The sequence below is a fragment of the Myotis nattereri genome (genome assembly GCF_964212035.1).
Source record: "Myotis nattereri genome assembly, chromosome: 11".
In the NCBI taxonomy this organism is placed as follows: Eukaryota; Metazoa; Chordata; class Mammalia; order Chiroptera; family Vespertilionidae; genus Myotis; species Myotis nattereri.
The window spans coordinates 26,311,292-26,434,534 of record NC_138086.1 but is presented as its reverse complement, the minus strand read 5'-3'; the positions used below and the strand labels follow the sequence as shown (position 1 = coordinate 26,434,534).

Sequence of the window (123,243 nt, the reverse complement as noted above, 5' to 3'; positions counted from 1 at the left end):
ACACTCCAGAAGTCCTTTTCCAGGGGCTTCCTGTAGATGAAACCCCCCTTTGCTATTGTATTATGCAGGCCAACCATCCCTCACGTTCCAGGAAGGAGCAGGTGGGCTGTTGATGTGCAGAGAGGTTGGCTGTCTTGGGGAGACCTGGCGGGAGCAGCCAGGGTGCCAGACAAGTAGCAGCAGCTACGTGAGTGCCGTGATGGCAGAGAGATCAGAAAACACTGATGTAGCAATCCTCTGCTAAATCTATGACCAGCCTGCTGGGGAACACCTAACGCCGATGGAGAGACGGTCACACCACTGACCGAAAGAGGGTAGAGAACAGAAATGGAATGTTCCCTACCAGGTTCCTAGGATTTTGTATGGCTTGTATGTTCTGACTTGGATTCCGTTCAGAAGTCCAAAGCTGGAGTTCCGTATTTTCAGCCACATCCATTAAGGTTATCTTTGTAGGGTGAATTAAATAGATCTTCTCAATCTTGCATTCTGTATTTCTGGGTTGATTTTCTCCTTCTTACCTTTACTTTGTATTTCGATTTGCTACCAGCCCCCATACTCTCCCCACCCAAAATAAGCAATTTCAACACTGTTTTGGAAAAATGTAAACAGGATAGTCTCAAATGTCACCACAAATAGATATTGGCTGGGTAAATAGTGAATTGTTTTTTTCTTTTCTAATTTACCAAAATGTTACTGTGATACACAGAAGAGGACTAAAAACTTCAGAGTCTCTTGTCCTATGAACTTTGCCTTGGTCTCCTGAATATTCACATTGCACTGCAAAGTGATGGGTCAACACATCCTATTTAATAAAAGCCTAATATGCTAAGTGTCTGACCGTTCATTCGACTGTCCGACCAGTCTCTATGACATGCACTGACCACCAGAGGGCAGACACTCCAGTAGGTTAGCTTGCTGCTGGGTTCCAGCAGATTGGGACTGGGCTAGATGGGTGGACACATCCTGGAACCCTGCAGTCCCTCCCCGGCTGGCCAACTCCTTCGGTCCCTCCCTGGCCCCAATCATGAACCGGTGGGCCCCCCTGCCCCCAGCCTGGCCCACGCCCTCTTGTAATCCAGAGCCCCTTAGGGGATGTCAGAGAGCTGGTTTCAGCCCAATCCCCACAGGCCAGGCCGAGGGACCCCACCGGTGCACGAATCTGTACACCAGGCCTCTAGTATATAATAATCAGGTAGCAGTGAGTTGTAATCAAGGCTTTGGGGGTGGCGGTTGGATATTCTTTAGATACAGGTATATCAATAAAGAAACGTTGCTTTGTCTGAAAAGGAAGGAAATTCTTGCAAGGCTATGCTGCGAATGTATGTTTAATAAATCATACATAAGACTTTATAAAATGTATAAACATCATTTAAATAATAAAACAATACAAGTCTGTGTGCTTAGCACCCAAGTTAAAAATAGGAACTGCCAGCTCTAGCTGGTTTGGCTCAGTGGATAGTTGGGTTTGATTCCAGTCAAGGGGCACGTACTTCAGTTGCAGGCTCCATTCCCAGCCCCGGTCGGGGCATGTGTAGGAGGCAACCAATCAATATCTCTCTCACATGAATGTTTTTCTCTCTCTCCACTCTCCCTAAAAATCAATGGAAAAATATCCTCAGGTGAGGATTAACAACAAAACACCAAAAAAAAAAAGGAACCTGCCATATCTTGAAAAGCCCCTATCTGCTCTTCTCCAATGTACTTTCTTTTCTTTCCTCATCATCTACAAATAACCAGTATCTTGGTTTCTATGTTAATCTTTCTTTTTCTTCCCCGCCCCCCTCTTAATCTGTCATTTCTTTAGCTTTGCCATATATATCTCTGAATAAAACATTGTTTAGTTTTAGAAAGGTGAGTAGTAAACCGAAGCCTCACTGTATAAGAAAAGGGCCACGTCATCACATCTAGATCAAGGCTTTCAGAAGATAAACAGTCTCCTGGTCATAGTTTGGTTTTAGCTTCTCGGATAATTTATAGATGGCAGTTTGGGGGGAGTGACTCCTGGAAAACGGTCTAGCACAGTTGGGACATCTGAGAGGGCACCTGATGTCTGCCAGAGAGAGGGTCTGTGTTTGGTGTGTAAGCTCACGGTGGCTTCCCTCCAGGTCTCTGAAATAGATCACAGCACAGCTCGTGGGAGTGGGCTGGTTTAAAATAAGTGTGAGCTGATCAGTTCACCAGGGCATGGAGAGGAGAACAGATATACCAGGTGTACCGGTTAGTAATGTGAATTTTTTTCAATTAATGGAGTTACACATATGTTGATATATATGCGATTTGATATGTATGCTATTTTGTTGTATTGAAAACAAGCTTCAAAACTTCATGTCAAATTTGCTGAAGGTGTTAACATCATAAATATTTTTACACTTAAAAATGTCGAGCCCTTGCCCTAGCTGGTTTGGCTCACTGGATAGAGCGTCAGTCTGGGGACTCAAGGGTCCCAGGTTCAATTCCGGTCAAGGGCATGTGCCTTGGTTGTGGTCACATCCCCAGTATGGGGTGTGCAGGAGGCAGCTGATCAATGTTTCTCTCTCATCAGTGTTTCTAACTCTGTATCCTTCTCCCTTTCTCTCTGTAAAAAATCAATAAAATATATATTTTAAAAAAAAAATGTTGAGCCCTGGCTGGTTTGGCACAGTGGATAGAGCATCAGCCTGTGGACCAAAGGGTCCCAGGTTCGATTTCAGTCAAGGGCACATGCAAAGGTTGTGGTCTTGACCCCCAGTAGGGGCATGCAGGAGGCAGCCAATCAATGATTCTCTCTCACCAGTGATGTTTCTATCTCTCCCTTCCTCTCTGAAATCAATAAAAATATATTTTTTAAAAATGTTGAATTTCGTGCCAAAAACATTTGTGGGAAGTTATAATTTATTACTTTATTTTGAAGAAAAGTGCTGCTGGATACTTTGGGAAACTTATGGTAAACATGCTCCATCTCAAGATACTTGTGAAAGCTAGTTTAAACACTTTAAAAGTGATGATTTCTGTGAAAAACAGAAAACGTCCAGGTCAACTGAAAAAGTTTGAAGACCAACAATTACAAGCATTATTGGATGAAGATGTGTGTCAGACTCAAAAACAACTCGCAGAAAGATTAAACATTGCTCAGCAAATAATTTCTGATTGTTTAACAAGCAATGGGAAAGATGTTAAAGGAAGGAAAATGGGTGCCACATCAACTGAACGAAAGAAAATGAAAAACCAAAAAGTCATCAGTAAAATGATGCTTCAACGGCACGAAAGACAGTCTTTTGCATCTAATTGTGACTAGCGATGAAAGTGGATTTATTTTGAGAATCCTAAATGCACAAAATCATGGGTTGATCCAGGTCAACCATCAACATCGACTGCAAGGCCAAATCGCTCCGGAAAGAAGACAATGCTCTGCGTTTGGTGGGTCAGGAAGGTACGGTGTATTATGCGCTTCTAAAACCTGGTGAAACCGTTAATACTGATCGCTACCGACAACAAATACAGTGGGGCCTTGACTTACGAGTGTCCCGACTAACGAGTTATTTGAGATACCAGCTGTCTCTCGGCCAGTTTTTTGCATTGAGTAATTTGAGTTAACGAGCTCCTTAACGAGCTCGATCTCGGAACGAATTAAACTCGTAAGTCAAGGCCACACTGTAATCAATTTGAACGATGCTTTGATCGTGAAACGACCAGAATGTGCCAGAAGACATGGCAAAGTAGTTTTGCTTCATGATGACGCACCATCACACACTTCAAAACCAGTTAAAGACACGTTAAAAGATCTTGCCTGGGAAGTATTAACCCACCCACCATATTCACCAGACCTCGCTCCTTTAGATTACCACCTGTTCCGATTGATGGCACACACTCACTTTCTGAGCAGCACTTCAAAACGCACGAAGAAGTGGAAAATTGGGTCTCCGAATGGTTTGCCTCAAACAAGAAAAGTTCTATTGGGACAGTAGCCACAAATTACCTGAAAGATGGGGGAAATGTGTAGCCAGCGATGGACATTACTTTGAATAAAGCACTTTTGATGTTTCTCTTGAAATTATTGTGTTTTCTTTGATTACAAAATCCGACATTATTAACCAGTACACCTGATGCTTCATTAGGTTTAGTCAGATCAGATAAGTGCAGAAAAGACCCTGGGCTGAGGCAGTCTGTTGATGTAATTGCAGTGAGACTTGGCACTGATAGGCCTCTATGTCTGCCTCCTGGGTCACAATGCTCACAGCTGACATTCCTAGTATTTCTTTTACCGCTCTCCTTTCTTGTGTCTTTTCTCCCTATATTCCTATAAGTCTATTTTAAAAAAAAATATATTTTATTGATTTTTTACAGAGAGGAAGAGAGAGGGATAGAAAGTTAGAAACATGGATGAGAGAGAAACATCGATCAGCTGCCTCCTGCACACCCCCTACTGGGGATGTGCCCGCAACCAAGGTATGTGCCCTTGACCGGAATCGAACCTGGGACCTTTGAGTCCGCAGGCTGATGCTCTATCCACTGAGCCAAACCGGTTAGGGCCCTATAAGTCTATTTTTAAAATATATGTTTTTATTGACTTTAGAGAGAGAGGAAAGGAGAGGGATAGAGAGAGAGAAACATCAATTGGCTCCCTTCTGCACGCCCCCTACTGGGGAGGAAGCCCACAATCCGGGCATGTGCCCTGACTGGGAATTCAACCAGTGACCTGGTTCATGGGTTGACACTTAACCACTGAGCCACACCGGTCGAGCCCTATGAGTCTTTCTAAAAAAAATTTATTTTTTAATTTTGTTGGAGTGACATCCTCCAGAAAGTTGAGAAAAGTGTGTGGGAGATAAATATTTAGTAATTGGCACATCTGAAAATTATCTCCGTTGACAGTTTGGTGGATACAGGATTCTAAATTGCAGATATTTTTTCCTTAAAATTTTGAAGACATTACCTGTACTCTGTTGTCTTCTTCCAGTGTTGCTGTTAAAAAAAAATTCAAAGCCAGCCTTAGCCAGTTTGGCTCAGAGGATAGAGCATTGGCCCATTGACTGAAAGATCCTGGGTTCGATTCTGGTCAAGGTCACGTACCTCAGTTGCAGGGCTCAATCCCCGGCCTGGTCAGGGCATGTGTGAGAGGCAACCAATCAATGTGTCTCTCACCTCGATGTTTCTCTCTCTGTCTCTCCCCCTCCCTTCCACTCTCTCTAAAATTCAGTGGGAAAATGTCCTCAGGTGAGGATTAATACACACACACACACACACACACACACACAAATCCAGAGCCTGATGCTTTATATGTAATCTTTTTTTTTCTTCTCCCTCTCTAAAGCTTATAGAAATTGTGTCTTATGCTCTGAAATTTCAGTGATGTTCCTTGGTGTGGGTCTGTTTTAATTTATTGTGCCAGACACACAGTAGGCTCTTAAAATCTGGCGACTTATGTCCTTCAGTTCTGGGAAATTCTTGACTTATTTCATTAGTGAATTTTTTGCAATTATTTTCTTTCTTCTCCCTCTCTAAAAATCCCATTATCCAAATATCAGACCTTCTGAACATTCCTGTTTAGCACCCTTCACCCCCCATTTTCCATCTGTCTTTTAATCTCCTTTCTAAGAAGTTTTATCTCAACTTTATTGCTTATATTTATAGTTATTTTTCTCCTTGTGTTGTTTTTGTTTCTCCAAGTTTTAGCTATTTGTTTGCTTTTATCACTATCTTTATTATTAGAAACTTCTCAGACTCTGGCTAATGAATAAAACTAAAAAGCTGATAGGAAGTTTTGGAAACATGAAGGCTTGCTGTGCTTGAACTCCTCTGCTGGAAGAACTGGGTGGGCTCCGTGTTGGGGAACCCCTACTGTCAATGTCTTTAGTCCTTTTCTTTGGGGCTGGTCAGATGGGTTAGGGTCTGACTGCTAGTGCTGTATTGGTGGTTTCTGGATTCATTATGCATATATTTATTTATTTCCTGTTTTGACTTCTTTCCTCTCTGGAGATTAAGTCTCCAAATATCTGCCCACTTAGGATACAGCATGGTTGCACTATGGTGTGGAATTGGGGGATGCATCTAGGGAACTAGCGTCTTAACACGTCTTTCTCACTAACCTTTATTTTAGCCCTACCCTGCACATCTTATCCTTGGTTCTCGGGGCACCTGGCACTGTCAGCTAGTGTGCCAGTGAGGAGTGTGTGGTGTGAAACGGTTGGGTCTCAGCTTTCCCCATTGCTATCTTGAGGCCAAGGGAGTTCCCTCGGCGGTCTGCTTCCGAGGTCACCATGTTTTCTTCTGTCGTCTCCTTTCATGGTCTCCCTATTGTTTCCTTCTTTATTCTAAAGGAGTTAGTAGACCTATAGGGAGAAATGAAATGAAGTATGTAGGTTTAACCTGCCACCCTAGTCCTGATATGAGCTCTGACTTTATAAGCCAGCAGGCATAGTTTGTCAGGCCATAGGTAGATGGAGCTTCTTGCTATTGGCCAATAAACACTAGCCACATGTTGTATATTTCTTGGTTTGAATGGCACCTGCCCATTTGTTTACATTGAAGTGGTTTCTCTCTTTTTAACGTTCTTTTTTTCCAATGAAGCTCTTTTGATTTACAGTCGGTAGTTTGTTTTCCGAAGGCTCATCATACAGGAGAGTATTTTAGGGGTTAAAATTTTAGCCTGGATGTGATAGGCGCATTTTACTTGCCTTTTATTGCAATTTGGTGGGAGGGTTACAAGTCAGAGGGTTGCATTTTCTATGCTACATTGCATTAGAACTATTTTAGAAATTGCAGAGTAGGAAAAAGCAGTCTGTCTTTATATAGGAATTGTATTTTGCGAGTAGGTAATATGTGTCAACAATGTATTTCCCCAAGGTTTCCAGGGGTGGGGAACCTTTTTTTTTTTTTTTTTTTTGCCAAGGGCCATTTGGATATTTATAACCTCATTCTCAGGCCATAAAAAATGGTCAACTTAAAAATTAGCCTGCTATATTTGGTCAAACATTTAATTAATTTACCCCTAATGCCTTGGCAGGGCCAGACCAAATGATTTCTCAGGCTGGACACCCCCCACCCCTGGTTTTTATGATGATGACCAATATAGAGCTGTATACAGTCAGTTCTGTCCAACACCATTTCCCTGAACTCGAAGACGTGGCACACACTGCTCATTATTTGAGTTTTCTATCAAATTCTTTACCAACATCATTTATTCCGGGTCCTTATTGTCTTTAAGGTATGTAAGCTTTTAAAAGTCAGACAGCTTATATACCTTAAACATAATCATGAGATATATCCATCATCAGAGGTAGCTATTTCTGCCCAAGTGGTCTATCCAGGTGAAAGATGACTGAGGTCATGAGCATGAACTCTTCTTAAAAAACAAATTAATAATAATAAAATCAGTCCTCATTCTTTGTGCTTAACACACTGTTCATTTAGCCCAGACGTAGCCTTCAGACACTCAGGCAGTTTCCTCCCAGGAAGAGCTGCCTTTGAAAATACATTTCTGAACAAATTGATTTTAAGAAATGAGTACATTGTTAGAAAAAAAATCCCTTTAAAGGGTAAAGTATTTCTGTTGGTGGTAACCCAAATACATTGGGAAAGAGCATAAACATTGGCCCAAATGTTCAGGGGCCATCTAATAAGAATTGGCCATCCTGGAGAATATATTTTGCATGTGATTAATCTCCGAGGGAAACTGAGTGTAATAGGCAGGTGTTTGTGTCATCTCACCTCCTTCCATAGTTGAAGGAAGTAGGTATATAAGACCAATAGAAATTAATAAGCTAAATAAAATTTGTGTGTGTGTGTAGGGGGAGGGGCTGAGTGATTTAAAAACTCTGAGGCTCATAAATAACTGAATTAAAAGCATTTAAAGATAAATAAATGATCCGTGGCTTCCTTATTTTCAGCTTTAGTGTTTGCAAAACTAAAATAATGTTTATAAACTGCGTGGTATTTTGCATACAGTCCAGATGGCTTCCTTTTTATTGTTGTTTAAGGAGCATGGATTCCTTGGCTTTTATCCGTCTCCATAATATGAAAAGTAGACAAATAGGCCCAAAGAAGTTGGGTTTTTGTCCTGGTCACCGATTTTACAGCAGAGATAGAGCTGAGTGTTAGCCGTCCTCAGCCACATGTATTCATGACGGTGGTCGTACCCCCTTTCTGTTCTGAGTTCCCCGTGCTTTGTCAACCTTCTTGCTTATATTTATAAAATGCCTAAGATAACAGCAATATTTTCTCTTCCCCCCTGATGTTAGCTAAGTGGGTGTGGAAGAAGAGGTATGAAGAGATATGTATTTATCAAGAATCAAAGTGAGTCAAAGGATGGCTGGGAAATAGAATCCTTAAGGATTTCTTGACTGTTTCTGCTTATATTGAGTGTTGTTGGCATTGAATTAGACTTATCAAGTGAGCCGGTACCTTCTGGATTTTGTTCAGATAAGGGATAAAGACAAAGTAATTGTCTTAAAATATTTAAGGGCAGTTATGTAGGAGAGGAAACAGGATGAAGAATGTAACTGGTGCTGAGATGTGAGAGATTGGGGCTCAACTTAGTCTCACGTTTCAAACATCCACTAGGGGCTGGGCATTATGGCAGGTGCTAAGATGATCCCTGTTCTCATGCTCTGAAAAAGTTTGGATAGTTGACTCTCAAACAAGACTGACTGTGAGTCTCGTCAGTACAAAATTTCAAAGTAGTGGAAGCTTTGGGTTAGCTGAGACTTGGTGGGGGACAACCTGAGCAATGGAAAACGTGGCGACGGCACAGAGCGTGGGGAGGACTTACCTCTCAGTTTGGAGAGAACCTGGGCTTGTGTAGTCGGCTTGTGAGAAAGAAGGCCTGTGGGTGAACTGGGTATCGCTTTTGTTGGAAATGAGCCACTGATCATTTGTAAGCGGAGTAGAGGCATGGTAGGATTGTGCTTTATAAATATGCAGCCGAGGCGGAAGTGGTGAGGATCGGAACAACACTGAGGCAGAGTTCTGTGGGTTAATGAGAGACCCCAAGGGATCTAAGGTTTGGCCTCAGAAGTGCCGTCAGTGACCCCCTAACATCGTCTGTAAAATGTGGTATGTGCACGTACGCTTTATCAACGCAGAAAAAATATCCATGATTTAATAAAAGTCTAGCTCCCAAACTAGAGAACTAGTCCATGTGAAGGTTGTTGGCTGATAAGAGGATGGAGAAAGGGAGGAGGGGGAACAAATTCAAGAACGATTCCAATCTTGAATTTTTGAAAGGTTTTGGAAATAGTTAAAGGTTAAGGAAAACAATTTCAGAGCTTTCTTAGGTTTCTCCTAGTTCCTCCACTAGACTGGAAGCTCTTTGAGAGCAGGGAACACTTCTGTTTATTAACCAATGTGCTCGCAGCACTTAGCGAAGGGCCTGGCACATAGTAGCCTCTCAAGAAATATTTTACCCGAACGGGAGTGAAATACATATTATGTGGTTTTGAGCCAGATAACTGCAATAAATAATTGTATGATAAATAATTGTATGGTGCTTAAAAGAGATGTGGGCTCATGAAGAGGAACTGGTTTAAAAGGAAGATGATTCACCCAGCCCGTGTGGCTCAGTGGTTGACCGTTGACCTATGAACTAGGAGGTCATGGCTTGATTCCAGGTCGGGGCACGTGCCTAGGTTGCAGGCTCAATCCCCAGTCAGGGGTGTGCAGGAGGCAGCCAATCAATATTCTCTCTCATCATTGATATTTCTCTCTCTCCCTCCCCCTTCCTTTCTGAAATCAATAAAAATATATTTTAAACATATTTTTCAAGATACATTTCTATTTATTTCAGAGAGGAAGGGAGAGGGAGAGATAGAAACATCAGTGATGAGAGAGAATTATCTATTGGCTGCCTCCGGCACCCTCCCCACTGGGGAATGAGCCCGCAACCCTGGCATGTGCCCTTGACCAAAATCGAACCTGGGACCCTTTAGTCCACAAGCCAACACTCTATCCACTGAGCCAAACTGATTAGGGCTAAAAATATATTTTAAAAAATAAAAGGAAGATGATTCTTATTTTTGGATTTGTTGAGTTCAGTAGATCATCCAGGTGGCAGTGTCCAGGAAATTTGGGTGTGGAACTTAGGAGAAAGGCCAGAGGTAGAAATATAGTTTTGGAGTCATCTTTAGAGGGGAGAGGGGAGAGATGATAATCTTGGGACACATAGCGATGCGTGATCTGAAATGAAGGTGTCAACGTCGGACCGTTTCGGGACAAGAAGTATTCAAGATGGTCTCCTGGGCAGGCTGGCATTTCATCAGGAAACCGAGGCTTCCGCAGCCACTGGAAGGGCGAGGAGATGTGGAGTGCAGGAGTCACAGAGTCCGCTCCCTGCAGCACCAACGTGGTGATTCTGAGGACTCGGGGAGCAGCTATCAAAACCCCACACTCGCCAATGGCCAGCCACCTGCCCAGAGCTGCCATCTTCAACTTATGGCTTCTCATCCATCTTTCAAATGTCGCCTCTGTGCCTCTTATCAGCAGGATCTAACCCGGGATCCAGTTGGAAGGAACCTGTGCTGTGATGCGGAGGAGCGGGGAGCAGGGAGTGGGGCTCATGGCGAATTGTCAGCAGACAAGCTCGCACCTGGGGTTTAGAGCCTCTGGAGTGGATCATGTCGCTTCCCTGTCAAAACTCTCCCGTTCCCAATATTTTCACCATGAAATTTAACGTTTGCTGGTGTGGCTGCAGCGCCCTCTCGCCTAACAGGATCTTCTCTATTGCAGTGACTGGGCCTCTCTGTCCTCTCACCCTGGAATGTGCACCCCCCCCCCCCACCCACCACCCTCTCGCTGGCACTCTGCTCCCTGGAGCTTCCTCTCAGCCCAGGCAGGTCGGGGTGTCCTGCCTCCCCTTGTACCTTATATGTGCTTCAGTGACGAAGGGATGTTTCTTTTTGTCTACACATACCCAGGGCCTCGCACGCTGCTTGGCGTTCGGATTGAATGAATGGAACAAGGAAGGAAGGAAGCTGTGGGTGGCGGGATGCTATCACATTTTATTGGCAGGTCAGTAATGATCCTCAAGGGACTGCTTTTAATCCAGCGCTGGTACTGGAAGCCAATTGCAGACGGCTGCAGAATGAAGACTACTAGGAATGAGAAGAATCAGAGATAATGTCCTGCAAACAAGTTAGATACAAGGACAGTGACAGCACAGTTTGAAAGGCGAAGCAAAGTCAAGAATGCCTTTTCCCCACAAAGGAAGTCATAAGCCTGTTAGAAGGTGGAGGAGACAAAACTGGTGAAAAAGTAAATTTGAATGAGAAGCCAAATTCAACAGAATCAAGAGCACACGTGGAGGTTTACTTGTAGGAACAGGGATACTTTTCCCTCCAAGACAGGAGCAAATAAAAGAGAGAGTTTTGAGGTGAAGACAAGAAATGTTGAGGGAACCCATAAGCTCAGTATACTGAGGGGGCCAGAGATAGAATCGAGATTTAGAGCTTGAGAACACACAAAAGGTGTCCCTACCACTTTGGGGAATGCAGCAGGAAGATAGGAGAATGGGTAAAAGGAGCAGGCTCCAGCCAGTGTGGCTCAGTGATTGAGCATCGAGCTATGAACCAGGAGGTCGTGATTCGATTCCCGATCAGGGCGCATGCTGGGGTTGCGGGCTCGAGCCCCAATATGGGGCACGCAGGAGGCATCCAATCAATGATTCTCTCTCATCATTTATATTTCTCTCTCTCCCTCTCTGAAACCAATTTTAAAAGATTTTTTTAAAAAAAAAAAGGAGCAGGAAGCAAGAAGCAAGGGCCTCATTGAGGTTAGCAGATATTTGAAATGGGCCCAATAAGAACAATCTGATGTTGCTCAGAGATGCTCATCAGTCTTAGAGCAAAAGAAAGGAACGGAGGTGGAGATGACCTGGAGCTTTTCTAGACCTGGTAGAAAATCAGGGCTTGAGGCTTTGGGTGGGTGAAGATTTCAAATTGCTCACCTTGAGGTTTGGGCCACAGAGGCCAACGGTAGGGGGCGCGCTTAAACCATGCTTCCGTCTCCCGGGAGAGGTCTTGGCGCCCATGAACTTGTGCACAGGAACTACACAGCCTACTGTCAGGGACAGAGCCCTTCAGAGCAGTGCCACACCAGCTAAAAGGTTGGACCCCCTCAGTGGTCCCTGACGTTTCTTCTGAAAGTCAAGGTTTTACGGTTATCTTAGGATTGCTGCAGTTGTCAATAGGCAGGACTTTTAGGTGTAAAATTTAATAGAATGTACACAGAATTCTTTTCTGAAATTCACAATAGTCAAATTCTATATATTGATTTTCTCCAAGGGATATCTGTTGTTCTTGTTAATAATACCCACATCATCGTGGGGTTTTTTTGTTTGTTTGTTTTGTTGTGGTGGTTTGTTTGTTTATTTGTTTGTTTGTTTATTTACTTATTTTAAACATTTATTGAGCACAGTGGTATTAGTGATTTGCTTTAGGGATACAGTTGAGAATAAAACAGACATGACCTCTTCTTCGCTAGACGTCATCTTCGGGTATGAGATGCCCATTAAGTAGCCCAGCAGTGAATACACAGTCATATCAGAAAGGCAGAAGAACACATGAACAACCTTGGGATAAGGAAGGCATTTGTAAGCAAAACACAAAATACAGACCCAACAGGAAAAATATTGGTCAGTGTACTAAAGTTAAATTTAAAGCTTTTTAAAAACAAAACACCATGGACAAAATTAGGTCAAGGAAATTGATGGGCAGAAAATACTTGCAACTTACGTATTAATAACCTTAAATAACCGCAAGCTCCCCAGGCTCTCGCTGCGCAACAGGGAAGAGTGCCCGGCTTACGCTCTGGCCCTGGGAAGACCGCAACACCACTGTCGGCCCTGAGTTCCTCTTCGCCACATTTAGACCATTGTACTCACGTGGCCGTGGCCGTAAGGCTCAAGTGAGGTATGATAAATGAGAGTGCTTTGAAAACTAGAGCACAGTACAAATGCAAAGAATGATTGCATAATAATTTACTGCAAAATAGTTCCTCCCCCTTAACCCTTTGAGTGCCAACCAATATCCTAGGAACTATGCTAAAATTGCCAAGGCATTTTTGCTGATTTTACAGCAGTTTAGGAAAAAAATTATGAATCGCAAGTAAATGAAGTTACATATTCAAAAACTTAAGGAAACCTTTACTACATTGACATATTTAGCAATATCATCATCACTAATAAAAGCAGACTTAGAACTGGACGCCATTTCGAAGCTTTGGTAGCGCTCCCGGCACTTTTGGCAAAAGACAGGAGGAGTGCGATCGCACTTCCTGGCACTCAAGGGGTAAATACAGCTTCAGGCTGGTGACTGGGAAGATGGGAAGAAGCTGCTTTGGCCACATGGATTTCTTCAGTGTGAAAGAGCCCTCAGGAATTCCCACAGGCCGCACTGCACTCTGCACGCTCCTCCCGGGAGTGGCATCACGATTTCCCTTCAAGAAGACCTTCCGTTCTAGTGCTTCCAGGTCTGAATTCTGCTCCCCGCCCTCCTGGGGGAAAGGACCTGCTTTGGGTTTCATTGCCTCAGACTATCAAGATGACAACTTGAGTAATTACCCTGATTACATTTGACACTTAAAGAGCTACTAATCATAGCCAGATGTTGGGATGACAGCTTTTCATCCCGAGACGTCCCATACGGTATGTGGAGGGCACCTAAAGTATATTTCAGAGTCCTGTATTTAAGAAGCCTTCTAGGGAACACCTAATGTGTCCTTTCATATCCGAGAAGGCTAAATTTTAGCCCCGTGGTAGATGGGTGACTATTTTATTTATTCCTTGAACATACATTTATTGGGTACCCACCAGCTACAGTGCCAAGGGTGAAAGATGTGTTCCTGACCACCTAAGAAGTCACGGTAAAGGGGAGACTGACATCAATAGTCAAATTCTCAGAGAAACAAAGCAGAATAGGTGTTCCCAGGGGCTGGGGTGGAGGGGAGAACAGGGAGCTTCTGTGTAATGGGTACAGAGTTTCAGTGTGAGATGATAGGCTAGTGCCAGAGACGGATAGCACAACAACGTGAGCCTACTTAATGCCACAGAACGGTACACTCAAAAAGGGATAAAATAGTAGATGTGATGTGGTGTCTATTTTACCACAATAAAAAACAAAGCTAAGAATGTGTGTGTGAGTCTGAATGAAGATAATGAGAATAAAGAGGCAAATAGGAATTAATCCTCCCCCATAAGAGGAATGTACCTTTAAGAGATTTCTGAGAGATGATTGGCAGGATTTATCTCTGGATGAAAAGCTCAGTGGAAGAGGACAGAGATGATAGGCCTTTGATTTGGGTGGCTGTGTACATGTTGGTTCAGGAGGAAGAGAAGTATGAGTTTGTGGAATCTGATCTATAGTGAAAAAATATACAAACAATAAAAAATAATACTAGAGCTCATGGTGCCAACATTCAAGTCACACACAGAGATGCCCATTTAGGAGTTGTCAGTATGTGGGTAGTATGGAACTGAAGTCATTTAGGGAGGAGTCGGGGCGGGGCGGGGGGAGGGGGGAGAGAACACCAAAACAGTGAGACTGAGAGGAAATAGAAAAGAACCAGAAAAAAAAAATGGTTTCGTGGAAGCTAAGAGAGAAGAGAGTGTCATGGTCAGTTATGCCAAATGCTGCGGAGGCCAGTTAGGATGAAGACTGAGCACAATGGGTAGATTTGGGAATTTGGAGGTCATTGGTGGCCTTTTCCAGACGGAAGGTAGAAGTGGATTATAGTGGGTTAAGAAATGAATGGGAAGTGAAGAAATGGAAGTAGCCCATGGAGACTAATTTCTTTAAAATACAAGGTTCTTGGCCCTGGCTGGGTAGCTCAGCTGCTTAGAGCGTTGTCCCCATATGCCAAGGTTGTGGGTTTGATCCCCGGTCTGGGCACGTACAAGAATCAACCAATGAATGCATAAATAAGTGGAACAACAAATCAATGTCTCTCTCTCACTCGCTCTCTCAAATCCATAAATAAAAATTACAAATAAATAAAACATGAGATTCTTCATCTCCTTTGAAAATTGCACTCACTTTAACTTCTATGTGCCCACTCTTCTATTTTTAATCAAAGCCCAATCTTATGTAGCAGTGGTGGTCATTGTCTCCATTGAAACCTCCCGTCTCTGTTGCACCCTCAGCCCCTCTTCTTTGGTCTAAATGTGAGGTTCTTGAACGAAAAGAAGATGGAAAACACCAAATTGAATCTTCCCTTGTTTATAAATGAGTCTGTGAAGACGGCTCCTGTGTCAGTAGGAGGCACTCTTTTCGGCCCCCGGGAACCTCTTCAATAACGTAATGATTTCCTCCTCGTCGCAAATGAGGATGATTTTCTTGACTCTCAATTGGGACTTAAACTTCATGTACCCAGTGGTCATAGTACATATTGTTGACATGATAAACTGAGTGTTAGGAAATCTCGATCCCAGCTCCTTTAGCCTCTGACCTCCTGTGTGATGCTGAGTAAGTTATAAGTCATTTTATTTTTTCTGGATCGCAAGGTCCTCGTCTATCAAATGAGGGGGTTGGATTAAGTGATCTTGAAAATTCTTTTCTGCTCTAATACATTCCCACTCAGTTACCTTTGTGATGGTGGCACCCGTTTGCCAGATGATTGGCCAGGACCAGGATACTGCGTATGAATGACTACGGAATAGGACTGGACTATTGGCCCACACTGGGATTTGTTTTTGTAATTCACTATCACCGAGGGTCACATAGTCCTCTTGCCTGCGGGGCTCCAAGGCCTCATGGCTTATCTGGCTTCTAGTGTCTTTAGGCCAATCTCCCACATCTTCGCTGAGGTTGGCTTCTTAGGGTCATGATATTGGTTGCCGGATTTGTGAAGGCTAGGAGCTGATCCGGAAACTCTGGGGCAGAGGAGGTGGCAGGAGGATGTGGAACCAAAGCGCCCTAAAGAAGTGAGGTGGGGGTCTCTTGGTGAAGCCTTCCTTTCCTGGGTGATCCATGGTGCCAACATTCAAGTCACACACGGAGACAGAGGAGACAGACCGGCTGAGGGACAGGTGGGCTCCTGGTGCCAGCTCCTAAAAATAGTGCAGGCAGCACTGCACTCAAAGCAGGGCCAGCAGCAGCACGTTAATTAGGAAGCCTGCCAGGAGAGACAGGAAGCCTGGCATATCCCCATTCAGATCAACGCTGCTCAAGGTGAGCCTGGCGCCGTCTGCTGATGGGGCCGAGCGAAGCCACAGACAGGGAGGGCAGCTCCCTATCAGAGACTCAGGAAAACCCACTTCTCGCCTTCTGAACAGATGACGTTTCAGGAGCAACCGTGGAGGGTTTCCACCTTAGTATCCAACATCGCAGCCATTTTGCATCATGCCTTTAATTTTCTTCTAATTTTTGTATTAGAATGGTCCACCCGATGTTTCATTTTGAATCTGGTCCTTGTAGGCATATACTGCTCGTCGTTAGGTTTTAGATGAACTAAGGCCAGGGCCGTAGCCTTGAAATGGGCTGATGGGAGGAGGAAGGCATAAGGTCTGTGAGGCTGTGGTCAGGGAGTTGAGCTAGTGGGTGGAAAAGGAAGAAAGTCGATAAGGAAATGGGAGGCAATGGTGACGTGCTGACTGGCCTTCGTGTAGACATCTGGTTGCTAAGCCGGCTTCTGTGGAGAGGAGGCGCAGACCGCTCCCACCCTGGCTCCGGCACTCAAGCACAGGCAGCAGGTCAGCAGTTCTTTTCTCTGGGCTGGAGTCCAGCATGTCCAGCTGCTGGCTGGCTACTTCCATGCAGATGTCCACTGTTCCTTCACACCCAACATGCAGGAAGCCTGGCTCCATTTCCCCAGCCTATTCTCTCTCCCTCTTCTGTTTGTAGACTTCATTTGTAAGCGCTGGGCCGGGATGTGGGAGAAGCCATGGCTGGGCGGTGGACCTAGGTCCTAATCTCAGTCTGTCACTTAGCTGACAGACTCTGGACCCCTTGGAGCTGGGACATGGGGCTGCATTGTCTGGGTGAGCTGCGTGCCAGTCATTTCCAATCACCACATAGCACAGGACTGAGCATGCACATTCTTATCAAGACTTCAGTTTTAATTGATCACTGGAGCAAACTGTTCACAAATGCCCACCTTTCATCTTCTGTTACTGATCACTTCTATCTGAGTCACTATTTAGTGTCTGCCCCAGATATTGTCTGTCTTTCCAGATCCACCTTTCAGCTTTCTTCATCCCGTGTTTAGTCCTGGGAGACCTAATTGAGCCACATCAACAGCCTATGCCCCCTGGCTTTGGTTGAGTTTGGCTCATGGAGAGCACCAGTAGGAAATTAGAGGGAGGATGGAGAGTGGGCCATGATCTAACTCACCTGGCTCCCCACCTGTAAGGCTCCTTGATTGGTTGTATCCTTCAAACAAAGGTCCCTGTATTTCTCAAATCATCCTTCTCAACAGGACTCTCTCCTGGGTTCCAGAACCTCTTCCCTCTCCTCGTCCGCTGTACCCCTGGGTGAGTACATACCCATGGTGGTTGCTTATAGTCCATCTCCACCTGTGTACATGGTCTAATACAATTGTACCCTCTGTCTCCTGGTGGGGTCTGACGGAGCAATGGAGACCAGGATGAGGGGGAAGACCTAGGAGAACAGAGGGCACCATTTCCACGTCTCACCTGCTGATCACTTGTTGGTAGAGAAGAGAGTGAGTGGCTGAGCTGCCCTGCCCATGAGCACCCTTAGGCCTGGCTAGAGGGCCCACTCTGCCCCTCCTCTGAGTATGGCCTCTCCCCATGGGGCAAAGAGTCTGTGGGGCCAGGAAGGCATGCCAGTGTGGAGCCACGGCCCCCTTACGGACCACACAGTCATTCCAGGATCCTGGCCTTCCTGCCCAATGGCCACTGGCACAGCAGGGTGCAGGCCTCTTCCCCAGGCGTGCGGCCCAGGCCCAGCGTGGAGTGGCCCAGGGGGGCTGCTCATGGGGGAGGGAGGGCAGAGCTTGGATGTGTGAGTAGGTGTCCACTTGCAGGGCTCTCCCGATGTGGGACGGAGCCAAGAGTGAGGAAAGCAGGGGTCAGGCTGAGCCAAGGGAGTCAGAGAATTCTAAATGCAAACCTGCGGCTACCGGGTGCTTAGGTAGGTGCACTCACCAGGGCAGGAGGAAGGACGTGTGCATTCAGTTTATTAGCTTGATTTGTCGCTTTTCAGTAAGAAGACACAGGACGTAGGCCTCTGTTGGTACTTGTGCCCTGGACCCTGCAAATAGGGTGAGTGGTCTTCAGGGTCACGCTGCCCCCAATTGCCATCCAATGGCAGGCAGCCCGTCTTCTTTCTAACGATTTATAGGGACAGAGTCATCCAGTTCCTCAGGAGTCCTTGCCGTGAACTCGGCCTTCTTATGACATTCTCTTCCTGCTTACTTCCCTTAAGAAACAAGATACGGAGAGTTAGCAAATCCCGAGTGATTGGCAGCTGTGTGAGCCGTGGCCGGCGGCTCCTGAAGCAGCAGCTCTCAGCTCTCCGGCCCTCCCATCCCCCTCCGTCCAGCTGGTCTTTCCTCCAGGCCTCGGGCGTCAGTACCATGGACAGGACTCAAAGCCCGGTCCTGGGAAGACGGGCCTAGCTGGACTCTCCCGGGCACAGAGGGCAGGATAATTTCTGTCTCTAGAGAGAAGAGAGCTGCGGTATGTGTCTCCACTGGGTGTCACTACCACACCAGCTGGCAGGCTGCAAGGCGATAAAGCAAAGGAGGTCTCCCCTTCTCCCTCCCCCGAGGGGGTAACAGGGAAGGGATTACCTGGTCAGTCCAGGGAACACTGGCTGGGAGCCCAAGCCTGTGCATTAGTCTTACTGTGCTACTCACCGCAGCCATCTGGCTTGACCTGAGTGGTAAGATTAGGGGGGCGGGAAGCTCTCGGATGGAGCTCCCTGCTGGCAGCTGTTTCCTGCAGCCAGGCCTCCCCGGCACCTCTGCAAACATCCGAGCAGGGCGGTGAGCTAGAGCTCCTCCCAGGGCGCCGGGGGCTCGGTTCCCTGCCTCCCCTGGGCCCATCCACCTCAGGGCCAGTGTGTGCTCGGTGCACCCAGTCTTCCAGGCTTCCAGCCTCACAGGCCCGGGGCACTCACACAGAACGGCTCCTGGCACCCTCTCCTGCGGAAGCTCACATTGCAGAAGGCAGAGGCACTGGTGATGATGGGGGCTCACCCTGCAGGTGGAAGCCGTCCTTGGAGGACTCAGGACTTCCTGGGCCCAGAATGTGAGAGAGCTGAGAAGCAAAGCCCCTGTGGGGCTCTCTTACCTTGAGGGTCACATGTGTGGCCGCTCACCCTAGGGGACTCCAGGCTGCATGAAGTACTGACCCCCAGGGACAGGCCAGTGCTGGGCTGCCTGTGAGCTGACATCCCACTCAAAACGTAACCAAATCGTATCGCCTGTGGCCTGAGCCTGTTAGAGTGGTAGGAGCCGAGCCGGCAGGGCCACGGTCTGGCCACTGGGCTCTTTAGAGTGGCTCAGAGGGCTGTGGGAGCTAAGAGAGCGAGTGCCCAAAAGAACAACCCTCCAGGACTGCAGAAACTCTATTTCTGGGCAGAAAACCCCAGGAGGGGTCTATTCTGTTCCAGACCATCCCCAGTGATCTCCGTGAAGTCCTTCTGTGCAGGCCCCACTGTCCCCCAACTTGGAAGACAGATGTTTGATCTTCCCCTGGCCAGGCCTGAGTCGGGGGGAGCACCTCGCCTAACTCTGTGCCAGGAAACAGTGGTGGACACACCAGCACCAGTTCGTACACCCTCCTGCTGATCTCTTATCTGGGTTTTGGTTTTGTTTCCCAGGATCGTGAAAGCTACAGGGTCTGGACCTTTATCTGCCCTGTGTCTGACGTCCTGAGACATCTGCAGGGGGTGTCCTCTGAGCAACTTCCTCTCCCTGGACCAACCTGTTAAGAATGGCTCAGAACTCCTCCTAAGGTGGGGTCTGAGAGCCTTGGGCTGCCAGCGGAACATACTTCTTCTAAGACAGTCTGATAAAGTGAGTGCACCGGCCAGAGGGCCTTGGGTGGGTGCTGTGGGTGTGTGTTTGGAGGGTGGGAGTGGGGGGAGAAGGATGAACTTGAAATGGTGGCCCACTTAGAAATCAAAAGGCCAGATAGAAATCTAAAGGCATCGTAATCCTAGGCTCAGCTGCAGGTGTTTGGGGCAGGCGTGTTCAATTTCAGGCTCAAGCCACACACTCTGTGAGTGGACGTGGAGCCTCAGAAGCCTTGGGAATCGGAAGTAATTGTCTTGCATTCAATGACCAAGTCACACACAGAAGCGTGGGATTAAGCCCGGACCCAGGCCAGGCTCTTTGCAGTAAGAGCCTTCTAACAGAGCTGCAGCTCAGGTCTCTCTTCCCTTCTGTCTCAGAAGTGGCAGCCACATGCTTCACTAGCCATCCCTCCCTCAGGGAAGCCCAGACCCCATCCTCTCCTGAATCCTATGCCCGTTGTTCGAATGCAGCAAAGCATTAAACGGTGGCTATCCACACACTCAGAACTGTCACGAAGCCTCCAGGAGTTAGCTTGAAATGTGGTCCCAGACCAACGACCACTCTGGGAACCCTTGACAGGAATCGAACCCAGGACCCTTCAGTCGATGTTCTTATTTTCTTTTTCTTTTTTTCCTTCGGTTGATCTCTTAACCTCCCCTCTTACCCCCAACCCTCCCCGGCCTTCCCGCTGTAGTTTGACAGTCTGTTTGAGGCTGCTCTGCCTCTGTATCATTTTTGTTCATAAGTTTATAATGGTCTTTATTATCCATGAGTGAGTGAGATCATGTGGTATTTTTCCTTCATTGACTGGCTTATTTCACTTAGCATAATGCTCTCCAGTTCCATCCATGCCGTTGCAAATGGTAAGAGTTCCTTCCTTTTTAGAGCAGCATAGTATTCCATCGTGTAGATATACCACAGTTTTCTAATCCATTCATCTACTGATGGGCACTTAGGCTGTTTCCAGATCTTAGCTATGGTGAATTGTGCTGCTATGAACATAGGGGTGCATATATCCTTTCTGATTGGTGTTTCTGGTTTCTTGGGATATATTCCTAGAAGTGGGGTCAAATGGGAGTTCCATTTTTAGTTTTTTGAGGAAACTCCATACTGTCTTCCATAGTGGCTACACCAGTCTGCATTCCCACCAGCAGTGCACAAGTGTTCCTTTTTCTCCACATCCTCTCCAGCACTTGTCATTTGTTGATTTGTTGATGATAGCCATTCTGGCAGGTGTGAGATGTTGTTTTGATTTGCATTTCTGGGATGATTAGTGACTTTGAGCATGTTTTCATATGTCTCTTGGCTTTCTCAATGTCCTCTTTTGAAAAGTGTTTATTTAGGTCCTTTGCCCATTTTTGATTGGATTGTTTGTCTTCCTTTTGTTAAGTTGTATGAGTTCCCTATAAATATTGGAGATTAAACCCTTATCAGTTTGGCAAATATGTTCTCCCATGCAGTGGACTTTCTTGTTGTTTTCTTGATGGTTTCTTTTGCTGTGCAGAAGCTTTTTATTTTGATGTAGTCCCATTTGTTTATTTTCTCTTTAGTTTCCAATGCCCTAGGAGCTGTATCGGTGAAGAAAGTGCTTCGGCATATATCTGAGATTTTGTTGCCTTTGGATTCTTCTAGAATTTTTATGGTTTCCTGTCGTACATTTAAGTCCTTTATCCATTTTGAGTTTATTTTTGTGTATGGTGTAAGTTGGTGGTCTAGTTTCATTTTCTTGCATGTATCTGTCCAATTTTCCCAACACCATTTACTGAAGAAACTATCTTGGCCCCATTGTATGTTCTTGCCTCCTTTGTCAAATATTAATTGAGCATATTGGTTCGGGTCGATTTCTGGGGTCTCTATTCTATTCCATTGATCTATATGTTTGTTCTTGTGCCAGTACCAGGCAGTTTTGAGAACAGCGGCTTTGTAATACAGCTTGATATCTGGTATTGAGATGCCACCTACTTTGTTCTTTCTCAGGATCGCTTCAGCTATTCGGGGTCTTTTTTTATTCCAGATGAATTTTTGGAGAGTTCGTTCTAGGCCTGTGAAGTATGCCGTTGGTATTTTGATGCTCTTATTTTCTTGATGCTTTGGCATTTGGGGCTCCAGGACCAGGGACAACCTGCCGCTCCCAGGGCAGCAGAGGTAGCAAAGGACTCCCCTGTGAGCGTGGCTTTCATATGCAAACCAACCAATCCAGGGCCTCCCCTCACCCCCCTCGAACACCCCCAATCTGGCCAAACCAGTAGTTCCCTGCCCCAGTCATCCCAGGGCCAGGCACCAGACAAATCAGGACAGCCCTGTGCCCCAGAGCCTGCTAGAACTCTTCAAGCCAGCCAGTGCTAACCCTGTCCAGCCACTTACCCTGCCTCGCCATCCTCCCTGCAGACGTCACAATGAAAGCGTTTGTGCGGGCTTTCCCCTCACCCCTTCCTCCCGGCTGATCTGGCTGATCCCTGCTTCCCTGTGTGGCCCTGCCCTGCGTGGCCAGCTGTGCTGCCTCCTCCTGGAAACTCTTACAAACTATCTTTTTCTTGTTTTTCCTTTGAAATGAACCTTGATTGATCCCATATTAAGTGGGACACAGTTAAGAAATGGGCCTCCTCCTGTGGACAATGGTCTCCATTGTGATGCTCCTCAGCCGGTACATCCTGCGGCTCACTGGCCCTTTACAATTATTCACACGCCCAGCATGTCACTGAGGCTTGGGCAGAAGCTCAGAGTCTTCTGAGAAAGTTGTGTAAGCAGAGTAACGGTCACAGCCAGTGGAGACTGCCTCCTTTTACACAAGCGTTGAGATGCATTCATCACTCCCCGGGAGGTGCTGGGGCGCCCGTCACAGGCTCTTCCGAATAGCCACCAGTGACACTTGCTGTGGCTGCCCCCCCAAAGCTGGGGGGGGGGGGGCGGGCGGTTGACTCCACATCAGCAGACAGTTCCAAAGCCTGTACATCCTCCTATTAAACGTCAGTGGCCGACCCTCCACCGCCGGTGAGGCGGAGCTCAGTGGCTGGCTCTGAGTCAGTGGTTGGCTTCAGTTCAGCCTGGAATGTGAGTTATTGACAATGTCTGTGTCTGGGTCAACGTTGATGTCTGGGAGTCATGAGGGGAGAGTCCCAGCCAGGAGGAGCCAGGTAGAGAGGATGAGGGCCTTCCCGACGCTGGTGTGGGCTGGGAGCGCGGGAGGCTGCAGAAGGCGAGGAGGAAGTGGCTGTCCTCAGTGCGGTCCACACACGAGCTTCTCGGAGGCATCCAGGTCCTGCGCTGTTGGCCTCGCCAGACCTGAATGAAAGCAAAACCCCGGGCACTTGGAAGCCAAAGACCTCAGCTAAGTTATGCCCCTTTCTAAGGGATTGTGCCACCCTCTGGAATGGAGATGGCATTTCTAACGTTTTAGAGAAAAGCCAGCCCTGTGCCTCCCCCTGCGGCATCCCGGCCTTGGGGTCTGCCCAGTGAGGGATTGCCATCCTGGGCTCCCGGAGGAAATGGGACCCGCCCCTGCTTCCAGACACCTGCCGTTTTATAGCCAGAGTCTCAGACAGAGGAAGGGGGGTTTGAAGTCCACCTCTTTTTGCATAAAGACCTGGCCCAAGAGTTCAGAGTCACAAGGTAATGACTGAGATGAGCTGAATAAACGTGGATAATCTGAGTCCAGCTGCTATTCAGGGAAGGCCTCTTGCGTGCCAGGCCCTGAGCAATGGGGAGTGGTGAGCAAGGGGCTCCGAAGAGCCAGTGCTGAAGGTCGTCGTAGGCCTTGCTAAGGACCGGTTTTACTGTCTCCTCAAGGTGCAGGTGAGTGAGGCAAGTTCTTAAAGGGGAATGACACAACTAGATGTATGTTTCAAGAGTTTATCCAGCCCTGGCTGGTGTGGCTCTGTGGTTGGAGTGTTAGCCCTCACCCCAAAGGGTCACGGCTTTGATTCCTGTTAAGAGCATGTACCTGGGTTACAGGTTCAATCCCCCATCCCTGTCAGGGCACTTATGGGAAGCAACCAATCGGTGTCTCTCTCATATAGATGTTTCTCTCTCTCCTCTCTCTCTCTCTTTTCCTCTCCCTCCCTTCTACTCTCTCTAAAAAAATAATCAATGGAAAAAATATCCTTGGGTGAGGATTAGCAACAACAAAAAAGAATGTCAATACAAAACAGAATAGTGTATTATAGCCTTTAAGGATATTTCATTGAATTGAGTACTGAAAAATTTACATCCTATATAATAAATAGGTAATATGCAAGTTGACCACCATGCCCTCACACAAAGATAGCCGCCCCTATGTGGTCACAAGATGGCCACCACAAGATGGCCAGCAGGGGAGGGCAGTTGGGGGCAACCGAGCCGACAAGGGAGGGCAGTTCAGGGAGATTGGGCTGGCAGAGGAGCAGTTAGGCATCAATCAGGCTGGCAGGGGTGTGGTTAGGGAGTGATCAGGCTGGAAGGCAGAAGTGGTTAGGGGCAATCAGGCAGGCAGGCAGGTGAGCGGTTGGGAGCCAGCAGTCCCAGATTGTGAGAGGGATGTTCGGATGTTCGAACCGGCAGTCGGACATCCCCTGAGGGGTCCCAGATTGGAGAGGTTGCAGGCTGGGCTGAGAACAACCCTCCCCACCCCCCAGTGCAGAATTTCATGCACCAGGCCTCTAGTTTCTGAAATAAAGGTAAAAAAAAAAAAAAAGAAAAGTTTATTGCCCAGCCAGCGTGGCTCAGTGGTTGAGTGTCAACCTATGAACCAGGAAGTCATGGTTTGATTCCGGGTCAGGGCAAATGCCCGAGTTGCAGGCTCGATCCCTAGTGTGGGGCACACAGGAGGCAGCTGATCAATGATTCTCTCTCATCATTGATGTTTCTCTCTCTCTCTCTCTCTCTCTCTCTCTCTCTCTCTCTCTCTCTGAAATCAATAAAAGTATATTAAAAAGAAAAGAGCCATTTCCCTTTAACCTTTGAACTTTTGGTAGCACTGTAAATGAACAGGTTGTAATCTAAACTATTAGGTTGTAAAGTAACAAGTTGTAACTGAAAAATCATCTCATATTTGTTTTTTTTTAAAAAAGAGTTTATCCAGACTGCTGTGCATAAATTCATAAGGAAGCTGATGTCAGATTAAAAGAGAAGCAAAGAAGGTGGCTTAGATGAAGTTATTGTATTTGTCACCACGAGAGAGAATTGAGCATGCGTGTGATATACTTAGGAGGTGACGTTAGCGGGACTTGGGAAGAACTGCGTATGGCGGACCAAGCTCTGGCTTGAGTGTCCGGGGATGTTGGTGCCGTTCACTGAGATGAGGCACATGAACCAACAGGTTCCCTTCTTCTCTGGACGTTAGTTTCTTCCGTAGCTCCTTCCAGCTCTCCAATCTAAAATTCTACTTCCTCGTCAGAAAACTTCTCTGCAAGAACGTAGAGGCAAGAAAAGGGGGGAGGCTTGGTGGTCGAACATCCACCCATGAACCCCGAGGCCACGATGCGATCCCCCAAGTCACCTGCCTGGGTTGCAGGCTGCATTCCCAGTAGGGGCTGTGCAGGAGGCAGCTGGTCAATGATTCGCTCTCATCACTGATGTTTCTCTCCCTTCCCTTCCTCTCTCTGAAATCAATAAAGACATATTTAAGAAAAAAGAAAATGGGTGGGGGGGGGGGGGTCGGGGGAGGAAGGGATGGTGACATGAATGGGCCCTGAAGTTGGCTTGAACACCTTGCCAGCCTGGCACTCAGCACATGACTGAGGACACGTGGGCGGTGGGCAGAGCTGGGCAGCACCACCCGTGAGGGTCCCCTGTGTGCTCCTCAGGGGAAGCATCTTCAATGTGTCGCACAAGCCCCAATGCTGCTCACCCTCCCGGAGCGCCTGGAGAGCGGACGGACACTGCTTGCCAAAAGTATTTAGGTCAAACTCCTACTGAGAGGCATTGAGCGGAGGAAAGGCCGGAGGCCAAAACCACCACGCTCTCCTTATAACGCCAACCACAAGGGGATTCCGCACATGCCAGACTGCCTTAGTCTGTTTGGGCTGTTAAATTAAAAATGCCATCGGCCGGGTGGCAGGGACTGGCGAGGACCTGCTTCCTGGTTCGTAGACAGCCGCGTTTTTGCCGGGTCCTCACATGGCAGAAAGGGCGAGGGAGCTCTGTGGGGCCTATTTGATAAGGGCATTCATTCCATTAAGAGGGCTCCACCTTTATTACTCCCCAAGGCCCCGCCTCCAAATGCCACCACACTGGCTTTAGGATTTACCGGATGAATGAATCCTGGGGGACACGAACATTCAGTCAATGGCCCAGATCTAAAAGGTCTCGGGCCCAGGCTCCCCCCCCTCTCGGCCGATTCACAAAGAGGAGTCAGTGCCCACACTGCAGTGAGGAGGACACGCAGGAGCAGGGAGGGTCCGGCCTGCGGAAGGGCCACCCTCCACGGAGTGCCACGAGGAAGAGCCAGAATCTCGAAGACACCCAGCGGCCTGCAGGGCACCACGCTCGGAGCAGCTGTGAAATTAGGGCAACTTGTTTTCCAAATTTGGAGCCTGCCTGATTGTGTTAGAGAAGTGGTTTTCAACCCTACTCTCCACACGCTGGTTTCAGGCCTTGGTTCCGCCCTCCTCCCCAGCCCTCAGGTCAGTTTCATCCCACCCAGGTGCCCAGCCCTGGCTCCTGGCACCACCCTGGGTACTCTTCCTTGGTCCCTGCTTGTCCCACAGGAGGGCTTGAGCACCAAGACTCGGAGACAAGCTGAAGGGTTAGCAGAAGCAGTTGGTTACACAAGAGCAGAGAAACAAGATGATTAATGGTGAATTCCCGTTAAACAGCCCCGGAGGCATGCCTGTGCACGCCAGCCCGAACCCAGAGGCTTGTACTATGTGGAGCTCTGTAAGAGAAAAGCACAGACTGGTAGCAATTGGAGAGGAGAAACTTGGGTAAAAAAAAAAAAAAAAAAAAAAAAAAAAAAAAGTTTAGTTATACTTTGTTTTTATTTAAAATCATTCCTACGTTGTGCAATGAAAAAATGAAAAGTGATATGTTTTTCTTAAGCATGAGTTTCCGGACTGGCATTCTAGAACAGGAGTGAGCAAACTCCTTCTGTAAAACAGCCAGTAATAAATTATTTTAGGCTCTGTGGGCCTGTCACAGCTATTCAACCGGGTGACACAAATGCAGCTCTGGAGACCATGTGGACCAGTGGGCGTGGATCTATTCCCGTAAAACTCTATTCACACAAATAGGCAGTGGGCCAGGTTGAGTCTATGAGCTGGCCAACCTCTCTTTTATCAACTGAAATTCAATTAAGCGTGAATATGGAGGCTGTTTAGACCGTGAAGTCATAAATCAGGAGCCACAGTCCACTTGAGGCAGCTTTCCGAAGCTGCACTTATCAAAATTGGAAGTAAACAATTTTGCAGAACCAAACCTACAATCCTACAACTCCAGCTTGTGATGAAATAGGTCAGGGCTCAATAAAGATGTAGAAAAGCCCGCCCTCCGTGGCTAATGTTGGTTTCTCGCCCCTCCAGATATGAAATCAGGTATTTATTTGAGTGAAGCCTCTTAGGAACAAGTGGCCTTTAAATCGATTCCCAGGGCCTCTCTTGGGTTGTTTTTGCCACATTTTAGACAAATCCATATATCATGGAAAATTAGATTGAGGTCGTTAGCATTAGAATTGATGTTTAAGTTATTTGAATGCTTTTGGAATTTAACAGTCATTGTTAGTGAAGGGTAAAAAATCAGCAAATATAATGTACATCATTCTATACTGGTCTGGGATTGTAGATAAGAGTGTAAGTTTGTGGATTGGTATATTTTGGTTGCAAATGATAGAAAACCCAAATCAAATTGGGTTAAGCCCAAAAGAGCACTTACTAGCAAAGGTGGATGGCACGATACATGGATTCGAACACCACTGGGACGCAGCTTCTCTCCCTCTCGGCTCTGTGTTCCAGGCTGGCTTCCTTCTCAGGCTCTAGGCAGTCATGAGTGGCTGCCAGCAGCTGCAGAGCAGCAACCTCTAGGCTCAAGGTCAGTGAAAAAGAGGGAATACCTCACTCCCAAGTCCCAGGAGAAGTCTCCTTGCATCTCATGGCTCTAGCTGGGCTCCATGCCCACCGCTAACCCAAGGCCATGGCCAGGGGTTTGCAGTACTCCAGCTGTGCCCCCACCCCCATGCAGGGCCGCCACAGGACAGAGGAAACCTTGCCTGAAGCACATGCCTGGTTGCTGTAGATCAGGATGGTTTTCAAGAGGAAAATGAGAGGCCCAGTTGGTATGGCTCAGTGGTAGAGCATCGACCTCTGAACCAGGAGATCACGGTTCAATTCCTGGCCAGGGCACATGCCAGGGTTGCAGGCTCAGTCCCCAGTGGGGGGCGTGCAGGAGGCAGCCGCTCAATGATTCTCTCTCATCACTGATGTTTCTGTCTCTCTCTTCCTTCTCCCTTCCTCTCTGAAATCAATAAAAATATATTTAAAAAATAAAAAAGAGGAAAATGAGAGAAGGCTAAATGGATTTGAAAGGCAATACCAAGAGCAGCACCTACAGTTTCATTGGACCTGCTCTTTGGAAACCCTGTTGGCCTCCTTTGCTCTTGTCAAGTGTGATTTGCCCCATGACTGTCTCTTGGCATGTTCCCTCCTACAATAGCCAACTGCCAATTTATCCGACCTCAATGCCCAAAGGCCCAGGCCGAGCCTTGCTGCTTAGCCTACTTCGCATGCAAAGATGGTGCCTCCAGTGGGGCCATCAGCATTGTAAACTAAGAGTCTGGGTGCCTTTTTTCTTCCAAAGCGCCGTGATGGGAAGGGGGGGGGGCGGGGGGCGGGCTGAGCAACTGCCTCAAATTTGGGGTTGGGAGCTTTTGTGGGGAAATGTAATGGAAGAGTTTTAGCTCCTTTGTGTATTTGAGGAAAGATCATGAGTTCCCAGAGAGAACCCATATTCTTAAAACAAATTCCTCCCGTTGCTAATTAGTAGAACTAGATTTCCGTAACTCATTCCGTAGCACAAGGGTCATAAATAATCACCTGTGAATGTGCTGGGGGTGTGCGGTGAACCTCAAGCTGCTGTGTGTATGGGGATTATTCAGACCGTGAAGTTGTAAATCAAGGATGACTCCAGCTGGGGAGGGAAGTTGAGGCCGCCAGCTGGGCGGCTGAAGCTGTGGGAGAGTTGTGGGGTACCACAGTGGCTTTCGGATGAGAGATGTTGGCAGGAGGCAAGCCAGGCCAATGAGTGGAGGAAGCAAAGACTGCAGCAGTGACTTCTGAGGGAAGGAAAGCTTAGCTCCTCGTCTGAGCAGCTGAGGAAGGTGGGGACTCCATGGACAGTAGCAGTGACCACAAGCCAAAGGGTGGATGCAGACAGGACTTGTACAAGGAACCACGTGCCAGGCCCTGAAGAGAGCGAGGACTTGAAGATGAAGAATGAAGAAAGTTCTGAAACAGTGTACAGGCAATCAAATGAAGTGGTAACAGGAGACCATCTTTCTGCTTTGCCTCCGCTGGGCTGCTAACCCACACCATTTTACCTCCCGCTCAGAGGAGTTGAACTGTGCGCCTAGACAAGCAGCAGGGAGGGCAAAGCCAGGCAAGGCAGGACTTGTAGTGCGGGCAGGGCAGAGTCTCTGTAAAGTCCCTTCTTCCATGTTGCCCCACAGGTATAACATGGAGAAGAGATGTCCAGTGTGAACCCAACTCTGCCCGTGCCCGCAGGTCTGCGAGGGTGGGGCTGTGGTGGGCAGTGGAGGCGGCTCCCCTCCGGCCCACACCAGCCAGGCTTCCTGTGGTGACAAAGCCTGGGCCGCTCCATTGAACATGGGTACCTGCTCTCTGTCCTCACCGCATAACTGTCCAGCTCAGGGAACTGCCCATTTAGTGTGTTTGGGGGAGCCCAACAGACGCAGAGCCGTGCCCACCCACCCCCCAACGAAGCTCAGTCTGACCTTCACTTCTGAGGTGAACTTGGGGCCCCTGGGTGCCATTTGTAGAGGATCAGTGTTTTCATCCAGGGACAGGGTGGGGGACCTCCTCCGTGGCCAACATCTTCCCTGAGCCTCAGCCTGCCCATTTTCAGACCCGCACGGCCTGCACATCGCCATCTGGCATCTCCTTGACCCCCGAGGGCTGTGGAACCTGATAGTCTGGATTTGAATTTCAGTTCCAGTGTTTGCTATAACCTTGGGCAAACCACTCAACCCATCCAGCCCTGAATTTCTCAATCCGTGAAAGAAGGATGTGAATGCTGGTCTGTGGTGAACATAAAACACGATCATATAAAACAGAGTGTAGTGTCGGTGGCAATGTGTTCCGTGGAGGTCAGCTACTTTGTGACCTTTGACTCTCTTCTGACCTTTGCTTTCTGTCACAGCCCAGATCAGGCCTGTCTCCTCCCGCATGATACATCTAGTCTCATTGTTGTGTTTTTCAGGGCTTGGACCAGCTTCCACTGACGGCCGTGTGCATACTGCTATGTGCTTCCAGAAGCCTGAGACTCAGTGCCGCCGATTCCAGAACATTCTATCATCCTGAGTAACTATGAACTTCACAGAGTGGGCTTTATCAAGAGTTTTTTATAGAGCCTTCCAAGTACCCTGTCCGGAATAAGAGCAATGACACCCTCCTGAATTTCTCTTCCCAGAAGGTGGGTCATTAGACATTTCCTGGCTGTTACAGAGACAGTCACCCAAGGGCTGAAGTCATTTCTTCTCAGGCTCTCGCTTGAAGCTTTGCCCCAACAAGGAGCATTGGCAGCTGCTCCCAGGTCAACGGTAATTCTCTTTTCCTCATTAATGACTTCATGAATGCATCTCAGGAGCCAGGCCCACGGGCGATGTTTGCAATGTTTGCATTCCAGCTCAACTAGTCACTAGAACCAGCTTTAGAAAACTGAAGTCTCTGCTTCAGCCCAGAGCCTCACGCTCACTCACCCGCTCACCTCCCATCCCGGCTTCTGGAAAGTGCGCTCCTGCCACACCCCGAGGGGCTGTGCCCTGACTTGTTTCCTTGTGTTAAGGGGGTCAGTAACCTCTCTGTAATTGCCCTAGCCTGTCAAAGGGTGAACGCTGGCTACAGCAGAATGCACCTTGGTCCCCTGCAGTGACCAGAGAGGGAGAGGACTGGAGGCGGGATGAGGTGGGGTTGGGGAGTCTGCTGTCCATCAGCGGGCGGGGCTTGGAGGCCCCACCCTCCCCAGAGCCAGCCGGATGCCTGTCTTTCTCCTCGTTATTTCAGCAGGCTTTGAGAAGTTAACCTTTCTCTACTCGAGAGGCTTCAGGTCTTCTCTATCCTGAGAGGACACCCCCAGGAGAAGACCCCGAGTTGCCATGAACCCTGCCATCACCAGCCGTGAGCACCCAGACCCCTCGGTGAGTTCTGGGGAGAGAGGGAGAGGGGGGCGGAGAGTGGGCTGCAAGGACAGAAGAGCCCTGGTGGGGCCCAGCATGGAGCCCCAATGCCTGATTCATCATCAGTGCGAAGGACTGAGCGATGGCTTAGGAGCCTAAGATCTGCGACTGTTAGACAAGGGTGGCAGCTGTGCTGGGACCTCACCGTCCCCAGGAGCAAAGATAGCGCTGACCTCTGTGAATGAGTCACAAAGGGACAAAGACAGTGCTGGCCTCTGTGAATAAATTACAAAGGGAGGAAGAAGTGGGAAATTCTCAGCTTTACCTTTACTCACAGGTCAACTCTGTTGGATCTAAATGTTTGTTCTCCAGGTTTCTCAGGTTATGATTCCTTTTATCAGAAATCCTTTCTGAAGCAAAGCTAAAGGAAAGGAAAGGAGAGAGAGAGAGAGAGAGAGAGAGAGAGAGAGAGAGAGAGAGAGAACTGATATTTCCTGAACCGCCAAAATGCCCCAGGCACTTTATATACTTTATTTCGTTCCTTTGGAGCCCATGGAGCAAGCTCTCTGTCCCCATTTTACAAACGGGGAACCCGAGGCCCAGAGAAGTGAAGTCAGGGTAACCTCTGAGCCCTGTCCCTACCACCTCTGCAACCTATTTTGGCCGCCGGAACCTATCAGGGGGGACTCCGCTCTGGCCACTGCCCACCGCGCAGGAGCCCCTCCCTGCATGCCGGGCCAGGGCTGCAGCCCTAGTGAGGCCCAGCCAAGTGTCTGCAGGACTCGGATCTGGGCTGGGCTCTCGGCGCTGTCTCCTGGAGCCGGTCTGCCAGGGCCTGCTCATGCTGGGCAGCCTCTGGTCAAGAGGCCCTGGCCCCCCTTCTAGAAAATCGTGGGGGCACCTGAGAGAACGCTCCTTTCTTCTCCCCAGAATAATTTCTACCACTACGTCACGGAAGCCCCCCCATCCCTCTGCAAAGAAACCGGAAACAAAACAAACCTTAAGTCAGAGAAGACTCCCTTTTCTGAAGGCTGTGATGTTGGCCACATCTTGGGCTTACCTGGGCCAGTGGGCGTGTGGAGGGGCCTGGGCACGTATCCGTCTCCTTTGAGTGGCCTGTCTTCTCTTCATTTTCCTCAAAGCCTCAACTTCAGCACCCACATGAGAGAAGGCGCTGTTCTGGGATGCGTGTGGTTTTCACTTGTACTAGTATGTTGCTCTGCTAGAAACTTCTAGGGCTATACACACGGGAAGATAGCTTCCCGACCTTGCAAGCTTATGGCCTAACTAGGGGAAAGCAGGGTACACAGAACTATTTCTACTTTAGGGGAGAAAACGGTTAATTACAGGACAGGGAGACACAAGGCGCCAGGAGTCCGAGGCAGGAAGCTCACACAGGGTGGGGCCTGGGGAGAGGTGATGGAGGAGGAGACATTGAGCCCTTGGGTGCAGGATAAGGGAGGCCTCATTTGGAGAGACCTGGGCAGTCCCATGGGCTACAGCCAGGTGAATGGGAGTGGTAGGAAATGAGCCTGGAGGGTGGAGTGCGGGACGGGAGGCTGTGTGTATGGATGGAGTCAGAGAAAGTTACCCGTCTTCCCCCGAGACCACCCCCTTTCCACGGCAGCTGCCCCTGCACCCGGCTCCTCTGGCTTTGCCCCAGGGAGCTGGAGGGCTGTCCCTCCCTCTCTGCACAAGGGAGACGCCAAGAGGAGGGTGCCCTTCTCCCATTCACAGTGGGGTCTCGGACCAGCCTCCCTGAGCCTCCGTTTCCTCACCTGCGAACCGGGGAGTGGTAAGATGAGGGTGAGAATCAAACGAGAGGCTGCTCGGGAGCTCCCTGTGCACTGGGAAGCACCGCACAATGGCAAGCCGCACCAGAATGCTTCTTTCGGTGAAATGACAGCCCATGTGCCAAGTTGGAAAACTCAGCTCCACCCCAAAGAGGTGTGGCCCCTCTTCTCATACCAGTGCTCACCAGCAGGGGTCGCTCCATTAAGAATCCATTCTCCATCCGAAAAGGGGTTCCCAAGCTTTTTCCTGCGGTTGTGTGAGTCACATGTACAGCCTTCTCCCCCGCAGGGGGTTCTCCAGGGATAAAGGTACTCCCCATATTGGGATCTTCCACCTCCATTGGAGAAGCCCTGCTCTCCAATGTCTCTGGAATATCACTGGTTTCTGTGTGGGTCTTCAGTGTGCTAATGATCCCTCTCGGATGCACAGGAATCTTCAGGCACACCGTGTACTTGTCTTGTTGCTTGTTGGCCCCATCTCTTCCATAAGTGACGTGAGGTAGTTAACAACAAAAGTCATATTTTGACTGGGTTCTGTGCTTTTCAGCCACGACTCATGGGCTTCAGAGAGTCACATACTCTTCTTAGACAGAAAGAACCAGCTGCTCTCAAGGGAGACACATTCCTCCCCTTCCCTCCCCCGCCCCCACCCAGCTCCATGTTCTAAAAGTTTTTCTTATTTGGAACCTCATGCAAGGTCAGTTTCGCAGGCATTGTTTTAAAGCACATGTAGAAGTGGTTGCCATACCTTTAGATCAGTGGTTCTCAACCTTCCTAATGCCGCGACCCTTTAATACAGCTCCTCATGTTGTGGTGACCCCCAACCATAAAATTATTTTCGTTGCTACTTCATAACTGTAATTTTGCTACTGTTATGAAACGTAATGTAATTATATATGTGTTTTCCGATGGTCTTAGGCGACCCCTGTGAAAGGGTCATTCGACCCCCAAAGGGGTCGCGACCCACAGGTTGAGAACCGCTGCTTTACATGGTCCTAGTTGATATGGAGACAGCCTATTCAGAAGGCATCATGCTGAGAACAGTCTTTGAGGCATTGCCTCTCAATAGGAAAAAAGACAAGAAGGTCCAGAACCAACAGTTCCCCCCATGTTTCCTTCTCCGTCACCTTGAGAATTCTGAGAGGTCCTGGGAGAGGGTGTGAGGTGAGCTCGCTGGTGGAACACACACAACTGCACCCGCCGCAGCCCTGTCAGCTCAATCACAGGCGCACATGGGAGGCCAAGGGCACAATCGATGCATTCTAGGACCTCACAGCCCAGCAGAAGAGATGCACGAGGAAACCGCTCATTATAATAAACGTGCTGTGATGAGGGCTTTGGCAGACGTCAACACATGGCCTGGGGCAGCTACACCATTCCAGGACCAGGATCCCCACTTTCCTGACTGGTTGGGAGAAAAACATGCCCACGTTCTGACCTTGGCATTGACCCCACCCCTTCCTGCACAAAGCTGCTTCTCTGCCAGGGCTTTGGCTCGGCATCCACTCCTTTTGCATGGCCCCAGACTTCGCATGGAGGCCCTGCTGCGAGGTGCAATACAGAAAACCATTGGCCTTTTGAGTTTGCACCTAGAAATCCCCAGCTGGCCAACAGTTACCCCTGTCTCGTGCCTCTGGCCTCTGGAAGCCATCCATCTGTATGGTTGAAATCAGGAAGTCCACTTGATTCCTCTGGAAAGACCCAAGTGTGTCCTTATCTTGTTCCCAGCAGAAGGGTGATGGCGTGCTCACCTTCTATGATGATGGCCAAGGCAGGAGGAAGGATGGCCAGCACCGGAGTCCCAGCAGCAGCGACCTGGCCTATGGCATCCTGGACACCCCACCGTGGTATCTCTGCATCATCTTGGGGATCCAGGTAATGCCACCCCGCGAGCACTGGGTCCGAAGAGGCTCTGCCTCCAAAGCCACAGCAGTAGGCACCCAGGTCCAATTAGTCAAGACCCGCACTTGAGTTGTGGATATGCTTGTCTTCCTTGTAGTTGACCTCCCAGGGAACTCGGGCTTCTTGGGCCCCTCTTTCTCTCCAGGAGTTTCGGGGTTGGGGAGGGAACTAAGGAGGAGTCTCTTTCTCTAAAGACAATGGCTGGGACATTGTGGTGTGTTTTTGTTGTTGTTGTTTGTAAAGATACTACTTTTAATTTATTTGATTGGCAACAACTAAAAAGCGTGATAACCAATACCTGGGAAATTTTGAAAAGCAAGCGTTTTTGTTGGAATGTTCTTTGGTACAACCTTTCTAGATGACAATTTGGTGATTTCTATTAACACGTAATACACATATACCCTGTAACCCAGCCCCCAAGACGTCAGAATTTCTCTGAGGATATGCTTATTAGACTCGTTAAGATAAACACAAAGATGTACTTATAGCATTATTGGTAATAGTAAGACCAAAATCACACAATAATCACACAAAATGTCCATCATAGGAAACCGATTAAATAATTTGTGACATAATCTAACAAATGACGTTTTTATGCAGCTGTTAACAAGAGAAATATGTATTTACCGTGAGGTTAGGGAATGTCCTCCTAGATATAGTAAGTGAAAAGAGCAAAGTAAATAACTGCGCATAGTGTGATAAAGAGGATGATAGAAATAAGTATATGTAGTAATTTTGTATGCTTTGAAGGATTCATAAGAAACTAACAGAGATATTTAACTGTAGCTTTCAACTTTCACTTTTCATTTTGTAACTTTTGATTGCATGGATTTTCTAATCTCATACATGTGTTTCTTTTAATTTTTACAAACTCCATGTGGCCTATTGGGGATGGGATATACATTTTTGTTTGCTTCTTTGTGCTTTTCTATGAAATAAGAAGAGTAAATGTCATACTGTTTTGCTTTTTAATCCTCACCTGAGGACATTGTTTCCATTGATTTTTAGAGAGAGTGGAAGGAAGAGGGAGAGACAGAAAGAAATACCATGTGAGAGACACATCGATAGGTTGCCTCCCGCACACCCCGACCATGGTGGGGAGCCTGCAACCGAGGTGGGTGCCCTTGGCCAGAATTAAACCTGGGACCATGCAGTCCACAGGCCAATGCTCTATCCAATGAGCCAAACAGGCTAGGGCTGTCATACTGTTTTTAAAATATCATAAGCCAACAAAATGGTTAATTTAGGTATATTATCATGAAAGGATGTTGAATTTTGTAAAATGCTTTTATTGCATCTATTGAAATGATCATATGACTTTAGCCTTTATTTTATTAATATAGTGTATCATATTTATGGATTTGTGTATGTTGAACCATCCTTGCATCCCAGGAATAAATCCTACTTGGTCATGGTGTACAATCTTTATAATCTACTGTTAAATTCCATTTGCTAGTATTTTGTTGAAAATTTTTGCATCTATATTCATAAGGACATTGGCCTATGGTTTTCTTTCCTTATAGTATCTTTATCTGGCTTTGGTATCAGGTTATATATATGCTGGCCTCATAAAATGAGTTTGGGAGTGTTCCCTCTTCAATTTTTTGGGAGAGAAGGATTGGTGTTAATTCTTCTTTAAATGTTTGGTAGAATTCACTAGTAAAACCATCTGGTTCTGGGCTTTTCTTTGTTGGAAGTTTACTGATTCAAACTTCTCATTTGTTAGCAGTCTGTTCAGGTTTTCTATTTCTTCATGACTCAGTCTTGGTAAGTTGTATGTTTCTATGAATTTATCCAATTTGTGTCTTACAGTACTTTATGTCTCTATTTTATCAGTTATAATGGCTCCTCTTTCATTTCTGATTTTATTTCTTTGTATTGTCTCTTTTTTTCTTAGTCTAGCTAATGGTTTGTTTTCTTTTAAAAAATACACCTCTTGCCAAAACCGGTTTGGCTTGGTGGATAGAGCGTTGGCCTGTGGACTCAAGGGTCGCAGGTTCGATTCCGGTCAAAGGCATATACCTTGATTGCGGGCACATCCCCAGTGGGAGGTGTGCAGGAGGCAGCTGGTCGATGTTTCTCTCTCGTCGATGTTTCTAACTCTCTATCCCTCTCCCTTCTTCTCTGTAAAAAATCAATAAAAATATATTTTAAAAAAATACACCTCTTAGTTTTGTTGATCTTTACTATTGCTCTTTTGGCCTCTTTATTTTTGCTCTGTTTTTTGTTATTCCCTTCCTTCTGCTAATTTTGAGATGAGGTTTTTCTTTTTCTAGTTCCTTTGAGGTATGATTTCAATCTTCTTCTTTTAAAAATATTTTTTAATTTATTTCAGATAGAGGAAAGAAGAGGGAGAGAGGGATAGAAACATCAATGATAAGAGAGAATCATTGATCACCTGCCTTTTACACACCCGCTCTGAGGATCGAACCTGAAATCCGGGCATGTGCCCTAAACAGGAATCAAACCCTGACCATGGGTTGAGTCATGGGTTGACACTCAACCACTGAGCCACACTGGCAGGGCATGATTTCAATCTTCTTAAATTTGATATGGCTGTTTTTTGACTCAACATAGGATCTATTCTGGAGAATGTGTTCAGGTCTTCCCGGTCAATGGTCTTGCCCCTACCTTGTGCCTTGTTTTCATAATGAGCCTCTCACCTTGTTCTTGCTCTTTTTTTTAGAGGAAATATATTTTATTTTTATTTCTTTTAAATCTTTATTGTTGAGAGTATTACATATGTCCCTCTTTTTTCTGCCATTGCCCACCTCCACCCAGTTCCCGCCCTGCCACAAGCCTTCACCCCCTATTGTCTGTGTCCATAAGTAATGCATATATGCATATAAATTCTTTGGTTAATCTCTCCCTGCCTCCCTCCCCCTTCCCTCTGAGAATCGCCAGTCGGTTCCATGTTTCCATGCCTCTGATTCTATTTTATCCACCAGTTTATTTTGTTCATTCGAATTCTTGTTTGTTTATTTTGATTTTTAGATTCTAATTGTTGATAGATATGTATTTATTTACATTTTATTGTCTCCTCCTCCTCCTCCTCCTCCTCCTCCTCCTCCTCCTCTTCTTCCTCTTCCTTCTGCAAAATTAGCTGACAGTCGTATGGGTGCTCCCTTATAGGTAACTAACAGCTTTTCTCTTGTTGTTTTTAAGATTCTCTCTTTGTCTTTAACCCTTGGCATTTTAATTATGATGTGTCTTGGTGTGGGCCTCTTTGGGTTCCTCTTGTTTGGGACTCTCTGTGCTTCCTGGACTTATAAGCCTATTTCTTTCACCAGGTAGGGGACATTTTCCGTCACTATTTATTCAAATAGGTTTTTAATTTCTTGCTCTCTCTCTTCTCCTTCTGGCACCCCCATAATGCAAATGTTGTCTCAGAGGCTCCTTACACTATCTTCATATTTTTGGATTATTTTTTCTTTTTGCTCTTCTAATTGGGTGATTTTTCTTCCTCATATTCCAAATTGTTGATTTGATTCTCAGAATCCTCTATTCTACTAAAGACTCCCTATAAATTATTCTTTATTTCAGTTAGTGTATGCTTAATTTCTGACTGGTCCTTTTTCATGTCTTTGACATTCTCACTAAGATCCTTGAAAGTCTCACTAACTCCCTTGAAGCTCTCATTAAGATCCTTGAGCAACCTTGTAACCATTGTTTTGAACTCTGTATATCTAGTAGTTAGCTTGCTTCCATTTCTTTCATTTCGACATGTTTCTTTGTCTCTGCATTTTGGCTGCTTCCCTGTATTTGTTTATATGTATTAGGTAGAACTGCTATGTCTCCTGGAATTGGTAGAGTGTAGTAGGTGTCCTGTAGAGCCCAGTGGCTCAGCCTCTTCAATCACCTGAGCTGGGTACTCTAGATGTGCCCCTATGTGGGCTATATGTACTGTCGTGTTGTAGTTGAGCCTTGATTGCTGTTAGCATCACTGGGAGGAATTGACCTCCAGGACAATTGGCAGTGAGGACCAGTTGTGATTACAGTGGAAGAACTGCTGTGCAGGAGACACCCCTATGGAGCAGGACTTGCTTCAATAGGGCTTTAGTGCTCACTGAGTTTGCCCCTTGAGTGTGTCACTTGTTGATGTGTAGAGTTGTAATCTGGTGTGGTCTGATGCTGACCACTGGGTGCACTGGCTCTAGGGCCTCTGAGGAGGTGCAAAGTTAGCCACTGCCTGGGGCTACCTGGTGGGAGCTACAGAGAGGTCTGCAGGTGGCTGCTACTTGTATTGGGCTTGAAAGTGCCCAGGCATGAAGCAAGGCAGGCTGGTGCTAGTGCCAGATCTTGTGCCTTTTATTGATAGGTTGGGGGCACACTGCTGCCAGCTGCTGCTTGTTTGAGAGATTTTAGGAAAGCCTGAAGCCTGAGCTAGGACAGGCCATTCAAATGGAAAAGCCTCTGCACACAGTGTGGGTGGGGCTGCAAATTGGATGGGGCAAGTCTCAGGGAATCACCAGGTGGAGTGAACAGTACCAGGCTAATGGGGACTCAGATATGGCTGTAAGGCAGCTTGGGATGGGAGAGGTTCCAGCACCAGAACAATGACCCCCACAAGCACCTCTGTCTGGGAGAAAGCTTCCCCCAAGTTCCTGCCCTGATGCCAGTCAATCCAGTTCCTCCCCATATGTCCTTGGGTTCCCCAAAGCCGCCTGGCACTAGAGCTCAGAGGGATGGAGTCTGAGTAAGTTCATGTGCTAGCCCTTTAAGAGAAACACCTGGTCACCAGCCTCTGTGTCACTCAGCCACAATCCCCACTGGTTTTTAGTCCGAAGTTACGGGAACTTCTCTTCTCAGCTCTGAAACCCTGGGCTGAGGGTCTGCTGTGGGGCTGGGACCCCTTGCTCCTCACAGGAGGCCTCTACAGCCGATATGCCTCCCAGTTGATAAAAACAGCACATGTGGGTGTCAGACCAGCCCATCTGCACCTCCGCCCCTCCGACCAGTCTCAGTGTGCTTTCTTCTTTACTCCTCTAAGTGTAGGACTCCCATTCAGCCAGCTTTCAGGTGGCTCTGACTGATGGTTGTTCAGTATTTTAATTGTAATTTTGATGTGGTTGTGGGAGGCAGTGGGTACCGGCGTTTACCTGTCTTGGTTCTCCTGCTTTGTTCTTAAAGCTCTCTCCTTGGTTCCTGGTATGTCCTCCTGTGCTGTGTTCCTGCCTTGATTTCTTACACAGGGTATCAGTGTCTGGCACCAGGGTCCTGCCCTTCAACTCTAGATCTTTGGACTTGTTTCCTGCTTCTTGCTGCCAGGCCTTCTCTGGGTCCCACTGCTCGCCCGGATCTCTGCCTGTCTGTCACTCAGGACCAGATTCCTCTGAGACTAGAGGTGAAGCTCTCGCCTCTGGCCTAGAAGTCAGAACGAAGGTGGAGCAGGCATCCACCGCATGCAGTGCCTGTCTATTCTCTCTGCTCTGCCCACAGCACTTCATCACTGCCCTGGGGGGACTCGTGGCAGTGCCGCTCATCCTGGCCAAGGGCCTGTGTCTGCAGCATGACCCCCTCACCCAGAGCTACCTCATCAGCACCATGTTCTTCATCTCCGGCATCTGCACTCTCCTGCAAGTGTTTTTTGGAGTCAGGTAGGTACATCTTCTCCCTGTGGATTCTGACTTTCACCTGCCACGGTATTGGCAACATGTGCCTGGATTGCAGCCAGAAAGGTGGTTAGGAAGCTGGTGGGGCGTGACAGAGGGAGCACAGGGCTAGCAGTCAGAGCCTGGGTTCATTCAGGTCCTAGCTCCAACACATGAGTTCAGATTAGCTCAGGCAAAAAATTATTTGTTATTAACTTATAAGATCAAGCAAAGAGAAAGTCAGAGTACATCATGCATCAGGAATGTATTGAACCAGGGACTCAAATGCCACCAGGACTTTTTAGCTATCACTTGTTTCTGCCCCTAATACTGGCAAGACCCACACACTCCCTGTTTAAACACCACAGGGTTATAAACCAAGCTTACAGACTCTTAAATAACGTAGGTGCCAATCCTCTTATCTGGATGTTTCTCTTAAAGAACCAGCACACGAACTGGAAGGCCAGGCTTGGACGTAGAATTCTCTGACTCCTTAAAGTTCTACTTTGGATTCGGGCAGCAAGCAGGGAAGGCAGCCCCCCCACCGTGGCCTTCCTCCTTCTCTTTATTTTATTAGAGAGGACACCGAGGCTTGCAGCAGCTGGGCAACAGGCTAGGTCATGCCACTGATCAGGTGGAACCAGGTTCACACTCGCCTTTGGTCTACTCCAGTGATGGCGAACCTATGACACGCGTGTCAGAGGTGACACGCGAACTCATTTTTTTGGTTGATTTTTCTTTGTTAAATGGCATTTAAATACATAAAATAAATATCAAAAATATAAGTCTTTGTTTTACTATGGTTGCAGATATCAAAAAATGTCTATATGTGACACGGCACCAGAGTTAAGTTAGGGTTTTTCAAAATGCTGACACGCCAAGCTCAGAAGGCTCGCCATCCCTGGTCTACTCCGTGCCCTGATTACAGTGTCATAGGGCAGTGATGATGGGTGAGGAGGCTCGAGAGCTCCTGGTTAAGTCCGTGGCCTCGGGCCCTTTCCCCATCTGTAACATGACAAGGCCACGTGGATATGTTCCAAGGGGCTCTCCTTGCTCTGAAATGTTGTTAAAGCAGCAGTGTATAGTTTCCAAGACAGGCATTAAAATCAGAAAATGCGTGTAGAAGAGTAATGAATCATACTCACAGGCAAATTTTAAAAACAGGGGTTGCCATTATGGTAGAAATGAAATTAATTATGAAAATTTACTTAGATTCATGGTTGTTAAATTTTAAAAAGTGCCGGGGTCCAACCCCAGCGGGTCCAGGGGTCCCCAAAGGTGTGGACGGAGTCGGCGAAGAAGGAATGACACGGAGACAGCGTTCAGTTGATCAGCAGCCTAGCCAGGATCTCCAGCCAAGTTCTGGTCTCGATCTCCAGAGAGGTTCTTCTTAGGATCTCCAGCCAGGTTCTGTGTCCATGTTGTCTTGCTAGGTTCTCCAGCCAGGTTCTCCAGGTTCTCCAGCCAGGTTCTGTCCAGGTTCTCCAGCCAGGTTCAGTCACCAGGTTCTAGTCAGGTTCTCTTGCCAATTTCTGTAGTCAGGTTCAATCCAGGATCTTTTGCCATGTTCTCTCGCTAGGTTCTGTCTCTAGGTTCTGAGGCCAGATTCTGTCCAGGATCTTTTGCCATGTTGTCTCCAGCGAAGTTCTTCTGTCTCTAGAGAACGTTCTGTGAAGGTTCTGTGCCTAGGTTCTGTCTCTCTCCGTTCTGTCTTCTTACATCTGTATTTATACCAGTTGATTCCAATCCTATCAATCTCTATTTCAAAGGTTAGGGCGTTTCTTATCTCCATTCCAGGGAGTAAAGATTATTTAGCTTAAGCATGATTGTTCGTAGTTAAAGTGATTAATTTCCCACCTGGCACTTAGTTAAGAGGTTTTATTCCCTCCCTAACTTCAGGGGAAAATCCCTGCCTGGGGAAACAACCTTTCTCAGAGACCTTGGTTAAAACACATAGTGCCAAGAAGGTGAGCAAACATATTAAGAACAGTATGCCATATATGCCAGGTCCCTTGAAACAGCAAGGATGGACCGGCTCCTGGCAAAAAAGTTATTCACAGATACCCCTACCACCACCTGCATGTTCCTGCCCTGTGTTCAATGTATTCCATTCTCCTCTGGAGCCTCATGGGTCTAGTTTATAAATCTAGATCAGTTGCACATTAAGATGACCCAGGGCTTCTGCCCTCCCCATGCCTGGGCCCACTCCTAGACAGCCCACTGCCTCGTCTGAACCGGGCCTTGCTGATTCGAGCGTGCAACCAGGACACAAAGGCCACTTAAACAGCGAAGATCTTTCATAAACTACGTTTTCATTTCATAAAATGTGTCCAGTCATTCTCCAGAATAATTCTTCAAGATATCCTAGTAAAATCCTGAATTCAAAACTATCCCTCTAGCCCAGCTGGTGTAGCTCGGTGGTTGAACGTCGACCTATGAACCAGGAGGTCATGGGTTCGATTCCCGGACAGGGCACATGCCTGGGTTGCAGGCTCGATCACCAGTAAGGAGCATGCAGGAGGCAGCTGATCAATGATCGATGACTCTCATTGATGTTTCTATCTCTCCCTCTCCTTTCCTCTCTGAAATCAGTGAAAAATATATTTTAAAAAAAACCCAAAAAGACCCCCACCCCTCTCATGTTAAACAAAAGCATCTGGACTGAGTGTGCCACAGTGTTAAATGTGATCAAGTACTGGGGTTCCTTGCTCCAGTCCCCACCCCCGAATTCGATTGTCCAGGGTGGGCAGACTAGGTTAGCCTTGATAGGCTGTGACCTGGTGAGAGGATTGTTGGAGGTTGACCCTCAGACTGTGTGCTCCTCGAAGCGCAGTCCGAGAGGCACTGCTGGAAGTCCTCACAGCAGCCAGAGTGACAGGCCGACCAGGAGGGAGAAGGGTCTGGGCAGGGAGCACACCCTGAGTATTGACCTCAAACCCATTCTGTCCACGCAATGAAAGGAGCCTGAAGGTAGAGGTCTGGGATTGAGGTTCATTTTTGAAGACACGAGGGAATCTCGTGACAGAGATGTTAGGCTGTGCCTCTCTTGTTGGTGGGAGAGGTCGTGGTGTGAGCTGTGCTTTGGTCCTGGGGTCTGGGGAAGATCTGCTGGGACCGGGTAGACAATGGCACCCACTAAGCGTGTGTGCTGAGCTCTCTGCTGTCTCCACATTATTTCCCAGAGCCTGACTCTCTGCTCCCGGCATAAGATGGGGGTTAGGTCTGCTTGTCCTTCCCCTCCCCACCTCTCCTACCTGCCGAAGTTTGGCAGGGTTCATTGGTCTGAGTGAGGCTTGGCAGGAACTCCCTGTATAGGGAGGACAGCAGGCATATGTTGCCTCTAACCCTGCTTAGGACTTGGGATTAAAAGGCCCCCGTTGGGCAGTGACAGACCAGTGCTAAAGAACTGTGGGGTGACTGTGTTCTCCCCTCCTCCAGGCTGCCCATTCTCCAAGGAGGGACGTTTGCTTTTGTGGCTCCCTCCCTGGCCATGTTCTCCCTTCCCACCTGGAAGTGTCCCGAGTGGACACTCAATGCGAGCCAGGTGAACACCAGCTCTCCTGAATTCACCGAGGAGTGGCAGAAGAGGATCCGAGAGGTAACGGGACATGAGGGAGGGGGTGGGGTCGGTGTGTGGAGTGGAGGGGTACTCAGTGGGGGTTACTGTGTTGATTCATTTGTTCAACATTCATTGTCAATTCACCTCTAGGCAAAGTCCTGGGCGTTAAGATGCTGCTGTAGATAAGATAGACAAGGAGGGCCTAATGTCCTAGTCCCATGGTCCGCAAACAGCAGCTCCCGAGCCACATGAGGCTCTTTGGCCCCTTGAGCGTGGCTCTTCCTAAGCCTTAGGAGTACCCTAATTAAGTTAATAACAATGTACCTACCTATATAGTTTAAGTTTAAAAACTTTGGCTCTCAAAAGAAATTTCAGTCGTTGTACTGTTGATATTTGGCTCTGTTGACTAATGAGTTTGCCGACCACTGTCCTAGTCACAGTGAGTGGATGCGCAGGCCAGGGAGGGAGGGAGAGACAAAAATATCCCAATAAGTAAATAAAAAGGGGGAATTTCAGGGAGTCATATGTGTAATAAAGAAAATCAAGCAGGGTGATGAGCAAGAGAGGGATTGGGCTGCCAGGTGGAAAAGAGGAAGAGGGACTGAAGATGTATCTAGAAATATTGCTAAGGAATAGGTTTACTTGGAAACACATATTTCAAGGAGGAAGAGGGCAAGCCTTTGCCTCGCCAGTCCCAGGAGGCAGAGAGGGCAGCGGGTAGTACTCTCGTCTTCTATTAAAAGTCATCAAATGTCATTGTTGATGCCAAGGGTTGTGCTAAGTGCGAGGACAGCAAAGAGGAGAGAGACACATCACAGTGATGATGATGAGGAGGAGAATGGTGATGATGATGATGATGGTAGTGATGATGATGATAATGGTGATGATGGTGATGATAGTAGCAGCAGGTCACAGTTACTAAGCACTTAGAGTTTTCCCAACTTTCTGCTGCAAGTTTTTTTTTTAATATATTTTATTGATTTTTTACAGAGAAGAAGGGAGAGGGATAGAGAGCTAGAAACATCGATGAGAGAGAAACATCAATCAGCTGCCTCCTGCACGCCCCCTACTGGGGATGTGCCCGCAACCAAGGTTCATGCCCTTGACTGGAATCGAACCTGGGACCCCTCAGTCCGCAGGCTGACGCTCTATCTACTGAGCCAAACCGGTTCGGCTGCTGCAAGTTTTTCATAGATGCACAAGCACCATATTGCCCATATCCACAGTAGATTGCACAGATTAAGGGGAAAACCAATGTGCAGGACCAGGCATCTGCTAGTGGGGGCTGTCCGCTCAGTCTGCCCACCGTGGACAGGTGTACCCGTGTGCTTCTCCACTGTAAAACCTGACACCTGCTTGATTCAGGTGTATCGTCAGGGGAAAGGAGCTGCTGGCCTAACGTGCACTCTGAAGCTCGGCCAGGCTCCAGGTGGGTTTATCTAAGCGATCGATACTCAGGATTCTTGGCAGAGAGTTCAGCCACACCCCCAGGGACAGTAAACCAGGTAGTTTCCAGATCTCAACATCCTCATCTGATGGCTGGTGGGTGGGGTACTATCTGAGAGAATGAAGGTCACTTCAGATTTCCAGAAAGCTGCCCGCTGACCTGAAACACCTCGTTCTGGAGCTGGGCCCGGGGTCACCCGCGGCAGAGCAGGAGCAGGCTTACCCAAGCACCCCACGGTGATGGGGCTCCAGTACAAAGTCTGTTCAGGCCTGAACGTGACCCCACGGATTGCCCCACTTATTGCAGGCTGACTAGAACTGAACCAGGGACGTTCCTGAACTGAGCAGTCTGTTCCCTAGATATCCCTGGGAGCCAGGCCAGGAAGCCTGACACCAGCGGGTGCATCTTGCAGCCCACCCCCATCCATGTTCAGTACCACCCCCCACCCCCCGAGCCTCATGGCTGCATCCAGGGTCACATCCCCGGAACCCGAAGCATAAAGGAAGAGGGACGTCAGAGGAGGGACATGGTACAAGATCCCTATTCCTACCCATATTTGACCTACGAGAAGGAATCCAGTGGTTCTCAACCTTCCTAATGCCGCGACCCTTTAACACAGTTCCTCATGTTGTGGTGACCCCCAATTTCATTGTTACAAATTGCACATAATTAAAGCACAGTGATCAATCACAAAAACAATATGTAATTATATATGTGTTTTCCGATGGTCTTAGGCGACCCCTGTGAAAGGGTCGTTCGACCCCCAAAGGGGCCGCGACCCACAGGTTGAGAACCGCTGGAATAGACGCTATCGCTTATTCCCACATCGCCTCCCAGTGTTCAGTACAATGAGCCCCAACCCGGAGTCCCAGCTCCGGTACTTGAGCTCCATCTGCTGGTCCCGCGCTTTCACCAGTGCTATAAACCGGAGAACGTCACAGGTTTCGACCTCCTTTTATTAACTGTTTGATCGATTGGTTTTCCTCGCTAGGCCAGCCTGTTGGAATTTAAGGCGGCTTCTCCGTGTTTCACTGAGTTATTCTTGTCCACACGCGTCTCAAGTCTTGAAACCGCTGAGGGCCGGCCGACCACCTGTGCATCACAATCCCAGCCACCAGAGCGAGGCGCGTATAGGGCCAATAGGGATGCCATTACCTGCCGGGACCGAGAAGTACGGAAAGGTGAAACTGAGCGGTGATTCTGTTTTAAGGACATGGTGGTAGCAGGAAAAGTAGAAAACGGGGAAGAGATGGCAAGGTCAGCTTTTAAAATCAGGCCCGTTTTAGCCTCACCTTCCGGGGTCATGGTGGTTTCTATGTATAGTCTTAGGCTGCTAAGTGAAATGAATGACAGCAATGGACAGGTGGGGTGCATTAGGATTACTGTGCTATTGTAAGGTGCTCACACTCCCCATAAAGTATTTTAAAGCTATTTAAAACTGAACTTGGATTAGCCGTAAATGTATATTACATACTCTAGGGCTGTAGTCGGCAAACTGCGGCTCGCGGGCCACATGCGGCTCTCTGGCCCCTTGAGTGTGGCTCTTCCTAAGCCTTAGGAGTACCCTAATTAAGTTAATAACAATGTACCTACCTATATAGTTTAAGTTTAAAAAATTTGGCTCTCAAAAGAAATTTCAATCATTGTACTGTTGATATTTGGCTCTGTTGACTAATGAGTTTGCCAACCACTGCTCTAGGGCAACCACCAAAAAGGAAAGTTTAAAAAGAAGAGAAAATGCTAAGAAAGGAGATAAAATGGAATCAAATAGATGCTCAGTTAAAACCACAAAAGGCAGGCCAAGCTGGTGTGGCTCAGTGGTTGAGTGTCGACCTATGACCCAGGAAGTCAGTTCGATTCCCTGTCAGGGCACATGCCCAGATTGCAGACTGGATTCCCAATGTGGGGTGTGCAGGAGGCAGCCAATCAGTGAGTCTCTCTCATCATTTATGTTTCTAGCTCTCTTTCCCTCTCCCTTCCTCTCTGAAATCAATAAAAATATGTATTTTAAAAAGAGTCATTATGATCAATAAATACTTTTGTTTTTTTAATCCTCACCTGAGGATATTTTTCTATTGATTTTTAGAGAGAGTGGAAGGGATAGAGGAGAGAGAGAGAGAAACATTGATGTGAGACACATCACTTGGTTGCCTCCCACATGCTCCCTGACCTGGGCTGGGTGATAGAGCCTGCAACGGAGGTACATGCCCTTGACCGGGAATCGAACCCGTGACCCTTCAGGTCCCCAGGCCGACACTCTAACCACTGAGAAAACTGGCTAGGTCAATAAATGCTTTCGAAGGCTACTTCCTGAGAAGGTTCTTATTAAGTGAAAATGTCCAACAGCTAGTCCAGAACTAGAGAGAGGAGTGAACTCAGAGTTCTCCTTCCCTCAGCGCCTCTAGGGTCCCGCTTTGCCCCTGCACTGCCTCTGACTACAGCACCCAGGGGTGACCAGCCGGAGCAGTGGCCTGGCTGGCCTGGCTGGGGCCCGCCCTCTGCTGCAGGCTCCCAGATGCCTGAGCTGCCTGCTCTTCAGTTGCAGGGCGTCATCATGGCCGCTTCCTGCTTCCAGATGCTCCTGGGCTTCTCGGGACTGGTTGGCTATCTCATGCGCTTCATTGGCCCCTTGACCATTGCTCCGACCATCTCCCTGGTGGCCCTGCCTCTCTTCGACTCTGCGGGCAATGATGCCGGGGCCCACTGGGGGATCGCCGCCATGTAAGTCCTCTCTGGGGAAGGAGAGCCGCCTGAGTTCTCTTTGGTGGAAGATGACTCAGCAAGAATACTAAGAGTCCTGGATATTGGCCAACTCTGTGCTTTTCAAGTACTTCCAAGAACATTATGATGCCTTGAAAAGCAGTGAGATTGCTGCTTCTAATTTGCTAGTGGCCGGGTGCATGGATTCGTGCACATTGAAAGGAAATTAATTAGAAGGTGGCCGGCAGGGTGGGACTGGATGAGATGGGCTGGCCACGCCCGGGAGCCGACCTCCCGTGGTCCCACCTGGGCCGGTGCTGCAGCTCGAAGAGCGTCTGCGGAGCGAGCAGAGTCCCTCCTACAGGTAGGGTCCCTCAGCCTGGCCTGTGGGGATAGGGCCAAAACCTGCTCTCCAACATCCCTGAGGGGTCCTGGAGTGTGCGAGGGCACTCTGCAAAGTTGCTGTTGTACAGGGTTTGGGACGCAAACACGTGTGCAGTAAACCAGATTTGGAGCCGACAGTGCCCCAGCAACAACATAACCCACAGCCGAAGGTGGAATCACACAGCCCCTTCAGGAATCAGGCTCCCTCCTCCCTGGTTTCAGGGTGCGTCACCCGAGAACCACCACTGCCAAGTCACTGCAGCTCAGCAGCTCCTGCGTTGAGCATCTGCCCCCTGGTGGTCAGTGTGCATCATACCTACCGGATAGTCAGACTGTTGGACAGTTGCTTAGCCTTTTATATATATAGATCATTACTGCTATTTACTATGTCGTTAGTACACACAGACTATGGGGTAACCACGGGCAGTGAAGAATAAAGTACTTTGTGTGGGGTTCACAGTAAGTGGATACCACCAGTTCCCTGCCTACTAGGTTCTCATTGAGCAACTGTTTGTAAACCTCTGGCACTTGGGAAGGGAGCAAAGCATGGCCTCATATTACAGTGTGGGTGAGAGAAGGCTGACGCCAGGAGACAGTGATGAGAGGGAGAATGCCGGGCATGTTCAGGGACGGGTGGTGACACCAGCTCAGGGCATCAGGACAGCTTCCTGGACAGAGGCCCCCACATGCAAACAGAGCTCTGAAGGGCTTGAGGATGATGCTGGGCATTACCGTTCACTCTGCCCACTGTGGTCTGACCACAGCACCTGCTGAATGACCTGGGAGAGAAGGTGATCTCAGACCCTGGCCTCGTGAGCTCCAACTGCTGGGTCCATTCAGCTGCCACCCACAGGGAATGCCACCCCTGCCCCCCACTTCCCACTATTTCTCTGGGAACAGCCCTCCTTCCCAGAGCCGGCAGGATGCTGCCTGGGCTGCAGAGGAGGGCCTGGCTGGGACCCTCCCCCGGGGACTCAGCATCCTGGACTCTTGCTCAGGGCGGCCCCAGCTTCCAGGTGGGGTGTGGTGTTTCTGTTTCAGGACCATCTTCCTCATCATGCTGTTTTCTCAATACCTGAAGCACATCCCAGTGCCTGTGCCCCTTTATGGACGACAGGAGAAGTGTCACACGTCTAGCGTCCACCTGTTTCAGCTCTTCCCTGTAAGAAGGACTCCCCACCCTCTTCCATTCTGAGTTGACTCACCTGGAGAGTGAGGGGCAGTGTCTTGTACTCCTGGATGGCCCCCAATCAAATGGTCCCCCATCTGCAGTGGCCTCCCCTCCGTGACCTTCCTTAGTCCACCTGTGGTCTGTGGGAACGCTTCCTGGCCGTTGGGGTAATGCCATTCCAGGGCTCCCTTCAGTGCTTCTCTTCCAGGAGCAGAGAATCCTGCCCTGGGTGCTGCTCTGGGCACCGGGGTGGGACAGCCTCCTCCTGTTCCGAGGCCATTCACAGCGAGAACCTGGGGAGACAGCCAGGCTCACGGCTAATTATATAAAACTAAGGGACAAGATGCTTAGATCCGGTCCTTTCTCAGTGGCTCCTGGGTAATTCAAGTGCCCCGTGATGACGATGGCATCTCCCTTTGCAGAGCCTTCTCTGTGGAATGTGCACCACACCGTCAAGTATATGCAGCTGTCCATCACGCAGGTGTCTTCAGGTTCACCTGACTGTGAACTGCACTTCACATTGTGAGACAATAGCTCCATGTAGTGATCTCATTGATCCTTCAACGCCCCTGTAGGCCAGTGGTTCCAAAATGTCGTGTGCATATGAGTCACTTGAAATGAAAAATTCAGCCCCCAGGAATGAAAAGTCGTATATCTGAGGGCCTGCTGTAAAAACGCCCGCTTCAGGCTCCACAGTACAGTGACTGTAGCTCCATTGCACAGATGAGCACACTGAGGCTCATAGGATTTGATCCCAGGTCATGTGACCAGCAAACAGCAGAAAGGGAGACGGACTACGTAATAAGCGCCCACATTGGTAGACATCCTGCCTGTTTGACACAAGGGCTCCCCGTTGTTTATTTTCTCCCCTCCGCGCTGTTAATGTGCTGATTGTCCGCAGCACGGCTGATTCCCGTCGTCCCTGGAAGGGCCTTCGGGGAGGGGTGGCAAGGGCGGGGCCGGGGGCAGCTGGTGGTGAAGGCGCTTCCTTCCTCTGGCAGGTGCTGCTGGCGCTCTGCATCTCCTGGCTCCTGTGCTTCGCGCTCACGGAGACCAACACCCTCCCCTCGGCCCCCACCGCCTACGGGTACCTGGCCCGCACAGACACCAAAGGCGACGTCCTGAACCAAGCCCCTTGGTTCCGCTTCCCTTACCCAGGTAATGAGAAGAGGGGACCCTTCTGGCCTGGGGCACGTTTCCTGGGGCTGCCCGTGGGACCCAGGGCACGGGATGGAGAGTTGAATAGGGCTGGGGCTGGGTTTTCCTCCAAGGAATCTGACGGTGAGGGACAGGCCTTGGGGAGTCCATGTCAGACCCCAAAGAGGAGAAGGAGACCCCTGGGCTATCCTAAGAATCCTATGGGGAAGAGAATAGTACCCCTTCCAATGGCGAGAATGTCGGGCACTGGGTGTCACCAGGCTAAGGCTGCTGACGGTGGCAGGTGGGGGACCTAAATCTGTCACGCAATTAATTAGCCTCCTATTTCTACTGTGACAAATTAGCACTAACTTAGTGGCTTCAAACAACCCATATTTACTACTGTACTGCTGGACAAGACGCTCCCCCTCTCGGCCTCCCCCTGAGCTGGCCTACATCTCATCCCCCTCCACGCTGCTCAGAGCTGTGAGCCTGGGAGAGGGGAGAGGACAGAGAGGTCCCCACCTCCCAGCCAGATCTGGGGTCTCCCCTCGGATTCGCTAGATCCCACACAAGGGAGGCCTGGGACTGAATGAGAACCTGTTGGGGGAGACAAGTTCAAGGCCATCCCTTAGCCTCTTCTGGTCTGCTTTCCCGCAGTTCTTGGCTCAGGGCCTATGAATAATCAGGTTCCACGGGGCTGCCCTGGCCCGAGTGAGACTCTCATCTTCCAAATGCGTCAAGGCCTTTCTGGGGAGACACCCCACTGCTGGCTCTTTTTGTGCACAGTGACCTCAAGGTCAGCATGTCTGCCCCGCCCCGAGGAGAAAGGATAGGGCAGGAGTCAGCCAAAGCTGCTGGACTCTTGTGGGGTTGAAGACATGCTGCCCGGTCTTCAAAGCCTTCCAGGGACGCCTCCAGCAAAGACATTATTGGGGTTCAGCACCCTGTTATCTTCTGGATTAACATTCCCTCTGCATTGCCTTTTCAGGACAGTGGGGTCTCCCCACCATCAGCCTGGCTGGGGTCTTTGGGTTCATCGCCGGGGTGATCGCCTCCATGGTGGAATCAGTGGGCGATTATTATGCCTGTGCCCGGCTGGTGGGGGCCCCGCCCCCTCCAAAGCATGCCATCAACCGTGGCATTGGCATTGAGGGCCTCGGCTGTCTGCTGGCAGGGGCCTGGGGCACAGGGAATGGCACCACCTCCTACAGCGAGAACATCGGGGCACTGGGTATCACCAAGGTAAGGCTGCTGACGGTGGCTCCTGGGGGCAGGTCGGGGACCTAAATCTGTCACTCAATGTATTAGTCACCTATTTCTGCTATAACAAATGAACACAAACTTGGTGATTACAAACAACCCAAATTTACTTTACTGATCCGGAGGCCGAAAGGCTGGTATGGTCTCATGGGGGTGAGATAGAGGTGCTGGCAGCGCGGTGTTCCTTCCTGGAGGCTCCAGAGGAGAAGCCGCCGCCTGGCTTTTCCCATCAGCTAGAGGCCCCTCACGTGCCTGGGCTACGGCTCCCCATCCCCCACTGTCCAGGCCAGCAATGCTGCCTCTCTCCGGCCTCTCTTCCGAGTCACATCTCCCTGCAACCACAGCCAGGAAAGGTGCTCTGCTTATCAGGACCCATGTGATTATCAGGCCTCCCTGCATCGCTCAGCATACTCTCCATCTCAAAACCTTCGACGTCATCACATCTGCAAAGTCCCTTTTGCCCGGCAAGGTGACATATGCACAGGTTTGGGGATGAGGACGTGATTCTTCGAAGGACCATCCTTCCGCTTACCACACTTGCCCTTCTTGGCTGTGGCCATTCCACAGGCAGAAAGCCTCTCCTGGCACCCGGAGGAGTCAGTGGCTTTGTGAACCCTGGAGAAGTGCCTTACTTTCTGAAATTTGGGTGGGAGGCCACTTACCTCTGGCCCAGCCTGGGTTAGGCCTCCAGACCTGAGTCTTCAGCTGCCACCTGGCTACACCCCCATCTTTCCATGTGAGAGCAGAGGGGGGCCACTTTGGGGTTAGGTGCTGCTGCTGCTGCTGTGAGTCCCCGGGAGCAGGGTGGAGGCCCCGGTGGCATGGGGCCCGGCTGGTGTTGAGCCCCTCCTCCATCTCCCCGATGCCTCAGGTGGGGAGCAGGATGGTGATTGTCGCCTCGGGCTGCGTGCTGCTCCTGATGGGTGTCTTTGGGAAGATCGGAGCTGCGTTTGCCACCATCCCGACCCCCGTGATCGGAGGCATGTTCATCGTGATGTTCGGGATCATCGCAGCCGTGGGGATTTCCAATCTGCAGGTGAGCCGGGCGCCCGTGGGAATGCAGCAGCACTTCCCACCCTGGAAGGAGCCCACAGGATTGAGATGAGTGGAACAGGGCCAGGGAAGGGGAAGAGGGAGGATCCTTGGTCCCAGTAACCACACTGGCCCCCAATGGAAGAAATAGAAGCACCCCAGCTGAAACCTGTTTGGCTCAGTGGATAGAGCGTCGGCCTGCGGACTGAAAGGTCCCAGGTTCGATTCCGGTCAAGGGCATGTACCTGGGTTGCAGGCACATCCCCAGTGGGGGATGTGCAGGAGGCAGCTGATTGATGTTTCTCTCTCATCGATGTTTCTGACTCTCTATCTCTCTCCCTCTGTAAAAAATCAATAAAATATATTTTTTTTAAAAAAAGAAGCACCCCAAACCAGAAATTGTATCAGTTTGAATTGGATTACCCAAACCACTCAGCTCCCAAGGTCAAGTGGGAATTGGAGCTTGGCTTGTCCACTGAGAGCATGTGTTGCTGAGTTCAGCCTCCTGCCCCCACACCTATGGTGGCGGTGGGAGGAAGGGGCATTTGGAGGGGTGTCAGCTGGGGGTGCAGCCACAGCACTGGCATCTCCGGGCGGCCGGGGCCTCTCTCCCTGCAGCACGTGGACATGAACTCGTCCAGGAACCTCTTTGTCTTTGGCTTCTCCATCTACTGTGGGCTCACCATTCCCAACTGGGTGAGCAAGAACTCGGACCTGCTCCAGACAGGTGACTTGCCAGCCTCAGGACCATGACCACTCCAGGGGCTGGGCCAATGGGGCCCTCGCGCCCTGGGAATCTTCATCACTTTATCTCCACTCCAGGGATTCTCCAGCTGGACCAGGTCATCCAGGTGCTACTGACCACGGGCATGTTTGTTGGTGGATTTCTGGCCTTCCTACTGGACAACACCATCCCTGGTAGGGCTCCCTTCGCGCTGTAAGCTAGCTGTCCTGGTAGGTGGCCAGCATGTGGGCCACTCGCCTTGTTTCTCCAGCACTGATTACCAGGTCAGGCTGGCCACAGTCTGCATGGGCCATGGCTCTGGGTGGGGCATACGGGTCTGTATTAGCTTTCTTGGGGGCATATGGGTCTGTATTAGCTTTCTTGGGGGCTTAAACAACCACAATGTATTTCCTCACAGTCTGGAGCCTGGAAATCTGAGATCCAGGTGTTGGCAGGGTTGGTTTCTCCTGAGGCCTCTCTCCTAGGCTTGCAAACGGCTGCCTTCTCACTGTGTCCTCACTTGCCCTTTCCTCTGTGGGTGTGCATCCCTGGGCTCTCTCTATGTGTCCTAGTCTCCTCTTCTTATAAAGACACCCATCAGATTAGACTAGGGCCCACCCCAAAGCCCCCCTCCTTAACTTAGTCATCTCTTAAAAGCTCTTATCTCCAAATACAATCACTAGGGCTTCAACATAGTTTTTTGGGGGACACAATTCAGCCCATCACAGGGCTCTAAGGTGATAAATACATCAGAAGCAAAAAGAAAAAGACATAGGCCTGGCTCTCTTAGAGCCTGCAGTCTAATTGATGAGGGAGAGAATGCAGGTATCCATTCATTCACTCACTCATTCACTAATATCTAATCTAATAAAAGACAAACATGCAAATTGACCATACCTTCACTACGCCTTAAGCCATGCCCACCAGCCAATCAGAGTGACTATATGCAAATTAACCCAACCAAGATGGTGGCCGGCAGCCATGGAGCTGAAGCAAGCAGGAGGCTTGGTTGCTCCAGTGATGGAGGAAGCCAAGCTTCCTGGCCGGCTCTGAGCTCCACTGAAGGCAACAAAGTTTCAATTATAGAAGGTAAATAAATCCCAGAATTAAAAAAGAAAAGAAAAAAAGGAGAAGCTGGGAGCTTCTGTCACTGGGGGGCTTGGCCAGCCTGAAAATGGCCCTCAGCCCCTCACCCAGACTGGCCAGGCACCCCAGTGGGGACCCCCCCCACCCTAAAGGGGGTGTTGCCAGCCTGGAAACAGCCAACAGTCCCTCACCCAGGCTGGCCAGGCACCCCAGTGGGGACCCCCACCCTGAAGGGGGTGTGACCAGCCTGCAAACACCCATCAGCCTCTCACCCAGGCTGGCCAGGCACCCCAGCAGGAACCCCACCCTGATCTGGGACACCCTTCAGGGCAAAACAGCTGGCCCCCACCCGTGCACCAGGCCTCTATCCTATATAATAAAAGGGTAATATGCAAACTGACCCTAACAGCTGAAAGACTGGGAATGACTCGTCACTATGACACACACTGACCACCAGGGGGCAGATGCTCAATGCAGGAGCTGCCCCCTGGTGGTCAGTGCACTCCCACAGAGGGAGCTCTGCTCAGCCACAAGCCAGGCTGATGGCTGCCAGTACAGCAGTAGTGGTAGAAGCCTCTCCCGCCTCCTCAGCAATGCTAAGGATGTCCGACTGTAGCTTAGGCTTGCTTGCTCCCCGCTGGCAAGTGGACATCCCCCAAGGGCTGCCAGGCTGCCAGAGGGATGTCTGACTGCCAGCTTAGGCCCAATTCCCCAGGGAGCGGGCCCAAACCAGCAGGTGGTCATCCCCCAAGGGGTCCCAGACTGCGAGAGGGCACAGGCCAGGCTGAGGGACCACCCCAAGTGCACAAATTTTTGTGCACCGGGCCTCTAGTCTATATATATAAAAGCCTAAGTGACCAGGTGGGCTAACCGCCTGGTAGCTATGATGCACATGACCACCAGGCTGCAGACGCTCAATGCAGGAGCTGCTGAGCGACAGCAACTTTGCAGAGTGCCCTCTCCCACTCCAGGACCCCTCAGGGAATATTGGACTGCCGATTTCAGCCTGATCCCTGCAGGCCAGGCCAAGGGACACCACCAGTGCACAAATCCATGCACCAGACCTCTAGTTTTTAATAGAAACCCCTTGAGCACTTGTATTCCTGGTGCTATGTACAGGCATACCCTGTTTTATTGCACTTCACTTTATTGTGCTTCACAGATATTATGTTGTGTGTGTTTTTATTTTTTTTATTTTTTAAAAAATATATTTTATTGATTTTGATTTTTTTTTTAGAGAGAGGAAGGGAGAGGGATAGAGAGTTAGAAACATTGATGAGAGAGAAACATTGATCAGCTGCCTCCTGCACACTCCCTACTGGGGATGTGCCCGCAACCAAGGTACATGCCCTTGACTGGAATCAAACCTGCGACCCTTCAGTCTGCAGGCTGACACTCTGTCCACTGAGCCAAACCGGTTAGGGCTGTTGTGTGTTTTTTTAAACAAACTTCACCAGCACAAAGATTATGACTCACTTTATCATAATACTTCAGTGATGGCGAACCTATGACATTTTTTTGGTTGCTTTTTCTTTGTTAAATGGTATTTAAATGTATAAAATAAATATCAAAAATATAAATCTTTGTTTTACTATGGTTGCAAATATCAAAAAATTTCTATATGTGACACAGCACCAGAGTTAAGTTAGGGTTTTTCAAAATGCTGACACACCGAGCTCAAAAGGTTCGCCATCACTGCAATACTTGCTTCTTTCCGGTGGTCCGGAACTGAGAATATGAAGAGCAGAAAGACATGCCCCCTGCCTCCCAGAAACCCACAGGCTACTGTGGGAGAGAGTCAAGAAAGCAAGCAATTGCCATTCGAGGTGATAAGTATGATGATGAGCCAACTGGGTCTCTAAGTGCTGAGGGTGTGGAAGGTGGAGAGCGCAGAGCTACCATCATCGATGGCTTCCCATGCTCCCGTCTTTTCTTTTTAAAAAAAAATATTTTCATTGATTTCAGAGAGAGAGAGAGAAAGAGGGAGGGAAAGAAACATCAATGATGAGAGAGAATCATTGATCGGCTGCCTCCTGCACACCCGACCCTAGGGATCAAGCTGCAACCCAGGCATGTGCCCTGACTGGGAATCGAACCGTGATCTCCTGGTTCATAGGTTGACGACACTCAACCACTTAGCCACTCCGGCTGAGCCCCCATGCTCCCTTCTTGACCCTCCCATAGCCTCTTGCAAGGACCTCTATGATAGCATCTGCTTCTATTCTCTTTTCCACATTCCTGTCTCCTCCACGTGTAAAATGTGTCTGCATTCCAGAAACATTAACGTGTGGAAAAGCCAGCCCCAATGACAGGACAGTGGTTCATAGAAGGTCCTGCCCGAGTTCTGCACGGTCAGCCCCACCTGGGGCTCAGGGATGCCTGAGGAGCCGGGTGGAGCTGAGCTGTGATTCCTGCCATGGGCTTGGCGGCTCTGTTGGCAGGTGGAGGGCGCTGAGAGGAGACCTCATGAGTGCCTGCAGGGGGCACCAGAGGCGCCCTCCAGCTCACCTTCGCCCACTCTCCCTGCGCCCAGTCTTGACTGCTCCCTGTCTCCTCTCAGGAAGTCTGGAGGAGCGAGGCTTCCTGGCATGGAATCAAGCCCAGGGGTCGGAGGACGCTATGCGGGTCTTGGAGATCTACGGCCTCCCCTGTGGGATTGGCACCAAGTGCTGCACTTCCTCCTGCACCCGGTTCCTCCCCTTCTGGCCCAGGCTGGAACCTGGTGGGAAAGGGGAGATGGGAGTGAGTCAGCTCACACTCTGCTCCCAGGATTTCTCAGGAGAGCGCCCAGAGGGTGCCATAGAGACCCGGATGTGAGGCTGTCTCTCTGATGCACATCCCCAAGCCCTCTCCACCCCACCCCAACCCAGAATGTGCTGGTCTCCCCGTGCAGCCATGGGATCACATCCTCCTGAGCACTCCCAGCGTCCCATACACTGTGGCAGCCGAGTACGCAGTCGGTGAAGACCATGACAAGCATGCTGTGACCTGGCACTCCGTCCGCGGCCTGGCCTCAGGCTGCATCCTTCCCTGGCTCCAGCCCTGCTGTCTGTCATGGAAACCAGTGTAGCCTGATGTCCATCCCCATCGGAACTCCCGCAGTCTGCATGTTCTTAGGACATTTTGATGCCTTGGGAGAAGAGGCCTCGGGTGGAGCAGGGGACGGAGATGGCGCTGTTGGCTGAAAGAACAGGTCTCTTCCCAACGAGGCAGGTGCCCCGGTGCCCCTCCTGGCCCTCCCCTCTGTGCCCCTGCAGTTTGCAGACAGTCAGGTGCCAACAAAGCTGCAGCCCTGCACCCCCAGTGGGCGTCCTTGGGGCTGCCTCCTGCATCACAGGACGGTGAGCGGTGAGAGCTGGGCTGTGGGGCAGGCAGATGAAACAGCCTTCGGTGGAGGGGAGCTACTGTTGCTAAGATGTGTAAACTGTAAAGAGCCACGCAAACCCATCCCCATTCTCTCTGTACATTCAGTGGATTCGTCAGGGTTCTCTAGAGATAACAAGTCAATAGCATGTGTGTGTATGTTCACATACATATATTCACATGCCTACATACATATATGTCCACACATATATACATGTGTTATCTATGTACTATATGTGCACATGTGTGCTGCACACACACACACACACGCGCGCGCGCGATAGAGAGAGAGAGAGAGAGAGAGAGAGAGAGAGAGAGAGCCTTTAAGCCATGGGCTCCTGGATTGTGGAGGCTGGCAAGTCCAAAATCTGCAGGGTAGACCCCAGTAGGCTGGGAGAGTTGCAGCCTGAGTCTCTGAGGGCTGTCATTGGCAGAATTCCTTCTTCCTTAAGTCTTTTCTTTTGGGCTAGTTGGTCCTTCAACTGATTAGACAAGGCCCACCACATTAGGGCGAGTAACCTGCTTTACTCAAAGTCTACTGATTTACATGTTCATTTCATCCAAAATACCATCATAGAAACATCTAGAATAATGTTTGACCGAACATCACTCCCAGGGTACATGCCCAGGGACATGATACACTCTCTGTCCAGGAGCCTCGCTGGAAAGCGCTGGGACCTGGCATGGGATCCGTTCAGGGGTCTTTATCACCAAAAGAAGCAGGTGTCGCTGGTCCCACCCTGACTGGTGTCCTGTAGCACTCGTTTGGGGTCAGCACCATTCCGGGCTCCCAGAGCATGCAGGATGGACAGGTGGTCCCCAGGACTCTCCAGAACCCCGCAGAACAACAACCTGACCCCAGAGTGCACGGAAAGTACCCAGGATCCTGGCACCTCCACAGACAGGTGCTGCCTGTCCTTCTCTGGGAAGGCCAGAGCCTGCGCCTCAGCGGCGCCCGGCACCACCCCGCCCAAAGGAGCAGAGGGGGAGCAGGTGTGTGCCCTGCAGGACAGCCCCTTCACCAAACAACCCTGAGAGACCAACACAGAGCCACGCTGCTCTTAATGCTTTATAATAATCAAAACGAAAACCATCAACATGCTTCTGGGAGAGTCCATCCAAAATATCCCAGAAGGCCGAGGCAGGTGCAGCGGGCATTCAGACTTGGAAACTGTCCACGTCATTCATTGCCTCCCCTCCCAGCCCTTCTGCACTACAGATCTTCATCATCAAAGGTCTCCAAGCACTGCAACATCAACAGCTCGTCGTCTATGGGAAGGTCTGCTTCCTGCAACACACAGGGTGGAAGAGGATTGATATTTTTTAAGGATTCCTGGCCCTGGGCGACAGCCAGATTGGGGGGTGAGGAGGCTCCTCCAACGCAGGCGTGCCCTGCTCCCTCAGTCTCTACCCACATCTTTTCAGCTGCATCTTCACCCCCAGCTTACGGCCAGGAAGTAAGGGCAGGGGAAGGTCCCATGTCCATTTTACTCATTGACTACAAACAAGGCTTTTCCTGGATACTGCAGACTGGCTTCTTTCCTATCCTGGGGAATTCCAGGAGCCCAGAAGAGAGGCAGGCGAAGTCTTAAAGCTTTATCCAAATGCTTATCAATAGAGGACTTTGAATTACACCGTGACGCATCTACCAATGGAACACCATGTTTCAAAAAAAAGAATGTAATCGCTCTCTCTCTGTGGGACATACTAATTTAAAAGGGCAAGAGTGCCCTGGCTGGTGTAGCTCAATTGGTTGAGCATCGTCCCATGAACCAAAAAGTTGCTGGTTCCATTCCTGGGTCTCGGACTCCATTTCCGGTGCGGGGCATGCAGGAGGCAGCCAATTAGTGTTTGATGTTTCTCTCTCACATCAGTGTTTCTCTCTCTTCCTCCCTCTCCCTTCCTCTCTCTCTAAAAAATAAAAGAAGTCAAAAATGTTTTTTTAAAAAGGACAAGATGCAAAGCAAGGTGCACAGTAGACCGCCATTTGTGTTTGAAAGAATACATAAACATTGGGTGGCTGTTCAAGAAACTGGTCGCGGTGGTGGCCTTTGAGGCAGGGCTGGGTCGTAACCAAGGGGCGCTGGTAGGAAAGACACTGTTTTCCTTGTGTGCCTTTTGGTAACTTGAAGTTGAACACGGGTGCGCTGTTAGGAGATTGTTTTTTTCAAGAAGCAACACCATGTCTGTTTAGCAAGAGTTCCTCATTCCCTTTACAAGGACGCCAGCCAACCTCTGCGAATCCCCCGTCACCTCTCCCTCTGAAAGTACGTCCCCGGGTTTTTGCACGTGCTGCCTCTCCCCACCCCAGCAGGAAATGACCCCTGTCCTCTGTTAGCCCTGCTGGTCTGGGGTTGATCCCCTGGGGCCCTAGGAGGCATTCCCGGGTAACCATCTCATGAATGGGGAACCTGGTCCCAGGGTGACAGCCAGATTGGGGGATGAGCCTGCAGATGAAGTCTTTCCAGCTCAGGAGAAAGGTCCTCATTCTCGTGCTCTCCTGAGGGGCAGGTGCACGGGGAGCCAGCGTATCCAAGGGGGATCCGGTGGTCAGAGGAAGATCACCCAGGCCCCTTATTCAGGGTGAAGGCAACGGCAAAGGTTGAGAAAAGAGGGAATCGGAGTACAGGGGATGCAAGGGGTCCAGACACTCAAGTCTGTCACACAAAGTGCTCGAGTAATGTTCAAAATGTTCTAGTTCCTTAAGCCCCTGAAAATGGCGTCTGAGGCATGTGAAGCTGCAGGTTTGCAAGAGCAACAGCTGTGAGAGGTGTTTTCAGGAATTGGGGTGCTGCAGTGTGTGGACTAGTGTTCCCCCAAGTTCTTGTCCACCTTATTTGGAAAGAGGGTCTTTGCAATTATGATGAGTTAAGGGTCTTGAGATGAACTCATCCTGGACTCGGGGTGGCCCTCAATCCCAATGACTGGCATCCTTATAAGAAGATGAGAGGGACCGAGAGGCACAGAAGAAGGGCTTGTGAAGGCAGGGGCAGCGGCTGAAGGGATGCTGCTGCCCGCCAGGAGCGCGAGGGCTGCGGGCCGCCAGAAGCGAGGACCAGGCGTGGCGGGATTCCTCCCTCCAGCTTCCAGAGACGATGGCATGCCCTGCCCACACTTTCATTTGCCTTCTGGCCTCCAGAATGAGGAGTTGTGCACCTCCGAGCTGGTGCTAGTGTGTGGCACCAACAATGAAGTGTCACTCGGCCACCTCCCACGGAGCCAACAGGGGGATGGATGGGGAGAGAACGGAAGTTCCCTCTTCACACCAGCAGCTCAGAAGGCCCCAGGCCTCCTGCACCAGAACCTCCAGGGCAAGCAGGTCAAACTCACAGCCCGTGGGCCGCATGCCTTGTTTATTTGGCCCGTGTTAGCCTTTGAGTTTGACATGCTTGCTCTGGAGTAACCTGTTCAAAATACAGATTCCTGAGGTCCCACCTCGAAACACTGAGTGAGCACCTTGGGGGCTGGGGCCCCAGGAACCCGCATTTCCAAGACGCTCTCAAGGTGATCCCAGTTTGAGCGCCTCTGCTTTGTGTGGCTACTCCCACCCCTGCTTGTTCTTCCTTTTCTGCCCCGAGTGCAGCGAGGAGGCAGGGAGAGCAACTAATGCGTTCTCACCAGGGCTCCGTGGGAAAAGGGCCATGCGACTCCCCAGCCTGTTGAAAAGCTGTCCTGGTTATTTTTACACAGACACTCTCATTATTACTGCTTACCTTTTAAGACCAACAACTGTAGTTTTTCTAAATTAGTACAGCAAAGCTATGGCTATGGAGCTTCGTGGCTCAGGCATAAACTCCTCCCCCCAAGAAAGCTTCCAGAATATACCTCCTAACCAAGACCTGCGCTACTTATGTCATTACAAGTTCCACCGCCAGAAATTAACATCTTCCCAAAGCTGAGAGCAAATATTGCCCGGGGTCTGGATGGGGAAACAGCCCTGCCTCTTGGCAAGGAGGCAAGGAGTCACAGGACATTTAGGAATTCCTGGGACGAGCCAGGCCCTGGGACCTGGTCGCTACATCAAGGTCTGCCCTAAAGGGCATCCCTCTCTCTCCCCTCAGTTTCCCCGACGTCTTCCATCCCACAGGCTGCCTTAGGTTGAAGTCAAGCATCCATGGGCAGGCCACAGAGAATGAGAGAGCGCCCCCACCTGGCCTGTGGTGCGATCCGGGTGAGATCTAGCTCCCCCCAAGGGACCTGGGCCCTGCCGATGGAGGGGAGGGGGCGGAGGTCTTCCACTCCGCACGTCCTACCTGCTTCTCCTGAGTGTGGGCACAGCAGAGGTCTTTGAAGAAGTCGATGATCTGCGTGTAGAGCTGAAACTTTTCTTCTGGGTTCTCTGGGTTGCAGCTGGCGAACAGAGAACTGACGGCAGAGAAGGAGAGAAACAGCCAATGTTTTGAATCCTACTCTTTGACCTCTGCTCGTACCCCCTAAAAACTCGGATGATGGTGTGAACCAAGCACTTTCAAACACCCAGCTGAGTCCCCGGAGAGCCAGGAGTCCTTCTTGGAAGGTTTGCATCGCCTCAGCTCAATGTCACGTCTGGCACCCGCTGGGAAAGTGAGACAATGGGGGGACTGGCTCCTGGATCCTAATGTAGGGCCCTGAGCTATGGCCTCGGGAACAAAGGGACAAGATGTCCTCTGTCCCTAGGAGTCCACCTCTACAGCGACGCCCCACGGCTCTGGCCCACCTGCGGGCACATCGCACACTTGAGTTCAGTCCCTTCAGATGCCTCCACCCAGGAGGTCTCAGGGGGAACACGGATGCAGAGAAAAGGCCTGTTTTGCAGAGTCCTTTCCCCCTGCCTTCCTGGGACAAGGAGAGAGGCCAACACCCAGGGACCCAGGGACCCAGAGCAAAGAAGCCGGGAGTCACGCCAGGACAGCTGGCATTTTGACCTCACATTCCAGCCAGCTGGGAACCTTCTGGCAGCAGTCCCCACCTTTCCCGGGCAAAGCAGAAAAAAGATTTTTTATTGATTTCAGAGAGGAAGGGAGAGGGACATGGGGCCTGTTTCCATGTTGGCTCAGTTTCTCGGGGCCAGACCCCCCGCCGCCTCTCAGTCAGACCGAGGCTGTAACCTGCCCGTGGCCACCTCACCCCGGGGAAACAGGGCAACATGGACAATCTGGGGTTGATGACCTGTGTGTCAGCCCTGGGCCAGGATGGAAGAATTTTCTGCACAGAAGAACCCCAGACAATACTGTCCCCAGGGCAATGGCACAGTCCTAGGACCAGCCCGCTTCGAATCACAGGAAAAAGTGGATCCCCAAGAATTCCCACTGAATAATGCACTCCTCTGAAGGGCTGCAGGGGAGGCTCCGAAACATCCCAGCAGGGGTACCCCCCCCACACACACATATGCACACACTCACACATGTACGTACACACATGCACACACAATACACACATGTGTACACACACACCATCTCATACCCTGTCCTCACCTGGAGCTAGATGCCTCACTTTTATCCAGGAAACATGCCACATCGTAGGCATCTTCAAAAAGGAGCTGAAAGAAAGCACAGAACAGTTTGACCTTTGCCCTGGGCTGACGCAGGATGAGGAGCAAGACTGTCTCTCTTTCCCCCTCAGCTCCGAAGGGCGTGCCCATGAATGCTGGGCCCAATCAGACTCTGAGGGTCTCTGCTTGGTGACCTTCCCAGGAGGGGAATATGAAGCTCTTGCCCGCCCAGAACAAACTGCTGACCCCAGAGGGAGGTGCTGGGGACGGTGGTTTCCTCTTTCTAAAGAAGACGGCGTGAGATGCAGCAGCCAGAGGTGAGCCTCCGTTTACCTGGAGGAAGGCTCGTCTACACCTCTGCAGGTGCAGAGCCCATTTGAGCCATAACTCGGCTCTGGAGTTAGGCTGCAGGAGAGCCAACACCCAGCCCTGCCACTCAGTAAGCTGGGTGACCTCAGACAAGAGACCTCATCTCTCGAATCCTCCTCTATAAGCAGCAATCACAACAGTGCCTACTCATAGGGTTTTGCAAGGATTAAATAAGAGCTGTGTGAGGCACCAGGCACATCATGGCTCAAACATATTAGCTATTTTTTAAAAAATATATTTTTATTGATTTCAGAGAAGAAGGGAGAGGGAGAGAGAGATAGAAACATCAGTGGTGAGAGAGAATCATTGATTGGCTGCCTCCTGCATGGCCCCCTACTGGTGATTGAGCCCACAACCCAGGCATGTGCCCTTGACCAGAATTGAACCTGGGACCCTTCAGTCCGCAGGCTCTATCCACTGAGCCAAACTGGCTAGGGCCATATTAGCTATTATTGAATATTGTCTGCTTTATAAAAGAAATACATGTTTATCGTGAAAATAGAAACCGATAGAAAAAATAAAAATCACCAAGAAACAATCCCACCTGGAGAGGCCCATTGTTAGCATATAATGATTTCTTTCCCTCCATCCTTTCCCTAGGCATATTATGGCATATATCCCCAACTTGGGAATCTTGCTATTTAGACAGTTTTTGGTCCCGCTTCTCCTTAACTTGCTGAAGAATATTAAATATTCCACAGGAATGTGATATACACTTAAGATTGCCAGATTTAGCAAATAAACATACAGGATACTTTGTTAAATTTGAATTTTAGATGAACTATTGCACGGAACCTTCTCACACGAACAATTTCACTGCCGGGCTGTTTTATCCGGCACCGGTCACACAGGCAGCCCCCAGAGAGGAGCGGGGGTTCTCCGCCCAGAGTTGTGTCTGCCCTTCGAGTCCTCAGACAATGTGGTTCCCCTGAACCGAACCCCTTGGGACTCTGGCCTTGTGCATGGCCCCCTCCTGGTTTTCTAGACATTTCCTGTGCCCTCTTTTAGTTATCCCTTTGGTCATCTCCAACAGGATCTGGGGAGGGTCAGTGAGCTCCCAGAGGCCCTTCACCTCTGTGTGCCTCCCCCCGGGCCGGGGGCAGGGGCCCAGGACCTAAATCCCTGCCCTCGGCCAGTTTGTCCCCTGAAGTTGCAGGCCACACGCTGCTCCCACCAGGCAACCCCCTCACAAGCCAGCCCGGGAGGGGCACAGGCAGGCCCCACCGCCCTTCTGGAGCACCCAGCACCCGCCGACCCAGAGTCCAGGCCTGGCTCCGAACACAGCTGTTCCACAGCAGAACCACGCCAGACGGACCAGGAGCTGCAACTACTTCAGAAGCCACAGGAACAGTGGCTCTGTCTCTACGTGGGACATAACTGCTCCTTGTTCTGCTGGCCTTGTCACCCAGCCCTGGGTTGGCCAGAGCCAACTTCACTGAACGGTAGCAATGCTCTTCGGGATGAGAACTGACACTCCTCTCAGAGATTGGGCCTGACTGGTCTAAATGCAATCTGACCTTGATTATGCAAGTCATTGGCTCAGTAATCTGTCAATCTGGCCAAATCTGGCCAATGAGAGAAAAGACGTTTGATGGGAATTTCTGGAAAAGTTCTTCCTTGTCCTTGAGAATCAGCCACAGGACATCTTTCTCTCTCTAACCTGATAGAGAGGAATGACAGCTCGATTGCTGTGGGAGTCAGAGAGGCAGGGAAACTGGGGAGGACAGGGAAGGTGAGAAACCAGCCTTAAGCTGAAGCAGAGCAGAGAGACAAACCGAGTCCATGGTCACATCACTGAGACACTGGCCAGACCCCGCCCTGCCCTGGGACCTCCCTGGGTGTGAGCAGTCCATTTCTTCAGGGTTTAATGAGCCAGGAACTTGCAGATAAAAAGCCCAGCTGATACAACCATCTAAGACAGTGGTTCTCAACCTTCCTAATGCCGCGACCCTTTAATACAGTTCCTCATGTTGTGGTGACCCCCAATTTCATTGTTACAAATTGAACATAATTAAAGCGTAGTGATTAATCACAAAAACAATATGTAATTATATATGTGTTTTCCGATGGTCTTAGGCGACCCCTGTGAAAGGGTCGTCCGACCCCCAAAGGGGTCGCGACCTACAGGTTGAGAACTGCTGATCTAAGGCATCTCTTCTTTTTAAAAACATTCTTTTTAATTATTATTGTGTTTGAATATATATTTTTATTGATATCAAAGAGGGAAAGAGAGACAGAAACATCAATGATGAGAGAGAATCATTGGTCAGCCGTCTCCATCACGCCCCATACTGGGCTAGGAATCGAGCCCACAACCCCGGCATGTGTCCTGACTGGGAATTGAACTATGACCTCCTAGTTCAGTGATGGCGAACCTATGACATGCGTGTCAGAGGTGACACGCGAACTCATTTTTTTGGTTGATTTTTTCTTTGTTAAATGGCATTTAAATATATAAAATAAATATCAAAAATATAAGTCTTTGTTTTACTATGGTTGCAGATATCAAAAAATTTCTATATGTGACACGGCACCAGAGTTAAGTTAGGGTTTTTCAAAATGCTGACATGCCAAGCTCAAAAGGTTCGCCATCACGGCCCTAGTTCCTAGGTTGGTGCTCAACCACTGAGCCACTCGGGCCAGGCTGAGGCTTCTCTTCTATAACCTCCAGGGAAAGCCCGGGAAACAAGCCGAAGACTAAGAAATGCTCTTCTGTGGGTGTGGAGATGGTGTCAGGAAAATCAGACACTGAGCACGTGGGCCAGGACCCGAACAGCTCCTCAGACTTGCTGGAGTGACCCCCTCCACTCCACGCCCAGGGACCGCTCACCTCCTCCGGGGTGGACTCGAGCGAGCAGCTGGCCCCTTGGCTGTCGACTCCACTGTCCCTCATGCTGTCCTCGGCATAGGCTGGCTCCTGGGGGGCCCCCTCGAGGCCCGCCAGGCCGCTGTGCTTCTGCTCCAAGGCCTGCAGGAGGCTGGCCTTCTTCTCCTCGGAGAGGGTCTGCCACAGGTGGGAGATGGCCGCGGAGACCACGGGCAGGGCCACGTCCTGGGAGGAGACAATCCCGTTCCTGGTCAGGAGGTCCATTGTCTGCTTGTAAAAGCTGAGGTACCTGGAGCAGAAAAGACAGCAGCTCCCAGACCTGAAGGGCCCCCACCCCAGGCCGTCTCCTCGGGACCCCGTGTGGCCCCCTCTCTGTGCTGTGCCAGGGGCTTGGCACTGCTAGTCTCTGGGGGCCCTGAGCCTTGGGGAGCAGATGTCATCTCCGGGGCCATGGAGACAGATTTCTGCTTCCCAGCCCTTCCTCACATCCTCCCAGATCCTGTGCCTTATAAACCAGACGGTGAGAGGCGTGGCTGGCGCAGCTCTCACCCACAGGAAAACTGCTTAAAATTCTGAGCCCATGGATGTGCGGACGTGATGTGACACCCGCTTAGACTTGAGGCCTGAGAATCAGGCTCAGTTGTGGACAGAGCCTCCCATCTATTGAGCCAACGCCCCGGAAGCTGATGTGGCTGTCAAGGGGCTCAGTCTATGGAGGGCGGGGAGTGGCAGTGGGAGTCTGAGCCAGCCATTCTCATCTTTCTTACTATAATGCTGCCCAAAACAGACTTTTGCGGGGGTGTGTGTGAGAGGGGGCTCTAGCCCTTATAATCACCATCAACGCCCCCCTTCCAAAGGCACCCCCAACACAGTCTAAGTAAACACAGTTATGTGCTATGCAAATGTAACTTCAAGACTATTTCTTTAGCTTTTCTGCCAACCCATCCCCCAGCCCCTCCTGTATGGAAATTCTGAGCATCCACAGCTCAGGGCCTGGCCTGAGCGCTCGCTGAGGCCGCAGCGTTGCCCAGCTGAGCCTCGCCCCTTCCCCAACAGGAGCTCCAGCTGTGCACAGAGCCACCTCGCTCAGCTGTTCACACCGTTCAAATTCCATGAGGTCGTGTGGCAAAGTGACTGGGGAGTGTAAGAGCTCCACTTTTTCCTCCTCCTCTTCCTCCTCTTCCTCCTCTTCTTGGTCTTCCTCCTCCTCCTCCTCTTCCTCTTCCTCCTCTTCGTCTTCCTCCTCAGCATCCTTTCCGACTTCCTCAAATGGGTACAAGTTGTCAAAGTCTTCTGGATGAACCTTATTTGGGAGCAGGCTGGTGAGAAAACAGAAACAAGATAACTACAGATTAATGTCCCTCATGAACATTGACACCAAAATTCTTAACAGTCTTAGCAGATATATATGATATATTATATATGATATACATCATACAGGTCATATAACACACGCGCGTGTGTGCTAATATATTATGGCCAAGTGGGGTTTATTCTATGAATGTGAGACAGTTGTTTTAAACTTTGAAAATCTATCCATGTAACTCACCATATCAACAGACTAAAAATCTTATCAATATTTGATTTTAAAATAGTATGATTTTTACAATCTCACTAGAAGCAGAAAAAGCACTTGGCAAAAGTCAACATCCATCCATGATCCAAACTCTCAGAAGTCCACACTGGCTTTTCTTGGCTCCTGTGGAGCGTGGGAATCAGGCTGAGCTTTGGATTTTCCTTGTTTTCATCTGCACCCGCCAATAAGGCCACTACTGAGTTTGTAAAAGCTATAATACAAAATAAATACTTGATCTCACCTTTCCATAATATAATGTGCAAAAAAACTTTTTTAATGGAAGGCTATGCTTTGAAATTAACATTGATTTTTCTTGAGGTGGAACAATATGTATTTTAATTTCCCTTTTAGGGCTTTTCTGTACTCTTGATATTTTCTGTAATAAGCAGAGATTTTTATCATCAGAAAACAAAATCCAAGGTATGTTATAAGGTAAAATAGGAAAGAATTCTCCCCAGCACCAGAGGGTTCTAACCGGTGAGCAGCCCTCCTCCGCTCTTCCCATGCTGCAGCGGAAAGCAGTTTCCGTGACAGCGGACGGCGACACCAGCAGCCCCGGTGCTCCCAGGGCTGGGTCTTACCTGTGATTTCTGGAGAACATGCTGGCATAGTTTTCCTTCACCTCCTCCAAGCTGTTTGCATTTCCATCCTGCAGTTTGAAGGATTCTGTTGGGGAGTTGAAGGCAAGGGGGAAAGCTGGGCTTTGGTGAGTCTCTCCTGTCTTTCCAAGGGGAGCATGGGGGTCCCTGAAGCCAACCGGGGTTGGTGGTAGGGGGTCAAGAGCCCAGCTGCACCCCTCCTTCCAGATGTGAAGAGAAAGGGCTTTTTGGACTGGCCCGTTTCACTCAAGGCATCGAAAGTATCCCTTTCAGAGTTCAGCTTCCACTAGCTCATTGAACTCAAGTTCCCAGCAGCCATCTCTCTTGGTTCCAAACCAAGTGCCAAGGAAGGGAGCCAGGTTCCGACAAACACTGGCCCACGTCTTCTCTGGCCTCTCAAGGTGAGGTCAGGTGCCTTCAGCAGCTGACAACCCTGAGGTCAATCAGGCTGTGAATCTCATCCTGCCCCTGGCCAAGCCCAGTGCCTACCTAGCACACAGTAGGTACTCAGTAAATATTCATTCACTTCACTTAACCCAATGTCTCTGTTTTTAATAGAAAAACCAACCAGCCTTTCTTCCCCTGGGAGGGCGATGGGGGTGGCCGGTAGGACCTGTTACCTTTCACCTTCAGCAGATTATCCAAGACTTGTTCCTGTTCCTGAATGTGACTCTTCGCCCTGTTCAGAACCTGCCACTGAGGACAGAGACAGACAACGCTGACAGGCCGGTCTCCCACTGCACAGCCTGGTTTTGCAGACTCAGGAGCCCCTTCCTGGGTCTGAGGCCCCGGGATGCAAAAATCACCATCCTTCACGTTGTTGATAAAAAGCGCAGGAAGTTTGTTCTGATGCGCAGAAGGCATGACGTTTATTTATTTATTTATTTATTTATTTATGAAGTTTAATGTTTCTCACCAAAATATTCAGAAACAATTAAGCTGTGTTCAGCAAACTACTAGGGCTGCCAAAAAGGCAAACGACTGCATGTGCTACTCGACGGTGGGACACATGGTGACTTAGAGGCGGCCTGAGTGGATGTCAGCCCCAGGCGGGCAGCAGGCTCCCCGTGAACTTCCGCTCACTGGTCACAATGTGCACCCGCCTGGTTAATAGTAAATGTGCGAGTCTAACAATAGTTTTATTTGTTAAATGCATGCACGCCAGTTGATACGAAGACTTAAGTGCTCTATCAACTTGAACTCTGAATGTCCTGTTCTGCAAGACTAGAATCACAAGCGTTCTTCCCACACTCCCATCCTCCTTCCCTCCCTCCCTCCACTCCTTCCTTCTTCCCTCCCTCCTTCCCTCCACTCCTTCCTTCTTCCCTCCCTCCCTTGCTCTCTTCCTTCCTTTACTTTCTTCCTGCTTCAATCTGCCTTCCTTTTTCTTTAATATTGTATCTTTATTATCTAGGGCCCCCAAATTATTACTAAAGTCAAAATGATAACTGTGAGATTATTAAAAAACAAGAACTGCTAAATACCGTTTATTACTCTGACCACTGATGGCTGTCTGGAGCGACACACTCATCAGGTATGTATGCTGAGGGGACACAGCTGTGCTGGGCCTGGGGCGAACAGGTAACCAGCCCTGCTTTCAGGGGCTGACATTCTATCAGGGGAGGCAGGCACCGAAACAACTACTGGTAACACAAACCAGCATTCAGTTAGTGCCAACAGGGGTAGAAACAAAGGGCCGTGGGGCCACACGGGAGGAGGGACCGATTCCACCTGCAGGGGCGGACGGGCCTCGTGGAGCAGGGCACGGAGCACAGCCAGACAGCAGCAGACGCAGCACAATGCGGTGTCCACAGCTGACCGCTGACCCACCCAGGCAGGCCCCAGCCCTCAGGGGTAGGAATGGGGGGAGGAGCATCTCCAGGCCCGTCCCCACCGGGCTCCACAGCCCCTCCACCTATAGGATCTTCCCTCCCCACGCTCAGGTCCTCCTACCTTTGAGGCTGTGAGGTCAGACTGCTGGTAGACGATTCTCCGGAGGTTACCGAAGAGCTTTGTCAGGGTGGCTCGGTGGCGAGCCTGGGACAGGCGTCGGCGGGCCACCCGAGGCTCCAGCTCCTGTGCCAGGGGCCAGGGCGCCGCTTCGTGACTGGGGTCGCTGCCTTCTCCATTGGCCGCCATTAAAAGCTACAATGTAATATTATGCTTTTGGGGGCCCTAGATAATAAAGATACAATATCAAAGAAAAAGGGAGGCAGATTGAAGCAGGAAGAAAGGAAAGGGTCCCAAACCAATGAATAGAATCAATAGTAGATACGTAGTGAACAATGGATGACACAAAATGTGTTACTGAAGTTCAATCCTAAAGACAAACCCGCTCATATTGGACTTACAGGTGAAGGGCACTGCTGCCTTACACCAGGAAGCTTCCAGAACATTGCAGGTACTCACCAGACGCTTGTGCATGGACTGCTGTGGCCAAGGAGAGCAAGCTGTACCCTGAGAGCGTATTCTTTACTTTCTGTTAAAAGCTGAACGGGTAGGCGGCCCACCCTCTGTGGTATTTCCTATGCCAGAACGCACCCCACCGCGACCTGGGCAGTGGTCACACAGGTGTACAGATATGAACACATAACCCATCAAGCTGTATTCTTTAGATGCTCCTCAAAGAGAAGAGAATGCACTCTTCTACCTGTGAAAGCAAAAAGTCACATGACGGCAGAGAAGCGGGTTTAGCTCGTCCGGCTTCCAGTGGGTTCTGAAGGTGATCATTACGCCGCCCTTTGTGACCTAGACTTAGAGAATGGTTCTGGGACCGACACCTGACAGGTCTAAGAGTCAGGGACCCGGTCTCTTACCTGAGGCATGGACCCCTCCATCAGGCACTCACCTCACCACTGCTCTGCCAGCTCTTTGAACAGAGAGGCTCCGTCTTCCACACCTCGGGACCCCAATAGGTGCTCGGTGCTGGGGTTTTGAGTGAATTAGAATGGGAGGTCCTCGCTGGGCCCATTCTCCCCCGAGCTCAGTCCTGCTGCGCAGGGACCATGCATGGCCGCAGCCAGTTTTTAGGTACAGCATTTCAGTCACTTGGGGAGAGTGTTGAAAACAGGCTGTCCCCTAGGGGGCAGCTTTCACTGCCACCGCTGGGGGAGAAGGTGGCGCTAGAGTATCCTGCCCAGCAACTGGGAGCTGTGACCTCCACCTCACCCCGCCTGCCCAGGCCTCAAAAACACTGGATCTGAAGCTACCGGGGTGCGGCCCGGCATCTGGTGGGCAACACGCTCCCCAGGCCCTTCTGAGACTTGGGAACGGAATCTCCTCGGTGGAGGGACTATCGGGGAAGCGGGGGGGGGGGGGGGGTGGAGCTTTGCCATTCAGTTCTAGGGGTGAAACCGGCCAGAAGAGGTCAGGAACCCAATGGGGCAGCGTGGGATTTGAAAACGCCTTTTAGGTTGGAAGGCAAGTCTCCCACCAACAGTGTGGTCTTCACCAGGGTATCGCTTTCCCTCGGGTTGCTGCCCAGACCGTGGCAGGAAGCTCCTGTGCGATCCGTTACCAGGGGTCACACCAGCGGTAGGCACATAGGGACAGAACCCGCAGCGGCCCCTCCAGCCCGGGGCGGGGTTATATCAAGGCCGCGCCTTCGTAATCTCCAATTCCCAGAAGCCAGTACATCTTTCATACGAAGCACCGCGAAACCGTGAGGGTTTGGAACTGCCTAGGGCAGCGGTTCTCAACCTTCCTAATGCCGCGACCCTTTAACACAGTTCCTCATGTTGTGGTGACCCCCAATTTCATTGTTACAAATTGAACATAATGAAAGCATAGTGATCAATCACAAAAACAATATGTAATTATATATGTGTTTTCCGATGGTCTTAGGTGACCCCCAAAGGGGTCGCGACCCACAGGTTGAGAACCGCTGGAAAAATGAGACCCTTCTGACCTAAGGACATAGCTTCTCTTTACTTATTTAAATGTAAGGGAGATGAATGCACCTGGACACCAGGGATCTTAAGTCAATGAACGGAGGTGAAAATACCGGGGACCTCCCAGGATCCCGGATTCTCTAAGTCTAGACATTCTATTACCAAAGGCCTCCGGGCTGTGGGACATCTAGAACTCTCCCAGTGCCGATGACGATAACTTGGGTTTCTCCCAGGCTTCTACCCAAAGACATTCCTAAAATATCTAGATGGCTTTGTGGTCGGTTTCAGGCACGGGATAAGGGTGCAGCCCTCGGCCTCTCCCATAGGGGGCAGACCGTCCCATTACTTGCTCCCCCTGGTGGCAGCTTTCACAGCCGCGGCTAGGGGAGAAGGTGGCGCTAGAGCATCCTGCCCAGCAACTGGGACCTGTGACCTCCACCTCACCCCGCCCCCCCCCCCCCCCCAGACTCCTGGTGTCAGGAGCTGGCAGGCGCCGGGGTTGGGGTGGGGGAGGGGGTGGGGCCCACCACAAGGAAGATGGAAGAAGGTCCTTCCACTCTGCTTTAAGGGAGAATCAAGCCAAGGAGGTGTTGAGCGTGACTAGACCTTGTGCAGTTTTAAATATTCTGCTCCTAAATGCTGCCTCCTGCTCTCCACGAGGAATGATTTGCTATGAATTCCCCATAAGACATTCTTTTCAAGTTATCTTTATTAACGTGCACTGTGGACCTGACTGGAGCTTAAGTAGCTATTTTTTGGAGAGCTCTCCGTTGCAGTAATACAGTTGGATCTGTCCCTTCTGTGTGAAGGGATGGATCTGCCGGGACAAGTGCCACAGGAGTCACAGTCTAGGATGGGGAGGGGAGGGCAGGACCTTTTTGCCTTATTCCAAGGCTGGCTTTTTGCTAGCACTGGGGGAACTAGCTCTAAAAACGAAATCAGGAAGTCATCTTTTATTTAAAAACAAGAGAAAGCACACACAAACCTTTTCCCCAAAAAAGCTCTGTACAGATGCAAAGAGTGTTCAGGACACCGCTCCAACAGTATAAGGAATTAGAAAAGCTAAAGGGTATTGTCTGAGACTGCATCCCCAGGGCCTGGAAATCTGCATTGTAATAGTCTGGGAAACTCAGAATCTCCCTTTTCCCTTCCCCTCACTACCGACAAAAGAAACATCTGCTCTCCAGCCCAGCGACCTCTGTTCCTCCCACCTAGAATGCCCCCACCCCAGTATCAGTAAGGTCCTTAGGATCCGTGTATCCAGCAGGCAAGGTGTCCCTCCCAGGGTGCGCACCATGTGTACCATATGGCGATCCATACGTGATTAATGCGAGCACTCCCTTCCCCAGCTCCTTCTCCCACACTAAAACCACGAAGAGTTCTGTTGCCTGGACAGCCAAGACCACACCACCCAGGCCTGGGGATAAGCAGAGGCCCTGGGTTGAGAGAGCTAAAGGAAACTGAAGATCAAGAGACAACCATGGGGACAGGGAATAACAGCTAGTTCCACCCTCGCCCCGAAGGCCTCTCTGGATCTTAACAATTTACAGTCTCATGAATTCAGTTCTTGGCACTGTTCACAATAAGAGGCACACACCTCTGAAAAGCTTAAAGAGCCTTTGAAAGCGATGCTGCCCAATTGCCACATAAGAGGGGTGGGGCGGAATTAGACAAAGGGATGAACCTGGATATTCTGTTATGACTCAGAAAACTGAGCAGGTTTGGGCATCTTAAAGGTGTGCGAATCGAGGGAACTCAGCATAGATATAGTATATACCTACTACATGCCATATTTCTGTTAATTCTCATCTATAAACCGAAGCATACTTTCATTACCAAATGCATTCCTATTAAAACACCTGCTTAGAACTGACTTACACACACACACACACACACACACACACACACACACTCCCTAGACTAAATTTAAGAAAATAAGGTCCAGAGAAACTTTCCACCACTTTGAAGCATTCAAGTGTGATCCATTCAAACCCTAGGCACACCTGTCAGATCACGTAAAAAAAAAAAAAAAAAAAAAAAAGTCCAGTCATTGTCAGAAATATATATAGGTTGTCAAAATGACATATACAAACATTTGTATTGAAGTCTGGCCCCAGACCTAAATGTTCACCTGTTTAGATAGATGCACCGGCTTGACACAAGGCAAAGTGCACCTTTCTGGAGGTGGGTGGGTGGGATTACCTCAGCACGTAATCGATACTCACTCTTGGAACGATGGGCACCTGTGCACAGGACGTCCCCACTCTCTGGACAGGCAGGAGGCCACGGGAAGCCCTGATGGCAGTGACAGCGATGACAGCGACCGCGGGCCTTGTGCCAGCCGGAGTGGGGACCATGGCTTCTGCCCTGGCCAAAAAACAGACCCAGCATCTAGGCACGGACCAATCAGGGCATGTCCCCAGCACCCGCAGCCAATGGGGACGCGCTGTGGCGAGCCAATGAGGTGCGGGCAGCGGAAGAAACAATGTAACTTGGGGGGTCCCAAGGCACACAAAAAGGCGGGCTGGATTGACCTTCTCACCTTGCCAGGTGGCGACTTCTTTTCGAGAGGAGCGAATGGGACAGGAAGGCGAAACCCATGTCACCTCGGTAACCTCATAGGGTCTGCATGCGCCCGCAGAGGACTCCATGGATGTCCCCCAATGGATGGTCCCCTCACCTGCCACTGAGCCCAGTTGCAGCATCCCTCAAACGGGGCTATGCCACCTACCTTATAGGGTTATCCAGAAGCTTAGAGAAGGCACCTTGAATTAAAGGCTTGGACACAGGCTTTGGGTCTCAGGAGAAAAGAGGAAAACATGTGGATGTCATGGAAACTGAGAAATGCATAAACAACGATGGGACAGGGGAAGTATAAAAGCATAAAAGGTGAGCCCTAGCCGGTTTGGCTCAGTGGATAGAGCGTCGGCCTGCGGACTGAAGGGTCCCAGGTTCGATTCTGGCCAAGGGCTCATGCCTGGGTTTCGGGCTCAATCCCCAGTGGGGGACGTGCAGGAGGCAACCGATCAATGATTCTCTCTCATCATTGATGTTTCTATCTCTCATTCCCTCTTCCTTCCCCTCTGAAATCAATAAAGAAATATATTTTAAATAAATAAATAAATAAATAAATAAATAAATAAAAGGCGAAAGATTATGTGATCTGAAGAGAAATCAGAGTATACTGATGTTTTAAGTATGGGAAGAAGAAAAGGGAATGACTAGTAAAAGGCGTTGCATGAGCGAGACCTTTAAAAGCTGTCACCCTTTGGGACAGTAGGAAGCAGGTATTCTTCCAGTTTAGGGGGGAAAAAATCATTTCCCCTTCACTGTAGAATATACTCTTGCATATAGGTGTCTTTTTGCTTGAAGTCCAGCACCCCTAAGTATGTCATGATGGTGACGATCCCACTACATTTCACACGAGGAGTAGCAGCCAGGCCAGGCGCCCCCTTGCTGCTCTCTGACCTGGGGCAAGCTGCTTCTCCCCAGAGCAGGGGTTAAGAAAAGGTCACAAGGTCTAGTCCAAGCAGTGTGCACTTGGGGCGGGGGGGGGGGGGGGGCATGCATTTGGATTCTTATCCAGGATCCACCACGCAGTGACTTTAAGAACCATAACTGAGGCCACCTTACAGCATGCACATCGGGTACTTGGGATATGGGGGCACTCTTGACATTCAGCTTCGGATTTTGGTGGAACATTAAATTGTGTTATGTATAAACTAGAGGCCTGATGCACGAAATTCGTGCAAGCTGCTGGGTTGTGGGCTCAGTTCCCAGTGGGGGCATGCAGGAGGCAGCTGATCAATGATTCTCTCTCATCATTAATGTTTCTCTCTCTCTCTCTCTCTCTCTCTCTCTCTCTCTCTCTCTCTCTTTCCCTTCCTCTCTGAAATCAACAAAAATATATTTAAAAATAAATAAATAAAACAAATAATAGAAAAAAGAAAATGCAGATCTTTTGTCTAGTTCAGTCAACCTTCCCCACAACTAGGGGGCAGAAGGCTCTGCTCATGAACTTCCTGGTGACCTTGAGACTTCCTGATGACCTCTCACCAGCTTTGGATACAATCAGAATTCTCCCCGGCAACATCCACACACATGCCTTCATCTTCTGACCCTGACTTCTCCCCACGGTAACATAGGTCCTGCTCTGAAATACTTCCCACAGTAACATAGACCCGGTCCTAAAATACCCACCTACAGTAGTATAGATCATATCTGAAATATTCCCACACAACCCACAGTAACATGACCATGGGGCAGGTGAGTTCAGTTCTTATAAATCAAATAATTGGTCAATTCCTTGATTAATGTTCTTTATAAGATTAATTTTAATTTCTCAAATTACACATTCCCTTGTAAAAATGAAAACATTTTGACCCCACACCTTTATAGAATTAACAACTGTCATTAGTTTGGTATGGCTGGCTCCAGATTCTTTGCAAGACGTTTGCATTCCAATAGGTGTTTTCCCTTGGAGTATAAGTTTTCTTTTGTGAGTTTTTTGGAGGAAAGAAATTTAAGTAAGAGTATTACCCTGCAACTTTCTATTTTCACTCAATAGTATGAGTTGGAGATGCATTTTATTCGTACATAGAAATCTAGCCTATTTGTTTCCACTGCTTCACAATATTCCCTATATTAGACAACTATAAGGGAATAGGGAGTTCATTTGAAAGTGAAGAAACCTTTTGCAAAGTATGTTAGTCAGGGTTCTCCAGAGAACCATATATATATATGTATATATGTATCACATATATATGTATACATATCATATATATACATGTATCTATATGTATATGTATATATATATACTAGAGGCCTGTTGTATGAAGAGATTCATGCAATAGGCCTTCCCTTCTCCTGGCTGCCGGCACCGGTTTTCCTCCAGCACCTGGGACCCAGGCCTTCGCTCCGGCTGGAGCCACCTTCAGTCTTCTGTCTTTGCTGCTTTGGCTTGCCTTCAGTCTTCGCTCTGCCACTTGGAGCCTACATATGCAAATTAACCGCCATCTTTGTTGGGTTAATTTGCATACTCTCCTGATAGGCTGGTTAGCGTAGCGAAGGTACAGTCAATTTACATGTTTGTCTATTATTAGGTAAGATATATCTTATCTAATAAAAAGGGAATATGCTAATTGACCCTCATGCTGTTGCAAAGATGGCAGTACCCACAGCCAATAAGGAGGGAATATGCTAATTGATTGTCATGTCCTCAAAGATGGTGGCACCCACAGCCAATAAGGAGGGAATATACTAATTGACAAGATGGCGGCACCCAGTCCCCTCAGCCCCCCAGCCACCAAGGGCTGGCCAAGGCACAGGCAATCCTTGGATGTCGGCTGCCCAGCCACCCAGGGCCACCCGAGGCTCAGGTCACCAAGGCCAGCCGAGGCTTTTGCTGCCGACAGTGGCAGCAGCAGAGGTGTGATGGGGGCGTTGCCTTCCCCTGATCACCGGGTCACCTCCCACCCCTGAGGGCTCCCAGACTGAGAGGGGGCAGGCTGGTCTCAGGGACGCCCCCCTCCAGTGCATGAATTTTCATGCACCGGGCCTCTAGTGTTTATATCCTATATAATAAAAGGGTAATATGCAAAATGACCCTAATAGCAGAAAGACTGGGAATGACTGGTCACTATGACACACACTGACCACCAGGAGGCAGACGCTCAATGCAGGAGCTGTCCCCTGGTGGTTAGTGCGCTCCCACAGGGGGAGCTCTGCTCAGCCACAAGCCAGGCTGACGGCTGCCAGTACAGCGGTGGTGATGGGAGCCTCTCCCGCCTCCTCAGCAGCGCTAAGGATGTCCGACTGCAGCTTAGGCCTGCTCCCCGCTGGCAAGTGGACATCCCCCGAGGGCTGCTGGGCTGCCAGAGGGATGTCTGACTGCCAGCTTAGGCCCAATTCCCCAAGGAGCGGGCCTAAACCAGCAGGTGGTCATCCCCCGAGGGGTCCCAGACTGCGAGAGGACACAGGCCAGGCTAAGGGACTCCCTGAGTGCACAAATTTTTGTGCACTGGGCCTCTAGTATATATATATATATATATATATATATATATATATATATATATATATATATGGAGAGAGAGAGAGAGATTGAGAGATTGATTGAAGCTAGGCCAGCTAGGCAGCTATTGCAGAAGGTGGAAGCATGATTGCCCAGTGCAAAGAGTTGTTTTTTAGGAAGTGTGTCAACAGAGATGGAATTCCCCCATGCTGTCCTCCACTTGATGCTTTCAGAGGCATGTTACTTATTAACCCAGGAGACTTGAATTGCTCCAGCAGTGAAAGTGAATGGTTCTATAGACTCATCCACTGATGGATTCCTTCTGCTGGAGTCTAAGCCCATTCTTGGCGGTTTTCTGCCCTGTACAAGTGGGGACTTTGCTGACTCTAACCCAGGGGTGGGCAAACTTTTTGACTCGAGGGCCCCAATGGGACCGGACCGGAGGGCCGGAACAAAAGCATGGATGGAGTGTTTGTGTGAACTAATATAAATTCAAAGTAAACATCATTGCATAAAAGGGTACGGTCAAATGGGCCGGATCCGGCCGTGGGCCGTAGTTTGCCCACGGCTGCTCTAACCTGAGCTACTCCTTAAGGGATGTGGTCGCAGTGGTCAGAAAGAAGGTGGTTCACTTTCAATCTTTGAGACCCATGGTCTCTAAACAGACAGACCAAGGTTCCCAGTAGGTGTCTTACACCAGCATGAGGCCTGTGGACTGACTGTAAGAGCTGGAGGGACCTCAGGATTCTTCTGACTCAAGGCCTTTCCCTTGCAGATGAGGAGGCTGTGAAACAGAGAAATGATGCAACTTGACAATCAGAGTTCAGGTGTGAGGTCCTGCATTTGGTTTCCAAAACTGAATTGTATAAGCTCATGATTGGGAATTCCTAGTTTAGCAGTAGTCCTTATTTAAAAGTCTTGGGGTTAGTTGACAAAATCTTTGTGTGAGTTGGCACTAACATACGGTTGTTATGACAAATGACTATGCTATGTTTAAAGATATTCATTATATTTATAAAATAAAATGAGTATGTGTTCATACTACAAATTTGGAAACTATTAAAAAACATAAAGACAAAGTCAGAAATCACCCATAAAATCCAACACAACTACCTAAAGGCAATAATTGTAAATATTTTCTGTGTATGTATATTTCAAAAATATTATATGAAGCTATCATATTGCATCTACAATTCTGTATCAGACTTCTTAAAATTAAACTTTATATTTCGAGATAATCGTAGATTCACATGCAGCTGTAAGAAATAACACAGAGATCCCATGTACACTTTACCAAGTTTCCCGCAATGTTAACATCTTGCAAAATGATATGATCATTAGTACAATATTACAATCAGAATATTGACACTTATAATCTGCCAATATATTTAAATTTCCCTGTTTTACTTTTACACACTTGTGTGTGTGTTTAGTTCTCTACAATTTTTTTTAAAATATATTTTATTGATTTTTTACAGAGAGGAAGGGAGAGAGATAGAGAGTCAGAAACATCGATGAGAGAGAAACATCGATCAGCCGCCTCCTGCACATCTCCTACTGGGGATATGCCCGCAACCCAGGTACATGCCCTTGACCGGAATCAAACCCGGGACCCTTCAGTCCGCAAGCCGACGCTCTATCCACTGAGCCAAACCGGTTTCAGCAGTTCTCTACAATTTTATCACATGTTGTAGGTTCACCCATCCACACCGCAGTCAAGTTACTAAACAGTTCTATTACCGCAAAGAGCCCTCTCTTTGCCCTTTTATAATCACACTCTCTCCCTCTCATAGGCCCCCACCTATTCTTATCCTTGATCCCTGATAATCACTAATCTGGTCTCCACATTATCTGAATTTTATCATTTCACAATGTAATATAAATGGAATCACACATTTTGTTCTGTATGTAACCTTTGGGATTGGCTTTGTTTTTTCACTCAGCATAATTTTCTTGAGATTTATGTGTATGTCTCACTAATTCATTTCTCCTTATTGCTGGGTAGTATTTCATGGTATGGATGGACCAGTTTGTTTATCCAGAGGAGGTGAGGTAGGATGGCCATGCTCTGGGTCACAGTATTGCCTGTTGGCCCTGATTATTTCAGTTTCTACCAAAATGACTTGAAGGACATTTGAGTGGTTTCCAGCTTTTTACTATTAGGAATTAAGCTGCTTTGAACATTTGTGCACAACGTTTTAGGTGAAGATAAGTTTTCATTTATCTGGGATAAGTGCCCAAGTGTATAATTACTGAATCACATAGTAATCACATGTTTAATTTATAAGAAACTGCCAGATTTTTTTTCCCCTGGAGTGTTAATCTTACATTTTTAACCCATAGTGTGACTATTTCTCTGAGTAGTTAAATAGTTTTTGAAAAAACATGATTTTAAACCACTACATAAGATTGCATGGGATGGATGTAGCATAATTTATTCAAGCTTTTCCCTAATGTTGAACATTTTGGTTGTTTCAGATTTCTTTTTCCCTGTAGACACTTTAGGGTCCCTCAGGGAAATCTAACTCACAACATTCCTGTAGGGGAGGTTTTGGTGTTTGCTACCTATTGGGATCTCCCCAGTTCATTTTTGATGACCTGACATTCCAGTCAAAGTAGAATATGTTTGGTCATTCCAGTTGTCAGAAGCAACTCTGCTTTCCTGCTCTGGCAGACAAGGAAGGGTGTCTGGGTGGAGAGAAGTAAAGCAGCAGAGAGGGAGGAACAAGTCTCTACCTCACCTTGCTGTGGCTTGCTTGATGCTATCTATTCTGGTTTCTCTAATGCAGATCAGAGCCCCCTTGGAGCTAAATTTCCATGTAGTTGGGTTGGAGGGTCTGGGAAGAATGATAGCAATGATTCTGAGTTGTGCTTTGACAAATACAGAAAGCTATACCATTAGAGGGGAGGAGAAGGTAACAAGCATTGAGTTTTACTGGTGGGCTATTCACCATGCTAAGCATTTTACATTATCTTATTGAATTTTCATTACTATTCTGCAAGGTAGATATCGACACTATTTTATAGATGAGGAAAGTAAGAGTCAAAGATTGGCTATTTCCCTGGTTACAAATATATATATTTTGTAAAAATTTCAAACAAATAAACAAAAAAAGGAAGTGATAATTCCTTTTAATCTCACCTTTTAGAGAAAAAAGGGTTACTGTATAATCTTCCTTAACTTTAAAAATGTACACACAAACACATACACACACTATGTGTTCTATTTTTTACAAGAAACTGGAACCATATTATATATACTGGCCTGAAACTTGCCCTTTTTTCTCCTAACAGTGTATCCTGGTTATCCTGTTTTGTAATTGATTAGTCTTACTCATGAAAGCAGGGCTTTTGGGGGAGTTAGAACTCTCTAATGACACACTTGGTTGTGTGACTTCATACAAGTCACTTTACCTCTTGGGACTCCAGATTCCCCCATTTGCAAAATGGGAGCAGGCACAGAGGATTCCGTGATATAATGCCAATGAGCGGGGCACCTCAGGCCCCTGCCCTCCTCGCGACTATCTGGGACGTTCTCTAAGGTCCAGCCCTTAGACTTGGATGGCAGCAGCCACTTTCAGTAACTCAGATGACAAAGCCGCCGCCAGCGGTGCCAGGCAACTCAGCAGAGCACCGCGTACTCCAGCTGCTCCTCGGGGAGGGTGGTGATGACGAACAGCTGGGCGGGGCGGGGGGCGGGGCTGGGGCGGGGCCACAGCCGTGCGGCGCGCAGTGCGTGCGGGCTGGTAGGCCGGCCGCGGCGTGACTGGCACCCGCGCCGGGCCCCGCCCCGTGCTGCCGAGGCCCCGCCCCTTCGTCCCTCGGGTTCCGCGGCCCCTAACGGCGCTCGCGCAGCGATGGCGGAGGCCGTGGAGCGCACAGACGAGCTGGTCCGCGAGTACCTGCTCTTCCGCGGTTTCACGTACACGCTGCGGCAGCTGGAGGCCGAGATCAAGGCGGACAAGGAGAAGGGGTTCCGGGTGAGAGGCCGGCGGGCGCGGGCCGAGGCGGGCGGAGGCGGCCCTGAGGGAGCCGGGAGCCGGCTCTTCCCTAGCCCTGCCCCCTGAGGCGGGAGCGGCGCTGTGGCCCTCGCTTGACAGATGAGGAACCGGGCCCTGAGAGGGGACGTGACTTGCCTGAAGTTGCCGGGCGAGCCCGGAGCCTCGCGGAGGCTGCAGCCCAGGTGCCCTCGCTCCGGGCCAGGGCTCCGTGCTGCACCCCAGCCTTGCAGCAGGTGCTGGCAGACCTTGGCCGGGGGAGGGGGTCGTGCACGAGCTTTCGGAGCGAAGGCGGGGTGGATGCTTGGATCTGGGCAACACGAGGCTCTGTAGTTGGCTCCCGAGGGCCCTGGGAGCCACGGGGTCTGCAGCCCACAAGGTGAGCTGGTTCCCGCACGGGCGGTGTTTGCTGAAGATGGCCTTGCCAGCGACTCCTGGGCAGAGTTGCTTCAGCAGTTGAGGAAGACCTCGCTGCACAGTTTCATACGTTAAATGTCCCCTGCTAAGGCACGAGTTTCCGTTGAGAAGCTCTCGGAATTTATACGTGTCTGTTGGCCGACTTCAGTGAATGTTGACAGGTGAATTGAGAGAGGCAGTGAGCGAGCAGCAGGAGTCGGAGGGGAGCTGGGAGGCCGGGGTTCTTGTCTTGCCAGAATTACCAGCTCCTTGGTGGCCAAAGCAAAGCATCTCAATTCTCCAGGCCTTGGTGTCCTGATCTGTAAAATGGGGGTGTTGGGTTGGTACTGGTTGCCATAAACCTTTCCAGGTTGTATGCTCTAGTGCAGTGGTTCTCAACCTTCTGGCCCTTTAAATACAGCTCCTCATGTTGGGACCCAACCATAAAATTATTTTCGTTGCTACCTCATAACTGTAATGTTGCTACTGCTATGAATCGTCATGTAAATATCTGATATGCAGGATGGTCTTAGGCGACCCCTGTGAAAGGGTCGTTCGACCGCCAAAGGGGTCGCGACCCACAGGTTGAGAACCGCTCCTCTGGTGTGATTGCTCCCCCCAAGGAGGTGACTTCTTTAGCTGACACTGAGCAGCTGCAAGGGCTCTGGGATGCCTGGATGACTTGAAGGAGTCAGCCAGTGCCCCTCACCATGAGCTCTGAAATCCTGGAATGGTGGCGCTGGGAGGAGGACCATGGAGGTTCTCTTGCTCTCTCTTGTCCAAGACCCGGACCCAGTATCTCCTGCTTCCTGAGTCAGCGTTTTTAACACCCGACATTTCCACACTTGCTGGAAGGTCAAACCAGATATCTAATATCAGACAAGAACTTAAGCGCTATTACAGTAATATGTTTTTAAAGTTCTCTAGACAGCTAACTTGAATTTTTATTTAACATCCAGAAGCCACAGCAAGAGGAAAAGGCTGTATTAACTCTGTGGAATGAGGGGAGGATTCCCTTCCGTCCTTCACCACCTTCTCTCCCTAGGTGGACAAGATTGTGGACCAGTTGCAGCAGTTAATGCAGGTGTATGACTTGGCTGCCCTGCGGGATTATTGGAGCTACCTGGAGCGGCGACTCTTCAGCCGCTTGGAGGATATATACAGACCCACCATCAACAAACTGAAAACCAGCCTGTTCCGCTTTTATCTTGTCTACACAATTCAGGTGCTTGTTGATTCAGGGATTCCTTGGTGGAAAGAGTTATTTGATCCAGAAATAGATTTTCTTTTCACTTCTAGAGAGGACTCTTTGTGTTACTCTGGGAAAGGGTGAAACAGTCGCAGTGCAAGTTATTTTTGACTGTTTTCCTCATCCCCTCCTCTCCTTTCTCATCTGCAGATCACATGACTTGTCTTCCTCATTTCAATTTCTCCTCTTGTTTTAAGCATGCAAGTCTGGCTGGTAGTTTTTTAAAATATGTTTTTATTGATTTCAGAGAGGAAAGGAGAGAGAGAGATAGAAACATCAATGATGAGAGAGAATCATTGATCGGCTGCCTCCTGCACACCCCTTACTGGGGATCCAGTCTGCAACCCGGGCATGTGCCCTGACTGGGAATTGAACCATGACCTCCTGGTTCATAGGTTGACACTCAACCATTGAGCCACACTGGCCGGGCCTGGCTGGTGTTTTAAAGAGTATCAGTAGCTGGGTTAAAATTTGCATCATAAAGATTATAGCTGACCTTGGGGAATAGTTAATTAGATTGTTTGAAAATCAACTAGGAATTAATTTTTAGGATGGCAGTTATCAGGACTTCAGTTTAAACCAGCGGTTCTCAACCTGTGGGTCGCGACCCCTTTGGCGGTCAAACGACCCTTTCACAGGAGCCGCCTAAGACCATCCTGCATATCAGATATTTACATTACGATTCATAACAGTAGCAACATTACAGTTATGCAGTCGCAACGAAAATAATTTTATGTTTGGGTCACAACATGAGGAACTGTATTTAAAGGGCCAGAAGGTTGAGAACCACTGGTTTAAACCAACTTCTTTGAAATTACAAGGAACTGACTGATGATTTTCTTTATTTTATGGAGTGTGTAGATTATGTTTGGCCACTTACCTAGCAAGCTGATATTCAAAGGCAGTGATGACGAATCTTACCTCTGGACTTCTGTCTCTTCCCCCTCCTTGCCACCTCCTCTGTGTCTTGGCAGACAAACAGAAATGACAAGGCTCAGGAGTTCTTTGCAAAGCAGGCCACGGAGCTCCAGAACCAGGCCGAGTGGAAGGATTGGTTTGTCTTGCCCTTCCTGCCATCTCCAGACACCAACCCCACCTTTGCTACCTACTTTTCTCGTCAGTGGGCCGACACCTTCATTGTGTCCCTGCACAACTTCTTGAGCGTCCTGTTTCAGTGCATGCATATCCTTTCAGCTGCCTGGGGCTGTGGGCCTACCCTGATGCATCCAGACAATGTGATCAGTGGTTGCTGCTCCTGATGCAATCAGTTCTTCCACCAAATGCCCAAGGATCATTGTCATGTGTCATGTGAGGCGGCTGGACAGATTGTGGTTATTTTTGTCAGGAGGCCAGAGAATCATAAGTCTTAGTTCTGACACTCTGCTGAAGTAATAGTTGCCATGGGGGACTGTAGCAGCAGTGGGGTGCCAGTGTGGGGCTCAGAGAGGAGCCCTCAAGCAGGTCTGAGGGCCTCTCTTCGCAGATACAGGGGTTGGTATGCAGCTGCTGCTTAGCGACACCAGCCATCCTTGAGAGCACCATCTCTGTGCCTCCCCTCCCCCCAGGATATCTATCACTTGCCTTTGTTGGGATTAGGTAGCAGATGAGAACACTTCTTGGGCTGGAACTTCCTCCCTAGATTAGTGTTTGGGTCGCTTTCTCTGACAGTGACTTCAGTGTTCCTCAAGTTGCCAGAAAACAGCAGCTCTAAGAATATATGTGTGGTTATTTGAGAGAGAATGTAAATGATTTACGGCTACCATATTTCCCATTTTGTCAGGAAATGCTTTGATCCCAGGCCTGGGGCCATTATCCATTGCTTGTGCTCTGTAGGCTGGGACTCTGGGGGCGGAGAAGAGTCTGGGTTGAATGGGGCTGCCTGGTGAGTCACTGATAACGGGGGCATTGTGGAGGCCCACCCAGCAGGAGGAACATCTGCTGGCGGAGGTAGGGAGGGTGCCCTTTCCTTTTGAGTTGTGGCTGCTGGGAATTCTGCTCTTGCCAGCTTTGCCTTCCTCTGGCCCTGCTGCTGCTCTGCATCCTGAGGGCTTTCAAATGAAACCAGCAGCGGCTCAGGCCGGAGGTGGTTATGGCACAGCCACGTGGGCCCTCTACGGAAATGGGAACTGTCACTAGGTCTTTTCAGTGCAAGACAGTGCCCATTCGAACCTCCGTTCACTTCCTCAGTGCCGAGGCCCTGCCTGCTTTGCGCTCCTGCTGGCTGCCGCTGTTTGAGGTGGTTGGGGAAGACGGGCACGCTGACCTACACTGTGGGTGCTCACATGGTGGCATGCGGCCGCACAAACTGCAGAAAGCTTGCTCCTCAGTCTAAGCCTTTGCCAGGGAGAAAAGCCGAATGGCGGACCCTCTGCCCAGCTGGTGGAGCGGCCCGCAGCGTGCCCGCAGAGCCTGGGCTCTAGGCTCGCTCTTAGCTGCCTGTTGCCGATGCTTAGACTGGCTCTGAAGCCCACTGGATATGGCTCTTTATTGCTGGCATTGGGAGAGAACTCTCTGTGGGCTAGCCAGCAGATTGTCACGTGTCTGTATGTCTGTCTGAACGAAGTCAGGCCAGGCCTGGCCTCGAGGAGAGAGACTACTTCATAAAGCTGAGAAGACCCCATAGCACTGAGTCTGTACTCCATTCCCCCATCTTGTGTTCAGGGGTGATGCTGCTGTGTCAAGAGTTTGGGAAGAAAAAAAAAAAAGAGTTTGGGAAGGTCTCTCAGTTCTTTCCCAGGCAGGCTTATTCTTTAACTGTGTGCACCAGTGCCTGTGATCCTGAACTTTGATGCCGAGTGCCAGAGGACCAGCCAGGTTCAAGAAGAAAATGAAGTTCTACGTCAGAAGGTTGGTTCTGAGCACACTTGCTTCTTGGAAATACTTTTGCTTTTCGTGTTTGAAATCAGGTCGAGGCGGTGGAGGGCTGGTCATGTAGAGGAGAGCACTGATCTCAGAGGAAAGTGAGTCGCCAGAAAATCAGTTGGAGACTCGGGGGCAGTAATAGCCTCTGAAAACCAGAGGCAGGGTTCATATTTTAAGTCATTTAAGGATGAACAACATGGTAACAGTAATGTACTTTTGAGAGGGAAAAGACTATATGTGCACTCATGCCACCTGGCAGCTGACCTGTTTTCGTATGTCTATTTTGTGATCCCAGTCCTTTTCCACATATATTTATATCTGTACTGTTTATAACCCAGATATTATTTAATTGTCTGCTCAGCTCTCCATTTCTCTAGTTAGGTAAAGTGACAGGACTTAGAAACCTACATTTGCCTTTATATTTTGCCTGTTGAGCATTTATCTGTCCTTGAAATTAAGATCTCTTTAAGATCTTCTTTAGAAACAGGAAGATTTTCAGAACAAGGAAGATTATAAACTATTTAGGTTTTGGGGTTTGAGATTCTTGGTTTTTTTGCCCTAGCTGGTTTAGCTCAATGGATAGAGGGTCCCGGCTTCAATTCCAGTCAAGGGCATGTACCTCGATTGCAGGCTCCTCCCTGGCCTGGGCCCTGGTCAGGGTGTGTGCAGGAGGCAACCAATTGATGTGTTTCACTCACATCGATATTTCTGTCTTTCCCTCTTTCTTCCACTCTCTCTAAAAATTAATGGAAAAATATCCTTGGGTGAGGATTAAAAAAAAAAAGATTCTTGGATTTTGGGTGTGTGTGTGTATAATTTTCTTCAGGCAAGCAGTAAAAAATGCTGAACCTTATTTAATTAAACTTTTCCGTGAGAGTTCCAGAGTCTGATTTGTAGATTCCCAAGGGCAAAGCAGGATTGGGTGGAGCTGTTTTTCTCAGTGAATTCAGGAGGAAGCAAGTAAAATGATAAAAGGGAAGCGAGTCAAATGATTAAAAGAAAAAAAAAAAGGGTTTTGTATATCTAACGGTTTTCAGTTTCTCACCTCACTGTAGTCAGGTAACCGCTGCACTCGCCCATTTTTCCCAACCACAGTCGGCAGAGAGCGGGACTGGCATCCTGAGAGCCAGTGGCCTTTTGAACCAGTGAGGTTGGGTGTTGGATGTGATGTGGCTAATCTTCCCAGCAGGGTGATGTCATTGATGAACTCTCCCATCTCGTTGCAGCTTTTTGCATTGCAAGCCGAAATCCACCGACTAAAGAAAGAGGAGCAACAGCCAGAAGAAGAAAAGGCCTTGGTCCAACACAAGTTGCCGCCTTACGTCTCCAACATGGACCGCCTGGGGGACTCGGAATTGTGAGTGTGTGCCCTGCCCCGTGGTTGGAGGGCCTAGCCCCCTCCTCCCCTCTTCCCCCTGTGCTCTTACCTGGGCCCCCTGCTCCTGGAGATGCAGAATTTCCCAAGAGCCTCCTGCACTCATGGTTAATGCTTCCTCACTGAGTAAGCTCCCCTGGCCTCTGAGGTCCTCAGCCTGCCGAGCTCTTCCAGGGACCTGCACATCCGGGTGTGTGCCACCTGGATAAATAAATACAACCACTGTCTAAAGCAGCGGTTCTCAACCTGTGGGTCGCGACCCCTTTGGGGGTTGAATGACCCTTTCACAGGGGTCGCTTAAGACCATTAGAAAACACATATATAATTACATATTGTTTTTGTGATTAATCAATTATGTTCAATTTGTAACAATGAAATTGGGGGTCACCACAACATGAGGAACTGTATTAAAGGGTCGCTGCATTAGAAAGGTTGGGAACCACTGGTCTAAAGCCTTGTGAAGTTTTGTGCATTGGAAGCAGTACCTCATGGTTGAAAAGATTGGCAGCCACAGGTTGGATGCGTTCCACAGTAGAAGCATCATCCTGTGTGAGGGTTTGAAGAGGTAGGCAGATTGAGGGAGAGGTATTTGAGTGACATTAAAAAACAGCCAGCTAAACAGAAGACCCAGTTGATAATAATAACAGCAGTAGCAGTTGAAGAGATGTAGGCACGGAGAGGTCACAGTGACTGAGTGAGTGGTGAGTCAGGACACAAACCCAGTCAGATTCCCCACCTGCATGTGGCCAAGCACTGTACCCAGTGAACCTGCTCTCGTTTCTGAGCTAGCACCATCTGATGGTAATAGAATGCACGCCAAGAAATATAATTTAAAGAAGTTTAGCTATGTTTAAAAAAAGTAAAAAGAAATAGGTGAAGTTCATTTTAATGATGTATTTTATTCAGCCCAGTATATCCAGATCATCATTTCAAACCTGTGATGAATATAAACAGAGCATCTGAGCTTTCCCAGAGCCCTCAGAGGAGAGCCTCAGACTTCCCGTTGTGCCGGACAGGCTGCCGGCTCTCTTTGGTCTAAGCAAGAGAACTGAGGATAACGCCACCTTAAAGCCCAGGCGTGTGAGCCCAGCTAAGGCCCTGGCCCCTGGCGCTGTCCACAGCCCAGCAGGCCTGTGCTCCGGCTTCTCCCAGCTCCCCCTCCAGCCCTGTGACCTTGTGTGTGTGCCTGTCCAGAGCCATGGTGTGCAGCCAGAGGAACACATCCCTCTCCCAGTCGCCTCGTGTGGGCTTCCTGTCCTCACTGCTGCCGCAGAGTAAGAAGAGCCCCTCACGGTTGTCACCTGCCCAGGGCCCGCCTCAAGCTCAGAGCTCGGCCAAGAAAGAGTCCATCAGCAGTCAGGTAAGCACAAGTCCCATCTTTTCTAATTTGCCAAAAGGCCTCTGACATCTGACTGCACCTACTTGTCACGTGGAGATGTGTTTGCCTTTCACTTAGGACTGAATTCTTGGGTATGCTGGTGAGATCAGAAATTCACATCTCATTCCCTTTCTTCCTCCTCCCTGCCTTTCCCCTCTTAGACAAGTGACAGCTCTGCTGGAGGAGAATAGAGATAAGAGCGTGGTGCAGGGAAATCCACTCAATGCACTCTCCGCCTGCCCCACCCCTCCCTCCCCTCCCGTGTTGTGGGCAGAAGGTGACAGGAGGCAGATGTGTGCAGCTGACCAAAGGTAGTGCCAGATCTCAGTCCCAGGTCTAACCCACAGGGACTTCTCTCCTCCCCCAGCATGCTGCCATTCTGGCCACTGCCTGAGCTTCTGTGCCAGCTCTCAAAAGGCCCTGGCACTGGGCACTCAGCAGGTGAAGGGTGGATGGCAGCAAGAGGAAGTATGCTTTGAAGGGTCCCTCCCCTTTTCTGAGAGATTTCCTTTGCACTCATGAGGGCTTTGTGACTGTGATTTGGCGACTCAAGCTTCTGGAATTTTGAATTTTGGGCGATATAAAGTAGTATGTAGATAAAGAGTAAATTAGAGTTACTTCTGAATCAATGAATTTCTTGTACAGTTAGGATTTACTGATTCTGTGAAGGATTTTCACTATTTTTTTCACATATATAGAAGCTTGCAGGATGTCTTTTATGCTAGCATGTATTCCAAACAGCTAAGGGTCGCATTGAGTAGTTCTCCTTGCAGAGATGGTCAAAATTCATTGCTCTCAGAAATGCCTGCCAGAGTGGAAGTTTTACAGACCCACTGTTGTGCTATATTGCTTGGGTAGGAACCCTTTCTGTCTTACTATACATGTATTAGCCACAGGTGAAGTGAGCCGTCATAGCCCTGCCAGCCTGGGCTTGATAACAGTTGCAAGAGGCACAGCAGATTGGGGCTGCTGACTGCCTCCGGGAGTCAGGGGCCTGCCCCAGGCTGCTCCCAGGGTGGCGGGGCTCTCAGCACAGCCCTGGGGTGCAGTCGTGTTGAAGTGCCGCCGCTGAGCAGGACACTGGATAAGAAAGAGCAGGGGCTTCGGAGTCAGACAGCTGCGCTTCCAGCTCAGCCCTGGTTTATCGTCCTTGCTCAGATTGCTTAAACCCCAGTTTGCTGGAGGGTGTTCATATTAGTGTTTACTCTCTCGGGGCCAGGGGCTCGGTTTATTGAGCTGACCTGAGGGCCCTTGGTAATACAGTACTGGGCAGATTACAAGGACTCAATACATTTTATTAGTAGTTGTATCTGTGAAGATACTGGCCTACATGGGTTCCCAAGTCAGCTCTGAGACCTAAAGTGCCAGCAATGCATATGACTATAAACTTAGTACCAGGAGTCGAACATCAGTCACAGTTCCTACTATGACTATTTTTCTAAAGTTCAAACTTAATTAGAATTCCAGTTCTGTGGAGTGTGTTTGAGTAAGTTTTACTGTTTGCTTTGCAGAGCTCTTCACTGTGCAATATTTTATAGGTGTAATAGATGACATAGGGAGTGTAAGGTCCCTTGGAATGTGCATGAAATTACACAATTCAATTGTATTTTTAAAAATGAAAGAGAACACAGAGATAGGTTCTTTGGGTGAAGCCGGTGGCCTTGCTCTTTATGTCTTTAGGACTAAGTGTCAGAAGGTGAGATTGAAATGGAACTGGGATACACGCAAGAGATGAGGGTAAGACTGTAGTTTGTAGCAAACATTCCTTACCTTACCTCTAATATATATTCCAACAGAGCTTGGTTCACCACATGGCATGTCACAGCAAAGGCAGCCCTCTTTCCATTTCCTGAACGGAAGCCACAGATGTCTACACTCTGAAACACTCAGTGGCTGGGTCACTTTTTAAAAAAATATTTTTATTGATTTCAGAGAGGACGGGAGAGGCAGAAACATCAATGATGAGAAAGAATCATTGATCAGCCGCCTCCTGCATGTCCCAACTGGGGATGGAGCCCGAAATCTGGGCATGTGCCCTGACTGGGAATCAAACCGAGACCTCTTGGTTCATAGGGTGATGCTCAACCACTGAGCCACACAGGCCGTCAGGTGACATATTTTTTATTGATTTATTAATTAGACTCAGCATTGCTGTTTCAATTCTAACAATAATGAGTAGATTTGAGGTTAAAGATAATGAAATAATTTTAAAGTCAAAGGAAGTTTGAAGGTCATCTGGCCCACCCTCCTACTGAGTAGAGGGGCGCGTTCTCCGATACATTGCCTCCTGTGATGAGGAGCTCACTGCTTGTCAACGTGGGAAGGTTGTCCGTTGCAGAGCTGTTAGTAGAAACCTCCCTATAATTAAACTCACTGATCTTAGCTCTGCTTTCTGATGCTGAGGCTTCTCTTAGGACAACCCTTCCTGTCTTTCCCACGCTAAGCACTCTGTTCATGCCTCCCTCTCTCCGTAACTGTACCTATGGCTTGATTTCTAGACCCCTCACCATGCTGGTCCCCCTCCTCTAGGGAAGGGCATTCTAATTTTTTTAATTCCTCTATTACAGTTAATGGCCAAATTTGAGTGTATAATTTGAAGTGCTCTCTTACCAATACTAAGTAGAGTTGTATAATCAATTCCTATGATTTTAATGATATATTGCTTTTAACTCAATAGTAAGTGACATTGTTTTTCTTAAAGCCATATTGCTTTGTTAGCACATGTTAAGTGTATAGCCTTTCTCACTATTACCACACCACAACTGCCTCTTTTTTTTTTTTTTACTAGTAACAAATAAGCAAATAAAAAACCATGTGCTGTGTTATTAAATTAACAACACATAAAATGATTAGGCTTTCCTATTTTAAATAGTATTTGTATATACCAGTATACGTTTCCATTACATCAGCATTTTGCCCACTTGTAATTCGTTGGTTGCTCTAACTGTTGTCATTATTACTGAAATGTTCGTAGCATTGTAGATGGCAAAGTAGATGGTGAGACACTCGCAGTGCTTTCAGTCTGGGTCTGGAGGCAAAATCTAAAACAACAAATGGAAGTAGCTATAAAACCCTGGTTTCCAGGCTCCCGCGGCATCTCTGGGACAGCAGCAGCCCCTCAGGGCACCTCAGCCCTAATCCCACTCCTTCCACACCCACTCAGTAAGCTGTGGGACTGCAAGAGGTTATTATAGAGAGAACCTCTGATTGCCATCATGTAACGAAAACAAAGCGGGCACAGACTTCGGTATTCTCAAATTACCTCATAGCTGCTGAGAAGTCAGTGGTAAGTACAGGTACTGTGGGGCTGTTTCCATGGCTCTAAGCTGGATGGGGAGAAGGGAGCCTTCTTGCCGTCCTTCATTCTGTAATTCCTGTGTTCCAAGGGCCTGTCCTCTGGGTGGCTTTATTTTGCTTTAGGGGAGATCAAATTACTGGAACTCGTTTCCTGCCCCATTTGGATAACTGCCTGGTAAGCTGTATTCGGGCCACCGAAAATTAATTTATAGCCTTCTTCAGAGTGAGGAGCGAGGAGGCCAAGTGATAAACAGTTAAAAATCTCTCTCCTGGACTGTAGGAGACAGGTAGATTATGATTTTTCTTAATTTTAGATATTTATTGGTTTATTAATTTTAGAGAGCAAGAAAGGGAGAACATTGATTTATTGTTCCACCCATCTATGCATTCATGGGTTGATTCCTGTATGTCCCTGACTGGGGATCGAATCTGAAAGCTTGGCATAATCCGGTTGGGGAACGTCCGGCCCACAGCCCGTGAAATCATTTGGTCTGGCCCTGCCAAAGCATTAGGGGTCAGTTAATTAAATGTTTAACCAAACATAGCAGGCTAATTTTTAAGGTGATAATTTTGTTTGGCCCAAGAATAATGTTACAAATATCCAATGGCTCTTGGCCAAAAAAAGGTTGCCTACCCCTGGTATTGGGACAATGCTCTACCCAACTAAGCTACCTGTCCAGGGCCAGAGACAGATAGATTATGATAGAATATGACTGGATATAATTTGGGCCACTGCAATGTTCTATTAATCCAGTAGTTGAGATTTTTATGAAGTTTGTTCTTAAAATTTTGAATTGCTGCTTATGTCACAGTGAACTTTTAAGTACATTTGTAGCTAGACATGGGTTTACCTTAGCCTACTTATTTGAGTGTTTTGTGGACAACTGCATTCATCAGCTTTTAGCACATTTTTTGTTGTTGTTTGTGCTTGTGCTTGTTTAATAAATAACTTTAGTACATACAGTTTAAGGAAAAGGTCTCTTTTAAGCAGGACATGATAGCTCACACTTAGGTTCACGGTTCTCATTGTATAAACTGCCCTGTCATTATAAAGGCAGTTCTTAATTTGTTGTAGTGCCTTTTGTTAATGCCTGTTTGAATTTTCATTTTGGAGTACTGTCCAGTCTGATAATATGCTGGACAGCTTCCATTCCATCTTCACTTGTGAGGAAAGCTCTGCCTTGCACTTCTTAACATGGTATTTTCTGTCTATGCTGGGGAAGCTGTGTCAGCTAGGGGAATCTGACGTCCATCCTAAACCTCCCTATCCCATCAGTGTGGGCCAATTGAATTGAGCACTCTTTTATCTATCTATCTATCTATCTATCTATCTATCTATCTATCTAATCTATCTTTCTATATATATACATATATATGTATATATTTTATTGATTTCAGAGAGGAAGGAAGAGGGAGAAGGAGATAGAAACATCAATGATCAGCTGCCTCCTGCAAGCCCCCCACTGGGGATCAAGCCCACAACCTGAGCATGTGCCCTTGACCGGAATCGAACCTTGGGACCTTTCAGTTCACAGGCCGACGCTCTATCCCCTGAACCAAACCTGCTAGGGCTGAGCACTCTTAACACCAAGCATTGAAAAAGGAAAAGACACCACTTATCAGGTGCGGTGGGTAATTAAGGAGAGAAAATAGCGTCTGGTCTTCCCTCTGTAGCCTTTCCCACCTCTGGTTCCAAGGGAGGATCCCCCTGTGGCCTGGATCCAGTTTTACATGGGTTCTTTCCCTTTTCTTCTTAAATATCCAGTTTAAAGTTCTCTTGGTTGGGCTGATCAATCTGTCAAACCTGCAGGTCCCAGGCTTTTTGAGACTTCCTCACTTTCCAGGATCCCACTATTGTAGAAAACAACTGCCAGCCCCAGACACTGATCTTCCTGCCACTCAGCACTGTTTATGCAGCTGGATTCCCGTGGCCACCTTTGGATTCAGAAAACGTGGCTTCTGCTGCCAGTTCTTCCATTAAAATGTTCGGCTTTTAGAGACATGTTTGGGAATTCATTTCTAATTTTATTTATTTGAGACCTCTTTTTTTCTTGGTAAATCTAGTTAAAGGTTTGTCTATTTTGTTCATCTTCAAAAAACAAACAATAGCTCTTAGTTTCATTGATCCTTTCTATTGCCTTTTTAATGTCTATTTTATTTATTTTCTTTCTTGTCTTCATCATTTCCTTCCTTTGACTAACTTTGAGATTTGTTCGTCCTTTTTCTAGTTCCTTGAGGTGTAAAGTTAAGTTGTTTGAGATCTTTCTTTTTTTTAATATAAGTGTTTATTGTTAATGTAGGTATTCATTCTGTTAGTTTCAGTGTGTCATATTTCCATTTTCATTTGTCTCAAGATATTTTTTTCATTTCTTTTCTGGTTTCTTTGACCCATTGGTGGTTCAGTCTCCCATTGATGTGAGTGACCCATTGATATTGCTTAGTCTCCACATGTTTGTGAATGTTTTAGGTATCCTGTAAATTGATTTCTACTTTCATATCATTGTGGTCCTTGATATGATTTCAGTCTTCTTAAATTTATTAAGACTTATTTTGTGGGCTAATATATGACCTCTCCTGGAGAATGTTCCATGTACACGTGAGAAGAATGTCCATTTTGCTGCTTTTGGATGGAATGTTCTGTAAATATCCATTAAGTCCTTCTGATCTAATGTGTAGTTTAAGTACAATGTTTTCTTATTGCTTTTCTGTTTGGATGATCTATCCATTGTTGAAAGTAGGGCATTAAAGTTTCCTACTCTTTGTATTGATGCGTGTTTCTCCTGTTACGTCTGTTAATTGCTTTATATAGGGTGCCCCAAAAAATGTATACACACTTTAACAGCTGATAACTCACTTAATTTTCACTCCTTTTCAGGTTTAACTGATTTGAAATAATGGGTGAAGCCACACTAAGCTTTGAACAAAGAAAATTTACCCTAAAGTGCCACTAGACTTTTTTCATGGGGATACATAAAAGATAAAGTTTATGGTACAAAATGGGCCACAGTTGATGAACTGAGGGTGAACAAATACCGAATGAAATGATTCTTGATGTTTGTGATTCCATTGCTTCACGTTATCAGCAGTGCCTGGACCAGAACGGTCATCAGTTTGAAAACAGGCATTGGCAAAAAAATTTATTCATTTCTGTAGATGCTTTTAACTTTTTTTAATGAACTGTATGTTAATAAACACTGACTTTATAATCATTCAAAGTGTGTATACATTTTTTGGGGGGACACCCTGTAAGTAGGCACTCTGATGTTGGGTGTGTTTATATTTATGGTTATTATGTCTTCTTTTTTTTTTTTTTTAAATATATTTTATTGATTTTTTACAGAGTGGAAGGGAGAGAGAGATAGAGAGTTAGAAACATCGATGGGAGAGAAATATCGATCAGCCGCCTCCTGCACATCTCCTACTGGGGATGTGCCCGCAACCCAGGTACATGCCCTTGACCCGAATCGAACCTGGGACCTTTCAGTCCGCAGGCCGACGCTCTACCCACTGAGCCAAACCGGTTTCGGCTATTATGTCTTCTTGATAAATTCACCCCTTTATCATTATGTAATCACTTTCTTTGTCTCTTACTATACTCATTGGCTTAAAGTCTGTTTTGCCTGAAGTAGGTGTAGCTTCCCATGTGTTCTTCAGTCTGAGCAATCGGCCCTCTGGATCAATAGGTATGGGCAGAAATCAATGGAGGGCTGGCACCCTTGGATCACATTCCAGGGAGTGGGCACACACAGCTGGGGACCATTTGAGGGACACCATGTTTATCTCAGGACCTCTCTGTTATCAATTATCTTGACACCCTTTGCTTCTAGAAAGGTAAGAGAATCCTCCCACCTTCTAAAGCTGTGGGTCCTGCCCATGGTTCCGTGGACCACGGGGTACTTCTCAGCAATGGCCAGAGTGCCGAGAGAAGGGCCTTGTCTTGGGTATGTTATTTAGCTTCAGGATTATGACATTTCTTTTCTATTCAGTGTCACCTTCTTCCACATGTTCCCTTCATGGTATTCCTCCCTTCAGGTTTCTCAGAGCATGGAGTTGCTGTCATATCTGGATATGAAGTTCAGCTCTTTCAAGTTGTGCCTGTGTAGAGCAAGTTACCTTACCCTCTCCAAGCCTCAGCTCCTCATAAGGAATGTCCTCACCTTTAAGGGAATGTTTGTAAAGTTCTTAGCATGGGGACTTGCATTTGGTAAACATTCAGTGAACAATATACACTAGGACTGTTATTGTTATTGGTTTCCTTCGTAGATCACTTCTTGTATCTTGTCTAAGAACCCTACTTCTCCCCAAACAAGCCAGAATTTGGGGAATCAAGTACTTCTTCTAGAAGAAACATCTGTTACAAGCATCAGTAGATAACACTGGAGGTCGCTTCAGTCATAAAAACAAAACTAACAAATACCCTGCAGGCCAGATACAGTAAGGCTCAGTCCTTTAAAATTTTGTTTCTTATCTCTGCACGTGGCTCCAGGGTCCCAAGGGATCTATGCTAATCATCTTAAGTTGTTTTAACATAAGACATAGACTTAATAAGAAATAGCAAGTAGCAGAACTAGAGAGGACAGTAGACTTTGGGGGAATCTCTCTCTTTTTTAAAAAATATATTTTTATTGATTTCAGAGAGGAAGGGAGAGGGAGAGACAGATAGAAACATCAATGATGAGAGAGAATCATCGATCTGCTGCCTCCTGCACTTCCCCTACTGGGTATCAAGCCTGCAACCCAGGCATGTGCCCTGACTGGGAATCGAATCATGACCTCCTGTTCATAGGTTGTCACTAACTACTGAGCCACGTGGCTGGGCAGGGAGTCTCTTCTCTTGACTTAGGCCTTGTGTATAGGTGGCTTGCAAGGAGGTTGGTTTGTATCCATATCTGTGTAAAAAGGCAAGGGGGCTATTTTGACCATCACAATTTGTGGGAATAAGGTTGGAAAAAGAGACCCCGGCCCGGTAATCTGGAAAAGGAATGAGTTGTCAGCTCTTTTTAAAAAGACTCTTAAGAAACTTCTCTCCATGGGAGTGGGATGGGGATTATTGAATTTATCTGCTCTAACCTTGATTGACTTTATCACTCACGTTCTGAAAAGGAGCATGACGATGCCAGTTTCTTTTCTGTGCAATTCCTCTTGTTCAAAGGTCCTTGAGTTTCCAATAGTTTCTATTAAGAATTTCTGGTTACCGGAGTCATTTCCAAATACCTGAGTATTTGTTAACATTAGCTGGCTCAGTCATACACTTGACCCAAAGGTTTTGTGTTCCTTTCTCCCCCTCCAGCGAAGTGATTGTATATTGCATAATTTTTTTTATGTTGCCCAAACATATTGTTGCTTATAAATGTTTAGAACACCTAGCGTGGGGCCTGACATGATCTCGTCCTTCTTGACTAAAAGTAATTGTTCTGATCAGATCAAGGAGACATATGGATACCTCCCTCCAGGTGATAGAGATAGGCAGGCTGAGGCGTGCTGGCCACCTGTCCGCTCATGACGGGAGTGAGAACAGAAAGGAGGCGGTCCAGACAGCCTATGTTTCACTCGTGACTTTACCCACCAATGAGATGGTAACATTTTACCTACCTGCTTAGCATGGCCAGGGAAGAAACTTACCCAGGACCTGGTGGGTAGAGAAGCCACTCCCTGGCCTCTGCCCTGCTCCTGGCCCAGGGCTCTTGGCGTGGGCACAGACAGGAAGAGACTTTCACAGCCTGGTGTCTCGCCCTCCAGACCACTAAGGCAAAGGACCCCGCGTGCGGACCCAGGGATGGGAAGAGCCTCTTCAGCGGGCTGGCCCCGGGGGAGTCCAGCTGGTCACAGCACCGGCAGCGGCGCCTGCAGGACCACGGCAAGGAGAGGAAGGAGCTTCTGTCTCTGACTTTGCAGGTATGGCTTGTCCTCAGCAGTCCAAGCATGCCCACGGGAGGGCCGGAAAATGACAGGGTGGTGCAGGGCCCACTCTTACCTCCCTTGGTTTCTGCCGTCGTGTAGAGTGTGGTCTTGCTGAACTGGGCTTAATTGCTTGCAGTTCGGTTGTTTTGTTCACAGTGTGCCTGACTCTGCAGTGGTCCCTCTTTCTGCTGTAGCATTTTTCTAAACAGAAGCCATAAAATGCCAACTACAAATGTCCCCACAGATGGGGGCTGTGATTACATTGGCTTGGGACCCCTTGCATGCTGCGTTTCCCCTTAGGTTAATTGTGCATGTTACTATTAGCATGTCACAGGCTCAGATTTGGCAGGACAGAGACTGGTTTCCCTTGCTTTAACCCAGAATCCCCCAGACTTGCTTGATCTCAAGATCCTTTTCTCCTGCACCCCCAGAGGCCCACCTGCTGGAGTTGCTGCCTGAGGGCCACGGGCCCACACAGTGTCATTCTGCGACCCAGGCCCTTGCCACGCTGAGCCCTTGGTCTCCCCTCACTGCTGAACGTGGGTCAGGTCTGCTCTTCTGGCAGCATAAGCTGCCTCCACTCTGTCAAACACTCGGGAAGCCCTGGGGATTTGCTGCCTGAGTCCCTTGCCTGTCACCTAGTTGACCATTTATTTCCTAATTGGAGCTACTTACCTATTTTTAAAAAATATATGCTTTATTGATTTTTAGAGAGAGAGGAAGGGAGAGGAAGAAGGAAGAGAGAGAAAAACATCGATGATGAGAGAAACATCAATCAGCTGCCTCCTGCACGTCTCCTACTGGGGATCGAGCCTGCAACCCAGGCATGTGCCCTGACCAGGAATTGAACCAGCGACCTCTTGGTGCATGGTTGATGCTCAACCATTGAGCCACATGGGCCAGGCGCTACTTGCCTATTTAAAAGCATCAGAGGCCTGGTCTGTCAAGGTGGCGTGTGTCCTGAAAGAGAGGGGCACCCTTATCCTCTCTCCCTCAGCAGGGCCCATGAGAGGAGCAAGGTCTCTAGGAAAGGGATGGCGGGAGAGCTGGCACCTGCCCTTCCTGGGCGAACTGGGCCTGTTCTTGGAGTTCGAGCTCTTTCTTCTAGATCAGTAGTCGGCAAACTCATTAGTCAACAGAGCCAAATATCAACAGTACAACGATTGAAATTTTCTTTTTTTTAAATATATTTTATTGATTTTTTACAGAGAGGAAGGGAGAGGGATAGAGAGCTAGAAACATCAATGAGAGAGAACCATCCATCAGCTGCCTCATGCACACCCCCCACTGAGGATATGCCCGCAACCAAGGTACATGCCCTTGACCGGAATCGAACCCGGGACCCTTCAGTCCGCAGGCCGATGCTCTATCCACTGAGCCAAACTGGTTAGGGCTGAAATTTCTTTTGAGAGCCAAATTTTTTAAACTTAAACTATATAGGTAGGTACATTGTTAGTAACTTAATTAGGGTACTCCTAAGGCTTAGGAAGAGCCACACTCAAGGGTCAAAGAGTTGCATGTGGCTCGCGAGCCACAGTTTGCCGACCACTGTTCTAGATCAAGCATGTCAGACTCAAAGGCTAACACGGGCCAAATAAACAAGGTTTAAGTTTCTGTGGGCCGCAAAAAAACAAAAGCTTCAAATTTCATAGAAACGTAGGTTTAGTTCGATAGAGACATGCTGAATACAAAGGGCTGAAATAAATGAGTGATCGTTAAAATAAATTAGTAGAACATTTTAATAAAAATTAATATTTTTTCTTGAACATTAATTTACCAGACACTGCATAACTGCACAAATTAATAAGCGTTATGCAAATAAACCCATTTTTCTTGTTCTCTGAAAGCGAAATATTTCCTGTTGCACACACCAAACAAGTCAGTACAAGACTAATGATGTGGCAATCGGCTGCTAAAATATTCGCTGTTGGTATTAGTGGAGAGAAATGGTGTGCCTGCACATAAGGCACGTAAGGAAAATGAATGCAACACGATTATAGTAATCAGTCATTAGTGAATGTTGTAGTTCATTATTGATAATTATGTATAGCCCTGACTGGTTTGGCTCGGTGGATAGAGCGTCGGCCTGCGGACTGAAGGACCCACGTTCGATTCTGGTCAAGGGCATGTACTTTGGTTGCAGGTACATCCCCAGTGTGGGGGTGCAGGAGGCAGCTGATCGATGTTTCCCTCTCATTGATGTTTCTAACTCACTATCCTTCTCCCTTCCTCTCTGTAAAAAAAAAATCAATAAAATGTATTTTAAAAATTATGTATAACAGGATATTATAAAAATTAAGTTATGAAATTTTTATTAAAACGTTTCTTACATACTGTTATATTGGCTGGGCCACAAAAATATTCATTGTGGGCCACATGTGGCCCGTGGGCCTCGAGTTTGACATGCTTATTCTAGACACACGATCACCAAGAGCCTCCTGCAGTGTGCTGCAGCCACAGATGTCCTGCAGCGCGTCCCCGGATGTGGTGGGTAGCTAGGCCCAGCACAGACCTGTCACAGCTGCCTTTTCCCTACTTTGCTTGGCAGTGTGCAGAGAAGAAACCTGAAGCTTACGGCCCCGAACCAGAGCCCTGCGCAGAGCTCCACGTGGAGGCGCTGGAGACGCTGACTCGGGCTGCCTCAGCAGGCCCTGAGGGTGGAGGTGTCCGCCCGGAACAGCCGTTCATTGTGCTGGGGCAGGAGGAGTACGGGGAGCACCACTCCTCCATCATGCACTGCAGGTGGGTTCAGGCGGAGGCGAGGCCCAGCTAGAGAAAGCTCTAGCCAGGTGGGACTGGTCTCCCTGGGAAGCTGTGCATGAAGGTGTAGCTGGCAGGAGGTATGGAAAGTGGGATTCCTGAAGGACCATTGTCACCCTCTGAGAGTCGGAGGAGGTGGGGCAGCTGCCATCTGGGTGTGGGGTGTCCTGCTCAGAGCTGCTGTAGCCCTCGTCAGCCTCTCTGAACTTTCTAACCATGGGACTCCGAGTCTTAGGAACAGCTGCCTTTTATTTGAACTCCCTAAAGCTCACTCAATTTTAATTTGCTTTATGTTGGTAATTTTATTTATTTAAAAAATTTTTTTATTGATTTCAGAAAGGACGGGAGAGGGAGAGAGAATCATTGATCAGCTGCCTCCTGCACGTCCCACACTGGGGATAGAGCCCGAAACCCCGGCATGTGCCCTGACCGGGAGTCGAACTGTGCATGGCCTCCTGGTTCATAGGTGGACGCTCAACCATGAGCCACACCTGCCAGCCTGTGTTGGTAATTTTAGATAAATACAGGGCGGGTAAAAGTAGGTTTATATTTGTGAGCACTGGGAACAGAGTTCACTCCCCTGTTGTTACTTACTAACTGTTGTATTCTTTTCCAACGGTAAGCCCGCTTTTGCCCGCTGCGTACTTACCATTTATAAGCTTTACTTGCACATGGTAAGAACATGGCCTTTCATGAGGGACCCTCACAGAGGTCATGTTCAGAGGGCAGGTGGGTCCCTTGTTTTGATGGGCCCCAGAGCCGAGTGCAGGAGGCTCTCAATCTCCAGACACTGAGCACCGAGGTCGAGGCCCAGTGCATCCTGCCCACTGTTCTGTGCCCCGTGTTTACCCCAGGGCTCAGCACATAATGGGTGCTTCATAAGAAATTCTTGAACAAATGAATGAATGAATATTTCTAGAAGTAGTCCACTGGTCATTGGAGTGTAGGCATTTCAGGATTATTTTTTAAAGCAGTTAGAACGTCAGAAAAGCAGCCATCTGAACTAGCTGAAGAGGAGGATGGACTACGGCAAGGATGTTAACAGCTCCCCTCTCTCTTTTGTCTCAGAGTGGATTGCTCGGGGAGGAGGGTTGCCAGCTTAGACGTAGACGGGGTCATCAAAGTGTGGTCCTTCAACCCCATCATGCAGACCAAAGCGTCCTCCATTTCCAAGTCACCACTGCTGTCCTTGGAGTGGGCCACCAAGCGGGACCGGCTGGTGAGTGAGGTGCCTCATTGCTTGCTCTGCAGTCTGTGAAGAATTCCCCAGGGCTGTCCACCGGTGGTCAGGCACCATCCCCCATGGGGACCACACAGCCAGGACTGACCCTATAGACTCCTGTTTGGGGTGGGCAAGGAGGTGACAGGATGAATGAGAATTGAAATGAGACTGCAGTGCAACCTGGAGAACACTCCCCAGTCAGACGGCCAGGGTGCCTCCCTCTCTGTGGTGGTCTGGCTCGCTGCTCTGTCTGGGGAGAGACTGGCTCACTTCCTGTTCTTCCCCATCAGTCCCTCAGCTGTCCAGATTCTAACAGCCCTCACAAACATTCTCAGCTGCTCCCTGTGTCGGGCCCAAAGGAAGCAGCTGAAGCTGGTGGGGGATGGTGCCCTACTTGGCAGTTCCCATGGGTCTGATTGCCTCCAGGAATAGTACAGTGTTTTTTTTTTCCTTCTGGACTTTAATGTTTGAGATAGACTTTGTAGTTTAGGAGGTAAAGTTGATTTGTAATTTTTTCTTTTCTTTTATTCCATTTTGAGGGGATCATAGCAGGCAACCTGAGGAGCAAGCCTCATTTTTTAATAATGTTGACAACTGCAGGCATTTTGGTTATGGTACGAAGGCATCAGGGCATACCCAGTGATAATTTGCCAAGTAATGTAGGTGATATTCCTGGGGATACCCTCGGACCTGCTTCTGGTGCTTTCTTCTGGTGGTGCTCATTGTCTTCGAGGCTTTTCATCAAATAAAATGCAGGTTCCTGAAGGCAAGGATAGCTTCTCCTATTTTTTCTGGAGGCCTTTACTGGCTCAGAGCCAGAGCTGTCCCCAGACAAGCAAAGGGGGCCCAGGCCCCATGATCAGCCAGGACGGCACCCACGGAGGTGGAGAGAGATTAGGAGGGAGAAGGAAGGGCTGGAAAGCTGGGATTTAAAATGGAAAGAAAAGGAGGAAAGAACAGAGGGTCTCATTTAATCAGCCAGAACCTTTCCAGGTATGTCTGGGGTGATGCATCTCTCCCATCCACAGATTCCTCCTGTGGTTTTACTTCTGTTGGAGGTCAGCTCTGATGTCTTTATTTAATTTTAACTTATGTATTTTAAATATATTTTTATTCATTTCAGAGACGAAGGAGAGGGAGAGAGATAGAAACATTAATGATGAGAAAGAATCTTTGATTGGCTGCCTCCTGCAAACCCCCTACTGGGGATTGAGCCTGAAACCCGGGCATGTGCCCTGACTGGGAATCAAACCATGATCTCCTGGATCATAGATTGATGCTCAACCACGGAGCCACGCCGGCCAGGCTCTTTATTTAATTTTTAAATGAGATCCATTTTAGCCAGATATCACCTAAATTACCTGAATAAGTGGAAGGGACCCCACCCCTACAGCCTGCCCAGACCTCACAGGAGAGGGCCTGCCTGACCTGCCTGACCTCCTGTTCTTCACACCTCCCGCCCCTTCTCATTCCAGCTCTTGCTGGGCAGTGGTGTGGGGACAGTGCGCCTTTATGACACGGAAGCCAAGAAGAATCTCTGTGAAATCAACATCAACGACGACATGCCCAGGTGAGCTGGAGGCCGCTCGCCGCACTGTGCTCTGCGGCCTGGTCCTTTGCTGGGCCTTTTCCCCATCTCATCCTTCCAGTGGCCGCGGAGTGCTGACCCCGCCCCACGTGTGTTGCAGAATCCTGTCTCTCGCGTGCAGCCCCAACGGGGCCTCTTTCGTCTGTTCGGCCGCAGCTCCGAGCCTCGCTTCCCAGGCGGACTTCTCGGCACTAGACATCGGCAGCAAGGGCACGAACCATGTTCCTGGCAAGCTGCTGCTGTGGGACACGAAAACCATGAAGCAGCAGGTGCGGGCTGCCCCCGGGGGCCTCGGGCTGGCCACGCTCCGGGAGGGCACAGGGCCCGCGCTCCCTCCCTTCTGAGCCTCTCCCTCTCTTTGTTTTGGTCTTCTCAAACTTTGATTTGTGAGGAAGCATCGACGTGTAAGTGTTGAAGGGAGTAATGCTCCAGTGGGTAGGTTGCCAGCTGAAGTCACTCAGAATTGTGCCACACGTTCACAGGTCACACCGCCTCCTAGAGGGCCCCTGTGGCTTTGTTTAAGTTTGTTTTATATTTAAAGACTTTATTTTTGAGCAGTTTAAGGTTCATGGCAAAATTGAGAGGAAGGCACAGATTTCCGTCCACCCCCTGCCCCTCCTGTCTGCATCCCCACCACAGCGTGCACTTGTTACACTCTCTGAGCCCACATTGGCCGCCATCACCCAGAGTCCCCCGCTTACTGCAGGGTTCGGTGTTAGTCCGCTACATTCTGTGGGTTTGACAAATAGGGAATGACATGCATCCACCATCACCCGGGGTATTTTCACTGCTCGAAATCCTCTGTGCTCCACCTCCCTTCCCCTACTAACCCCCCCCCCCGCCCCCCCAACGTGGCCCTAGAGAGAGTAAATGATGCGTAAACTCTCCTGTTTAAAGGGCAGCGATGCTTCTTATTAGAATTAGTTTTGGTGCTCAGAGGTGGTGTGGCCTTTCTGTTGAAGTTTCCTGATGTTACTGGACCCTTGAAGGGCCCCTGTCTTATAGGTGGCTGTGTTCCAGGTGTTCAGTTTGTGTCTTACTGCATCGTCTGTGAGGGAGTATATATTCCCACGCGGAGGTCTCCAGGTGTCAGGGCCACACATGAATTCTTGAACATGAGGCCCTGCCTGTCTCCTCCTCCTCCAGATTCCTCATCTAGGCGCATGTGTCTCACTTAGAAATGGGGTGCCTTTCTGGGCCCGTCCTCCCTCACCCTACACCAGGGGAGGGGGCCGTCTGGCCTGCGGGCCATATCAGGCCCTCGGAATCATTTGGTCTGGCTCTATCTACCATCACAGCGTAAGGATGGAACATCACCAGTACTTTTTATGTTCTCGTGTGCCTCTCCCTAATCTCGGTCTCCTGTCCCCTTTCAGACAGAACTTGTCTTGAATTTTGTTTATTCTCTGACATTTTAAAATTTAGTTTGTTTTCTCCAGCTCCAGTTCTCCCTGGATCCGGGGCCCATTGCTATCAACTGCACAGCCTTCAATCACAACGGGAACCTGCTGGTCACAGGGGCGGCGGATGGTGTCATCCGGCTGTTTGGTAAGCAGTCATGCTCGTGGCAGCCCCGGGTCCCTCCGTAAATGTCCTGGGGAGAGAGTTGGATTTTTGCCAGCTTGACCGAAAGCAAAACCCCAGTTCAGCGTGCTCGTAACAGAACTTAGCTGTGGTCAGAATCTGCTGTCTTCAGAACCTCTGTAGTCACCTTGCACATGGTCCGTGCCATGGACGCAGGAGGGAGGGGGGGAGCTTAGCAGGCCTTCCGTTGTGAGGTGTTCTGTCTGAGTCCTCGTGGCCTGAGTGAGACCCAAGAGGACCCTTGAGAGTAATGCCGTCCTGTCCTCTTGGTGTGGCTAGTTCCCCGTCCCCTTTAAGCGTTGGAACAGTGTGCATCAGAACCACCGGCAGCTGCTTAAAGATCCCCAGCCAGCCTGTCCCAGGAGGCCCGGAGTCAGAGGGCCGGGATGGGACAGGGACTGGGACTGTGTCCGCAGCAGATCCCCTGGGGCGAAGTTCCAGAGGCCTCCTAGGAAGGATGTGTGTCCGCCCAGACTTACAGATGAGCTCGGGCTCCTCCCAGGGATTCCTGAACCTCACTCTAGCCCCCACGGAAGAAGCTTCTATCTGAGGGTTAAATAGAAGATTAGATGCCGCGGAGGAGAGAATTGGCAGACTGAAGCGGCCCTCGACCCTTCCTCGGCAGGGCTCAGCTCTGGGAGGCCTTCTGCCTCAGAGCAGCTCCCCCAACTGGGCAGAAGGTGGGAGGTGCCTCCTGCCGTGGGCCGGTGCCTCCCCGGGGCCTGGGCAGGAATCTTAGCCTTGTCTCCGTCTCTGCCTCAGACATGCAGCAGCACGAGTGCGCCATGAGCTGGAAGGCCCACTGCGGGGAGGTGTGCTCCGTGGAGTTCAGCTACGACGAAAACACCGTGTACAGCATCGGCGAGGACGGGAAGGTAGGCGGGCACAGGAACTCCCTTCCCTGGCTTAGGCCTCGGGGAGCCTAGAGAGCACCAGAATGGCATGGCGGGCTGGGTTTAGGTTCCGACCACACCTTTCACTCGCTGGGCCTCTCCCTGCCTCAGTGTTGTCATCTGTAGACTAGGGATGATAATAGTAACCAGTCTCACCACATCTTTGTGAGGCTTCGAGTTCAGTGGGAGCTGCCATTCTTACGAAAGGGGGACCATATCCTCCCTCCTGGTTGCAGCAGGTGAGGATGAACTGGATGAACTGCATCCCACTGTACATGGAGCAGTGGGGTCCGGATTTGGGGCGGGATGTGCCCCGTGAGCATGGACCGGTAGAGTTTGCCGGGGGTCAGAGCAGCTTCCCAGAAGCAGTGAGCAGAATCAAGAAATGTAAAAGGCAAGTGGGAAAAAAGTAAAAACAGGTGCCCTTTGTGGATTCTCTCTGGAAAGATAGGTGAGGACCCGTGGAAAGGGAGCTGGGGTGGGGTAAGCATACGTGCTCTTCATGTGTGCCTTCCTGTACCTTTTGGATTTTATCCTATCGACCTGTATTACCCATTTGAAAATAGTAATTACAAAATGAATTCTTCATTTGAAAACTGCAGGAAGGGGGCTTTTAAAGTCAAGCCTGGCTTCCTAGTTTTTTGGGTGGGATTCTCAGTTAAGAGGTGGTGACATGCAGGTAGCTGCCCCAGGGCCAGGTAAAGACTTATAAACACTGCAATACACGAAGCTAAATTCATAACCACACGGTGTTGTCCCGAACAACAATAGTGACAGTTACTTGAAACATTCCTCCTAGGCCAGTGATGGCGAACCTATGACACAGGTTCATTTTTTTTTTGTTGATTTTTCTTTGTTAAATGGCATTTAAATATATAAAATAAATATCAAAAATATAAATCTTTGTTTTACTATGGTTGCAAATATCAAAAAATTTCTATATGTGACACGGCACCAGAGTTAAGTTAGGGTTTTTCAAAATGCTGACACGCCGAGCTCAAAAGGTTCGCCATCACTGTCCTAGGCTCAGGCCAGAGAGAAAGTCTGGACTTTGATGTGAGGGTGCTGACCCTTTTTCTAGAATTCCTTCACTAAAAAGATGCTTAAATTGTGTTGGGAAGAGATGGGACTGGGGGGAGGGGGTGTCATCCCACTACCTCTCCTGGTGGCCTGCGGACCCAGGGCCTCTGCTCTGGGGCCGTCCCCCTCCTCTTAGGCCGTCCCGCCGCTGAGAGACTCTGCTGTGCTTGTGGTTGCAGTTCATCCAGTGGAACATCCACAAGAGTGGCCTGAAGGTGTCCGAGTTCGGGCTCCCCGCGGATGCCACGGGCCCCTTCGTGCTGTCCGGTTACAGCGGCTACAAGCAGGTGCAGGTTCCCCGGGGCCGGCTCTTCGCTTTTGACTCCGAGGGAAATTACATGCTGACGTGTTCTGCCACTGGAGGCATCATCTACAAGGTACCTGGGGTGTGGTGGTGGGGAGGGAGCTTCCTCCCGGAGGGCTGGGTGTGGCCAGTGCCGAAGGCCCCTTGCTGCAGGACTGAGTCAGCAGAGCGTGACCCTCCTCCTCTGCTGGCCCATCCGCTGTGCTTTAACGAGACCCTGCCCCTTCTCTGCCTCCCTTCCTTTTCTATAATAATACCTTTTATAAAAACTGTTAAGAAATGGGAGAAGGGTTGGGAAGCGTGTTGGTTTGGAGCAACACGCCCCCAACAGGTAAGTGCTTACGTGGTCTGTCTGAGTTACTCTAACCGGCACAGACTTACTGTTGTATTGGAAGTTCCATGGGTCAAGGACATGACAACCCATGGCTCAGACAGACCTGGCTGGGATTTGTCAAACCATGAGGGAAGTTGTCCACTTTGTTTTGTGGTCAGTTTACCTCTTTAATTTTCATGTCCGAGCTTCTCCGGTTCATGTACCTCTTTCTGTATAATTGTATGAAGTTACAAATGTCCCCTGTTTTACTGGTATTATCAAATAGACAAGCAGTGAGGATTTGTGTTGTAGCCTAAGCGCATGTTTCTGGAACCAGGTGCATTTCGTTCACAGCCTCCGTGTTAAGCTTTGCCTGATGGCGGTGCTCACTCTGCAGGTGTGAAGGGCCCCAAGGTGGACTGTCCGCTGCTTGGGGGCTGTCCATGCCCTCGTTGCCAGGGCTCACCAGTCAGCAGACAGCATGATTTGGACAGTAGCTGTGTGGGGCCGCTGGCCGAGGCCTGACCTGCACACAGGGCACAGAAGGTCTGGTCCTGCTCCCCTCGCCCTCACATGCACTTTAGAAAGAGCACGAGCCCCAGCAGGGGGCAGTTCAGTGTTAGGGTTCTGAGAGGGGCGGGGGATCTGGGTCCTCAGGGACGATCCTAGGAGGCAGCAGTCTGTGGATCTGAGGCTGTGGAGGAGGAGGAGGAGTTGGGAGGACGGGGATGCAGGCCTTGGTGAAGTGAGAGGAAGGATTAGCTTGGCTCCTCTTTTCCAAATTGTGATACGTTGGGTGGCCTTGGCCCTCATTAGTGCCATAATTTCTGCTACTTGCTATTGGGAAATACTGTAAAGCTTTCTGTTTACAAGCCTAATTTTACTTTATTTTTTTAAAATTGAGTTTCAGGTAGGCCATTCTCTGCTCTCTGTATGATTTTTATTTGTTGTATGTATGCTCTGTGTATGTATATGTATATGTATTTTATTTTAAATCATGTGCCTTTGTCATTTGTCCTGATCAGTTTATATGCTTTGCAGTCAGATTTGCTCTATAACCAATTAATGAGTTAAAAGATTTTCCTCTGTATAATTTTAAAATACCAATGGGGTCTAATTACTTAAGGAATGTAATGAACTTCAGATCCCATTTTTACAATCTGTAAGCAATTCGTGACTTTTTTAAAAAAATATATATTTGAGTTTTTACAGAGAGGAAGGGAGAGAAATAGAGAGCTAGAAACATCAATGAGAGAGAAACATTGATCAGCTGCCTCCTGCACACCTCCTACTGGAGATGTGCCCGCAACCAAGGTACATGCCTTTGACCGGAATCAAACCCGGGACCCTTCAGTCCGCTGGCTGACGCTCTATCCACTGAGCCAAACCGGCCACGGCAATTCGTGACTTTTAAAGATGTTTTCTCTCCCTAGCTGGTTTGGCTCAGTAGATAGAGTGTCGGCCTGTGGATTGAAGGATCCCAGGTTCGATTCTGGTCAAGGGCACATGCCCAGGTGCGGGCTCCATCCCCAGTAGGGGACGTGCAGGAGGCAGCCGATCAATGATTCTCTCTCATCATTGACGATTTTATCTCTCTTCCTCTCCCTTCCTCTCTGAAATCAATAAAAAAAAAAATGTTTTCTCCACGAAGGTCGTATACTTCTTGCTCACGGGTGGTATCTGTGGCCGCGCTGATCATTATTCAGCTGGCCCTGGTTTCCTTTCCTTACTGCCTCTAACTCCTCACACCTGCACTCGTCCTGGCTGGTGCTGTGGGGTCAGGGGGAGCAGAACTTGTACATTGATGAGGGCCTGCTGGTGCCAGCTCGATCGGGTACTGCAGGAGCTGACCACGACCCACCCTCCTACAGCAGGATCCCTGGGGGAGCAGGGATGATGCTGGGAGAGAGCAGCCTGGGCGGTGCAGGGGCACTGGCCCCCAGCAAGTTAAAGGCAGCAGAGAAAATTCCCTGCCTTTTCGAGTGCTTCAGGGACTTGTTTTTCACTTCAGATGAAGGAATAACTGTAGTCAGAACAATGAAGGTATTTTCTTGTCTAACAAATTAAACAGGAAGGGTGGGCGTGGCAGCCCCAGGCTCGAGGTGGTTGGTAGAGAACATGGATGTATTTGTGCACGGCGTCCGCTCACACCTCCTCCTCTCCCCTGTCCTCTTACAGCTGGGCGGGGACGAGAAGGTTCTGGAGAGCTGCTTGAGCCTGGGTGGCCACCGAGCCCCCGTGGTCACGGTGGACTGGAGCACGGCGATGGACTGCGGGACCTGCCTCACTGCCTCCATGGATGGCAAGATCAAGCTGACCACCCTCCTGGCCCATAAAGCCTGAGGGCACCGCCCGAGGAACTTCCACGGAACGTATCATCCCCGGGGGAGGGGAGACAGGAGACAGGAAGACGGGACGCTCCATTTCCGGCTCCCTGCCAGGGCGGGGAATCTTCAGGGAAAGGCTCTCTGGGGGCTCGGACGGACACTGTGCAGCCTGGTGACTGGAGCAGGAGCCACATGGAGGAGTGGCGCGTGTGCCCCGGAGACCGGCTTGCCGGGTGGGGCCAGAAGCACCCAGACGGCGGGAGAAGGCTCAGGCATTCAGACACTGCAGGTGAAGCATTGCGATGGCGGCCCTGTTGCCCAGGAGAGATCGACAGTATTTTGTATACATTTGCTCAGTTTCTTCTTTTTTAAAAAAGAATGCTCTTGGATTACCTGGTGTCCGTTTCTGGTGTGTGTGTGTGCAGCAGGGCGCCTCCCTTCACCTTTGCCCCGCAACAGGTCTCCCACCCCAGCTCTGCCTCCCGGCTGTGGAGCTGAGCCTGTGTGATGTTTGCTTGTTGCTTCGCTGTAGGAAGATGTCCTCTCCTCCGTTCTCTAGCTAAGGTTTGTGCTGTTCCTATTTCTTTGGGCCACAGACAAGGAATCCACAGCACTCCTGTCTCCCTGAGAGTTGGCGGCTTCTGTTCCAGAAGCGTCTGTGGACAACGGCAGAGTCTGAGGCTTCTGCTCCTGGTAGCTGTGGTTTCCCAGCACCTGTCATTAGTCCTCATTTAGCTTCACATCCTTGAGGTTGACTGGAGCCAGCCGCCGGCGCCCTCTGCTGGCGAGAGGACTGGATCACGTTGGCCAGGTTCATCCCCACTGTGTCCACAGCCCCGCCTGTGTCCTGCCTTCTGCTCCCTGCTCAAGGGTGGGACCTTGAAGAGTCCAGTGTTCTCACAGGTGAGGAAGAACGAGAGAAGGGCTTCCTTCTCCCACTTCCATTTCTATCTGCAGGGAGGCACGGTCAGCTGATCAGCCTCGTGGTGGGATTTCTTGACGGGCAGCCTTGTTGCCAAGCTGCTAGGAGTGGTCACTGTAGAGCCACTGTGGGCTCCAACCCAGTCATGGGGTGCTGGTCTGGAGTAGGGGTACTTCCAGTTTCCTGCTTTTGGAAAACCATGAGTAAATTGGTATGAAAGCCTTGGCTCCATTCTGCTGGGAGTTTGGGGGAAAGTAGGGAGGTATGTGGCTCAATTCTGAGAAAACACCAGAGACTTGGTAATAAGTAGTTACACCTTTTTACCGATTTCTGTCCTGGTAAGCCTTCCTTCACATGAAGAAAACCAAAACTTTTCCATGTGTAATTTCTCCCGTCTTCTGCATTGAAACAGCAATCTTATTTATCTCCCACAGTGATTCTTCAGGTCAAGCATGTCAAACTCTCGGCCCGAGGGCCGCATGCCTCATTTATTTGGTCCGTGTTAGCCTTTGAGTTTGACATGCTTGCTTTAGGTCAGTGGTTGGCAAACTGCGGCTCGCGAGCCACATACAACTCTTTGGCCCCTTGAGTGTGGCTCTTCCTAAGCCTTAGGAGTACCCTAATTAAGTTACTAACAATGTACCTACCTATATAGTTTAAGTTTAAAAAATTTGGCTCTCAAAAGAAATTTCAGTTGTTGTACTGGTGATATTTGGCTCAGTTAACTAATGAGTTTGCCGACCACTGCTCTAGGTCATTTAAAAAGTCGTGCTTCATTTGAGTGAGAGTGCATTGTTTAACTTTTCTTCAAACGTTTTTCTGTCTTATTACCCATTCTCCCTTCTCAATACGGACTCCACAGCTCGCTGAAACGTGTTTAAGGATTTTGGAGAAACAAGGGACACGTAAACGTTGTCTTCTCTCATTTCCTTTCTGTGGGCTGGACACCCACCTCCCCCTTTACTTTGAGCTTGAGGCCTCACGGGAGGGATGGTAGAGGGTTCCACCAAAACCGGACCACAACCTTGCCTAACAACAGAACCCAAACACCACTAACCTCTGACCTGTAGAAATTAGTAAATGCAGTACTGTGTGCTGCGGGCAACCCTGCCCCCTCCTGGCCTGTTTCTCCTGACGTCACTCTATCCTGAGTGCTTATTAGCCTGATTGTCTCATCCTGGGGTGCTCCTTGTCCCACTCACTCCCCTCCAGGATTCAAAGGTAGACTTCCCTTTCCTTCACCATACCTGCTCAGCACTACCCAAGACCCCAGCAAGACTCTTCCATTATCTTGGGCGCAGGCGGCTAGAAGAAACCATCAAGCTAGTCCCGCCTCGGCCCCCGAGGCTGCATGCCTGACACTGGTGAGAGCCGTCTAGGTGCATTTCCCTCCGTGTTCTGGGACCTGCCCACTGCTGCTGCCAGGCCATGGGCTCCCTGAGCGAGGCATTCAAAACACGGCAGGAATTGACTCCAAAGCATCCAATCCCCCAGCTCAGGTTTCTCCTACTTGGGCTTCTCACCTTTCAAACAGGAAGCTTTTTGTGCAGACACACAGGTTTCCTGCTCCTCAGACCTCATTTTTCAGCTGGCTGTGGGAAGAGGTTTTAAGGAGATAAATATGGAAGGAGTAGTTCTAATAGCGAAACAAAACAAGACATCTCCTCCACCAGTTAGAGTTGGGTTTGTCCTGGCTCACAGCTTGTGAGCGCAGAAGAGGGAGAGGTCCGTGGCTCTCGGCGCGCCTTCCTGGGAGCTGGAAAAGCAGTCCCTGCCCCTGTGGGATGCTCTCCAGAGGCGGGAGGTGGAGCCCAGGGTTAGCCAGTGCTCCACAGGTGGTTCTTGTGACCTGATTTATCTCCTTAAGCCTTGATTGATTTAAATGTTCCCAGCCTACTTCCCCAGGATTGAGATGAATATTCAGGAGGTGAAAGTGCGTTGGAGAAAGAATGTTTTCGGAGAAGAAACTAAGATGGCGGCATAGATAAACACCGGGAAATAGTGGCCCCACACAACAATTGAAAATTAGCCCAAAGGACGGAGCAAACATCGTCCAAAACAACAGGAAGGCTGGCTGAGTGTAATTTCTACAACTAGAAGAAAAGAAAAGCACACTGAGAGCCAGAGGAGCTGCGGAGGCTGAGTGCAGAGGTACGCGGCGGCTCGCGCGCGGAAAGGGGGTGGCACCTGAGGACGCGGCTGTCTTTTTGAATCACAAGCTCCCGACTGCTCTGATCTCCGGCTCCGGGAAGTCTCTGGGGACCCAGGTCTCATACGGGGAGAGGCTGCTCTCTCAGGCGGCAGCGGGCGAACTTGGGGGCAGATTTCCCTCGGAGGTGCTTGCAGCCATTGCCGGGACACTGAGACGCGCGACTCCGGGCTCGGAGAATCAGCCATTGCTTCTTTCTGCGGCCTTTGACTCCCTGAGACCCCGCCCCACCCGGGCTGCGGCAGAGGCTTTTGCATGTGAATGCCCCAGAACTTTGCAACCTGATAATTACCTAACTGCAGCCGGGCCAGCCAGACCCGGAACTTCCAAGAGAAGGCCCAAGGCCCCCCAGCGGCTTGCATTGCTTCACAGCTGAGCCTCTTCGTAGTTCCTGCTGTGTGGCCTCAGGCAGGGGCTGAATTAGCACCTCCTTAGATCCAGGAGCCACTGTGCCCAGTGGTCAGAGGGGGTCCATTCTCCCACTTCAGACACAGCTGCTTCCCACAGCCAATTGGCCTGGAGGTCAATTCCTCCCAGTGATCCTACAACAAGCGAGGCACCAAGAGTGCACCAAGAGTGTCCACCCCAGGTAACTGGGGAGGCTGAGCCACTGGGCCCTACAGGACACCTGGCGCGCAGGCCACTCTATCAACACAGGGAAGCAGCCAAAATGCGGAGACAAAGAAACGGGTCACAATTGGCAGAAACGGAGGAGGCCAGACGACTGGATATAGAGTTCAAGGCCACGTTTATAAGGTTTGTCAAGAATTTTATGGAAACCACCGATAAATTTAATGAATCCCTCAAGGAGTATGGTGAGACCATGGAGGTCATGAAAAAGGACCAATTAGAAATTATGCATACACTGACTGAAATAAAGAATACTTTACAGAGCTCCAACAGCAGACAAGAGGATCCCAAGAATCAAGTCAAAGATTTGAAATGCAAAGAAACAAAAAATACCCAACCGAAAAAGAAAAAAGAAAAGAGATTCAAAAAATATGAAGATAGTGTAAGGAACCTCTGGGACAACTTCAAGCGTACCAACATCAGAATTATAGGGGTACCAGAAGGAGAGAGAGGGCAAGATATTGAAAACCTTTTTGAAGAAATAATGACAGAAAACTTCCCCCACCTGGTGAAAGAAATGGACTTACAAGTCCAGGAAGCGCAGAGAACCCCAAACAAAAGGAATCCAAAGAGGACCACACCAAGACACATCATAATTAAAATGCCAAGAGCAAAAGATAAAGAGAGAATCTTAAAAGCAGCAAGAGAAAGACAGTCAGTTACCTACAAGGGAGTACCCATCCGACTGTCAGCTGATTTCTCAACAGAAACCATGCAGGCCAGAAGAGAGTGGCAAGAAATATTCAAAGAGATGAATAGCAAGAACCTGCAACCAAGATTACTTTATCCAGCAAAGCTATCATTCAGAATGGAAGGTCAGATAAAGAGCTTCACGGATAAGAAAAAGCTAAAGGAGTTCATCACCACCAAACCAGCATTATATGAAATGCTGAAAGGTATTCTTTAAGAAGAGGAAGAAAAAAAAGGAACTCTTACCATTTGCCACAGCATGGATGGAACTGGAGAGCAGATAAATACCACAAGATCTCACTTATTTGTGGAATATAATGAACAACATAAACTGATGAACAAGGACTGATCCAGAGACGGAGAGGCATTGATTGGACTGTCGGGCCTTGGAGGGAAGGTAGGGGAGGGTGGGGGCAAGGGGGAAAGATCAACCAAAGGACTTATATGCAAGCATATAGGCCTAACCAATGGACACGGACAACGGGGGGGGGGGGGTGAGGGGGTGAGCGGGGAGAGGGGGGGTAGAGGGTACACATATGTAATATCTTAATCAATAAAAAATATAAAAAAAAAAAAAAAAGAAAGTGCGTTGGAGAAAAGCACAGGTGGAGGGGAGCACTCCTAGCTCCAGAGTCCCGTCTCCAAACTTTGGATCAAGCTCCCCTATCGTGCATCTCTAGTATATGGAGAGTGTTATTCTATTACTAGTGTTCTGGTGCACAGATTCATGCACATTGAAAGGAAATTAATTAGAAGAAATATTTTAATATCGCTATTTGTGTCTTGCTAATGAAAAGAAAATAGGATTCTACCGAGTCTCCTACCTACCTACTCCAGGACTTCTGTGAGAATCAAATGAGATGAGGCACAGGAAAACGCTTCACAGACATTTGATTAAACTGTAAAATGTTTGCACCTGGCTATAAAGCAAGTCGTGTTCCTGGGCTGAAGAAACTCCAAGGAGGCTAGTCGCTAGGGAGAGGAAGCCGGGTGTTGCTATGTGACATCATTACCCGGCGCCCACAGCCGGGCTGGGCTGGGGGCTGCATTTTGCGAAGCATTGGCTGTGATTTGGTGGGGTGTCGCTCTGGGGTGGTGGTGGGGCCTGTGTCCCACTTGGAGGAGGTCGAGTGTTGGTTTGTGGGCGCCAGGTCTGCGGTGCTGTTTCTTTGTAAATGGCCAGTGCGTGCCATGGCAGCTCCTGTGTTGAGCATCTGCCCCCTGGTGGTCAGTGTGCATCATAGCTACCGGCTGGACAGACACTGAGCCTTTTATATATATAGATTAGCTGATTTGTGGTAAATCACATTTCCCTCCCCCTAATTTCTGATTCAGGGGGCTTGGGAATCCACACTTGAACAAAGACCAACCAGCAAAACTCAAATGGAGCCACATTTGGGGACTGTTAAAACATTCTGTTAAACAAAAAAAAAATTGACACTTGTTAAGGAACAGTAAGGCAACCTTTTCAAGGGGGGCTACTACAGTGGGGTTCTGTAGTGGGGGAGATACTGGGCTCAACTCCCAATGCCATAGGGAAAAGTGGGAATTTGTAGCCAAGGAGCAGGTTGGGGGTCAGTGGATGGGAAGTTTCTAGGAGGAGGTAAGGGTGGATTCTGGCTCAACCGACCTAAACTGACCTAACAGGACTCTTGCCCAGGGCAATCCGGGTGATCAGACACCACCCGGGGGCGGGTCGTGCAGGATCAGGAACCTCATCGGGGTCTAGGCCCTGGAGATCAGATATCGAGGGCAGGGGCCTCTGGCTAAACCAACTTCGCAGGATTCTTGCTAAAACCGGACAATGTGGAGATGAACACAGAAGCCGCAAGTCGGGGCCTAGCGGAGAAGAGTTGAGAGGAGCCGGATTGGGTTTGGGCAGGGAGGCGCTGTCAGGACCCAGGACAGCGGGGTCGGCTTCACGCACCCGCCGGCCGGGGGCGCGGACACCGCGAGCTGCCTGCAGGGGGCGCGCCCGGGCTTCCGCGCGGGCGGCGGGGAACCGGAAGTACGGGGAGCGCGCGGGCGCTGCGGGAGCCGGAGACGGGAGGTGCGTGCGGCCGGGGGCCGGGGGCCGGGGGACGGGAGGTGCGTGCGGCCGGGGGCCGGGGGCCGGGGGCGGGCCCCACGAGCAACTGAATCCGCCTGCCGAGCCCGCCCCGGAAACCGAGAAGGGGGCACGAGCCCGGGAGGCGGGACCCGCGCGGGAGCAGCGCGCCGTCGGGACTGGCTCGGCCTGGCCGCTGGCGGAGACCCGGCCGGCAGCTCTGGGGCCGCAGGGGCGGCTCCCGTCGCCAGCGAGGCCCGCGTGGATGCCCCTGTGTCCCCGGCCTCTGCCCCTCCAGGTTGGCGCGTCTGGTCGCCGCCAGGGCAGCGCAGTGTCCCCGGGAGCGGGGCGGGGAGCGGGGCGGGGAGCGGGGCGGGGAGCGGGGCGGGCTGGAGTGGGTGCTCGCGGGGCGCCCGGCCTTCCCCGCGGAGCGCGGCCTCTGTGCGCGGGGCCCGGAGCCGCAGGACTCGGCTGTGAATCCCGGTGCGGCTTCCAGGTTCCGTGTGACCTTGCGGAACCTGCTGGGCTCAGTTCCCGTCTGAGAAACGGGCTCACCGACCTCTGCCGCGGGCGGACCAGTGCCTGGCGCTGGCGGCGCCCACGGCGGGGAGTGACCCATCCCGGCCCGAATTTTGACAGAAATGAGTCCCTGGCAGAGGGCTGCCCTCCCGGCACCGCACCGGGTAGGACAGTGGTTCCCAACCTTGGCTGCCCATCAGAACCACCTGGGAATCTTTTTAAAATCCTGGTTTCTGGGCCTCATCCTCCGGAGATTGTGTCTTTGTTACTAATGTTGTGGCCCCACCCCATCACAAAGAGACAGAATTTCCGGAGGACGAGGCCCAGAAATCAGGATTTTAAAAAGATTCCCAGGTGGTTCTGATGGGCAGCCAAGGTTGGGAACCGCTGGGTTAGGACGAGGTCCTAATTAATTAATTGTGAACAGCCCTTCCAGTTGAGCAGTAAACGAAGGAATCTCCTCTCTGGGCGCCGACTGCCCTCCTCAGCCGCCCCCTTCCTGGGTGGGGGGCGCCCCTCCCTGGCGGAGCCTCAGCCGCCCCCTTCCTGGGTGGGGGGCGCCCCTCCCTGGCGGAGCCGCGCTGCTTCAGAGCCCACTGCGCAGGGGAAGGCAGCCGCCTGCGCCTTCGGGTCACGGGAGTTGGGGGGTGGAATGGGGGGCCTTGGGGCTGCGGTGGAATCGAGTCTCGGGTCTCGGAGGCCGAGTGAGCGGAGGGCTGGTGGCCCTTCGGGACCCTGTCCGAGGCCGGCCTGTCGTCCCTGAGCCCCGCTGGTTACACGGTCAGGAGAACCTTTGGATGGAGGGAGGGGTTGTTGGCCGAGGAAACCTTATTGGAGTGAAATGGCCTCAGGGTTTCTTGTAAGCACCCCAAGACAGAGGGAGTGAGAAGCCCAGAGAGGTCATGGGGAGATACTTTAGGGGGAGGATAGACGGGGCACCTGGGCACCTGGGGGCGGCATGGAGGGGGGCAGCTCCTTTCTTCCTTCCTCCTGGGCGGGTGTTAATCCCTCTTCATGTTCATCGGCTCAGAGCCGAGGCTGCCGGGGCATTCCTGTTGGGCCTGCTGGTGTGGGGTGTGGGGACGGGGCGGGAGGCCCTCCCAGCAGCCTGCCCACCACACCTCCCTGGCTGCCTGTGAGCGGCCTGAGTCGCGGGCCCTGCTCACCATCCGGCCGCCTGTGAGCATATTAGAATTCACTGGGCTTTGCTCTTTGTAGGAATCAAAGCTGGACTCCCATTCGAGGACCAACAGGCCTGCAGTTAATTCCTGGTGTGATGAGAAGGTGGGGTTTGCTGTCCTGGATCAGAAAAGCGAGTCCATAAGGGAGGGCCCAGACTCTTCATCAGCGACGAGAGGGATGGCAGCCTTACATTCGGGGGATAAGAAGAGGGTCCTTCCCTCCTGGATGACAGCCCCGGGGCCTGAGAAGAGAATGTGGCCGGTGAAGACCCCGAAGACGAAGAGGAGGAGGACGGCCGCGGTGCCGGCGGCTGCAGCCAGGTGGGACACCTTGGAGCCAGGGTCATCGCAGTGTCGGCAGATCCGTGAGGCGGGCGGGTTTCCGTCCGTCTCCAGCTCTTAGGACGTGCACGGGCTGCGTGCAGGAGGCTGAGTGAGCTGTGTCCGCCCAGGCAGATGCCTCTGCCTCTTGGTGAATCTGCAGCTCCCAGATAGTGGCCCCTCTTCTCCGGTCGCACGCATCAGCCAAGCTGTCAAACACCAGGTGGCTAAAACGCCCTTCTCTTCATTTGCAACAATAAGTGTGGCCATCAGGTGAGCAAGATGAATGGGCCAGGTCATCAGCCTTCCTGTGGGCAGACCTCCTGGGACAGGAGCAGCAAGCCCCTGTGCCAGCCTGGATCAGAGGCGCTGGGTGAGCCAGTGGGATGATGCCAACTGTGGGGTCTCGAGGCCGCCAGGGAGGAGAGGTCCCTGAACTCCCCTGACGGGGTCCCGGGTGCTCAGCGCTGCCCCTCTGCCCTTCCTTTATAAGGTTTCTTGCCTGACCAGCCTCCTCTCTGACTGGCACAGCCTTTCCGTACTGTGTTCATGCGTTCAGTTAGGTGTCAGGTGGGTCTTGGCCTGGTGGTCCGTGTGACCAGCTCACAGGTATGTGTGTGTCCGTTCGGCTCTCAGGAGTAGCCATCAAGCCTTATTTGTAAATCCCTGGGGGCGTTGGCAGAGTTGGGAAGCCCCCACTGTTGCTTCCAAGACCCCCTGTGCCAGTCACTGGTCCCAAGAACGAGGAAGCTGGTGCTCTCATCCCCGGCGGAAGGCCCAGGGATGCAGCTCTCCTTCCTCCCCGAGACCGGGGAGCCGTCTGCCCGGTCTGTAGCATCGTGCCTTTCTTTCAGACTCCCCGCAGTGAAGACTGTGTACTGCATGAGTGAAGCCGAACTTGTCGATGTTGCTCTGGGGGTCCTGATTGAGGTAAAGTCAGCTGTGTCTTTTTTAAAAAAAATGTTTTTATTTCAGAGGAGGGAAGAGGGAGAGATAGAAACATTGATGAGAAACATTAACCGGCTGCCTCCTGTTCACCCCCTACTGGGAACTGAGCCTGCAACCCGGGCATGTCCCCTGGCGGGGAATCAAACCAGCCACCTTTCAGTGCATGGGATGAAAACCAACGGAGCCACCACCGTTGGCTGTTCTTGCTCTTTTAACCACAGACTCCTAACCGACTGAGACAGCCGTGGGGAGCCCTCTTGCGTGTCCGCCCTCCTTCCACTTGCCCCTTGTCTCATGAATCTCTCAGGCCGTGCTCCCCCGCTGTGAGCTGTGCACCAGCCACGCGTTTGGGGCCGGATGCCTGGGGAGGGGTGGCCGGGCAGGGAGAGCAGCCCTGTGTGGGTGACTGTGGGGTGAGGCAGAGGGAACAGGAAGTCTTGACCTGCTAGTTTTCTCAGGTGGGCAAGTTGACTCCTGGCCTCTGCACCTGGCAGAACAGCACTGTCGTCTCCTGTCTTCCTGAAGCTAATCATCATCATACCACCGGAGAGCTGGGTGGTTCTGTATCATAGACCAGGCATTTTTATTTTTTTGTTAATCCTCGAGGATATTGCCCCCCATTGATTTTAGAGAGAGTGGAAGAGGGGGAGAGACAGAGAAACATCAGTGATTGGTTGCCTCTTCCATATGCCCTGACCAGGGCCACAGTCGAGCCTGCAGCCTCAGTACGTGCCCTTGACTGGACTCAAATCCGAGACCCTTCAGGCTATGGGCCAATGGTCTGACCATTGAGCAACCGGCTAGGGCTGACCAGGTATTTTTATATATCACTATCTCATTTAATCTTTGCAATAATCTAGTGATATGTTATTTCAGAAATTGAGAGGCAGGGACTTAGTCCCTAAGCTGCATAGCCTGTAAGTGACCGAGTGTAGGCCCACGCTCCTTCCATTGTCACCTGCCTTCCCAGACAAGTTTTTTCGATGTATTTCTTTTCTTTTCTACTTGGGTGTTCCTCACCCTCTGCCCACTTCTCTCCGAGTTGGTCTCGGTGTCTCCCAGAGCTCCGAGAGGCGGAGGGTGGGCTCAGTGGGGCGAAGGAGGTGCGGAGGCCACTGATTTGGGCGCCGTGCCCGACCCGGTCAGGGCTGGCTTCCCAGTTGCTTCTGGACGTGGTCTCCACCACTGACAGGTTCCGTCTGGTCTTTCTTCACAGAACCGACAACAGGAAAAGGCCTTGGAGCAGCGGCCCCTGGCAGGCACTGCTGAGCCAGAGCTGTCCCCCAGCTGCTCGGAGGGGCCGGCTTCTCCCGGGAGAAGTGAGGGTGAGGACAGTGGGGAAGCCGCCCTCCCCCCAGGCCTAGGGCGGCCGCAGGGGTATGCAGGCTTGGAGCCTGCCTGCAGCAGCAGCCCTGAGGAAGATGAGGATGCGTTCAAGTACGTCAGGGAGATATTCTTCAGCTAAGGGACAGGTTCCCAGGACGCTACGGCCGGAACAGCTACCGGACGCTGGGCTTTGGCTCTGCCTGGGGACTGCGCCCAGCTCCATGCCGTTGGGTGGAGCCAGAAGCCCTGGCACTCGGCCTTGGGAAGTGAGGGATCCGAATGAACTGCCATCAGAATTCCTCTCTGCATTGTCCTCCCCGGCACAAGGGTCTGCAGTCCCCATGTCTGTGTACTCAGTGACCGGGCTCCAGGGAAAATGAGGTCACAGTGTCAGACTTATTGGCACCAAGGAATCAATTTAATAACTTTCAAACAGAAAAAAGGATGGCTGCTAAATACACCAGCATTGTCCAGTTTAGGCAGCACCCTCTCTCTGTGAGGAAGAAGCCGAATTTACAGTTTCCCTCACAGGCAGCCAGGCAATCCCCGAGCCGCCCTCTTAGCCCTGAAGACATTTTGCCCACAGTGCTCTGCTGTCTGGGAGCTTAGCTTCCGGGGTACCTTTGGTCCAAGCCTTCTACCCATCAGACAGGCCTCCTCTCCTGAGCTGCCCCCTTCCTTCTACTTGGCGGCCTTGGCCTTGATCCCTGGCCACTCTGAAAGTGCGAGTGGGACAGGCTCCCAAAGTGGACGCTAAGGACAGGAG

The 123,243-nt window shown here is 49.5% G+C and overlaps 5 protein-coding genes across 7 annotated transcripts in view; 3 read left to right on the top strand and 2 right to left on the bottom strand.

The window, feature by feature from the left end:
- Positions 1 to 44,040: 44,040 nt before the first annotated feature.
- Positions 44,041 to 59,479, top strand: LOC308527068 (solute carrier family 23 member 2-like; the record flags this gene model as incomplete). The annotated part of the gene is made up of 6 exons (XM_081102398.1): positions 44,041 to 44,148; positions 48,096 to 48,277; positions 49,682 to 49,802; positions 50,813 to 50,969; positions 51,940 to 52,193; positions 57,721 to 59,479. The coding sequence occupies 6 exons, from the start codon at positions 44,041 to 44,043 to the stop codon at positions 57,868 to 57,870; spliced, it is 972 nt and encodes a 323-aa protein (XP_080958524.1). The 3' UTR covers positions 57,871 to 59,479.
- On the bottom strand, positions 59,473 to 71,396 carry STRA8 (stimulated by retinoic acid 8; the record flags this gene model as incomplete). The annotated part of the gene is made up of 8 exons (XM_081102646.1): positions 59,473 to 59,704; positions 62,670 to 62,781; positions 63,870 to 63,934; positions 67,086 to 67,371; positions 68,183 to 68,401; positions 69,240 to 69,324; positions 69,878 to 69,953; positions 71,211 to 71,396. 8 exons carry the CDS (start codon positions 71,394 to 71,396, stop codon positions 59,630 to 59,632), a joined length of 1,104 nt encoding a protein of 367 aa, XP_080958772.1. The 3' UTR covers positions 59,473 to 59,629.
- Positions 71,397 to 83,014: 11,618 nt separating this feature from the next.
- On the top strand, positions 83,015 to 112,076 carry WDR91 (WD repeat domain 91; the record flags this gene model as incomplete). 2 transcript variants are annotated; one of them, XM_081102450.1, is made up of 15 exons in its annotated part: positions 83,015 to 83,137; positions 84,597 to 84,776; positions 85,775 to 86,006; positions 87,568 to 87,647; positions 88,889 to 89,019; positions 90,232 to 90,397; positions 99,452 to 99,607; positions 102,162 to 102,355; positions 103,442 to 103,592; positions 105,071 to 105,165; positions 105,284 to 105,452; positions 106,623 to 106,731; positions 107,530 to 107,642; positions 108,920 to 109,117; positions 111,536 to 112,073. In XM_081102450.1, the coding sequence occupies 15 exons, from the start codon at positions 83,015 to 83,017 to the stop codon at positions 111,698 to 111,700; spliced, it is 2,262 nt and encodes a 753-aa protein (XP_080958576.1). In that variant the 3' UTR covers positions 111,701 to 112,073. The 2 variants fall into 2 exon arrangements, with proteins under 2 accessions (XP_080958576.1, XP_080958575.1); XM_081102449.1 differs by lacking the exons at positions 84,597 to 84,776; positions 85,775 to 86,006 and having other exon boundaries at positions 83,079 to 83,137; positions 111,536 to 112,076.
- A 6,050-nt stretch (positions 112,077 to 118,126) lies between these two features.
- Positions 118,127 to 123,243, top strand: part of CYREN (cell cycle regulator of NHEJ) — a 5,234-nt gene continuing 117 nt past the window's right edge. Inside the window, exons 1-4 of one of the 2 annotated variants that reach the window (XM_081102446.1) lie at positions 118,127 to 118,185; positions 119,920 to 120,203; positions 121,058 to 121,133; positions 122,368 to 123,243. The exon at positions 122,368 to 123,243 is cut by the window's right edge and continues 117 nt beyond it. In XM_081102446.1, the coding sequence (XP_080958572.1) occupies positions 120,061 to 120,203; positions 121,058 to 121,133; positions 122,368 to 122,616 (468 nt within the window). In that variant the 5' untranslated portion in view covers positions 118,127 to 118,185; positions 119,920 to 120,060 and the 3' untranslated portion in view covers positions 122,617 to 123,243. Of the gene's footprint in view, positions 118,186 to 118,339; positions 118,481 to 119,919; positions 120,204 to 121,057; positions 121,134 to 122,367 lie in introns of those variants that run through there. The other variant, XM_081102445.1, reaches the window with a different exon arrangement.
- TMEM140 (transmembrane protein 140) overlaps positions 121,748 to 123,243 on the bottom strand; it is a 19,748-nt gene continuing 18,252 nt past the window's right edge. Inside the window, exon 3 of the mRNA XM_081102448.1 lies at positions 121,748 to 123,243. This exon is cut by the window's right edge and continues 1,423 nt beyond it. The gene's annotated coding sequence lies outside the window, so the exon portion shown is untranslated.